We start from the raw sequence: 144,179 nt of genomic DNA, 5'->3' as shown, positions 1-144,179 counted from the left end.
GGGAAAATTCCAAACCACCCTTGCAATGCTTTGACAGTATTATCTCCTGTAGCTCATTTGAAAGCTTGGGCTTGGACCAACCCACATATAATCTCCACTCCTGCCAGCACAAAGTGTTTACCACCTGACTTCTTAAAGGGACCAATATAATCTACCTGCCACGCATCCCATAAGCCTTTACCCTTTCTTAAGTGCGTAGATCATCTTCTAAACGATGCCTTTCTAGTTGTCTGTGACATTGCTTGCAGGCTGATATGCAAGTTTTACACATTTCCCTGGTGACAGGCCAGCCACGGGCAAGAGCTTCTTTGTACAAATCTTTGGATCCTGTGTGCCGTCTTTTTACCTGCAGTCATTCCAATAGGAGCTCCAAGTCCTCTGAAATTTGTTCTTCTTTCATACTGAAACATAAACTTTGAAGAATTTAAGATATTAGAAAAGCTAAAGCCTTAATTAAAATTACTCCTTGCTAAATCAAATTAAAATAGATAGAGAGGCCCTACTAGAATTAGGAGCTAATCATTAGCTGATAACTAATTGTCTGTCAACCTTGTTTTGTTCAGCTGGTCTTGTAATGAGAAACGCAGAATCTTGTGAGGAACTTCAAGAACATAAGACAATTGCAAACCAGAAACTAACTGGAAACACAAAACTAGGAGCCTGGCCAGGGGTTCATTTGTCACTTTGGACTGAAAAGGTAGAAAGGTCACAACGAGGAAGAGATACATATTCCTTCCTCCTTTTGTGACCACTCCCTATAATAAGACCACCAACTCATTTCAAGGAGCAAACTGTGCATGCTTAATTGCTTCTTTCTTAATTGGCATAGGAAGCGGGGAGTGGGGAGTAACTGGGTTATGAATCTGTATTTACATTTAATATCTCGGTAAATAAAAGTCTCTATTCACCTGAACTCAGGGCCGTGTGTATTAAGGGGTGACCCTGCCCTTCGGCCCAGCACTGCCAATAAACACACACTCTGTAACCCTAATCGGTTAAAGAGTCTTTTTCCATCTCAGCTGGATACTGATACTAGATCATATCCATATTTTGGTAAATCATTTTGGCGACCGTGGCAGGACTCTGCTCTCTCTAACCCAGGGGCCAGCAGGAGTCCGGGACCCCCTTGGGTGCCCACCTGGAATGTTCTGGGAACATGGGGACTCCTGTGTCCTCACTGACAGCCCGGAGAAAGACCAGGAACTGCCAGAACTATGGAAAAAAAGATATGTTTAAAAATTGAAATAGGTACCTTTGAGGTGGTGTACGGTCTTCACAGGGTTAAAAGGCTCTTGATAAATAGATAAAATTGATAAATAAAAGAGACATCTTTACATGCAACAAATGCCTTTGTGGTTTTGTTTGTATGTTTCCAGGGAATAATTGGTTTTAAGAGTGTGAGCTCTTAATTTGAGAGCAGGAGGAGCAGCGTAAGCTGATGGTGGTTTGTGTTTCAAGCAGTGCCAGGAGCAGCACCGGGAGGTGATAGTTTGTGTCTTGAGGTGAAATGGGGGTAACAACAGGATTGCTGGTTTGCTGAGTTTTGGGAGCCGTGGAGGCTCCCATTTTGTTTGATTTGTGATTAAAAAGCGACCTGGTAGGTCACAGTTTGTGGTTTTGGTCCCAGGTTTAGGGACAAGAAAGGTCCTGGGGAGAGCTGTAAAGGTTGATTTTGGGTCACAGGAATTAATTTACTCTAAGTGTGGAGTGACAAAGGTAGCAGGAAGCGGTATTAGCTGCTGGGGATTTGTGTGGCCAGCCGAGGGCCGAGGGGGGCTCAGCAGAGTGATTTGTGTCACAAGCTGAGAGAGGCTCAGCAGAGGTGATTTGCAGCAGCCGGTGCGCTGTTGGGCTGGTTGTTCTTGTAATATGTGTTAGTATAATTTGCGTTTTATTGTACACATATAAAATCAAGTATAAAAACAGGTTTTATGTGTAAAACATAAACAACTTGAGATTGTAAAAGCAGCAGCTGGAAAACCAGGAATTTGCAAGAAAACGACTAAGCAATTAAGATAACACTGAGTAGAGGTGGGTATGCTCAAGCAAGATAATTGCTCTAAGGACTTGGTGATTAACGCTTGATACCGACTTGATCTGATTTTCTCGGACCATGCGTCTCAATGTCGGTTTCCCTAAGAAAACTACACAGACTAAAAAAAAACTCACCACTAGTCTACATCTCAAAGCCTGCTTCCCGAAAAACCAGTCAAACTTCATCTCCTTCTCAGAAAACTCATCAGCAGTCCAGCAGGAGAAATATGAATATCTGATGTTGCCGCTAGTGATGAATAGATTACACGGACACAGGCCCAGGTGTGGTGAAAAGAAGAGAAGAGTTTATCTTTCCTCCCAGGATTTATAGGCTTCTGACCACGGCCAGGGATTGGATGGTCAGGATAACATTTCCCATTGCACTGGTGATGAGAGATGCTCGTCACAAGACCTGTAACAGAAAGAATGTACACATATCTATGTGTACAGTTACTGTCCTGTGCAAGTCTTTAGAAAACTATGTTAGGAAGCACAGAAGCTGAGTTTTCAGGGCGACAATCTAACAACACAAAAAAAAAAAAAAGAAAGAAACTGCAACTGCATAGCCTCAAGCTGAAAAAACTGTATAAAACACAGCTCTCCCAAAGACAAGTTTTGAACTTCGGGGAATCAGTGTGACAAAGGCCGATTCAGAATTCACCCATCACCGATCCCGGGCTCAATGCTGACAGTGATTGTAGTTGTTTCCATAATTGGATTTTAGAAATTTTTCCATAAAATCCTTATTGATAAAATTAGGCTGAATTTCATTTGTAACCTTCTGAAACGGGAGAGGCTTGGAACCAAAGGAAGTGCGTGTTTGAGACGTGCTATCAGCACGGGGTGAGTGGGGAATCCCAATCTATGGTTTCGCTCTGGGCGACTGCAAGCAGCTAGAAAAGGACAAAGTGATTGCTGTGTATGTTTGATTGTATGAAACCCCTTTAATAAAATCTCCCCTTCTCCCCGTGGTTGGGTTGTGATAAACATTTTTGAGGAGACACCACCATCTAGTGACAGGAGTTACAACTGCTGACTGTTACCATTTTTGGATTAAGCTTACATGCCTAGGAATCAGGGGCATTGGAGAGCCAGGGAGAAAGAATTTCTCTGTTTAAAGGTTGTGATTGTAACCCTTGGATTGTGTTTCGTTGTGTAGTCTGTCAAGAGCCTTGGGTCCGACGGGTATTTAGGTGGAGGATCCCCAAGTGGGGACTCTGTTTCCTTTGTAGCACAAAAGAGAATAAAGCCACCCAGATAGCGATAAAAATCTTGCTAGGAACTGGTAAAGTAACCCATGGCAGCAGTGAGATATTTGAGTTATTAGAGCATGGTGTTTCAGGGCCCCTAAAGAAACCAATTGACATTCTTAGGGTTGAGTGTACCCAAGATAATTGGGTACCTGAATATTACCAAGTGAAACTCCAAAGTTGGGATAAAGAAACGTTGTGAGAAAAAGAACTTCCAGGATGGGAACAAATGAGAGTAAAGAAATTCCTAGGAGTAGTCCTTTGGGATGGCTTTTAACACATTGGGAAGAACTAGTGGGATATGCTAGTACAGAAAGCAAGAGGAAGTTCTGTACACAATGGTGGCCACTATATGGGCTGGATGGGGGTGTGAGGTGGCCAGTAAATGGTATGCTGGACTATGAAACCTTATTGCAGTTAATTCTTTTCCTCCAGCATGAACACAAGTGGCTGGAAGTCATTTATGCTGATATGTTTTTTACTCTCTGTGACCACCCGAAGTGGCAGAGAGATTGTGGGATTAGACCACCGTCTGATCCCTTGGTATTGGCCCTGGAGAAAGGTAACAAAGCTAAATAGAGAAGGCCTAAATGGTGTTGTAGAACATGCTCAATTAATCAAAGATGCACTCACCCTGATAAAGGATACCAAAGAGAGGTTTTGGAATGGGAAACAGCAAACTTCCTAAGACCACCTCTTAGAATGTTAGAGAGAGGGGGGAGGTGGAAGAGGAAGCAGGCTCAGAACCACCATTGCTGAGTGGTGACAGTGAGGATGAGGAGCCTGGGTCTTCCTCATCAAGTACCAAGACTTCTAAGTCTCCCCCACCAAGCCCTGTAGCATCCAGGACCCGAAAGCAGGTTAAAGAGGTTATACAAGCACCTCTGAGAGAAGCAATGACCCCTGAGGGAACGACAAGATTAGTCAATTAGTCCATTAGTCCATTTCTACAATGGATTTGGAGGTTTGGGAAAAGATTGCTAAGAGTTATTGGAGTGATCCAGCAGGCGTTGCTAAGAAACTGAGGTTTATGGTTAAGCAGCATTCACCAGATTGGGCAGATTTACAGCTACTGCTTGATGCCCTGACAGAGACAGAAAAACTATTGGTATTAAAGGTAGCTAAAGACCTAGTCGAGGATGATTGTAGGACAACACAGGAGGATGTTAAGGATGTACTTTCCCTTCAAGATGCTGGCTGGAATCCCAATGAACAAGGGGGACTAAGACAGTTACAAGGATATCAGAAATTAATAGTAAAAGGGTTGGAAAGAGCAATTCCCAGGACTATAAATTAATCAGCTCTATATACTATTAAACAAGATCCTTCTCAAACACCTTCTGACTTTTTAGATCAACTGCGTGATGCAATGTGGAAACATACCAGCCTGGACCCAGGATCGAGTGAAGGAATGAAGCAGTTAATAAATTTATTTTCTGAGGCCCAGAGAGCCAGAATCTGGAAACCCTGGTGGATGAAGCCTGGAGGGTCTTTAGCAATTGAGAAGAAGGATATAAAGAGGGGATGAGAAAATTGGTGGCAGTAGTGAATGAGGGGGAGAAAGAAAAATGTAAGCAAGGTCCACCAAAACGAGGACCACCCCAACTGGGAAGGGATCAATGTGCATTTTGCAAGACATTTGGACACTGGAAAAATCAGTGCCCAGAAGTAAGAAAAAGTGATGAACAGAGTAGAGATGATCGGAAAGGAAAGGGGGAGGTTGCTCATGTAAAAGAAGACTGAAGAGGACCAGAGGGCCCTACCCCAGGGGACCTTCTGGTTATAGCTCCCAATCTAGGGAATAAAGAAAAAGAAGTGGAATTTCTAAGAGATACAGGAGCAACATTTTCAGTGTTGAATAAGGCTCTAATACCTGTGATAGTAAAAGGTTTTAAAATCTTAGAAAATTCAGAGACTTAGAAAGAAAGGTATGTTACCTCTGTCTCTCTTTTCTTTGCCTCCTTTGGGCTCTGTTCTCTGTGAATACAGCTTTTCTCTAGTCTCCCAGCCTTCTCTGGGCTGAATTCTCTGTAGATACAGCTTTTCTCTAGTCTCCCAGCCTTCTCTGGGCTGAATTCTCTGTAGATACAGCTTTTCTCTAGTTTCCCAGCCTTCTCTGGGCTGAATTCTTCTGGGATCCTCCCTCGTGGGGAGTTCCACCTATCTCAGTCCTCATTATTAGAAGTAAACTCTCGAGCTCGTTAGAATCTTGTTTCTCGTGTTTATTGAAGGATCCTTACAAAATTTAACAGGTCTCTCTAGGCTGGTTACAAGGTTAATCTTTGCAATCTGGTACATTTCTTTCTTCTGATGGTACAAACAAGGCCTTGTGGCACACTTCATGTCTGATACACAAAATGGCCCCGAACGACGTAGTTCTTTTATTTTTATACCTATTTTTATCCAATTAACAATAGACACCTATATTATTTTTCTTAATGACCCAATGACCCATCACCTCTGTGATGCACTGCGGCATTTTCTATCCAATCACTAACTACTACCCAAAAACCTCTAGGAGAAGAACATGAAGAAGAAAGAAGGACAAGGGACAACACCCTAAATCCTCCATCTTGTCTCCTGTTCTCTAAACTACTTTTTCACCCAGTGATTTAAGAAACTTTCTAACCTACACACCTACCTTTCTTATCTAACTTTATCATTTGTTTTCATGTATCACCATGAAAACATGCTCATGAATTTCATGTTATATGAAATTCAGTGTTTTCTTGGATCTCAGAACTAAACATTAAAAACAAGGGCACACAGTCTGTATTTCAGACTCCAACAAGGTAGGCTTGGCAAGCCCTGGGAAAAGTAGGCCCTGGGAAATGTTAGGCCCTGTACTTGCTAAAGATCATGTCAAACTGCACCTGTGTAATCAATATATGATAAATGATACAATTGTTAGATGTGATTAGATATAATTATTGTTTAAAGAACATGAGGAACAACGTTGGGGGCTGGGTGGGATAACGAGTAATCCTTGCTTGGGTAAAAACAATGCTTACAATCAAACAATGGAAGTTTAATAATTAATATGTAAGTTGTGTAACGATAGAGTATAAAACTTTTTAATTTCAAAACCAAGATGGGTCAGATTTGGGTTTGTGTACCCCTGACACCCAGAGCTCTTCAATAAAGCACCTTCATTTAATCATTCCGTGATTATGTGTTCCTGAACCCTAACACCGTAACAAAAGATATTGTGATGGTAAGGGGGGCAACTGGCCAATCTGAAAAAGCATACTGTTGTAAACCTTTGAAGTATAAATTGGGAAAACAATGGGCAATTCATCAGTTTTTATATATGCCAAATGCTCCATCTACCCTCTTAGGCAGAGATTTGTTGAAGGAGTCGGAAGCAAGAATAGTTTTTCAAAATGGAGAAATTAGCTTGGAGGTAAAAGACCGACAGTATGTGGGATTGTTAAGTTTAATGCTAATAACCAAAGAAATTAAAGGGGATAATGAAAAGGAAAATTTTAGGAAAATAATGGATGAAGTATTTCCTGGGGTATGGGCCTCTGATGTACCAGGAAGAGCAAAGAACACACCACCAGTCCAAATGAAGTTGAAAGAGAAAATATATCTGGTGAGGGTCAAACAATATCCCCTGAGGATGGAGGATAAAGAAGGAATTACCCCAATTTTTGAAACCTTTTTACAAATAGGGCTATTGAAGGAGTGTCAATCTAATTTAACACTCCTGTTCTGCCAGTGAAGAAGAAGCCAGTGAAGAAGATGGGTCGTACAGGTTAGTACAAGATTGGAGGGCTGTTAACAAGATAACTGAGGATCTGTATCCAGTGGTTGCCAATCCCTTGTTAACCCCTTTCACATCTGAATTATCCTGGTTTATGATTTACATTTAAAGGATGCATTCTTTTGCCTCCCTCACCATGAAGCCAGCCAGAAAAATTTTGCATCTGAATGAGAAAGCTCCAAGACTGGGTGAAAAACTCAGCTCACATGGACAATGCTGCCACAAGGGTACAAGAATTCCCCTACTATTTTTGGAGATTGGCTCGCAAATGGGAACCCCCGTCGGGAGAAGGACAGCTACTCCAGGACATGGACAATCTCTCAATAGCCACCAGGAACCAAGAGGCATGTGTGAACTGGACAGTAAGCCTTCTGAATTTCTTGGTCCTGCAAGGGTATGGAGTATCCCAGAAGAAAGCCCAAATGGTAAAACAAACAGTTATTTATCTCGGACATGAAGTGAGTGCTGGACAAAGACCTTTGGGGCAAGATGGTAAAGAAGCAATATGCCAAACCCCGAAGCCCCAGATGGTGAAGGAATTGAGAACCTTTTTAGGGATGACAGGGTGGTGCAGGCTGTGGATTTAGAACTATGGGTTGCTTGTTAAACCTCTGTATGCTTTGATTACGGAGGGGGTCAAGGATCTTCAATGGACAAAAGAAACAACGCGAGCCTTTGATGAGCTGAAGAAGGCCCTCGTGTCAGCTCCGGCCCTGGGACTTCCAGAAGTGAGTAAACCATTCCTTCTGTTTTCTCACAAAAAACAAGAGATGGCCCTGGAAATACTGGCACAGAGCCTAGGCCCATATCGGAGAGCAGTCACCTACCTCTCCAAGCAGCTGGACACGGCAGCCAAAGGGTGGCCAGGATGCCTCAGAGCCGTTGCAGCAGTGGCAGTCAATATTCAAGAGGCACACAAGTCCACCCTGGGCAGAAGATGACTGTGCCAGTGCCCCACACAGTATCTGCAGTACTGGAGGCGAAAGGGGGACATTGGCTTTCCCCACAGGGGTTCCTGAAATATCAAGCCATATTGTTAGAACAGGCTGATGTTGAGATTGTGGTAACTAACACTGTGAACCCAGCTTCATTCCTCAGCGGGAGCATGGGAGAACCGGAGATCCACGACTGCCTGGAGACCATCGAAGCCACCTACTCCAGTCACCCTGAGCTGAGGGATACTCCACTTGAGAATGCGGAGACCCGGTTCACTGATGGAAGCAGTTAGATTATGAGTGGAAAGAGGCATGCTGGGTATGCAGTTACCACAAGCCGAGAGGGAATAGAGTCTGGATCATTCCCAACAAACACCTCTGCACAGAAAGCTGAAATAATAGCTTTAGTCTGGGCATTAGAGCTGGCAAAAGGAAAAGAAATTAACATCTACACAGATTCAAGGTACACGTTTGGGGTAGTCCATGCACACAGAGCTGTTTGGAGAGAAAAAGGACTGTTGAACTCACAAGGGAAAAATATCAAACATGCACAAGAAATACGGAGACTGTTAAATGCAGTACAGCTACCTGAAATGGTGGCCATCCTGCTTATCAAAGCACACCAAAAAGTGAGCTCTGAATTGGAAGAAGGAAATGAGTGGCGGACAGAGAGGAAAAAGATGCAGCCAAAGGTAACGTTCTTAAAGAAGCAGTTGAGGCAACATTAATACTGGATCGGAAAATTTCCATTGAAGGTAAGCCATGTGAATAATAAAAAAATCAAAAAACTTATTAAAGCAAAGGGGACAAGTCACAATCAAGAGGGCTGGGCTATAACAACAGAAAGGAACTTGTGGTACCTTTTTACCTGTTGTGGGCACTAATACAGAAAGAACATGAGAAAACACATTGGCAAGTAGATGCCCCATATAATTATTTGAAAGAAGGAATTATAGCCAGAAAATTGCAAAGTATGGTGATACAAGTAACTCACCAATGTAGTCTTTGCCTCCAAACTAATCCTAAGAATATCCCAAAACCTAAAATTGGACAAATTGGGAAAGGTTGTGGACCTGGGCAGCAATGGCCAATTGACTTGACAGAATTGCCCAGGAAAGCGGGGTATCAATACCTATTGGTGCTGATACCTTTTCAGGGTGGCCAGAAACTTTCCCTGCTAGGACAGCTAAAGCTCAAGAGATAACCAAAGCATTATTGCAAGAAATAATAGCATGTTTTGGAGCTCCAGCCACCATTTCCTCAGACAGAGGGCCCCACTTCATTTCAAAAATTGGACAACAAATCAGCCGCCATTTGGGAATAGATTTGGAACTGCATACTCCGTATCATCCTCAATCAAGTGGCCAAGTAGAAAAAATGAACCATTTGATTAAGCAACAAATCATGAGGTTGGGACAAGAAGCAAATTTAACCTGGCCTCAAGCTCTTCCACTGGCATGATTGAGAATCCACAGAAAACCAAAAGCCAAACTGAAACTAAGTCCATTTGAAATATTGTACGGGAGGCCATATGCAGTCCAAGAGGGAACAACACCTACTCAAGTTGGGGAAGAAACCTTGTACAGCTGCATGGTGGCCTTGAATAAACAACTTCAGGAAACTGGAAAGTGTGTGGCTGGAGCCCAGAACAGGGAATTAGATGGGCCAGTGTATGATGCACAGCCTGGGGATTATGGATATGTTAAGTCTTTTGCAGAAAAGACCCTAGAACCTCAGTGGGAAGGACCATTCCAGCTGCTCCTCACCACCTTCACTGCAATCAAGATCAAGGAACAGAAAGTCTGGATTCATCGCTCCCGAGTGAAGAAAGCCCCCAAAGGAATCTGGAAAGTCACGCCAGGTGAAGAAGAATTGAAGCTGAAACTCACTCGGAACGCTGAGTAAACAAACTCTTAGTCATTATGGACATAATGTGGAAAGTTGGGACTTCTGTAATTTTGGCCACAGCTACAATTGAACAGCACCACGTAGACACAATATAACTGAGATAAACGGCTGCTACGGAAAAGCATACAATCCTCATGCACGTAAAGCTTTGAGCATGATGCTAAAAGTCACAAAGGCGAGTTTGTGGGCAGGGAGAAATGTTTGGGGGTGTGAGTACGAATTTGTGCAAGATGGATTTCATGAGGCTCATCATCCGCCCATGAAAATCATCCGGATGGGTCCCGAGTGTTGTGACAAATGCTTGTCCAAGTGTCCTGACTTCAGAATGAAGATAGAAGGGGGTTCAGTGAAGAGGTATGGTATTGATTTTAATATCACCCAGGTATGTGTTGCCCCTGGAAGCAAGGCCAAAACCACCCCCAAAGTGCTGAGAAAGACTGTGATCACCCAAGTGCCAAAAATTTCAGAAAAAGAAGAAAAACAACAAATAACACCCATGATCACAAAGATTGGACCATATGCCATTAAAAAGACAGGAATTCAAAGGCTGCTGACAAACCCAAAATGGTCCCTGAAAAGCATAGAAATGGGAATGCAAGTAAATGCCTCTGCTGTTTGGCCAGAGCGTGCCCTGTTTCTCAAAATTCTTTCATAAATTGGATCAATTGGCTTCAAAAACATATACCTTCTAAAAGAAAAAGAGACCTAACTGGACTATTAGGAGTTAACTGGACAGGATTAGGAGTTTTGAACACTGTAGAATCAGAATTATTAAGGAATCAGCTGACTACAGTAGGGAGTGAGTTAGTCAAATTACAGCAGCCTCTGCAATCGTCCTTGTTGGCGTTGGGCAAGAATCATTGGGAGCTGACTAAAGTGTTGCCCGAATGGGAAAACACAGAAGAAGGAGACCACGAATGGATGATTAAGGCACTAAGCACCGCTAGTAAAGACGTTTCTTTGGCTCTTGGCTGCACACAGGCACCGCTGTGGATGCAGTCAGTGGCTGCTGCAGTCATTAGAGAAGGTGGAGAGGGGATATTCCCTGTTGAAATTCGTCAAATTGTTTGGGACAATGCTTCCAATATGGAGAGGGAACTGCAAGCCTGGTGGGTTTTAGTTAATTTCACCTATGATTTTTATGGTAAGTGTGGTGACAGCCTTTGTCCTGACTATGTCTGGTGTGTCAGTGAGTTTAATCTATTCAGTAGTGGCCCTAGGAAAAAATCATGAGAAAGCAGTGTTATATCCTTCAGAACACAGAATGTGGGCACGAGAGGTTGAGGGAAAGTGGTGGACCATCGATTTGAAACCCTGTTCTATGAGGAAACAATTAGGGTCCATATGTGAAGGAATTTTGGCAGATGATAAAGACACTTGCTTAGACACAGATCAGAGCACTTGTCACTTTGAAATGCATTCAGTGAACCAAACCACCTTGCTTGCATATGTAGGACAAGGTTGTGTCTGTCTCAGGACAGCATGTCCCACCATAATGGTAGACAATCAAATAGGGAATGAAACTCAGTTTAACTTGTGTGCTTGTAACTTTGTTGAAATTAAAGGCTGTGATTTTTCCTATCAAGCACCCATAGTATCATAGCAATACATAAAGGCAAATTTGGCAACAGTGCAAGAAATATCACCTGTGCCTATAGGAATGAATTTGGCCTTAGTCGCCCAATTGTTAAAACACCAAGAATTGAAAGAGATCCTAAAAGAAATTCAAGATGTAGGGAAAAAGACTTTGATTACTATACATCATGATACTGAGACAATCAAAAGAGTTTTTAAGCAATTTGAAGAACACTTGTCTCATCAGTGGTGGCATGTGCTTTTTGGATGGTCACCAACAGCAACTGGTATACTTCATACCCTGATAGACCCTATTGTTGTTTTGCTTATTTTAGTGGGCATTAGTTTGATTTTATCTATTGCAATGCTTGTTTGGAATTGGAAGATATTACAAAAAGTGACAGCTTTGACATGACTATCAACAGCGTATGGCTTAGTATTGAAAGAAGCTGGCCATACAGCCTTGATAGATGAAGAGTCTGTATATTGAGTAAAAGAATTTACTCATTTTAAAGAGGAAGTGGGGAATGAAGCATAAACTTTGAAGAATTTAAGATATTCAAAAAGCTAAGACCTTAATTGAAACTAATTTTTTTTTAAATCTAATAAAAAACGAATCCCTGTTAAATTTAATAGAGAGGCACTACTAGAATGAGGAGCTAATCATTAGCCAATAACTAATTGTCTGTCAACCTTGTGTTTGTTCAGCTGGGCTTGTAATGAGACATGTAGAATCTTGTAAGGATCTTCAAGAACATAAGACAATGGCAAACCTGAAACTAACTGGAAACATGAAACTAGGAACATGGCCAGGGGTTCACTTGTCACTTTGGACTGAAAAGGCAGAAAGGTCACAATGAGGAAGGGCCATATCCCTTCCTTCCTTATGTGACACCTCCCCATAACGAGACCACCAACTCATTTCAAGGAACAAACTGCCCATGCTTAATTGCTTTTTCTCTAATTAGCATAAGAAGCGTAGAGTGGCTGGTAACTGAGTTATGAATACGTATTTGTATTCAATACCTCTGTAAATAAAAAGCCTGTATTCACCTTTACTCGGGGCCGTGTATATTAAGGGGTGACCCTGCCCATCGGCCCAGCACTGCCAATAAACATACACGTTTTAACCCTAATCGGTTAAAGAGTCTTTCTCTGCTACAGTTGGATACTGATACTAGATCATACCCATATTTCAGTAAATCAACTCCAATTTGCCAAGTTGAACTGATTCCTTGCAAGAATGAAAACAGGAGTTGATGGTAATGCATAAAGGATTTGACAGCATGTGCCAGAGACCTTCCCTGACCATTCTAAGTCAGTGTCCAATTCAGGTTCCGTCTGGTAATCAACAAGTTACTAAAGGGACCTCTCATGCTGGACTGGTTCTCTTTCCTGCAGGGGCCTAGCAGGACATTCCAAATGCTGCCTTTCTGCCCTAAAAAGAAAAAGAGGAGCTCTGGCTGCTAAATGCAAAAAGCAGGCAGGGAACACAGCCTGTGTGCAACTAGGTCACACAAGCTTCTCACTCTGGCCTGAGGAAGCATAAGGAAGAATCCAAACAATCCTTGGAGAAAGACAACAATCTTTGCAGGTGTTGTTTAGGATCCTTGCTGTTTACTTGCAAGTAGTAGTCAAGGGGTGGTGTTCCACTTCTCCAATGATAATGATGTGTAAGTTTAATGCACAATAAGAGTTTAACCACTCAGACATTCTCAAAGATGTCTATAAATGAAGATCAAAAATAATAAATCTCGCTCTCTTGATCAACCCAGCCAGAGAGTCTGTGTCGTACATCTCGCCATTCCTAATATAGTGCGACACTTCACAGCCGGGTTCAGGGCACACTCAGCTTGGCTCTTCCAAAATCCAAGGCCTTCAGGGTGCTCAGTTAAACCTTTAACTCCACAATCCTGTGGAAGCAGACCTTCAGCACAAGGACCTTTCCAGCCTGATCTGCGCTCGTTCCTCTGCGTCTCTGCACAAAACACGGTGCAGGAGAGAACGGCAGGAGGGGCCTGTGTGTCACAGCGCTCTGGATTTGTGACCCTTCAGCTCCACAGAGATGCAGGTTAACCTGTTTATTGATGGAATGCAAAGCAAAGGGATGAGCTGGAATCCTAGGAGAAAGTCCTGCCAGAGCCACCCCTGCCTGCTCTTGCCGTGGCCACAAGAGTGAAGAGACCAACAGGATCAGTTGCAAGGTCCTGGTCATGAATCTCCCCAACTACATCCCCACCCAAATCTCTCGTCCTGCATCCCTGAAATCTCTGTGCTTTTCCCACACCACCAAGGTGTCCACACAGGGAGAGAATCCCTCTGAAGCCGGGGCAGGGATTGCAGCTCCCTGCCCGGGCATTGCAGATCCCCCAGTGCCAGTCCTGTCGTTCTAATTGGGAACGGCAGGAAAGAACGACAGGACTCTCAAAGGAGTCAGAACAGGAGCGAATCTCTAGTTTATTGCTACAGCCATGTTATATAGACTAGTTCGTGGAAAGTACAGAAAGGAAACTCTTATTGGTCAGTAAAGTGCTACATTACCATCATTGGTCAGTGGGGTTCACCACTCCCTGACTTTCTCTTGCAAGGAACACAAGGGAACAGACAAACAGCACCTGGCAGTTGTTTTCTGTCTCTGAGGATTGTTTTGAAATCCTCCCATGAAATTTCCAGGCTAGCTTCTCAGGCAGGCCTGGCAGGCCATGGGGCCTGCAGCTTGCTCCAAAGCTAGCATCCACACCAGTCCCTCACTGCCAGCCCTCACTCACCCTCGATGAGGGCCTGCAGCTCTTCCTGCTGCCCCCTCAGGTGCTCCCCGGCCATCCCTGGGAACACAGAGCCTGTCAGGGCCCCGGCGGCACAGCTCCCTGCCAGCGGCGCTGCCAGCCCTGGGGCCACACGGCCTCCCGCCCCGGCAGGGCTCAGCCCCAGCCCTTGCCGCATCCTGACTCAGCCCAAGGGCACGGCTGCCAGAGGCCGGCAGCAGCCCCGAGGGCAGCCGGGGCTCCAGGGCGCCGGGCCCGGGTGCCGCTGCCGGGGCAGCAGCCGGGGCTGGGGCCGAGCTGCGGCGGGGCAGGGAGCCAGCCCGGGCTCGTGGCTCACCCATGAACCTGACGGTGTTCAACAGTGTGACAATCTCTTCAGTCCTTCACAAGCAACACGGCTGCAGGCCTCTAATAAATCCATGGGCCTGACAGTTTGTTACTTTTCTCAAGGCTTGCAAGCTGGGAAGAAACACGACGCCTTTCCTGTTCTCAGATAGTGTGTAATCTACTTTCTTCCAGGCTTCCCAGCAATCTTCTGCACTTGCAGCCTTGCTCCTTTCTCACACGTTCCTGTCTACCTCTTTGTTTCCTTCTACTATTTCCATTTGTTTTCACAATGAAAGGTCTACACCTTCAGCTTTACACATACTTGATGTGTTTGGCTCAGGTGTCAGTGAATGAGACATCATGAGATACAGGAGGTTTCCCCATGTTGGGATTGATTTTCATGGGGTTTGCAGGCTGTTCAAAGCATCGCTGAGCACTACATCTTCCCAGACTTTGTGTCATCTCCCAACTGAACAATCTCTTAGTTCAGTTAAGGTCCCTCTCAGAAACGGTCTTCATACATTAAGAATCATTTCTACAGAGGCTGGGATCATTTAATCTGCAGGTTTGTGTTTTGTTGGTAAGTAGTGAATTTTTGTAGCAGCAGCAGAGATATTCTTAGCTGACTGTGGAGGGGTTGAGGTAGGTTCCCCTGTTTTTAGAATATGCAATTCTGCTGGTCATTGAATGGGTTTTGTCAGGACGGTCTGGCCTGAGGTGCAGAAGAGCATGCACATGCCAGAATCCAAAACTTTACATAGCACCTGTATTAGTTCTGACCAAGGTAAAGTTCACAGCCCTTCCAGTGCCGTGCTTTGCATTGGTTCCTGGGTGGGTGTTGAGAACAGAGCAGTGTTTTGGCTACTGCCGGGCAGTGCTGTCTCTCTGACATTCCTTCCCCCATCAAAGGGGATGGGAGTGGGCAAGATGCTGGGAGAGGACACAACCACGCCAAATGACCCAAATTAGCCAAAGGGATATTCCACATCTTATGTCAACAGCTCAGAGAGCTAAGCTCAGGGAGAGAGGGGGGATGGGGGGGGAGCATTTGTGAGTTTTCAGTGTTTTCCTTCTGGAGGAGCCGTTACGCGTGCTGAAGCCCTTCTTTTCAGAAAATGTCCAAACATCCGATGGGAAGTAGAGAGTGACTTTTTTCTTTTCAGCCCATGCAGACACAGATCTCTGTTTAGTTCTTTATTTTACTGTAATAAAACTGCCTTATCTCACCCTGCTGGCTGTTCTCTGTCTTATCCTCTTCCCTGCCCAGTGGGAAAGAGAGTGACAGAGTGGGCACCTGGCACCCAGCCAGGGTTGACCCACTGCAGTCGTTTAGGCACCCAAATGTGGGGTGATATAAAGTTGGTGAAATCGACTATAGCAGGAACCTCGAGGGGCCAGGATGGAACAGCAGAGGAGTGCAGGCCTGGGGTGGCAAACAGTTTAGCAATGAGCTCAAAGCTGTGGCAGGAGCAGCATGAGGCTGGGCAGACCCAGGGATGTTGAGCTCAAAGTGTACTAAAACTCCAGAGCAGCGGCAGAAACAGCATGGTCTGGGCAGCCCTGGAAGGAGAAAAAAGGTGGAGGGGGATTGTTTTTGCTTGTTCCCTGGCTGACACCTGAGTAATGCCCTGGCAACAGCAGCAGCTGCTGGGCTCCCACGAGCAGCCGTGAAACTCCTCCCTTCCAGCGGTGGTCGGGGTCCCTGTTTTCCCCTGCGGCACCCAAGCACATGGTGAGGATCCCTCCCAGAGTGATTGGGTATTGAAAGGACCCAGTTACATGGCCACACCTGGGAGCAGAGGCTCACCCACATTAAAGAGACACAGTGATGGAAAAGTTCTGCAGTAGGAGTGGATCCTCTGGGCAGCAGCAGTCCAACACCAAAACCTCAGCCATCTGCCCTTTGAGCCATGTCCCCCAGCTAAGAGACAGCCATAACCCCACTGCCTGTCCCTCCTCCCCCAGGCATGACTCCCAAATGCTCCTTTCCCTTGGCTGACTCCTTAGTGTGGGATGTAAGAGGTCTCAGCCACATCTTTTGTTTCTTCATGGCCTGTATTTGTGGCCCGGACAACCGCTGCCTTCACAGAGTCTTCCTTTCAGATGGGAAACAATTCCCTAAAGAATCCAAACCAAAAGAAGGGCCTCTACTTTGCTGTATTGAAACAAAATTAAATGCTACAAAACAGCTAAAATTCAGAATCAAAAATAATTTCTTAGCTTATAATGGCACAGCTCCTTATCAAATTCAGGGATCCCTAAATTTCTAGCTAAATACAATCTCACTCATTTTCAACATGTAAACAAGACAGCCAGTCCTGTCCTGCTGGGTCCCAGCAGCGCCTTGCAGCAGTCCAGCATCCACGTCAGGATGCTGGCCAACACAGGGCTGTCCTGGAAACTAAGGCCGCTGACTTGAAGTTTGTGCAGGTACCCAAAGGCCAAGCCCAGCGGTGTTCCCTCAGGATATAGCAGTCCTGAGTGATCTCCCCTGACATCACCCACTCCTTGTGGCACCAGTTGCTTTCCTGTGGAATGTTCTAGCTGCCCCAAGAGTAAAGAGGGAGCTGGAGAAAGAGCTTGCCAGGCTGCTCTCCATCCTTTCCCAGCAATCCTGCTTAAGGGGAGAAGTCCAAGCTGAGCTCAAATGTGTAAATGGAAGAGCCGTGCACAGGAAGGGTCAGTGGGAAGGATGATCCAGGAACCATTGGCCTGGCATCCTGAGCTTGCTACCCCGGAAGGCCTTGGAGCAGATCCTGCTGAGTGCCATGCCATGGCATGTGCAGGGAACCAGGGGGTCTGCTGGAGGGTGGGAAAGCTCTGTGGAGGGATGGGAACAGCTGGGGGTGCTGGTGGGGTGTGAGGAGTTCTGTGAGCGTGTTTTGGGGGCGTTGGTGTTGGTGGGTGTGTTGGGGAAGGAGTTGTCTGGAAGTGAGAGGTCTAGGCTGGATTTAGAGTCAGTTTGACAGCATCATCCATGGTTTGGCAGAGCCTTGTTTATGGAGGACATAAGGAATATCTGTGACTTTTCCTGTTAGTGGTCCTGGTTCTCATGCAACAAAAGAAGAGGGGAGAGCTGTAATTTATTGGCCACCTAGATATCTGTACCAGGGGGAGGATTAGCGTTTTTGCAAGCTACTCAATTGTTTGGAGTACTTCTGTAATACTGAGTGGACTGTCATTCCTTGAGAGCTTTAATCCTTCAGAGAATTAGGATATTATCATCCCTCCATAGAAAACGAAAAGCATGCCAACCAAGGAATGGCCTTTTTTTAGCCTCTGTGTAGTATTACATTTTGTAAAGTGACACTCGATGAATGATGTCAAGGCAAAGGACTTGCTGCTTTGAGATGGGAAGCAAACTTGCACATCTTTCACATTCTCTGGCCATTCCAATTAATTGATGAAGTCCACCAGATCCTTCTGTGCCTTCCCAACAAAGATGTTTTTGGAGCTGCATGAAATTACTTCAATGGGAAAATAATTCAAATTAATGTAATTAATCTGACCAAGACTAAGAGTTGCCAGCAGTTGTTCCAGATGCTCCTGCCAACAGCCCCTGCAGGAAGGAGCCCAGCCCCCAATGCATGGGGGCTTTGGCCACCCTCTGGCACAGGAACCCCCCAGGGGCACAGGTCTCTGGGGCAGGAGAAGGGCACCAGCACTGCCAGGGCTCGGCTGCGGTGGCAGGTCTGCCTCGGTTCGGACTCTGCCACACTTGCTGATTTCAGTGCTGCCAGGCCCCTGTACAGATTCTGTGCAAGGCCCCGTGCCCTTCCTGCTGCGGCTGCGTCGGCAGCCTTGGGGGCTCCTTCTGCTGCCCTGAGCCTGCAGAGCAGGGCAGCGTTTGCTGATGGTTTGAGGCGTTCCTAAAGATCCTGTCATGCTGTCTTAGACACTTTGGGCAAGGGATTCCTTCCAAGCTGGGCCACTTTGGGGGGGATGGGAGCGAAACCAGGGCAGGTGGCAGTGAGTGCAAGTGCCCTTTGTGACACGGTGCAGCCTGGTAACCGTGGAATGGAAAGGGACAGGGTGTCCAAGGGCCCTTTGTGACACAGGGTGACATAGGGGCTGGTGGTGACAGGGCAACACCACAGTGCCCAGTGCACGTGACGGGACAGGACGCGCCAGAGCGGTGCTGTGAGGAGCCTCCACACAGCGCACTCGTTTGTGTCTTACCCGGAGTTTTTCCAAGGCGTTTCTTCTACAGGTGACCTCGTGGCAAGACTGCGGGCCTTGGTGGCCCGTGGCTTTCCCGAGGCTTTTCTTTTCCAGGGGCCTGCAGGGGAAGACTGCGGGCCTTGCTGGCCCGTGGCTTTCCTGAGGCTTTTCTTTTGCAGGTGCCTGCGGGGCAAGACTGCGGCCCTTGGTGGCCCGTGGCTTTCCCAAGACTTTTCATTTGCAGGTGCCTTCAAGGCCAGAGTCTGGTACTTGGGGACCTGGAGCTTTTCTGCGGCATCTCCCGTCCTTCTGGCCTCTGTCCTCAAGGTGAGACTGTGGGACCTGGTGACCACAGTCATTTACGAGGAGCCTCCAGTCATTGTGGCAGGAGCCCTTGAGACCAGACTTCAGGACTTGCTGTCCTGTAGCCTCCCTGAGGCTTCTCTCTCACAGGTGCCTTCAAGGCACAACTGCACAGTTTGTTTTCTCAGAGATTACCCAAGGCATCTCTCTTTAAGGTGCCTTTGAGGCAGAATTGCATCATGGCAGGCAGATTCCTCAACCTGTTTAAAGTGTTCCGACGGAACAGAAACACAGACCCTGGAGCTGCCCCAGCACAAGAGCCAGAAGAGCCGGAGCAGTTCCAACCACTGCAGGATGGTGAGTGGCACAGCTGGGCCACAGGGCTGATGGCTGCAGCCAGCTGGATCACATCCATCCCATCCCATCCCATCCCATCCCACCCCATCCCATCCCATCCCATCCCATCCCATCCCATCCCATCCCATCCCATCCCATCCCATCCCATCCCATCCCATCCCATCCCATCCCATCCCATCCCATCCCATCCCATCCCATCCCATCCCATCCCATCCCGTCCCGTGTGGACATGCCCAAGGACAGGACAGAAGAGGGGCTGGGGTTGACCCACGCCAGAGACCATGCTCCATCTCTTGAGCCACCCCAGGGCTGTCCCTGCCTGGGGAGTGCAGGGCTGGGCTGTGTTCTCCGGCCTCTCCCGCAGCCCCTCAGCTCTGGCTGCTCTTTTCCAGATGCAGCCATGGACGACAGACAACAGCAGGAGCCCGCCCGCGGCCGCTTCCGCAAAACGCTGAAGGTACCTGCAGCCATCCCCACCTGGGCTGGGCCTGCTGTCACTGCTCAGCCCAGCTCTGCACTTGCAGCACTCCATGGAACATGCCTCTCTTCCCTGTCCTTTGTTCATTCTGCACAGAGGTTCCGCAAATTCCTGCGCATTCGGCGTAGAAACAACAACACGACAGCAGCAACTGAGGGCGCAGCTGAGCCTGACTCTGGGCTGGAGGAGCTCCAGGCAGAGCCTGATGTCAGCCCAGATTCAGCTGAGCCCTCAGAAGTTTCTGACGCTGCAGTGAAGGATGACAGGGCAGAGGCTGACATGGCAGGGACTGAGGACGTGGCCATTCCAGATTTTGACACCAGAGGAACTCAGGGCATCGCGAATGCCAACAGGATACCCACTCCCACTCTAAGCCAAGAGCTCATATGGGATTATTTCAAGGACCCTCGTGTTTCTTCTGACATTGTTGACAAGAGAGCTGCTTCTTCTGACCAGCAGGTAGCCAGCCAGGAGCCAGAACTGGAGGTCTCCCAGGATCCTGTGCCCCCTCAAGCCACATCCACAGGGCCCCCTCAGACTATGAGGCCAGCAGAGTGTGATGGGATGGTAAGCACTTCTTGGGGGAAGCTGGGGAAGTTGCTGCCTTGGACAGCGCTCCAAGTCTTCCCCATGCCTCCTCCAGGTGCCAGCCATGGTGAGGAACTTTTACCAGAGTCTGGTGTCCCATGTCCCTGTGGATGTCAGTCAGCAAACTGACATTGTGAGGCTGGCTGAAGAACACCCTATCGATGTGGTGCTGACCCTCCTGCGCTGTGCCCCATCGTGTGACAGGTATGGGGCCCACGTGCCTTGAGAGCTCAGGGCTCACCAGCCTTTAGGGCCCATTGCCCTGCACAGCCTGTCCAATGGGCTCTGCCCAACAGGCAGAGAGGTCCAGGAGCCTCGGGCCCCTCTGTTTCCTGAGGCTGCTGCCAATGCTCCCTCCCTGCCCCTCAGGGCACCGGGGCTCTGGCACCTGGGACCCCACAGCTACACAGGGCATGGCTCTGAGACTGAGACACCCCTGACACAGCGCTCTGATCCTACAGAGCTGCTGCAGTGATGTGGAGAGTCATAGGCTCATCAAGACCAGCAGTGGAGAAAGTGGTGCCAATACTGCTCTGTGTGATGGAGAACTGGCCACTTTGCAACATCAGCACCTCTGATGGGGACACCAAGGACATTTTTCCCTTGAGTGTGAGTTTCTGGAGCTGACCTTTGATCACCTGGAGCTTGCTTCCCCAGGAGCTCTCCGTTCTCTCCCCGCCTCAGGCACTGGGTTTAAACCTGGGCTAGGGGAAGGCTCAGGGGACACCGGACCCACTGCTCCTCGTGCATGTCCCTTCAGGCCCTGCCCCATGGACACCTCGGCACTGAGTGCTGTCTTGCTGTGCTTCTTTTGCAGGCAACTCTGGTGCTCTGGGTGATGGTCCACATGCCTCTGTGCCATGACGCAATGATCATTTATACCCCTCGCCTGTTTGTGGCTCTGCTGTTCCAAGTTGTCATCACCACACAGCAGATGCCACCAGTGGAATTTGACAGCTTCTGGAAAGCATGCCAGGAGGAACACTGCCTTCCCAGCAACCCCAACAGGTGCCAGTCCTCCTGTCCTTCCCATGCCCTTGTGGCTGACACCAGTGCACCCAGTGTGACCTGGGCTTTGCTCTGCACACAGGTTTGCAGTGCAGGCCATGAAGGCTCTGCTCTGCCGACTGGGGTGTTCCAAAGAGTTGACAGCTATGGAGCTCAAGGGTGTCTGGGACACGCTCCTCTGTGCTGACACCCAGCACAATGCTGTGGGTCTGCTGGCCAGGTGAGAGCCCCTTCCCCCCACTGCCTCTGAAATGTGTGCCCTGTGCCACTCATAGTCCCCGTAGTCACGGCCAGAAGGCCTTGTCACTGAGGGATGGCTGAGCAGACTGGAAACGGCTGAGAGAGGAGGGTGCCCAAAGAAGGCACCTCCCAAAGCACCCACGATCCCTCCAAGGATGCTGGGGAAAGGCCAGATCTCTGTGAGTCATTCATGGCAGAGATTTTTTCCCCCCACCTCAAGTCATGGTGCTGTTTTGCCCCTGACAGGGAGATGTGCAGTGGATTGGTCCCCCTCCGTACCCGCATTGCACTCCACCTGCTCAAGGCACTCACCAGGGATAAGCCGCCTTGGGATCTGCCCTTCCTGGCATTCCTTGTGGAGGTGAGCCCAATGGCCAGCACTACCTCGCTGAGCTGCCTGCCAGCCCTGTCCCCTTGCATAGCCACAGCTGCCTGGGACGGTGCCTGCGCCAGTTCCAGGCTCCTGATGGCTGGTTCCCCTCTCACTGCCCTGTGCCTTTCAGGTCCTCGAGTATTTAGATATGACTAAATATGGTGACTGTGTCCTTGAGATTATGTCAATGCACCTGCAGAGCAAGTGCTGGCAGAGGCGTTGCCTGGCACTCAGAGGCCTCAAGGTGCTCAGCAAGGATCCCTCGATGGTGAGAACGGGGCAGCGGCTGAAGCTGTGCTGGGCAAAGCAGCCCCTTGGGCTGGCTGGGCTTCAGGAGCTGAGGCAGCTGCTCCCAGCTCTCCTGCCTCACCTGCCTGAGTGCTTTGGGACAGGCCTTTGGCCTCTGGGCCCGGCAGCAGCAGGGTGGGGTTGCAGTGCCAGGGCGGTCTTGGCACTGCAGCCGTTCAGGGCTTCCACTGAAGGGCACAGCCTTGTGTTCCAAACAGGCCATAAGAATGTGCAGCCTGTCTCAACGCCTTCAGGACCTGCTGGGTGATAAATATGGAGATGTGGTTGGCATGGCCCTCCGTGTGTTGATCAGCATGCTCAAGAATAAAGACATCGGGATATGCAGCACCACTGCTCCGAAGCTGGCTCAGGCACTCCTGCTGCTCTTTGATCACGTAAGGCTCTGTGTCCCCAGCCACGGGCATTGGCTGCTGCCCAGAAACTTTGTGTCTTACAGATTTCTGGGCCTTTGTCCAGTCGAGCCTGGAGGAATTGGTATTAAAGTCTTTTTCTCTTCTTTTCCTCCAGGACCACAGCCATGTGCAGTTGCTCTCCCTTGAACTCTTCTTCAAGACAATGGACTTGGTAGTGGATGAGGGAAAGAAGCCTCTGGAGAATATTTTGAACCAGAGCCTGCTTCCACTCTTCATCCACTGCCATGATGAGAACTGGCGTGTGGCGAAGGTGAGGTTTGCTGTGATGCCGGTGCATCCCTGGGAGGGGCATCGGCTTCCTCCTGTCCTGGAACCTCCCAGGCTGCAGCTTCCTCTGGGCCCTGTCACCCAGACAAGAGTCCTGTGCCCTCGGCTGCAGTGCCATCTCTGCATCTCTGCTGCTCTCCAGGCCTCTCGGGAAACGCTGCTTTGTGTGGCCGAGTTCCTCAAGAGGAGGAATCTGAAGCAGCTGGTGAGGAAAGAGCAGCTGTGGAAGTTTGCCGAGTGTCTGGTAAGAACGGCCTGGAGAAGCCCAAATTTGAGAAGCCCCCAGCCCCCAGTGCTCAGTGTGTGGGGCTGGCAGCGGTGGCCCAGAGCTGCACCCGGGGGCGCCAGCCTGTGCCCTACACACCGCTTCCTTCCCTGGGCTGCACGGCTTCTTCTCCAGGCTCCTGTGGCCCCGAGCCGGCTGCCGATGGAGCCCCAGCCCAGTGGGGCTGCGGGCCGGGCCTCAGGGCTGGGCGGGCACGGGAGGCCGGGACTGGCCGCAGGCAGCGCCCGGCCGAGGGGCAGAGCCTGCACCAACCCTTCCCTCCTGTCGCTCTCTCCAGCTGGCAGACGACAAGAGCCAAGCGGCCAAGCACCTGCGCCGGGCCCTGCCATACCTGGACAGCCCACAGGAGTCCCTGCGAGAGGCGGCCGTCAGGTTCATGGGTGAGCCACGAGCCCGGGCTGGCTCCCCGCCCCGCCGCAGCTCGGCCCCAGCCCCGGCTGCTGCCCCGGCAGCGGCACCCGGGCCCGGCGCCCTGGAGCCCCGGCTGCCCTCGGGGCTGCTGCCGGCCTCTGGCAGCCGTGCCCTTGGGCTGAGTCAGGATGCGGCAAGGGCTGGGGCTGAGCCCTGCCGGGGCGGGAGGTCGTGTGGCCCCAGGGCTGGCAGCGCCGCTGGCAGGGAGCTGTGCCGCCGGGGCCCTGACAGGCTCTGTGTTCCCAGGGATGGCCGGGGAGCACCTGAGGGTGTAGCAGGAAGAGCTGCAGGCCCTCATCGAGGGTGAGTGAGGGCTGGCAGTGAGGGGCTGGCACTGGGGGATCTGCAATGCCCGGGCATGGAGCTGCAATCCCTGCCCCGGCTTCAGAGGTCTTCTCTCCGTGTGTGGATACCTCGGTGTTGTGGGAATAGCACAGAGACATTTCAGAGATATGGAGGGCAGATTTGGGTGGGGTGACCAGGACCTTGCAGCTGATCCTGTTGGCCTCTTCCCTCTTGTGGCCACAGCAAGAGCAGGCTGGCATGGCCCTGGCAGCACTTTCTCCTAGGATTGCCACAGATCTGGGCTCTGATCGTGGCTCTGTTCCCCTCTCTTCCAGCACTTCAAGCCCTGAGAAGAGATGACAACGCTTCTCAGAGGAACACAGTTTTTCAGCAGACATTTATTGAAAGAACAGCAGATGTTCGCTCGTCTGCTGCTTTAGGAGAAACAGTCTTTGTATAAGATGCCATGGAAGACGAGAGTACACTGAGACCAGCTGGAGCTCCAGGCTCAGCTGACAACTGGCACAGCTGAGCCTGTGGGAAGCTCGCATGGCTTCAGCCCTCTCCCTGCCTGTAGATAGCTCTGTCCCTACAGCCCTCAGAAACTGCCCATCCCTTCTTTTTCCCTTCAGTTTCCCTCCCTTTTGATAGCTCCCTCCCTGCAGCCCTCAGACACTGACCATCCCTTCTTTTACCCACCAGTTTCCCTCCCTTTTCACAGCTCCATCACTCAGTCCTCAGACCTTGCTCATCCCCTTTTTTGCCCCTCAGCTCATCCCTTTGCTTTCGCATCCCATCAATAAACAGTTTGACTTTTTCACTAAACCTGCATCTCTGTGGAGTTGAAGGGTCACATATCCAGAGCGCTGTGACACACAGGCCCCTCCTGTTGTTCTCTGCTGCGCTGTGTTTTGTGCAGAGACGCAGAGGAACGAGCGCAGATCGGGCTGGAAAGGTCCCTGTGCTGAAGGTCCAGTTCCACAGCACAGTGGAGTTAAAGGTTTAACTGAGCACCTTGAAGGCCTTGGATTTTGGAAGAGCCAAGCTTGAGTATGCCCTGAACTCGGCTGTGAGGGATTCTGTGGCAAGCATCCACAGAGGGCAAAGGAGTTGGAATGCCTGAGGCTTTCTAGAACAGCTTCCTGAAAGCACAGTAATGCTCCATCCATGGACAGGATCAGGGAGAGGGCAGAACTGTTAGAGCCAGCAGAGAGATGGGGACTTCAGATGGCTCTTCTTTAGAATGCTGTTTATTCTATCGACTAGATTACAGCAGGGGGTCGTGGCTCAGCCTACAGCTGCTGGCTACAGGCAAGCCCTGTGTCCTGAAGCCCACTTAGTTCTGGTTACAGTGCATTATATCGCTTTCTTTTGCTGTGTGTATCATTGCATAACAACCAATCAGCATCATACACAATACCTTTACATGTACATAGATCCTATAAAAACTGCTGAAATTACCATACTATATTTGTGACTACTGGTGCTGCTGAAGATGAATAGATCACACGGACACAGGTCGAGGTGTGGTGAAAGGAAGAAGAGTGTTTGTTTTTCTTCCCAGGATTTACAGGCTTCTGACCACGGCCAGGGATTGGATGGTCAGGATAACACTTTCTCACTGCACTGGCCATGAGAGATGCCCATCACAAGACATGTAACAGAAAGAATGTACACATATCTATGTTTACAGTTACTGTCCTGGGAAAGTCTTTAGAAATCCATGTCAGCAAGCTCAGAAGCTGAGTTTTCAGGGCAACAGACTACCAAACATTTGAGTTAGTAATTACATGTTAAACTCTGAAAGCTGTTTTGCAGTGGAAAATTCTTTTTGCTTTGGTAAAAAATGTCTTTCTGTCTGCTTATGCTTTTTTACTTCGTAGAAAACATGTTTTGTTTGAAGACCACTTAAAGCTGTTGGACTTCATCCATAAAACCTCCTTCTAACTGATTAACCATTGTTCTAAACCTTCCATCTCGACTAAACCTTTGTTTTCTTGGTGGTTTCGGCAGTAAGTGGCCCTATAAATGTCTTTTTATATATCCAAGCTTGCTTTCATTTCTAGAGAACCTTCCACTAAGCATTCATATCTGTGAAACTTTTCTGTTAAATTCTCATCCTTCCTAACATCTCCCCTGGCCTGATGAACAACATAGATGCTAGAAATTGTCTTATCCATCATTTGTGCACACATTGAAGTATACATGTGTCACAATCGTGAGAGGTTTGTTTGATCTCAGAGTGCAAAAAGGACACCAAGGGATTTCAGTTTAAATCACAACAGCAATAATGCATCTTTATTTTAGTGCCAGCATCATGGCTTATGCAATGGATGAGAAGGAGAGAAAGAGAGAGAAAGAGAGAGGAATAAAGAGGCAAAGTAAAGAGAGAAAACGAGGGGGAGGTATCGCTACCAATGGACAAGATGGGGTCGCCAGTGCCTTCTTCCGTGGGGAACTCACTCTCTGAAAGCAACTTCGAAAAGTCACCTTTAGAGTCTCAAGTTTCAAGGTGAGGGGCAGTTGGCCAAAAGGTGGGGAGATGTATAGGCTATTGTGGTGTGAGCCGTTGCTCTGGGAAGCAGGTGTGAGGTACTGAACAGGCCCCGCTCCTTACAAGTCCCTGCTCAGCAGCAGGAACGAAGGCAGTGTACCATGGCAGCACAGCAAACACCTGCAAACAATCACTCTTGTGCTGTAGGTCGAGCACACCTTCAAACAATGGCTTAGCAAGCATCCACCTCAACCAGGCCAGAACCCCTGCACAAAGTCCCCTGGGCTCCTCAGGGTCTCGGTCTCTGTTCTTGCCATGCTCGTGAGGCAAATGAGGGAAACTTCAGAGCGTCTCTTACACCACCCCGTGACTCACGATCAGCGTCAAGAGGGCTCCTTTGTAGTGTTGTTACGAAGTCTTCAGGTCTCATCAAAGCTTGGTAGCATACCCCGGAAACCAGAGACAGAAAATCAGACAGAAAAAGTAAAGTGGGAAAATGATAAGGGCAAGAAAAAAGGAAAAACAAAAGCAAAGAATCCATTTTCACTTAAAATATACATTCAACTTCTTATTACAAAGAATAAGCAATTTCAATTCATCCAATACAATCCAAATAAACAATTTCAGGCAATTTCTTAATCACGAGGGCTGATTTCCTATTTTTACTTTTCCAAAATTTCAATTAAATCCTGGTGAAGCAACAATTGCTTTACCAGAGTGAGGTTCATCCCAATAGAGGTTGGCAATAAATGGTAGATCAGTGTTTAAATGAACTGTAAAAAGTGATAAGAAATAACTGGGACTACATAAGAAAAATCACCTCCTGCAATCTTAGTGTTAGGGCTTAAGTGTCCTTTTTTTTTGTTCTGGCTTGCCCGTGGAATTTTTACCCATTAGTTGCTGGGACAACCTAACTGTGAGTATTTAGTGGGTGCTCAACAAATGACAAAGAGTGGCTGGGCCCAGGGGGGGAAGGGGGCAGGAAAGGAGGGTGGGGACAGTTTTTGGCTGGTTTTCTTCGGCTTCGGGGAGGGACATTCTTTTTTTTTTTTTTGGGGCCAGGAGCTGCTTCGGTAGAGAGAAGGGAATTTCGCCATCACCCAGACGGAGCTGCTGCTGCTTCTCCTTCTTCCCTCTTTGTTGGTGGCCTCGCACCCCCTGTCCTGCCGGGACGTGTGGCAGTGCCAGGCGCCGCCACGGAGCTGCTGATACACCTCATCCACCAGCCCAGGATCTCAGCTCATCCCTGCTGTTCCAGCCGAGTGTTCCTCAGAGCCCTGCAGGAGCACCGGGACTGACTGCCCGCCCAAGGGGGTTTGTGAAAACAAAGCCTCTCCTCCATCCCGTCTCAGCCGAGAAAGCTGTCACAGGGTCCCTGTTTCTGTTTTCTTGTTAATGCTGTAGTTATTGTTTGTTTGTTTGCCTGGTTATACAAGTAAAGAACTGTTATTCCTATCCCCAGATCGCTGCCTGAAAGCCCCTTGATTTCAAAATTATAATAATTCGGAGGGAGGGGGTCTACATTCTTTCATCCCAAGGGAGGCTCCTGCTCTCCCTAGCAGACACCTGTCTTCTAGAACCAAGACACAGACCTTCTCCGGGAGGGGAAAAGTTGGTGCTTAATTATTGGTTTAATTTGGAAAATGTGACTGATAGAGTATGTTCTTTACAACATGAAACAAAATATAAACTGGGCAAAAAATAAAAGTATACTCTGTACAGTTTTGGGAGCTCATCTTACAGCAACTATAGAAACTCACTTTAAGTGAAGAAGTGAGGAAAAAACTACAATAAAATCCCTCCAAAACCTAGTTGAAATTTTGCAAAAACAATTAAATGGAGAAAGGAGTAAGATCAATCTGTTGCGAGCAGCCCTCCATGATAAAAAAATTTTAAAAATGCTGACTCGCTAAAAGAAACAGAAGGGAGGGAAAGCCCTCTCGTTAATCAAATTTACCCTCAAAATGAGCTAACTTGCATTAAATTGTGGGGAACACTGCTGTCCTAGTTTGAAACCTCTAATTAAAACAGAATATAATTATATAAATAATGATAAGGATCTTGATCCGCATATAACCACTAAAATAAAATGAAAAAAAAAAAAAGAAAAAAAAAGGAAAAAAGGGAGTACAGGCATCTCCCTCACAAGTCAGAGACAGAATATGTATTCCTAGTCTCACTGGAGGTGATCAGATTCGACTGAGAGAACAGGAATCCAGTGGGCACTGGGGACAGGAGGTCTTCTTAACAACAGGAGACAGACATAACCCATGGTCCCTAACAGCACACAGCTTATTGGGCAGAGGGGCTTAACCCCTTGGAAAGGGGGGACTTGACTGCTACAGTGAGTACCCCTGACCAACTACTGGAAAATATTCACAAAGCTGTCTGCTTGCAGATGATACACAAAAGAAAATTAATTGCTGGTTATGTATCACCGATGTTGGTACCTGTGAAAACTGAAATGATGACCCCTTTAATTCAAGGCCTTCCAGGATCACTTAAACCTACAGCAATTTTTCTCCAAAAAACCATAGCAGCGATAAGCCCTGTGGACAGACTAGACAGATTTCTTGGGAACCCGACTGATCGACCTGGTTCCACTGATCCTGGGTTTACTCCCTTCACCACCCCCACTCAGCTGGCAGGTTCACAGTTGCGTTCTCCTGCTAGGAACCATAAAATTTGGACATGGAGCAGAGTTGCAAAAGAGCTGATTAATTACAGTAGAAATTATGGACCTGTAGAAATCCCAGAAGAAAAATCAGAGAAAGAAAAGGCTGTTAGATACATTGATTCTCATAATGAAAACCGAGAAAAGAGAAAACAAATCTCTAACCACCAGTATTGGTGGTCACCAGAGATAAAGAAAGGGGTCCCCAGAAACATAATGGATGGCTTATCACTTAAAAGTTGAGTAAAGTAGTTTCTAATTGGCACTGTCCCAAGTTCATTTTATCAAATACCCCATTGGATAACCCAGCACACCTCCACAGGCTCTGGGCTGGGAGCCAAAGCAGTCTCCTTCTCAGCTTCTGGGAGTAGAGCCCAAACAGCTGTAGAATCAGGGAAACTGGTAACTCTGCCTCTCATGGGTGAGGAGAGAGGTGGAAGTTAGTTGTATTTAAAATGCTCACTAGAAATAAGAAAACTGGAGACATACTGATTACAGCAATAGTGGGTCCTAAACATGCACCTATTACTTGTGTAGTTAACACTAGAGCCCAAATTTCTGTGTTTACCAATACAGACTAGTAGAGGATTTGAGAGCAATAATGGAATAACTAAAGATATTTACCCAGTGGTAGCTAATCCTTGCACACTGTTAACATCCGTAAAAGAGAAATAGAAATGGTTTACTGTAATTGGTTTAAAAGATGCCTTTTTCTGCATACCCCTTGACAAAGAAAGTAGGAAACTGTTTGCCTTTGAGTGGGAAAATCCAGAAAATGGAAGGAAAACCCAGCTCACTTGGACACACGACTCCCACAGGAATACAAAAACAGTCCAACACAATTTGGAAGCCAGCTGGCTAAGGAGCTGGAGATTTGGACCGAGAACGGGCAAGTACCAAGAGAACAATACCTGCTGTTACAGTATGTTGATGATACACTGACAACTACGGAAGAGAAAACAACCTGCATAAAGGTAACAATTGAAATTTTAAATCAGCTGGGAATGAGTGGATATAAGGTGTCTAAAGAGAAGGCACAAATTGCCCGACAAACTGCGATTTACCTGAGATGTGAAATCTCACAAGGGCAATGAAAGCTGGGTACTGATCATGTTCAAGCTATTTGTGCTTTTCAGAACCCCAGAATCTGCATGAGCTGCGAGATTTCCTTAGGATGACAGAGTGGTGCTGCCTGTAGATCATGGACTATGGACTAATTGCAAAACCCCTGCATGGAGCCCAGAAGATGCAGCCTTTACCTGGGGCAAACCAGGGTTTACCTGGCATTGACAACTGCTCCGGCATTAGGATTGCCTGCATTATCCGAAGATTTTCAGCTGTTTGTGCGTGAAAGACTACACCTAGCACCGGGAGTGCTGACCCAACCTTTGGGAAGCTGGAAAAGGCTGGTAGGCTGCTTTTACAAACAGCTTGATAACATGAGTGCCGGATGGCCTTCATGCCTGCGGGCAGTTGCAGCCACCATGATGCTGACACAAGAAGCTAGAAAACTCACGATGAGTAGGCACATAGATGTCTACATGCCACATATGGTAACTACTGTTTTAGATCAAAAGGGGGGCCATTGGCTATCTCCAAGCAGGATGATGAAATACCAGGTAATCCTGACTGAGCAGGATGATGTCAGACTAAAGACAACTAACCTCTTGAATCTTTGTTCCTAGGTACCACAACTGAAGAAGGCCCATTAGAGCACGACTGTGTAGAAGTAAAGTGCACCTATTCGTCAAGAGAAGACCTGAGAGACATCCCACTAGAGCAACCAGAGTGAGAGCTATTCACAGATGGAAGCAGCTTCATGGAAAACGGGTCCAGATGGAAGCAGCTTCATGGAAAACGGGTCCAGATACGCTGGATATGCGGTAACAACAGTCAATACAGTAGTGGAGGCAAAAACATTATCACCAAATACATCTGCCCAGAGGGCAGAACTGGTTGCTTTAACCAGAGCATTAAAATTGAGTAAAGGGAAAAGGGTAAACATATGGACTGACTCAAAGTATGCTTTTGGAGTAGTACATGTACATGGAGCACTGTAGAAAGAAAGAAGACTGCTGTCTTCTCAAATTGCGCACATTAAACATCAAGATGCAGTCCTACAATTGATAAAAGCCGTCCAAAAACCGGAACAAGTGGCAATTATGCACTGCAAAGCACACTAATCAGGAAACTCCAAAATTTGCGAGGGGAATTGAAAGGCAGACTGGACAGCTCGACAGATTGCTCGAGAAGTGCAAATAACAATGGCATTGATACCTTTAAAAGTTAACGTATCTCAATTTAATTTGCCTCCAAAACCAAAAGATTCAATAGAAGATGAGAAATTGGGACAGTTGCTAAATGCACAAAAGAATTCAGAAGAGTGGTATGTAACTGCACAAAGAAAATAGTGTTAACCCCCTTGATAATGAGAGAAGATCTACAAATTAAACATAACAAATGGCATTGGGGTGCAGAGGCATTGGTAAAATTGCTCAAGCAAAAATTAATCTCGGTACGGATGCTAACAATGGCAAAATCAACTCAGTGGCTAGACACAGGCATAGCTAGGAAAGATTAGGATAGGAATAGAATCAAGATGACACTTAGCAAGAACCCTCTAGTGAAGTGAAATTTAGGTGGGCCCTAGAGTCTTTGCTTGGTCCTGTAGGAAACTATCAGAAGAGAGAAATGTTGTACAAACTTACAGGTCAGGTAGATAGACTAGCAAGAGTCACCCAGGAAAGATTTAAAGAACTAAACATACAGTGACAATTTATTACTCCTGAAAGAGCATGGAGTGTGTGGGTTTTTCTAAAGGGACAGCTTGATCATTGTTGTGTCCACATCCCAAATGTGACTGCAGATTTAGAAGATGACATCTATCAGTTGCAGCAAATAGAGCACGAAGCACAGGAAGAGCAAAAGGATTTGACCACAAGTTGGTTAGGCAAAATCTTCAAAGGGTTAGGGTGGAATGTGAATTCATGGATTAAATCTATCCTTGAGAATGTGATCATCTTACTAATTGTATTCTTAGCAATTTGGTTAGCTGACAGCATCTTCAAGGGAGAAATACAGAAGAAAACATCCTGGAGCCAGAAAATAATAAAGGCACTGACACGAGATCTACCCCCACCATCTTCTGGTTCTCCAATTTGTGACAACATCCAGGACAACGCTTACATCAATCAAGGATTCGAAGAACATCAAGTATAAACTTGGAAACAAAGGACTGTATCAAGTGAAAACATTTTCACTTCTAGTGAAGTTAAAATGCTTTCAAAGGTGGGAATGATAGTAAAAGGTCTTAAAATCTTAGAAAATTTAAGGACTTAGAAAGAAAGTTAGATTTGGAAAGCCCTGGGTAAAGTAGGCCCTGGCAAATGTTAGGCCTTGTGCTTGCTAAAGATCATGTCAAACTGCACCTGTGGAGTCAGTAGATGATAAATGATACAATTGTTAGATGTGATTAGCTATAATTATTGTTTAAAGAACATGAGGAACAATGTTAGGGGGCTGGGGGGGATCACGAGAAATCCATGCCTGGGTAAAAACAATGCATGCAATAGAACAGTGGAAGTTTAATAATTAATATGTAAGTTGTATAACGATAGAGTATAAAACATGTTCAGCTCAAAACCAAGATGGGTCAGATTTGGGTTTGTGTACCCCTGACACCGAGAGCTCTTCAATAAAGCACCTTCATATAATCATTCCGTGACTATATGTGTTTCTGAACGCTAACAGCTCTGTTCCTCTCTTCCAGCCCTTGAAGACATGGCAGATAACATCAGCCCTGCCATCAGAAGCCTGGCAATTCAAAAATTTTGTATCCTCCAGGCAGTAGAAAGAACTCAATATTTCACCTTCAGAAACTGCAAGATCAGCTCCACATGGCATACAGGACACAGTCTCATCTCTCAGGCCTTGACTGGATGCGCTGCTGGAGCTCTGCTGAGAGCTGATCTGGGAGGCTCTGTCTGCTGGGGCCACCTGAGCCAGCCAGGATTTTATTTTTCTTCAAAATTGTTCTTTCCTTACTATTGTTTTTGTTTAGTATGTAAATATAGGATATGTTCTAAATACACAGACTCCCGGGAGCTTTCTTTTGCTGCCCAAGGTCCTCAGGATACCGGGGCAGAGAGGGAAAAGGGTCCTTGTGCTCAGCAACCTACCGGGGTGTGCAGTGGTGCAGGGAAAATGGCCAGAAGCCCCTTGGCCTTTGGTGGTTTTGCTGAAGGCACAACCCCTGTCCCAGCCAGGAAGTGCCATCTGTGTCCTCGTGCCCGTGTGGTGCTGGCTGGGTTGCTGAGGGCTCCCAGGTGCCTCTTGATGCAGCTCCTCTGGAGCTCCTGTGGGGCTGTGGCGCTGCTGCCGGGCCACGCTGAGGGAGACCCTGAGGGAACAGGGTGCTGGGAGGCCATGAGGGGATGAGGGGCTGTGGAGGCCCTGACGGGACAAGGCAGTGGGAAGGCACAAGGGGGATGTGTGAGGGAGTGGGTGTCAGGAGGCTCCAAGGGGACAGGAGGCCCCTGAGGGGCCGGGCTGGTGGGAAGACATGAGGAACTGGGTGTCAGAGGCCATAAGCAGCCCCAGGGCAGCCGCCTGGTTCCTGACACTCGGTTGATCTGGCGCTTCCCCAAAATGTCCCCCAGGCCTTGCAGCAGAAGCCCTCAAGGCTGGGACAGCACCCCTCCAGGAGGGTGGGGACAGCCTGAGGTGTGCCCAGGCTGGGCTGGCTGGGGACATGGAGGGCAGGGGGGTGCTGCCAGGCCACGGCCACTGGGTGCCTGCGATAAGGGGCAGTGGGCAGAGGCAGGGCTGGCAGCCAGGCCGGGCCCTTGCGGCTGCCCAGGCCACGCTGCTGTGACCGAGGCCCCCCTGACACAGAGCTCAAGGCACGCTGAGCTGCTGCCACCATGGGGAGGGCGGCGATGTCTCCTCCAGCAGGGCTGCCCAGTCACTGCTGCCCAAGCGGCTCTGGAGCCCACAGAAACAGCAGCAGAGTGTGCACAGGAACAGCAGCAGAGTGTGCACAGGAACAGCAGCAGAGTGTGCACAGGAACAGCAGCAGCCCCAACGTCGGCACCTGCGCACTGAGGTGTCCGCAGCAGCCGGCTGCCAAACAGGGGGAGGCTGTGGGCACAGCTGCCTTTGCTTTGGCAAAAGGCTTCAGCAGAATTGGCCACAATGGCTTTCTCTTGACTTGCCAGCCTCACAGCAACGCTTGGCAGCTTCAGCTGCAGCCTGTGCCCGTGACTGACTTGGATGGCCGTGCTTGAGGGCGGGCTCGCCTTCCACACTCAGGTGTCCCAAGGCAGCGGCCTTGGCGCCATCGTGAGAGAGAGAGAGAGAGACTCAGGTCATGAGAACACAGGAATAGCCTGTTTGGCTCATTCTTGAGTTTGCTGCTCCTGCCTAAAGTAATCATCAGGAATATATGCTGATGTAAACTTAGAGCCAAACACCAAGGACGTTTTCTGTAGTGTCTAGAACTAAAACCTTGTGTGACTGTTCCGAGACTCTAAAATGCAGGGTGAAAATGACAGCTTTGGTTTGTAAGAGTCCTAGAAATTTTGACATGTGATTTTTCTAGTCAAGAATTTTAATTCCAATGTGGAAACTACAAAAAGATATTAAAATTTGTTTTCATTGGCAACCCCATTGAAATGACATCAGCACACCTACAGGTGTACTGGGGACAGTACTTGGCAAGTCATGGCTTCAGATGTGGGAGATAAATATTTTGCCTGGTTTCACCTTGAAGTTGAAGTTTTCCCAGGGCTTTGATTGACTGGTCATTGCAGGTAACTTTAATAAATGCAAAAGGATGTGAAAGCACAATTTCTGGAGAATGTGCACTGGGGATAGAGAGAAAACCTTGAAAACGATCAGCAGGCTCTGAAAAACTTAAAAAAAATTAAAATTACAAACATAATGTAAAAATAGATGTAGCTCTGTGACCGTTCAAGCAGGACTCTGTGTCTGGAAGAAATGTTTGCCTTGCACCAGCTGTAACACAGACAGACACACAGCAACTGGAGCCTTGAACATCAGAGACTGGGCTAATGTTTCTCCCAGAAAAAGACACAGAAGATCCCACTGAAACAGGACAGTGCCTCTGTACAATCTAACCATCCCGGGAAACTCAGCAGCTGATGGTGTTTTTGTGCTACTGCACACCCCTTCCACAAAAAACATCATTCCAGGAAGGAGCAACATCATCTGACAGATAGCAAGAGTGGCCAGCAATAGCTCCAGGAGCTCCTGCCAAGACCCCACCAGGAAGGAGCCCAGTCCCCAATGCACGTGGGCTTTGGCTGCCCTCTGGCACAGGAACCCCCCAGGGGCACAGGTCTCTGGGGCAGGAGAAGGGCACCAGCGCTGCCAGGGCTCGGCTGGGGTGGCAGGTCTGCCTCAGTGGGGACTCTGCCACACTTGCTGATTTCAGTGCTGCCAGGCCCCTGTACAGATTCTGTGCAAGGCCCCGTGCCCTTCCTGCTGCGGCTGCGTCGGCAGCCTTGGGGGCTCCTTCTGCTGCCCTGAGCCTGCAGAGCAGGGCAGCGTTTGCTGATGGTTTGAGGCATTCCTAGAGATCCTGTCATGCTGTCTTAGACACTTTGGGCAAGGGATTCCTTCCAACCTGGGCCACTTTGGGGGGGATGGGAGCAGAACCAGGGCAGGTGGCAGTGAGTGCAAGGGCCCTTTGTGACACGGTGCAGCCTGGTAACCGTGGAATGGAAAGGGACAGGGTGTCCAAGGGCTCTTTGTGACACAGGGTGACATAGGGGCTGGTGGTGACAGGGCAACACCACAGTGCTCAGTGCACGTGACGGGACAGGACGCGCCAGAGCGGTGCTGTGAGGAGCCCCCACACAGCGCACTCGTTTGTGTCTTACCCGGAGCTTTTCCAAGGCGTTTCTTCTACAGGTGACCTCGTGGCAAGACTGTGGGCCTTGCTGGCCCGTGGCTTTCCTGAGGCTTTTCTTTTCCAGGTGCCTGCGGGGCAAGACTGTGGGCCTTGCTGGCCCGTGGTCTTCCCAAGACTTTTCTTTTGCAGGTGCCTTCAAGGCCAGACTCCGGTACTTGGTGACTTGGAGCTTTTCTGAGGCATCTCCCATCCTTCTGACCTCTGTCCTCAAGGTGAGACTGTGGGACCTGGTGAGCACAGTCATTTACGAGGAGTCTCCAGTCATTGTGGCAGGAGCCCTTGAGACCAGACTGCAGGACTTGCTGTCCTGTAGCCTCCCTGAGGCTTCTCTCTCGCAGGTGCCTTCAAGGCACAACTGCACAGTTTGTTTTCTCAGAGATTACCCAAGGCATCTCTCTTTAAGGTGCCTTTGAGGCAAGATTGCATCATGGCAGGCAGATTCCTCAACCTGTTTAAAGTGTTCCGACGGAACAGAAACACAGACCCTGGAGCTGCCCCAGCACAAGAGCCAGAAGAGCTGGAGCAGTTCCAACCTCTGCAGGACGGTGAGTGGCAGAGCTGGGCCACAGGGCTGATGGCTGCAGCCAGTTAGGAACCATCCCATCCCATCCCATCCCATCCCATCCCATCCCATCCCATCCCATCCCATCCCATCCCATCCCATCCCATCCCGTCCCGTCCCGTCCCGTCCCGTCCCGTCCCGTCCCGTCCCGTGTGGACATGCCCAAGGACAGGACGGAAGAGGCGCTGGGGCTGACCCCCGCCAGTGACCTTGCTCCATCCCCTGAGCCACCCCAGGGCTGTCCCTGCCTGGGGAGTGCAGGGCTGGGCTGTGTTCTCCGGCCTCTCCCGCAGCCTCTCAGCTCTGGCTGCTCTTTTCCAGATGTAGCCATGGACGACAGACAACAGCAGGAGCCCGCCCGCGGCCGCTTCCGCAAAACGCTGAAGGTACCTGCAGCCATCCCCACCTGGGCTGGGCCTGCTGTCACTGCTCAGCCCAGCTCTGCACTTGCAGCACTCCATGGAACATGCCTCTCTTCCCTGTCCTTTGTTCATTCTGCACAGAGGTTCCGCAAATTCCTGCGCGTTCGGCGCAGAAAGAACAACACCACAGCAGCAACTGAGGGCGCAGCTGAGCCTGACTCTGGGCTGGAGGAGCTCCAGGCAGAGCCTGATGTCAGCCCAGATTCAGCTGAGCCCTCAGAAGTTTCTGACGCTGCAGTGAAGGATGACAGGGCAGAGGCTGACATGGCAGGGACTGAGGACATGGCCATTCCAGATGATGACAACGGAGAGACTCAGGGCATTGCAAATGCCGACAGGATACCCACTCCCACTGTAAGCCAAGAGCTCATATGGGATTATTTCAAGGACGCTCGTGTTTGTTCTGACATGGTTGAGAAGAGAGCTGCTTCTTCTGACCAGCAGGTAGCCAGCCAGGGGCCAGAAGTGGAGGTCTCCCAGGATCCTGTGCCCCCTCAAGCCACATCCACAGGGCCCCCTCAGCCTATGAGGCCAGCAGAGTGTGATGGGACGGTAAGCACTTCTTGGGGGAAGCTGGGGAAGTTGCTGCCTTGGACAGCGCTCCAACTCTTCCCCATGCCTCCTCCAGGTGCCAGCCATGGTGAGGAACATTTACCAGAGTCTGGTGTCCCATGTCCCTGTGGATGTCAGTCAGCAAATTGACATTGTGAGGCTGGCTGAAGAAAACCCTATCGATGTGGTGCTGACCCTCCTGCACTGTGCCCCATCGTGTGACAGGTACAGCACCCACGTGCCTTGAGAGCTCAGGGCTCACCAGCCTTTAGGGCCCATCGCCCTGCACAGCCTGTCCAATGGGCTCTGCCCAACAGGCAGAGAGGTCCAGGAGCCTCAGGCCCCTCTGTTTCCTGAGGCTGCTGCCAATGCTCCCTCCCTGCCCCTCAGGGCACCGGGGCTCTGGCACCTGGGACCCCACAGCTACACAGGGCATGGCTCTGTGACTGAGACACCCCTGACACAGCGCTCTGATCCCACAGAGCTGCTGCAGTGATGTGGCAAGCCATAGCCTCATCAGGACCAGCAGTGGAGAAAGTGGTGCCAATACTGCTCTGTGTGATGGAGAACTGGCCACTTTGCAACATCAGCACCACTGATGGGGACAACAAGGATGTTTTTCCCTTGAGCGTGAGTTTCTGGAGCTGACCTTTGATCACCTGGAGCTTGCTTCCCCAGGAGCTCTCCATCCTCTCCCCGCCTCAGGCACTGGGCTTAAACCTGGGCTAGGGGCAGGCTCAGGGAACACCGGGCCCGCTGCTCCCCGTGCATCTCCCCTCGGGCCCTGCCCCATGGACACCTCGGCACTGAGTGCTGTCTTGCTGTGCTTCTTTTGCAGGCAACTCTGGTGCTCTGGGTGATGGTCCAGATGCCTCAGTGCCACGAGGCGATGATCATTTATACCCCTCGCCTGTTTGTGGCTCTGCTGTTCCAAGTTGTCATCACCACACAGCAGATGCCATCAGTGGAATTTGACAGCTTCTGGAAAGCATGCCAGGAGGAACACCGCCTTCCCAGCAACCCCAACAGGTGCCAGTCCTCCTGTCCTTCCCATGCCCTTGTGGCTGACACCAGTGCACCCAGTGTGACCTGGGCTTTGCTCTGCACACAGGTTTGCAGTGCAGGCCATGAAATTTCTGCTCTGCCGACTGGGGTGTTCCAAAGAGTTGATGGCTATGGAGTGCAGGGGTGGCTGGGACACGCTCCTCTGTGCTGACACCCAGCACAATGCTGTGGGTCTGCTGGCCAGGTGAGAGCCCCTTCCCCCCACTGCCTCTGAAATGTGTGCCCTGTGCCCCTCATAGTCCCCGTGGTCATGGCCAGAAGGCCTTGTCACTGAGGGATGGCTGAGCAGACTGGAAACGGCTGAGAGAGGAGGGTGCCCAAAAGAAGGCACCAACCAAAGCACCCACGATCCCCTCAAGGATGCTGGGGAAAGGCCAGATCTCTGTGAGTCATTCATGGCAGAGATTTGCCTCCCCCACGTCAAGTCTTGGTGCTGTTTTCCCCCTGACAGGGAGATGTGCCGTGGCTTGATCCCCTTCTGTACCCGCATTGCAATCCACCTGCTCAAGGCACTCACCAGGGATAAGCCACCCTGGGATCTGCCCTTCCTGGCATTCCTTGTCGAGGTGAGCCCAATGGCCAGCACTACCTCGCTGAGCTGCCTGCCAGCCCTGTCCCCTTGCATAGCCACAGCTGCCTGGGACAGTGCCCGCACCCTGTGCTGCTGCCTGGGCCCAGCCCTGCGCAGTTCCAGGCTCCTGCCAGCCGGCTCCCCTCTCACTGCCCTGTGCCTTTCAGGTCCTCGAGTATTTAGATTTGACGAAATATGGTGACTGTGTCCTTGAGATTGCATCAAAGCACCTGCAGAGTGAGTGCAGGCAGATGCGTCGCCTGGCACTCAGAGGCCTCAAGGTGCTCAGCAAGGATCCCTCAATGGTGAGAACGGGGCAGCGGCAAAGCAGCCCCTTGGATTGGCTGGGCTTCAGGAGCTGAGGCAGCTGCTCCCAGGTCTCCTGCCTCACCTGCCTGAGTGCTTTGGGACAGGCCTCTGGCCTCTGGGCCCAGCAGCAGCAGGGTGGGGTTGCAGTGCCAGGGCAGTCTTGGCGCTGCAGCCGTTCAGGGCTTCCCAGAACAGCTTTGTGTTCCAAACAGGCCATAAGAATGTGCAGCCTGTCTCAACGCCTTCAGGACCTGCTGGGTGATAAAGATGGAGATGTGGTTGGCATGGCCCTCCGTGTGTTGATCAGTATTCTCAAGAATAAAGACATCATGATATGTAGCACCACTGCTCCGAAGCTGGCTCAGGCACTCCTGCTGCTCTTTGATCACGTAAGGCTCTGTGTCCCCAGCCACGGGCATTGGCTGCTGCCCAGAAACTTTGTGTCTTACAGATTTCTGGGCCTTTGTCCAGTCGAGCCTGGAGGAATTGGTATTAGGGTCTTTTTGTCTTCTTTTCCTCCAGGACCACAGCCATGTGCAGTTGCTCTCCCTTGACCTCTTTTTCATAACAATGGATTTGGTAGTGGATGAGGGAAAGAAGCCTCTGGAGAAGATTTTGAACCAGAGCCTGCTTCCACTCTTCATCCACTGCCATGATGAGAACTGGCGTGTGGCGAAGGTGAGGTTTGCTGTGATGCCGGTGCATCCCTGGGAGGGGCATCGGCTTCCTCCTGTCCTGGAACCTCCCAGGCTGCAGCTTCCTCTGGGCCCTGTCACCCAGACAAGAGTCCTGTGCCCTCGGCTGCAGAGCCATCTCTGCATCTCTGCTGCTCTCCAGGCCTCTCGGGAAATGCTACTTTGTGTGGCCGAGTTCCTCAAGAGGAGGAATCTGAAGCAGCTGGTGAGGAAAGAGCAGCTGTGGAAGTTTGCCGAGTGTCTGGTAAGAACGGCCTGGAGAAGCCCAAATTTGAGAAGCCCCCAGCCCCCAGTGCTCAGTGTGTGGGGCTGGCAGCGGTGGCCCAGAGCTGCACCCGGGGGCGCCAGCCTGTGCCCTACACACCGCTTCCTTCCCTGGGCTGCACGGCTTCTTCTCCAGGCTCCTGTGGCCCCGAGCCGGGTGCCGATGGAGCCCCAGCCCAGTGGGGCTGCGGGCCGGGCCTCAGGGCTGGGCGGGCATGGGAGGCCGGGGCAGGCCGCAGGCAGCGCCCGACCGAGGGGCAGAGCCCGCGCCAACCCTTCCCTCCTGTCGCTCTCTCCAGCTGGCAGACGACAGGAGCCAAGCGGCCAAGCACCTGCGCCGGGCCCTGCCATACCTGGACAGCCCACAGGAGTCCCTGCGTGTGGCGGCCGTCAGGTTCATGGGTGAGCCACGAGCCCGGGCTGGCTCCCCGCCCCGCCGCAGCTCGGCCCCAGCCCCGGCTGCTGCCCCGGCAGCGGCACCCGGGCCCGGCGCCCTGGAGCCCCGGCTGCCCTCGGGGCTGCTGCCGGCCTCTGGCAGCCGTGCCCTTGGGCTGAGTCAGGATGCGGCAAGGGCTGGGGCTGAGCCCTGCCGGGGCGGGAGGCCGTGTGGCCCCAGGGCTGGCAGCGCCGCTGGCAGGGAGCTGTGCCGCCGGGGCCCTGACAGGCTCTGTGTTCCCAGGGATGGCCGGGGAGCACCTGAGGGTGTAGCAGGAAGAGCTGCAGGCCCTCATCGAGGGTGAGTGAGGGCTGGCAGTGAGGGGCTGGCACTGGGGGATCTGCAATGCCTGGGCATGGAGCTGCAATCCCTGCCCCGGCTTCAGAGGGCTTCTCTCCGTCTGTGGACACCTTGGTGGTGTGGGAATAGCACAGAGACATTTCAGAGATATGGGGGGCAGATTTGGGTGGGGTGACCAGGACCTTGCAGCTGATCCTGTTGGCCTCTTCCCTCTTGTGACCACAGCAAGAGCAGGCTGGCATGGCCCTGGCAGCACTTTCTCCTAGGATTGCCACAGATCTGGGCTCTGATCGTGGCTCTGTTCCCCTCTCTTCCAGCACTTCAAGCCCTGAGAAGAGATGACAACGCTTCTCAGAGGAACACAGTTTTTCAGCAGACATTTATTGAAAGAACAGCAGATGTTCGCTCGTCTGCTGCTTTAGGAGAAACAGTCTTTGTATAAGATGCCATGGAAGACGAGAGTACGCTGAGACCAGCTGGAGCTCCAGGCTCAGCTGACAACTGGCACAGCTGAGCCTGTGGGAAGCTCGCATGGCTTCAGCCCTCTCCCTGCCTGTAGATAGCTCTGTCCCTGCAGCCCTCAGAAACTGCCCATCCCTTCTTTTTCCCTCCAGTTTCCCTCCCTTATTACAGCTCCCTGCCTCTAGCCCTCAGACCTTGACCATCCCTTCTTTTTCCCTCCACTTTCCCTCCCTTTTGACAGCTCCATCCCCCCGCCCTCAGACCTTGCCCATCCCCTTTTTTGCCCCTCAGCTCATCCCTTTGCTTTGCATCCCATCAATAAACAGTTTGGTTTTTTCACTTAACCTGCATCTCTGTGGAGTTGAAGGGTCACAAATCCAGAGCGCTGTGACACACAGGCCCCTCCTGCTGTTCTCTCCTGCACCGTGTTTTGTGCAGAGACTCAGAGGAATGAGCGCAGATCAGGCTGGAAAGGTCCCTGTGATGAAGGCCTGGTTCCACAGCATTGTGGAGTTAAAGGTTTAACTGAGCGCCTTAAAGGCCTTGGATTTTGGAAGAGCCAAGCTTGAGTATGCCCTGAACCCGGCTGTGAGGGATTCTGTGGCAAGCATCCACAGAGGGCAAAGGAGTTGGAATGCCTGAGGCTTTCTAGAACAGCTTCCTGAAAGCACAGTAATGCTCCATCCATGGACAGGATCAAGGAGAGGGCAGAACTGTTAGAGCCAGCAGAGAGATGGGGACTTCAGATGGCTCTTCTTTAGAATGCTGTTTATTCTATCGACTAGATTACAGCAGGGGGTCGTGGCTCAGCCTACAGCTGCTGGCTACAGGCAAGCCCTGTGTCCTGAAGCCCACTTAGTTCTGGTTACAGTGCATTATATCGCTTTCTTCTGCTGTGTGTATCATTGCATTACAACCAATCAGCATCATACACAATACCTTTACATGTACATACATCCTATAAAAACTGCTAAAATTGCCATACTATGGTAGTCACTACCTAATCATTTGAGTTAGTAATTACATGTTAAACTTTGAAAGTTGTTTTGCAGTGGAAAATTCTTTTTGCTTTGATAAAAAACGTCTTTCTGTCTGCCTATGCTTTTTTACTTGGTAGAAAACATGCTTTGTTTGAAGACCACTTAAAGCTGTTGGACTTCAGCCATCATACCTCCTTCTAACTGACTAAACCCTTGTTCTAAGTCTTCCATCTCGACTAAACCTTTGTTCTCTCGGTGGTTTCAGCAATAAGTGGCCCTTGAAAATGTCTTTTTATATATCCAAGCTTGCTTTCATTTCTAGAGAACCTTCCACTAAGCATTCATATCTGTGAAACTTTTTGTTAAATTCTCATCCTTCCTAACATCTCCCCTGGCCTGATGAACAACATAGATGCTAGAAATTGTCTGATTCATCATTTCTGCACACATTGAAGTATACATGTGTCACAATCTGCTCACACAGGTGGGCTTTGTAAGAGGTTTGTTTGATCTCAGAGTGCAAAAAGGACACCAAGGGATTTCAGTTTAAATCACAACAGCAATAATGCATCTTTATTTTAGTGCCAGCATCATGGCTTATGCAATGGATGAGAAGGAGAGAAAGAGAGAGAAAGAGAGAGGAATAAAGAGGCAAAGTAGAGAGAGAAAACGAGGGGGAGGTATCGCTACCAATGGACAAGATGGGGTCGCCAGTGCCTTCTTCCATGGGGAACTCTCTCTCTGAAAGCAACTTAGAAAAGTCACCTTTAGAGTCTCAAGTTTCAAGGTGAGGGGCAGTTGGCCAAAAGGTGGGGAGATGTATAGGCTATGGTGGTGTGAGCCGTTGCTCAGCACAGCAAACACCTGCAAACAATCGCTCTTGTGCTGTAGGTCGAGCACACCTTCAAACAATGGCTTAGCAAGCATCCACCTCAACCAGGCCAGAACCCCTGCACAAAGTCCCCTGGGCTCCTCAGGGTCTCGGTCTCTGTTCTTGCCATGCTCGTGAGGCAAATGAGGGAAACTTCAGAGCATCTCTTACACCACCCCGTGACTCACGATCAGCGTCAAGAGGGCTCCTTTGTAGTGTTGTTACGAAGTCTTCAGGTCTCATCAAAGTTTGGTAGCATACCCCGGAAACCAGAGACAGAAAATCAGACAGAAAAAGTAAAGTGGGAAAATGATAAGGGCAAGAAAAAAGGAAAAACAAAAGCAAAGAATCCATTTTCACTTAAAATATACATTCAACTTCTTATTACAAAGAATAAGCAATTTCAATTCATCCAATACAATCCAAATAAACAATTTCAGGCAATTTCTTAATCACGAGGGCTGATTTCCTATTTTTACTTTTCCAAAATTTCAATTAAATCCTGGTGAAGCAACAATTGCTTTACCAGAGTGAGGTTCATCCCAATAGAGGTAGGCAATAAACGGTAGATCAGTGTTTAAATGAACTGTAAAAGGTGATAAGAAATAACTGGGACTACATAAGAAAAATCACCTCCTGCAATCTTAGTGTTGGGGCTTAAGCGTCCTTTTTTTTTGTTCTGGCTTGCCCGTGGAATTTTTACCCATTAGTTGCTGGGACAACCTAACTGTGAGTATTTAGTGGGTGCTCAACAAATGACAAAGAGTGGCTGGGCCCAGGGGGGGAAGGGGGCAGGAAAGGAGGGTGGGGACAGTTTTTGGCTGGTTTTCTTCGGCTTCGGGGAGGGACATTCTTTTTTTTTTTTTTGGGCCAGGAGCTGCTTTGGTAGAGAGAAGGGAATTTCGCCATCACCCAGACGGAGCTGCTGCTGCTTCTCCTTCTTCCCTCTTTGTTGGTGGCCTCGCACCCCCTGTCCTGCCGGGACGTGTGGCAGTGCCAGGCGCCGCCACGGAGCTGCTGATACACCTCATCCACCAGCCCAGGATCTCAGCTCATCCCTGCTGTTCCAGCCGAGTGTTCCTCGGAGCCCTGCAGGAGCACCGGGACTGACTGCCCACCCAAGGGGTTTGTGAAAACAAAGCCTCTCCTCCATCCCGTCTCAGCCGAGAAAGCTGTCACAGGGTCCCTGTTTCTGTTTTCTTGTTAATGCTGTAGTTATTGTTTGTTTGTTTGCCTGGTTATACAAGTAAAGAACTGTTATTCCTATCCCCAGATCTCTGCCTGAAAGCCCCTTGATTTCAAAATTATAATAATTCGGAGGGAGGGGGTCTACATTCTTTCATCCCAAGGGAGGCTCCTGCTCTCCCTAGCAGACACCTGTCTTCTAGAACCAAGACACAGACCTTCTCCGGGAGGGGAAAAGTTGGTGCTTAATTATTGGTTTAATTTGGAAAATGTGACTGATAGAGTATGTTCTTTACAACATGAAACAAAATATAAACTGGGCAAAAAATAAAAGTATACTCTGTACAGTTTTGGGAGCTCATCTTACAGCAGCTATAGAAACTTGCTTTAAGTGACGAAGTGAGGAAAAAACTACAATAAAATCCCTCCAAAACCTAGTTGAAATTTTGCAAAAACAATTAAATGGAGAAAGGAGTAAGATCAATCTGTTGCGAGCAGCCCTCCATGATAAAAAAATTTAAAAAATGCTGACTCGCTAAAAGAAACAGAAGGGAGGGAAAGCCCTCTCGTTAATCAAATTTACCCTCAAAATGAGCTAACTTGGTTTAAATTGTGGGGAACACTGCTGTCCTAGTTTGAAACCTCTAATTAAAACAGAATATAATTATATAAATAATGATAAGGATCTTGATCCGCATATAACCACTAAAATAAAATGAAAAAAAAAAAAAGAAAAAAAAAGGAAAAAAGGGAGTACAGGCATCTCCCTCACAAGTCAGAGACAGAATATGTATTCCTAGTCTCACTGGAGGTGATCAGATTCGACTGAGAGAACAGGAATCCAGTGGGCACTGGGGACAGGAGGTCTTCTTAACAACAGGAGACAGACATAACCCATGGTCCCTAACAGCACACAGCTTATTGGGCAGAGGGGCTTAACCCCTTGGAAAGGGGGGACTTGACTGCTACAGTGAGTACCCCTGACCAACTACTGGAAAATATTCACAAAGCTGTCTGCTTGCAGATGATACACAAAAGAAAATTAATTGCTGGTTATGTATCACCGATGTTGGTACCTGTGAAAACTGAAATGATGACCCCTTTAATTCAAGGCCTTCCAGGATCACTTAAACCTACAGCAATTTTTCTCCAAAAAACCATAGCAGCGATAAGCCCTGTGGACAGACTAGACAGATTTCTTGGGAACCCGACTGATCGACCTGGTTCCACTGATCCTGGGTTTACTCCCTTCACCACCCCCACTCAGCTGACAGGTTCACAGTTGCGTTCTCCTGCTAGGAACCATAAAATTTGGACATGGAGCAGAGCTGCAAAAGAGCTGATTAATTACAGTAGAAATTATGGACCTGTAGAAATCCCAGAAGAAAAATCAGAGAAAGAAAAGGCTGTTAGATACATTGATTCTCATAATGAAAACCGAGAAAAGAGAAAACAAATCTCTAATCGCCAGTATTGGTGGTCACCAGAGATAAAGAAAGGGGTCCCCAGAAACATAATGGATGGCTTATCACTTAAAAGTTGAGTAAAGTAGTTTCTAATTGGCACTGTCCCAAGTTCATTTTATCAAATACCCCATTGGATAACCCAGCACACCTCCACAGGCTCTGGGCTGGGAGCCAAAGCAGTCTCCTTCTCAGCTTCTGGGAGTAGAGCCCAAACAGCTGTAGAATCAGGGAAACTGGTAACTCTGCCTCTCATGGGTGAGGAGAGAGGTGGAAGTTAGTTGTATTTAAAATGCTCACTAGAAATAAGAAAACTGGAGACATACTGATTACAGCAATAGTGGGTCCTAAACATGCACCTATTACTTGTGTAGTTAAAACTAGAGCCCAAATTTCTGTGTTGAGCAATACAGACTAGTAGAGGATTTGAGAGCAATAATGGAATAACTAAAGATATTTACCCAGTGGTAGCTAATCCTTGCACAGTGTTAACATCCGTAAAAGAGAAATAGAAATGGTTTACTGTAATTGATTTAAAAGATGCCTTTTTCTGCATACCCCTTGACAAAGAAAGTAGGAAACTGTTTGCCTTTGAGTGGGAAAATCCAGAAAATGGAAGGAAAACCCAGCTCACTTGGACACACGACTCCCACAGGAATACAAGAACAGTCCAACACAATTTGGAAGCCAGCTGGCTAAGGAGCTGGAGATTTGGACCGAGAACGGGCAAGTACCAAGAGAACAATACCTGCTGTTACAGTATGTTGATGATACACTGACAACTACAGAAGAGAAAACAACCTGCATAAAGGTAACAATTGAAATTTTAAATCAGCTGGGAATGAGTGGATATAAGGTGTCTAAAGAGAAGGCACAAATTGCCCGACAAACTGCGATTTACCTGAGATGTGAAATCTCACAAGGGCAATGAAAGCTGGGTACTGATCATGTTCAAGCTATTTGTGCTATTTCAGAACCCCAGAATCTGCATGAGCTGCGAGATTTCCTTAGGATGACAGAGTGGTGCTGCCTGTAGATCATGGACTATGGACTAATTGCAAAACCCCTGCATGGAGCCCAGAAGATGCAGCCTTTACCTGGGGCAAACCAGGGTTTACCTGGCATTGACAACTGCTCCGGCATTAGGATTGCCTGCATTATCCGAAGATTTTCAGCTGTTTGTGCGTGAAAGACTACACCTAGCACCGGGAGTGCTGACCCAACCTTTGGGAAGCTGGAAAAGGCTGGTAGGCTGCTTTTACAAACAGCTTGATAACATGAGTGCCAGATGGCCTTCATGCCTGCGGGCAGTTGCAGCCACCATGATGCTGACACAAGAAGCTAGAAAACTCACGATGAGTAGACACATAGATGTCTACATGCCACGTATGGTAACTACTGTTTTAGATCAAAAGGGGGGCCATTGGCTATCTCCAAGCAGGATGATGAAATACCAGGTAATCCTGACTGAGCAGGATGATGTCAGACTAAAGACAACTAACCTCTTGAATCTAGCTTTGTTCCTAGGTACCACAACTGAAGAAGGCCCATTAGAGCACGACTGTGTAGAAGTAAAGTGCACCTATTCGTCAAGAGAAGACCTGAGAGACATCCCACTAGAGCAACCAGAGTGAGAGCTATTCACAGATGGAAGCAGCTTCATGGAAAACGGGTCCAGATGAAGCAGCTTCATGGAAAACGGGTCCAGATACGCTGGATATGCGGTAAGAACAGTCAATACAGTAGTGGAGGCAAAAACATTATCACCAAATACATCTGCCCAGAGGGCAGAACTGGTTGCTTTAACCAGAGCATTAAAATTGAGTAAAGGGAAAAGGGTAAACATATGGACTGACTCAAAGTATGCTTTTGGAGTAGTACATGTACATGGAGCACTGTAGAAAGAAAGAAGACTGCTGTCTTATCAAATTACGCACATTAAACATCAAGATGCAGTCCTACAATTGATAAAAGCCGTCCAAAAACCGGAACAAGTGGCAATTATGCACTGCAAAGCACACTAATCAGGAAACTCCAAAATTTGCGAGGGGAATTGAAAGGCAGACTGGACAGCTCGACAGATTGCTCGAGAAGTGCAAACAACAATGGCATTGATACCTTTAAAAGTTAACGTATCTCAATTTAATTTGCCTCCAAAACCAAAAGATTCAATAGAAGATGAGAAATTGGGACAGTTGCTAAATGCACAAAAGAATTCAGAAGAGTGGTATGTAACTGCACAAAGACAAATAGTGTTAACCCCCTTGATAATGAGAGAAGATCTACAAATTAAACATAACAAATGGCATTGGGGTGCAGAGGCATTGGTAAAATTGCTCAAGCAAAAATTAATCTCGGTACGGATGCTAACAATGGCAAAATCAACTCAGTGGCTAGACACAGGCATAGCTAGGAAAGATTAGGATAGGAATAGAATCAAGATGACACTTAGCAAGAACCCTCTAGTGAAGTGAAATTTAGGTGGGCCCTAGAGTCTTTGCTTGGTCCTATAGGAAACTATCAGAAGAGAGAAATGTTGTACAAACTTACAGGTCAGGTAGATAGACTAGCAAGAGTCACCCAGGAAAGATTTAAAGAACTAAACATACAGTGACAATTTATTACTCCTGAAAGAGCATGGAGTGTGTGGGTTTTTCTAAAGGGACAGCTTGATCATTGTTGTGTCCACATCCCAAATGTGACTGCAGATTTAGAAGATGACATCTATCAGTTGCAGCAAATAGAGCACGAAGCACAGGAAGAGCAAAAGGATTTGACCACAAGTTGGTTAGGCAAAATCTTCAAAGGGTTAGGGTGGAATGTGAATTCATGGATTAAATCTATCCTTGAGAATGTGATCATCTTACTAATTGTATTCTTAGCAATTTGGTTAGCTGACAGCATCTTCAAGGGAGAAATACAGAAGAAAACATCCTGGAGCCAGAAAATAATAAAGGCACTGACACGAGATCTACCCCCACCATCTTCTGGTTCTCCAATTTGTGACAACATCCAGGACAACGCTTACATCAATCAAGGATTCGAAGAACATCAAGTATAAACTTGGAAACAAAGTGTTGCCCGATCCGAAGAAAACACAAACAACCGAAGTCGTTTATGCGGTGCTTTATTGAGGGCCCGGGAGCCTGTGGACTAGCGTCCAAAGACAGAGCCCCATTCCACAGAAAAATCACAGGGTTTTTATATGTTTTCTACATGATTTCTTCATCATCACAATTTCTTAATTTCTTTCACTACTTGGTACGATTATCTCTTTAACCTTTAAATTCTGCCAACAGGTACATTCCTTAGATTATCTCCTAGCTACACTGCTTACATTGCAATATCTACTATACAGTTCATCTGCAGGTTACATGTGGCCTACCAAGCCTTAGCATAACTACTACTAATGTCAACTAATGCTAACTGTTAACGTTTGCTACTATCTTAATACAGTTTATTGAATCAAATGGCAACAATTCCCCCCTTTTGAGCATTCTTCAATCTTCTGCAAGAATGCTCAACTCTGAGTTCTCGTTGGTTCTTTCAAATGCTGGATTATCTTGCCCAACGACATCTTCATATTTCGGAGGAGGTCGGCGTATTTCACTGAGGCGTATCTCATTGGTCCTTGCCAAGGCTTTTATCACTCTTCTGGTGTGTCTTGTTTCCTTTTCGATGACTCCTAGAACACACTTATAGGCTAACCAAATGATTAGTAACAAGACTGCGAATAACAGAATGTACTGTATCACTGATGAAAGCCATCCAGAAACCTGAAGTCCTAGAGACTCAAATATAGCTCCGATCCAATTATGTTGTGCTTCTTTTTCAATTTCTTTTGTTTTGGATCCAATCGTTTCCAATTGAGAAATATCTTTTTCTACTTCAATGGTCATATTTGGAATATGGATGCAGCAATGGTCAATTTTCCTTTTTAGATACTGACACACACCATGCTCTTTTAACAATAGCATATCCAGTGCCATCCTGTTCTGTAAAGTCATTCGGGATGTGGCTTGTAATTGCAGATTCATGTCTTTAAATCCTTTCTTAGTGGCTGCTGCTAATCTCTCAGTTTGCCCTAGCAATTTGTATAGCATTTCTCTGTTCCTATAAGAGGCTACAGGTGCAAATAGTGATTCTAAAGCCCATCCAAATTTAACTCCACCATCTGGCTCGTGCCATTCATTTTCTAACTCCGTGAATGCATCTACTTCTCTTTTCTTCCGGTTGGGTTTTAATTTTGATGGTTTCCACAGGGGGCAGAGAGTGGGGATTCCCAGAGTGATTTGTGTTACCGGCCCATCTATAGGAATATGTGTAGTCCATTGTCCATGTCCCATTACCCAGACTAAATTTCCTGGACTTTTGATAGTAGTAACTCTACAATTTACAGCTCGTCTGATTCCACTGTTTCCGGATGCTTCTCTTGTAATTGTATGATTAAATTTTCTACATTCACATCCCCACTTAAGTAGTACTCTAAGAGGAGCCAGGCTAATTTGGCTTTCAGGGGTATCACATGTAATGACTTTAGTACAATTCCAATTTTCTTTAGCTGCTTTAATTTCTCTTGTAGAGGTCCCTGTTCTAAAGACTTCTTCCGGGGTTTGATTTTTACTTCCTGTCCATTGTATACACCAGTCTACTGCTCCAATATAGCTATAATGTTCTAATAAACTCGGACCCCATACGGTTTTCCAATCATCCCACAATGTAGTTTGGCTCGTAATATTTTGGCAATCTTGTAACTCATCATAACTACACCACCCTACACCATTAAACCCTCTTATACGGGTAAATTGGCTGTTGGGCAGTTTCATACAATCTTCTTCAGGTCGGACAACTACCTTTTGGACAGTCTTTTGACATACTGTAGATGCGTTGTCTGCCGTCTCAGGTAGTAATGGAATGGGAATTATTCCCCACGGAATTGGTTCTCCTGCTGCTTGTGGGAGGGGTAAGCATGCTGTAATTCGGGACACATTTTGGACTTTTCCAAAATCTCTAATCAACCCTACTACTAAATTCTCTTGTTCGTGACTTTGATGTACAGCTACTTCTGTATCTCTCGGCTCTCTATGCTTCTTTCCTGTTAGAGATACTATGTAAGTAGGCCTGGTCTTTTGTGCATCCTTACCCCAAACTGTGACAATATTGGCTTCTGGATAATCAGCACCTTTCTTGCAGGTTGCTTGCACATTCTGGACTTCAGTTTTCTGGTCATAGGTCAGGTTCACATCCATCCTTTCCACTGGTTTGGTAACTGCAACCACAATAGAGCTGTTAACAGGAATTGGTTTCGTTATTACCAGTAACAATATAATCAAAAAGGCTACTTTTTGCGAAAGATCACCCGTGTTGGAGAGACTGAGTCTCCCATTGTACAGGGACTTTCTTGACTCGGGTGTAGTGGATCCATGAGTCGATTCCTTCGACCTTTACTGCAGTGTAAGTTGTCAGGATCACTTGGCGGGGCCCGTCCCATGTCTCTTTCAAGGGGTGGGTGGACCAATTCTTCACATAGACTTGGTCTCCTGGTTGAATGTCATGCACCAGATTTTCCAGTGGTAAAGGTCGATTCCACTGCAAGGTTCCCCTTAAAGCATTAAGAGTTTTGTTTAGTGACATGATATAACCAAATATTGTCTGATCACCCTGCACGTGCAAATCTCCTTTCAACACATTAGCATGGTATGGTTTTCCATATAGAATTTCATATGGGCTAACTCCCACTCGCTCCCTGGGTTTGATTCTGATTCTGAGCAATGCCAATGGCAGTGCCTGTGGCCACTGTATTTTTGCCTCTTGGCAAATTTTCTTAATTTGTCCCTTAATTGTTTGATTCATCCGCTCTACCTGACCACTCGATTGAGGTCGCCAAGGGGTGTGTAAGTCCCAAGATATATCTAACATCCTGGCCACCTCTTGTACTATTCCTGCTATAAAGTGTGGGCCTCTATCTGACGACAGTCCTAACGGTACCCCAAATCTTGGAATAATTTCTTTCAACAGTGTTTTGACTACTTCTTTTGCCTGATTGGTTCGACAAGGAAAGGCTTCAGGCCATCCTGAAAAAGTGCATACATACACTAAGAGATACTTAAAGTTCTGTGCTTTTGGTAATTCTGAAAAATCTACTTGCCAGTAATCTCCTGGTTCTGGTCCCACTTGTAACTTCCCCAGCTGGATCTGTTTCCTAACTATTGGGTTATACTTCAAACAAGTTGGACACATGGCATTCACCCGTTTTGCCAATGTTAACATCTGGTTAGAAATTACTTCTCTTTTTAGAAATTTTACCAATGCCTCTGCTCCCCAATGGCATTTATTATGTTCAGTCTCTAAGATGGCTCTCATAATTCGGGTGGGAACTACAACTTGTCCCATGGCTGTTACATACCATCCAGTTGCATTCTTCTGCGCTTTCAGCAGTGATGCTAGTTTTTCATCATCCGGGGAATACTTCGGTTCTTGAATCAAAGGTGGAGTTACAGGACTCACCTTAGTGGGTATCAGGGCCATTTGGGTCCACACTTCTCTGGCCACTTCTCGTGCTGTAACATCAGCCAATCTGTTCCCTTGATATATTTTTCCTTCTTCCTTCTGGTGACCTCTCACATGCATTATTGCAACCTTTTCAGGTTGGTGTACTGCATCTAGCAAAGCTAGAATTTCAGTTCTATATTTGATGGTAGTTCCTTGAGAGTTCAATAACCCTCGTTCTTTCCACAAGGCACCATGAATGTGCACAACCCCAAAAGCATATTTAGAATCAGTCCATATATTCACTTTCTTTCCGGAACTTAACATTAGGGCTCTAGTGAGTCCAATGATCTCAGCTTGCTGAGCTGACGTTCCCGGAACCAAGGCCTTTGCTTCCGCTACAGTGGTAACTGTTACCACTGCATATCCCGCATACCTGGTACCATTTTCTACAAAGCTGGACCCATCGGTAAACAGTTCCCAATCCGGATCTTCCATTGGAACGTCTTTCAAATCCATTCGGCTGGCATACACTTGTTCAATCACCTCCACGCAGTCATGTGCTAATTCTCCTTCTTCCTGCTCACTGCGGAGAAATTCTGCTGGGTTAACATGATTAGTCATTTTTAGATCCACATCATCCTGTTCTCTCAGAATTGCTTGGTATTGCAGCATTCTGCTGGATGAAAGCCAGTGACCCCCCTTTTGTTCCAAGACTGCCAGTACCACGTGAGGCACAAATACCTCTATTTTCCTTCCCAAAGTCAATTTCCTGGCTTCCTGGATGAGGATCACTGTGGCCGTAACTGCCCGCAAGCATGACGGCCAACCAGCACTTACTGTATCTAGTTGCTTCGAAAAATACCCTACCGGGCGTTTCCATGAACCAAGTCTCTGAACTAGCACTCCCAGTGCCAATTTCTGTCTCTCATTTACATACAACTGAAAGTCTTTATTTAAATCTGGAAGGCCTAATGCCGGAGCTTCCCTCAATGCCTGTTTCAAGTCTTCAAAGGCCTTTTTCCTCTGTCGATCCCAGCTCAACTGCGGTTCTTTCAGAGCTTCATATAATGGTTTAGCTAGAAGTCCAAAATTCAGAATCCACAGCCTGCACCATCCTACCATTCCCAGAAAGGACCTTAGTTCTTGATGGTTCCTGGGAAGGGGAATAGCACAAATAGCTTCCACTCGATTGACTCCCAACCGTCTCTGGCCTTGGGTGATCTCACATCCCAAATATATTACACTTTCTTTTATTAGCTGTGCTTTTTCTTTTGACACTCGGTAGCCAGCCTGGCCCAACATATTCAACAGAGCAATAGTCAATTTCAGACACAATCCTTTTTCTGCTGTTGCTAAAAAGATACCATCCACGTACTGGAGAACGACATAAGAGGAAGGTAATTCTCTTACCTCAGCAGTCTTCCACTCTTCTAATTCTTTTGCCAATTGATTTCCAAATATTGTAGGGCTGTTTTTGAAACCTTGCGGCAATCGAGACCAGGTGAGCTGTCTCTTTCTTCCAGTGTCAGGATTCTCCCATTCAAATGCAAAATATTTCCTACTTTCCAATGCCAGAGGGATGCAGAAGAAAGCATCTTTCAAATCAATAACAGAGAACCATTTAAATTTTTCTGACACAGATGTTAATAAAGTATACGGATAGGCAACCACTGGGTGAATGTCTTTGACAATATTATTAATTGCCCTTAAATCCTGCACTAGCCGATACTTACCATTTGGTTTTCTAACTGGAAAAATAGGAGTGTTAAAGTCTGATTCACATTCCTGCAAAATTCCTTGTGCTAAAAACTGAGTTATCAAAGGAGCGACACCCTGTTTAGCTTCTAATTTAATTGGGTATTGTTTTATTCTCACTGGCTGAGCTCCCTCTTTTAATTCTACTACCACTGGCTGAGCAGCTTTTGATTTTCCCGGGTTCCCCGACTCCCATACCCAAGGTACTACAGCTTGATCTACTTCAATAGCAATAGGAGAGGGATCAATTTCTTTTATTACAAACAATTGAGCAATTTCTTCTCTCGGAACTTCTAATTTTACCCTCCCATTCTCGAATATAATTCTGACATTTAATGATGACAACAAATCTCTGCCAAGCAATGGCTTGGGGCAATTAGGCATATACAGAAACTGATGGTCTAATTCTTTTCCTCCAAATCTCAAATTTAATGGTTGTAAGAAGGGTCTTTCTTCTAATTGTCCCGTTGCCCCCACCACCTGTATGGTAGTATCACTAATAGGTCCCAACCTTTTGTTTAAAACTGAATGCGTTGCCCCCGTATCCACGATAACCCCGTATCCAAACTCTTGTTCTTTCCCATCAATATCAATCCTGACCTTCAAGTCCTGTTCTAGTCAGCTTTGATGCTGATAATTTCCCAATACTAATGCTTGGGCGCCACTTTCTGGATTCACGGAGTAACCTGTTGGTCCATTCACTGGCATTCCTCCCAGTCCAGCTTTCACTGGGCACTCATTCTTCCAGTGTCCTACCTGACGACAGAACGTGCATTGATTGGGAGCAATCCCTCCTTGCTGGGGACCAGGAGGGGCCATCCCCCGTCCTCCAAAGTTAACATTCTGGAATCCTGCCCTGCCACGTCCAGAGCCACGACCGCGCCCAAAACCACCTCTGCCTCCTCCTCTATTACCGGCTTGCTGCATTATAGCTAATATATTCGCCTGCTGTTTCTTGGCTGTTTCTTTTTCTCTGTTATTATAAACTTTCCAAGCCACTTCTAGCATTTTATCCAAATCCCGAGTATCATGTCCTTCTAATTTCTGCAGTTTTTTACGTATATCTTCCTGTGTCTGACCCAAAAAGATTAAAGCAAGCTGCAATTTTCCTGCTTCACTGTCGATCTCCAAATCAGTGAAGCGTCTAGCAGTCTCCTTAAGGCGTTCTAAAAACACCGAAGGAGATTCATTCTTATCCTGCCTGACTGAATACAACTTCGACCAATTTAGTGTTTTAGGCATCCCAGTCCTGATTCCTTCTACCAACAACTCCTGGTACCCCCTGATAGATTCCATCCCTTCAGCCTTGTTCGGGTCCCATCCCGGATTATCACTCGGAACTAAGTCATTCACAGTTCCCCCAGCTCGATACAGTCTAATCATTTCCCGAGCACGCTCTTTCATTGCCCGCAACACCATCTCTTTCTCCGTGGAATCCATTAAGGTATCTAATAAAACCTGCATGTCATTCCAGTCCGGGTTCTGAGTCCTAATAATCATCTTAACCACCCGTGCCACTCTTTCAGGGTTCTCACGGTAGTTACCTGCTGACTGCTTCCAAATCACCAAATCTCCTGGGGAGAAGGGTACTTTCACAAGCACTTTCTCTCTTTGGGGTCCCATAGCTTCCCTTAAAGGGGCGATAAGCTGGGGTCCCCCATGATTTTTACGTCCCTGTCTAGTTCGTGCCGTGAGAGGAGTATTCCGCTGATTTTGGGCAGAAGTAGGGGGAGGGATTGAAAGACGCATAGCAACCTTTTTAGCATTCCCTGGTGCCACTGTTATGTTTGTCGCCTCCTCATCCTCCTCCTCCTCCTCCTCCTCCTCCTCCTCCGTACTACTTTCAGGTAACGGCGGATACAACGAGGGATGGAGTGAGGCAGAGGGGAGGGGTGAAACGGTAGGAAGGGGTGAAGCAGAAGGCGCGCCTGGTGACACCATTAAAGACAAATCCTCTTCTGGCCAGAAGTTTAAGGCTAAACACTGCACACATTTAGATTTCTTTTTACAACCCTCCCCCCCACCCCGCACTCAGATTCTTTCATTTCCAGCACCATTATTCCACATTCAGTTTGCCACTCCTTTTTACGACGCAGTAAATGAAACAAGTCTAAATACTGTATTTCATCCCATTTTTCACTTTCCTCCAGATAGCGCATTAACGAATTTATGGTGTCATAATCCACAGTACCATTCTCTGGCCATGACGGCCCTTCTCGCTTATATTCGGGCCACCAATGATTACAATAATCAATCATTTTATCCTTACTCATCTCCTGGAAAAACCCTTCACTTTTCCACCTCTTCAGTAAACATCCCAGCGGGGTATTTTCTGGGATACCTTTATTAGACTGAACCATAGACTTAAGTGCCTTGAATGGCATTTTGAACCTTATTTACAGCCGTACAAAAACTCGGTAACCGATAGCAACAACCAATATGCATCAATATACGAAACAATAAAAACCACAATCAATATTGACAGTCCAACAGAATCAATCATACCACACACTCACACAACAATCACTTCAATACTGAGGTAGTTTCACTCTTAACAGCAACAACTTACGAACACCTAAACAATAATTCAACAAACGATCGTATCAACCAATAAGCAGCAATATACAAAACCACAATCAATATTTACAGTTGAACAAATTTAAGCAAACCACATACAGCAAACAAAAGGGACTAAATACCAGATAAATACCAGACCAATCCAACTCGACGCCGCGAGGGGCAAGTGCCGGACCTGCGCAGCTTTCGCCGCGTCTGACAGCCGGCGCCTAGGCTTCCCAGACCAACCAGACGTCTTAGCCCAACCCTGCGAGGATCTTATGAGCAGGCACCCAAACCAGAACCAGAAAATAAAGCACCTTCAGGCTGACCTTTCGCAGTCGTCCGCCAGGTGCGGGGGTCGGGCACGAACCGATGACTCCCCGAGAATCACTCGGTGCCGGCGTGGAGTGGATCAGAACGCGAACCGCCCCAGTCACCTTCGGAGTCCTGCCGCGGTCGCCAGAAAACTGTTGCCCGATCCGAAGAAAACACAAACAACCGAAGTCGTTTATGCGGTGCTTCATTGAGGGCCCGGGAGCCTGTGGACTAGCGTCCAAAGACAGAGCCCCATTCCACAGAAAAATCACAGGGTTTTTATATGTTTTCTACATGATTTCTTCATCATCACAATTTCTTAATTTCCTTCACTACTTGGTACGATTATCTCTTTAACCTTTAAATTCTGCCAACAGGTACATTCCTTAGATTATCTCCTAGCTACACTGCTTACATTGCAATATCTACTATACAGTTCATCTGCAGGTTACATGTGGCCTACCAAGCCTTAGCATAACTACTACTAATGTCAACTAATGCTAACTGTTAACGTTTGCTACTATCTTAATACAGTTTATTGAATCAAATGGCAACAAAAGGACTGTGTGAAGTGAAAATGCTTTCAAAGGTGGGAATGATAGTAAAAGGTCTTAAAATCTTAGAAAATTTGGGGATTTAGAAAGAAAGCTAGGTTTGGAAAGCCCTGAGAAAAGTAGGCCCTGGGAAATGTTAGGCCTTGTACTTGCTAAAGATCATGTCAAACTGCACCTGTGGAGTCAGTAGATGATAAATGATACAATTGTTAGATGTGATTAGCTATAATTATTGTTTAAAGAACATGAGGAACAATGTTATGGGGCTGGGGGGGATCACGAGAAATCCATGCCTGGGTAAAAACAATGCATGCAATAGAACAGTGGAAGTTTAATAATTAATATGTAAGTTGTATAACGATAGAGTATAAAACATGTTCAGCTCAAAACCAAGATGGGTCAGATTTGGGTTTGTGTACCCCTGACACCCAGAGCTCTTCAATAAAGCACCTTCATATAATCATTCTGCGATTATGTGTGTTCCTGAACGCTAACAGCTCTGTTCCTCTCTTCCAGCCCTTGAAGACATGGCAGATAACATCAGCCCTGCCATCAGAAGCCTGGCAATTCAAAAATTTTGTATCCTCCAGGCAGTAGAAAGAACTCAATATTTCATTTTCAGAAACTGCAAGATCAGCTCCACATGGCATACAGGACACGGTCTCATCTCTCAGGCCTTGATTGGATGCGCTGCTGGAGCTCTGCTGAGAGCTGATCAGGGAGGCTCTGTCTGCTGGGGCCACCTGAGCCAGCCAGGATTTTATTTTTCTTCAAAATTGTTCTTTCCTTACTATTGTTTTTGTTTAGTATGTAAATATAGGATATGTTCTAAATACACAGACTCCCAGGAGCTTTCTTTTGCTGCCCAAGGTCCTCAGGATACCAGGGTAGAGAGGGAAAAGGGTCCTTATGCTCAGCAACCTACCGGGGTGTGCAGTGGTGCAGGGAAAATGGCCAGAAGCCCCTTGGCCTTTGGTGGTTTTGCTGAAGGCACAACCCCTGTCCCAGCCAGGAAGTGCCATCTGTGTCCTCGTGCCCGTGTGGTGCTGGCTGGGTTGCTGAGGGCTCCCAGGTGCCTCTTGATGCAGCTCCTCTGGAGCTCCTGTGGGGCTGTGGCGCTGCTGCCGGGCCACGCTGAGGGAGACCCTGAGGGAACAGGGTGCTGGGAGGCCATGAGGGGATGAGGGGCTGTGGAGGCCCTGACGGGACAAGGCAGTGGGAAGGCACAAGGGGGATGTGTGAGGGAGTGGGTGTCAGGAGGCTCCAAGGGGACAGGAGGCCCCTGAAAGGCCGGGGTGGTGGGAAGACATGAGGAACTGGGTGTCAGAGGCCATAAGCAGCCCCTGGGCAGCCGCCTGGTTCCTGACACTCGGTTGATCTGGCGCTTCCCCAAAATGTCTCCCAGGCCTTGCAGCAGAAGCCCTCGAGGCTGGGACAGCACCCCTCCAGGAGGGTGGAGACAGCCTGAGGTGTGCCCAGGCTGGGCTGGCTGGGGACATGGAGGGCAGGGGGGTGCTGCCAGGCCACGGCCACTGGGTGCCTGCGATAAGGGGCAGTGGGATGAGGCAGGGCTGGCGACCAGGCCGGGCCCTCGTGGCTGCCCAGGCCACGCTGCTGTGACCGAGGCCCCCCTGGGACAGAGCTCGGGGCACGCTGAGCTGCTGCCACCATGGGGAGGGCGGCGATGTCTCCTCCAGCAGGGCTGCCCAGTCACTGCTGCCCAAGCGGCTCTGGAGCCCACAGAAACAGCAGCAGAGTGTGCACAGGAACAGCAGCAGAGTGTGCACAGGAACAGCAGCAGAGTGTACACAGGAACAGCAGCAGAGTGTGCACAGGAACAGCAGCAGAGTGTGCACAGAAACAGCAGCAGAGTGTGCACAGGAACAGCAGCAGAGTGTGCACAGGAACAGCAGCAGCCCCAACGTCGGCACCTGCGCACTGAGGCGTCCGCAGCAGCCGGCTGCCAAACAGGGGGAGGCTGTGGGCACAGCTGCCTTTGCTTTGGCAAAAGGCTTCAGCAGAATTGGCCACAATGGCTTTCTCTTGACTTGCCAGCCTCACAGCAATGCTTGGCAGCTTCAGCTGCAGCCTGTGCCCATGACTGACTTGGATGGCCGTGCTTGAGGGCGGGCTCGCCTTCCACACTCAGGTGTCCCAAGGTGTTACCTCTGTCTCTCTTTTCTTTGCCTCCTTTGGGCTCAATTCTCTATGAATATAACTTTTCTCTAGTCTCTCAGCCTTCTTTGGGCTGAATTTTCTGTAGATACAGCTTTTCTCTAGTCTCCTAGCCTTCTCTGGGCTGAATTCTCTGTAGATAGAGCTTTTCTCTAGTTTCTCAGCCTTCTCTGGGCTGAATTCTCTGTAGATTCAGCTTTTCTCTAGTTTTTCAGCCTCCTCTGGGCTGAATTCTTCTGGGATCCTCCCTCGTGGGGAGTTCCACTTATCTCAGTCTTTATTATTTGAAGTAAACTCTCGAGCTCGTTAGAATCTTGTTTCTCGTGTTTATTGAAGGATCCTTACAAAATTTAACAGGTCTCTCTAGGCTGGTTACAAGGTTAATCTTTGCAATTTGGTACGTTTCTTTCTTCTGATGGTACAAACAAGGCCTTGTGGCACACTTCCTGTCTGATACACAAAATGGCCCCGAACTACGTAGTTCTTTTATTTTTATACCTATTTTTATCCAATTAACAATAGACACGTATATTATTTTTCTTAATGACCCAATGACCCATCACTTCTGTGATGTACTGCGGCATTTTCTATCCAATCACTAACTACTACCCAAAAACCTCTAGGAGAAGAACATGAAGAAGAAAGAAGAAGGACAAGAGACAACACTCTAAATCTTCCATATTGTCTCCTGTCCTCTAAACTACTTTTTCACTCAGTGATTTAAGAACCTTATTAATCTACACACCTACCTTTCTTATCTAACTTTATCATTTGTTTTCATGTATTACTATGAAAACATGCTCATGAATTTCATGTTATATGAAATTCAGTGTTTTCCTGAATCTTAGAACTAAAAATTAAAAACAAGGGCACACAGTCTGTATTTCAGACTCTAACATAAAGCAGCAGCCTTGGTGCCATCGTGAGAGACAGAGAGAGAGAGACTCAGGTCATGAGAACACAGGAATAGCCTGTTTGGCTCATTCTTGAGTTTGCTGCTCCTGCCTAAAGTAATCATCAGGAATATATGCTGATGTAAACTTAGAGCCAAACACCAAGGACTTTTTCTGTAGTGTCTAGAACTAAAACCTTGTGTGACTGTTCCGAGACTCTAAAATGCAGAGTGAAAATGACAGCTTTGGTTTGTAAGAGTCCTAGAAATTTTGACATGTGATTTTTCTAGTCAAGAATTTTAATTCCAATGTGGAAACTACAAAAAGATATTAAAATTTGTTTTCATTGGCAACCCCTTTGAAATGACATCAGCACACCTACAGGTGTACTGGGGACAGTACTTGGCAAGTCATGGCTTCAGATGTGGGAGATAAATATTTTGCCTGGTTTCACCTTGAAGTTGAAGTTTTCCCAGGGCTTTGATTGACTGGTCATTGCAGGTAACTTTAATAAATGCAAAAAGATGTGAAAGCACAATTTCTGGAGAATGTGCACTGGGGATAGAGAGAAAACCTTGAAAACGATCAGCAGGCTCTGAAAAACTTAAAAAAAATTAAAATTACAAACATAATGTAAAAATAGATGTAGCTCTGTGACTGTTCAAGCAGGACTCTGTGTCTGGAAGAAATGTTTGCCTTGCACCAGCTGTAACACAGACAGACACACAGCAACTGGAGCCTTGAACATCAGAGACTGGGCTAATGTTTCTCCCAGAAAAAGACACAGAAGATCCCACTGAAACAGGACAGTGCCTCTGTACAATCTAACCATCCCGGGAAACTCAGCAGCTGATGGTGTTTTTGTGCTACTGCACACCCCTTCCACAAAAAACATCATTCCAGGAAGGAGCAACATCATCTGACAGATAGCAAGAGTGGCCAGCAATAGCTCCAGGAGCTCCTGCCAAGACCCCACCAGGAAGGAGCCCAGTCCCCAATGCACGTGGGCTTTGGCTGCCCTCTGGCACAGGAACCCCCCAGGGGCACAGGTCTCTGGGGCAGGAGAAGGGCACCAGCGCTGCCAGGGCTCGGCTGGGGTGGCAGGTCTGCCTCAGTGGGGACTCTGCCACACTTGCTGATTTCAGTGCTGCCAGGCCCCTGTACAGATTCTGTGCAAGGCCCCGTGCCCTTCCTGCTGCGGCTGCGTCGGCAGCCTTGGGGGCTCCTTCTGCTGCCCTGAGCCTGCAGAGCAGGGCAGCGTTTGCTGATGGTTTGAGGCATTCCTAGAGATCCTGTCATGCTGTCTTAGACACTTTGGGCAAGGGATTCCTTCCAACCTGGGCCACTTTGGGGGGGATGGGAGCAGAACCAGGGCAGGTGGCAGTGAGTGCAAGGGCCCTTTGTGACACGGTGCAGCCTGGTAACCGTGGAATGGAAAGGGACAGGGTGTCCAAGGGCTCTTTGTGACACAGGGTGACATAGGGGCTGGTGGTGACAGGGCAACACCACAGTGCTCAGTGCACGTGACGGGACAGGACGCGCCAGAGCGGTGCTGTGAGGAGCCCCCACACAGCGCACTCGTTTGTGTCTTACCCGGAGCTTTTCCAAGGCGTTTCTTCTACAGGTGACCTCGTGGCAAGACTGTGGGCCTTGCTGGCCCGTGGCTTTCCTGAGGCTTTTCTTTTCCAGGTGCCTGCGGGGCAAGACTGTGGGCCTTGCTGGCCCGTGGTCTTCCCAAGACTTTTCTTTTGCAGGTGCCTTCAAGGCCAGACTCCGGTACTTGGTGACTTGGAGCTTTTCTGAGGCATCTCCCATCCTTCTGACCTCTGTCCTCAAGGTGAGACTGTGGGACCTGGTGAGCACAGTCATTTACGAGGAGTCTCCAGTCATTGTGGCAGGAGCCCTTGAGACCAGACTGCAGGACTTGCTGTCCTGTAGCCTCCCTGAGGCTTCTCTCTCGCAGGTGCCTTCAAGGCACAACTGCACAGTTTGTTTTCTCAGAGATTACCCAAGGCATCTCTCTTTAAGGTGCCTTTGAGGCAAGATTGCATCATGGCAGGCAGATTCCTCAACCTGTTTAAAGTGTTCCGACGGAACAGAAACACAGACCCTGGAGCTGCCCCAGCACAAGAGCCAGAAGAGCTGGAGCAGTTCCAACCTCTGCAGGACGGTGAGTGGCAGAGCTGGGCCACAGGGCTGATGGCTGCAGCCAGTTAGGAACCATCCCATCCCATCCCATCCCATCCCATCCCATCCCATCCCATCCCATCCCATCCCATCCCATCCCATCCCATCCCGTCCCGTCCCGTCCCGTCCCGTCCCGTCCCGTCCCGTCCCGTGTGGACATGCCCAAGGACAGGACGGAAGAGGCGCTGGGGCTGACCCCCGCCAGTGACCTTGCTCCATCCCCTGAGCCACCCCAGGGCTGTCCCTGCCTGGGGAGTGCAGGGCTGGGCTGTGTTCTCCGGCCTCTCCCGCAGCCTCTCAGCTCTGGCTGCTCTTTTCCAGATGTAGCCATGGACGACAGACAACAGCAGGAGCCCGCCCGCGGCCGCTTCCGCAAAACGCTGAAGGTACCTGCAGCCATCCCCACCTGGGCTGGGCCTGCTGTCACTGCTCAGCCCAGCTCTGCACTTGCAGCACTCCATGGAACATGCCTCTCTTCCCTGTCCTTTGTTCATTCTGCACAGAGGTTCCGCAAATTCCTGCGCGTTCGGCGCAGAAAGAACAACACCACAGCAGCAACTGAGGGCGCAGCTGAGCCTGACTCTGGGCTGGAGGAGCTCCAGGCAGAGCCTGATGTCAGCCCAGATTCAGCTGAGCCCTCAGAAGTTTCTGACGCTGCAGTGAAGGATGACAGGGCAGAGGCTGACATGGCAGGGACTGAGGACATGGCCATTCCAGATGATGACAACGGAGAGACTCAGGGCATTGCAAATGCCGACAGGATACCCACTCCCACTGTAAGCCAAGAGCTCATATGGGATTATTTCAAGGACGCTCGTGTTTGTTCTGACATGGTTGAGAAGAGAGCTGCTTCTTCTGACCAGCAGGTAGCCAGCCAGGGGCCAGAAGTGGAGGTCTCCCAGGATCCTGTGCCCCCTCAAGCCACATCCACAGGGCCCCCTCAGCCTATGAGGCCAGCAGAGTGTGATGGGACGGTAAGCACTTCTTGGGGGAAGCTGGGGAAGTTGCTGCCTTGGACAGCGCTCCAACTCTTCCCCATGCCTCCTCCAGGTGCCAGCCATGGTGAGGAACATTTACCAGAGTCTGGTGTCCCATGTCCCTGTGGATGTCAGTCAGCAAATTGACATTGTGAGGCTGGCTGAAGAAAACCCTATCGATGTGGTGCTGACCCTCCTGCACTGTGCCCCATCGTGTGACAGGTACAGCACCCACGTGCCTTGAGAGCTCAGGGCTCACCAGCCTTTAGGGCCCATCGCCCTGCACAGCCTGTCCAATGGGCTCTGCCCAACAGGCAGAGAGGTCCAGGAGCCTCAGGCCCCTCTGTTTCCTGAGGCTGCTGCCAATGCTCCCTCCCTGCCCCTCAGGGCACCGGGGCTCTGGCACCTGGGACCCCACAGCTACACAGGGCATGGCTCTGTGACTGAGACACCCCTGACACAGCGCTCTGATCCCACAGAGCTGCTGCAGTGATGTGGCAAGCCATAGCCTCATCAGGACCAGCAGTGGAGAAAGTGGTGCCAATACTGCTCTGTGTGATGGAGAACTGGCCACTTTGCAACATCAGCACCACTGATGGGGACAACAAGGATGTTTTTCCCTTGAGCGTGAGTTTCTGGAGCTGACCTTTGATCACCTGGAGCTTGCTTCCCCAGGAGCTCTCCATCCTCTCCCCGCCTCAGGCACTGGGCTTAAACCTGGGCTAGGGGCAGGCTCAGGGAACACCGGGCCCGCTGCTCCCCGTGCATCTCCCCTCGGGCCCTGCCCCATGGACACCTCGGCACTGAGTGCTGTCTTGCTGTGCTTCTTTTGCAGGCAACTCTGGTGCTCTGGGTGATGGTCCAGATGCCTCAGTGCCACGAGGCGATGATCATTTATACCCCTCGCCTGTTTGTGGCTCTGCTGTTCCAAGTTGTCATCACCACACAGCAGATGCCATCAGTGGAATTTGACAGCTTCTGGAAAGCATGCCAGGAGGAACACCGCCTTCCCAGCAACCCCAACAGGTGCCAGTCCTCCTGTCCTTCCCATGCCCTTGTGGCTGACACCAGTGCACCCAGTGTGACCTGGGCTTTGCTCTGCACACAGGTTTGCAGTGCAGGCCATGAAATTTCTGCTCTGCCGACTGGGGTGTTCCAAAGAGTTGATGGCTATGGAGTGCAGGGGTGGCTGGGACACGCTCCTCTGTGCTGACACCCAGCACAATGCTGTGGGTCTGCTGGCCAGGTGAGAGCCCCTTCCCCCCACTGCCTCTGAAATGTGTGCCCTGTGCCCCTCATAGTCCCCGTGGTCATGGCCAGAAGGCCTTGTCACTGAGGGATGGCTGAGCAGACTGGAAACGGCTGAGAGAGGAGGGTGCCCAAAAGAAGGCACCAACCAAAGCACCCACGATCCCCTCAAGGATGCTGGGGAAAGGCCAGATCTCTGTGAGTCATTCATGGCAGAGATTTGCCTCCCCCACGTCAAGTCTTGGTGCTGTTTTCCCCCTGACAGGGAGATGTGCCGTGGCTTGATCCCCTTCTGTACCCGCATTGCAATCCACCTGCTCAAGGCACTCACCAGGGATAAGCCACCCTGGGATCTGCCCTTCCTGGCATTCCTTGTGGAGGTGAGCCCAATGGCCAGCACTACCTCGCTGAGCTGCCTGCCAGCCCTGTCCCCTTGCATAGCCACAGCTGCCTGGGACAGTGCCCGCACCCTGTGCTGCTGCCTGGGCCCAGCCCTGCGCAGTTCCAGGCTCCTGCCAGCCGGCTCCCCTCTCACTGCCCTGTGCCTTTCAGGTCCTCGAGTATTTAGATTTGACGAAATATGGTGACTGTGTCCTTGAGATTGCATCAAAGCACCTGCAGAGTGAGTGCAGGCAGATGCGTCGCCTGGCACTCAGAGGCCTCAAGGTGCTCAGCAAGGATCCCTCAATGGTGAGAACGGGGCAGCGGCAAAGCAGCCCCTTGGATTGGCTGGGCTTCAGGAGCTGAGGCAGCTGCTCCCAGGTCTCCTGCCTCACCTGCCTGAGTGCTTTGGGACAGGCCTCTGGCCTCTGGGCCCAGCAGCAGCAGGGTGGGGTTGCAGTGCCAGGGCAGTCTTGGCGCTGCAGCCGTTCAGGGCTTCCCAGAACAGCTTTGTGTTCCAAACAGGCCATAAGAATGTGCAGCCTGTCTCAACGCCTTCAGGACCTGCTGGGTGATAAAGATGGAGATGTGGTTGGCATGGCCCTCCGTGTGTTGATCAGTATTCTCAAGAATAAAGACATCATGATATGTAGCACCACTGCTCCGAAGCTGGCTCAGGCACTCCTGCTGCTCTTTGATCACGTAAGGCTCTGTGTCCCCAGCCACGGGCATTGGCTGCTGCCCAGAAACTTTGTGTCTTACAGATTTCTGGGCCTTTGTCCAGTCGAGCCTGGAGGAATTGGTATTAGGGTCTTTTTGTCTTCTTTTCCTCCAGGACCACAGCCATGTGCAGTTGCTCTCCCTTGACCTCTTTTTCATAACAATGGATTTGGTAGTGGATGAGGGAAAGAAGCCTCTGGAGAAGATTTTGAACCAGAGCCTGCTTCCACTCTTCATCCACTGCCATGATGAGAACTGGCGTGTGGCGAAGGTGAGGTTTGCTGTGATGCCGGTGCATCCCTGGGAGGGGCATCGGCTTCCTCCTGTCCTGGAACCTCCCAGGCTGCAGCTTCCTCTGGGCCCTGTCACCCAGACAAGAGTCCTGTGCCCTCGGCTGCAGAGCCATCTCTGCATCTCTGCTGCTCTCCAGGCCTCTCGGGAAATGCTACTTTGTGTGGCCGAGTTCCTCAAGAGGAGGAATCTGAAGCAGCTGGTGAGGAAAGAGCAGCTGTGGAAGTTTGCCGAGTGTCTGGTAAGAACGGCCTGGAGAAGCCCAAATTTGAGAAGCCCCCAGCCCCCAGTGCTCAGTGTGTGGGGCTGGCAGCGGTGGCCCAGAGCTGCACCCGGGGGCGCCAGCCTGTGCCCTACACACCGCTTCCTTCCCTGGGCTGCACGGCTTCTTCTCCAGGCTCCTGTGGCCCCGAGCCGGGTGCCGATGGAGCCCCAGCCCAGTGGGGCTGCGGGCCGGGCCTCAGGGCTGGGCGGGCATGGGAGGCCGGGGCAGGCCGCAGGCAGCGCCCGACCGAGGGGCAGAGCCCGCGCCAACCCTTCCCTCCTGTCGCTCTCTCCAGCTGGCAGACGACAGGAGCCAAGCGGCCAAGCACCTGCGCCGGGCCCTGCCATACCTGGACAGCCCACAGGAGTCCCTGCGTGTGGCGGCCGTCAGGTTCATCGGTGAGCCACGAGCCCGGGCTGGCTCCCCGCCCCGCCGCAGCTCGGCCCCAGCCCCGGCTGCTGCCCCGGCAGCGGCACCCGGGCCCGGCGCCCTGGAGCCCCGGCTGCCCTCGGGGCTGCTGCCGGCCTCTGGCAGCCGTGCCCTTGGGCTGAGTCAGGATGCGGCAAGGGCTGGGGCTGAGCCCTGCCGGGGCGGGAGGCCGTGTGGCCCCAGGGCTGGCAGCGCCGCTGGCAGGGAGCTGTGCCGCCGGGGCCCTGACAGGCTCTGTGTTCCCAGGGATGGCCGGGGAGCACCTGAGGGTGTAGCAGGAAGAGCTGCAGGCCCTCATCGAGGGTGAGTGAGGGCTGGCAGTGAGGGGCTGGCACTGGGGGATCTGCAATGCCTGGGCATGGAGCTGCAATCCCTGCCCCGGCTTCAGAGGGCTTCTCTCCGTCTGTGGACACCTTGGTGGTGTGGGAATAGCACAGAGACATTTCAGAGATATGGGGGGCAGATTTGGGTGGGGTGACCAGGACCTTGCAGCTGATCCTGTTGGCCTCTTCCCTCTTGTGACCACAGCAAGAGCAGGCTGGCATGGCCCTGGCAGCACTTTCTCCTAGGATTGCCACAGATCTGGGCTCTGATCGTGGCTCTGTTCCCCTCTCTTCCAGCACTTCAAGCCCTGAGAAGAGATGACAACGCTTCTCAGAGGAACACAGTTTTTCAGCAGACATTTATTGAAAGAACAGCAGATGTTCGCTCGTCTGCTGCTTTAGGAGAAACAGTCTTTGTATAAGATGCCATGGAAGACGAGAGTACGCTGAGACCAGCTGGAGCTCCAGGCTCAGCTGACAACTGGCACAGCTGAGCCTGTGGGAAGCTCGCATGGCTTCAGCCCTCTCCCTGCCTGTAGATAGCTCTGTCCCTGCAGCCCTCAGAAACTGCCCATCCCTTCTTTTTCCCTCCAGTTTCCCTCCCTTATTACAGCTCCCTGCCTCTAGCCCTCAGACCTTGACCATCCCTTCTTTTTCCCTCCACTTTCCCTCCCTTTTGACAGCTCCATCCCCCCGCCCTCAGACCTTGCCCATCCCCTTTTTTGCCCCTCAGCTCATCCCTTTGCTTTGCATCCCATCAATAAACAGTTTGGTTTTTTCACTTAACCTGCATCTCTGTGGAGTTGAAGGGTCACAAATCCAGAGCGCTGTGACACACAGGCCCCTCCTGCTGTTCTCTCCTGCACCGTGTTTTGTGCAGAGACTCAGAGGAATGAGCGCAGATCAGGCTGGAAAGGTCCCTGTGATGAAGGCCTGGTTCCACAGCATTGTGGAGTTAAAGGTTTAACTGAGCGCCTTAAAGGCCTTGGATTTTGGAAGAGCCAAGCTTGAGTATGCCCTGAACCCGGCTGTGAGGGATTCTGTGGCAAGCATCCACAGAGGGCAAAGGAGTTGGAATGCCTGAGGCTTTCTAGAACAGCTTCCTGAAAGCACAGTAATGCTCCATCCATGGACAGGATCAAGGAGAGGGCAGAACTGTTAGAGCCAGCAGAGAGATGGGGACTTCAGATGGCTCTTCTTTAGAATGCTGTTTATTCTATCGACTAGATTACAGCAGGGGGTCGTGGCTCAGCCTACAGCTGCTGGCTACAGGCAAGCCCTGTGTCCTGAAGCCCACTTAGTTCTGGTTACAGTGCATTATATCGCTTTCTTCTGCTGTGTGTATCATTGCATTACAACCAATCAGCATCATACACAATACCTTTACATGTACATACATCCTATAAAAACTGCTAAAATTGCCATACTATGGTAGTCACTACCTAATCATTTGAGTTAGTAATTACATGTTAAACTTTGAAAGTTGTTTTGCAGTGGAAAATTCTTTTTGCTTTGATAAAAAACGTCTTTCTGTCTGCCTATGCTTTTTTACTTGGTAGAAAACATGCTTTGTTTGAAGACCACTTAAAGCTGTTGGACTTCAGCCATCATACCTCCTTCTAACTGACTAAACCCTTGTTCTAAGTCTTCCATCTCGACTAAACCTTTGTTCTCTCGGTGGTTTCAGCAATAAGTGGCCCTTGAAAATGTCTTTTTATATATCCAAGCTTGCTTTCATTTCTAGAGAACCTTCCACTAAGCATTCATATCTGTGAAACTTTTTGTTAAATTCTCATCCTTCCTAACATCTCCCCTGGCCTGATGAACAACATAGATGCTAGAAATTGTCTGATTCATCATTTCTGCACACATTGAAGTATACATGTGTCACAATCTGCTCACACAGGTGGGCTTTGTAAGAGGTTTGTTTGATCTCAGAGTGCAAAAAGGACACCAAGGGATTTCAGTTTAAATCACAACAGCAATAATGCATCTTTATTTTAGTGCCAGCATCATGGCTTATGCAATGGATGAGAAGGAGAGAAAGAGAGAGAAAGAGAGAGGAATAAAGAGGCAAAGTAGAGAGAGAAAACGAGGGGGAGGTATCGCTACCAATGGACAAGATGGGGTCGCCAGTGCCTTCTTCCATGGGGAACTCTCTCTCTGAAAGCAACTTAGAAAAGTCACCTTTAGAGTCTCAAGTTTCAAGGTGAGGGGCAGTTGGCCAAAAGGTGGGGAGATGTATAGGCTATGGTGGTGTGAGCCGTTGCTCAGCACAGCAAACACCTGCAAACAATCGCTCTTGTGCTGTAGGTCGAGCACACCTTCAAACAATGGCTTAGCAAGCATCCACCTCAACCAGGCCAGAACCCCTGCACAAAGTCCCCTGGGCTCCTCAGGGTCTCGGTCTCTGTTCTTGCCATGCTCGTGAGGCAAATGAGGGAAACTTCAGAGCATCTCTTACACCACCCCGTGACTCACGATCAGCGTCAAGAGGGCTCCTTTGTAGTGTTGTTACGAAGTCTTCAGGTCTCATCAAAGTTTGGTAGCATACCCCGGAAACCAGAGACAGAAAATCAGACAGAAAAAGTAAAGTGGGAAAATGATAAGGGCAAGAAAAAAGGAAAAACAAAAGCAAAGAATCCATTTTCACTTAAAATATACATTCAACTTCTTATTACAAAGAATAAGCAATTTCAATTCATCCAATACAATCCAAATAAACAATTTCAGGCAATTTCTTAATCACGAGGGCTGATTTCCTATTTTTACTTTTCCAAAATTTCAATTAAATCCTGGTGAAGCAACAATTGCTTTACCAGAGTGAGGTTCATCCCAATAGAGGTAGGCAATAAACGGTAGATCAGTGTTTAAATGAACTGTAAAAGGTGATAAGAAATAACTGGGACTACATAAGAAAAATCACCTCCTGCAATCTTAGTGTTGGGGCTTAAGCGTCCTTTTTTTTTGTTCTGGCTTGCCCGTGGAATTTTTACCCATTAGTTGCTGGGACAACCTAACTGTGAGTATTTAGTGGGTGCTCAACAAATGACAAAGAGTGGCTGGGCCCAGGGGGGGAAGGGGGCAGGAAAGGAGGGTGGGGACAGTTTTTGGCTGGTTTTCTTCGGCTTCGGGGAGGGACATTCTTTTTTTTTTTTTTGGGCCAGGAGCTGCTTTGGTAGAGAGAAGGGAATTTCGCCATCACCCAGACGGAGCTGCTGCTGCTTCTCCTTCTTCCCTCTTTGTTGGTGGCCTCGCACCCCCTGTCCTGCCGGGACGTGTGGCAGTGCCAGGCGCCGCCACGGAGCTGCTGATACACCTCATCCACCAGCCCAGGATCTCAGCTCATCCCTGCTGTTCCAGCCGAGTGTTCCTCGGAGCCCTGCAGGAGCACCGGGACTGACTGCCCACCCAAGGGGTTTGTGAAAACAAAGCCTCTCCTCCATCCCGTCTCAGCCGAGAAAGCTGTCACAGGGTCCCTGTTTCTGTTTTCTTGTTAATGCTGTAGTTATTGTTTGTTTGTTTGCCTGGTTATACAAGTAAAGAACTGTTATTCCTATCCCCAGATCTCTGCCTGAAAGCCCCTTGATTTCAAAATTATAATAATTCGGAGGGAGGGGGTCTACATTCTTTCATCCCAAGGGAGGCTCCTGCTCTCCCTAGCAGACACCTGTCTTCTAGAACCAAGACACAGACCTTCTCCGGGAGGGGAAAAGTTGGTGCTTAATTATTGGTTTAATTTGGAAAATGTGACTGATAGAGTATGTTCTTTACAACATGAAACAAAATATAAACTGGGCAAAAAATAAAAGTATACTCTGTACAGTTTTGGGAGCTCATCTTACAGCAGCTATAGAAACTTGCTTTAAGTGACGAAGTGAGGAAAAAACTACAATAAAATCCCTCCAAAACCTAGTTGAAATTTTGCAAAAACAATTAAATGGAGAAAGGAGTAAGATCAATCTGTTGCGAGCAGCCCTCCATGATAAAAAAATTTAAAAAATGCTGACTCGCTAAAAGAAACAGAAGGGAGGGAAAGCCCTCTCGTTAATCAAATTTACCCTCAAAATGAGCTAACTTGGTTTAAATTGTGGGGAACACTGCTGTCCTAGTTTGAAACCTCTAATTAAAACAGAATATAATTATATAAATAATGATAAGGATCTTGATCCGCATATAACCACTAAAATAAAATGAAAAAAAAAAAAAGAAAAAAAAAGGAAAAAAGGGAGTACAGGCATCTCCCTCACAAGTCAGAGACAGAATATGTATTCCTAGTCTCACTGGAGGTGATCAGATTCGACTGAGAGAACAGGAATCCAGTGGGCACTGGGGACAGGAGGTCTTCTTAACAACAGGAGACAGACATAACCCATGGTCCCTAACAGCACACAGCTTATTGGGCAGAGGGGCTTAACCCCTTGGAAAGGGGGGACTTGACTGCTACAGTGAGTACCCCTGACCAACTACTGGAAAATATTCACAAAGCTGTCTGCTTGCAGATGATACACAAAAGAAAATTAATTGCTGGTTATGTATCACCGATGTTGGTACCTGTGAAAACTGAAATGATGACCCCTTTAATTCAAGGCCTTCCAGGATCACTTAAACCTACAGCAATTTTTCTCCAAAAAACCATAGCAGCGATAAGCCCTGTGGACAGACTAGACAGATTTCTTGGGAACCCGACTGATCGACCTGGTTCCACTGATCCTGGGTTTACTCCCTTCACCACCCCCACTCAGCTGACAGGTTCACAGTTGCGTTCTCCTGCTAGGAACCATAAAATTTGGACATGGAGCAGAGCTGCAAAAGAGCTGATTAATTACAGTAGAAATTATGGACCTGTAGAAATCCCAGAAGAAAAATCAGAGAAAGAAAAGGCTGTTAGATACATTGATTCTCATAATGAAAACCGAGAAAAGAGAAAACAAATCTCTAATCGCCAGTATTGGTGGTCACCAGAGATAAAGAAAGGGGTCCCCAGAAACATAATGGATGGCTTATCACTTAAAAGTTGAGTAAAGTAGTTTCTAATTGGCACTGTCCCAAGTTCATTTTATCAAATACCCCATTGGATAACCCAGCACACCTCCACAGGCTCTGGGCTGGGAGCCAAAGCAGTCTCCTTCTCAGCTTCTGGGAGTAGAGCCCAAACAGCTGTAGAATCAGGGAAACTGGTAACTCTGCCTCTCATGGGTGAGGAGAGAGGTGGAAGTTAGTTGTATTTAAAATGCTCACTAGAAATAAGAAAACTGGAGACATACTGATTACAGCAATAGTGGGTCCTAAACATGCACCTATTACTTGTGTAGTTAAAACTAGAGCCCAAATTTCTGTGTTGAGCAATACAGACTAGTAGAGGATTTGAGAGCAATAATGGAATAACTAAAGATATTTACCCAGTGGTAGCTAATCCTTGCACAGTGTTAACATCCGTAAAAGAGAAATAGAAATGGTTTACTGTAATTGATTTAAAAGATGCCTTTTTCTGCATACCCCTTGACAAAGAAAGTAGGAAACTGTTTGCCTTTGAGTGGGAAAATCCAGAAAATGGAAGGAAAACCCAGCTCACTTGGACACACGACTCCCACAGGAATACAAGAACAGTCCAACACAATTTGGAAGCCAGCTGGCTAAGGAGCTGGAGATTTGGACCGAGAACGGGCAAGTACCAAGAGAACAATACCTGCTGTTACAGTATGTTGATGATACACTGACAACTACAGAAGAGAAAACAACCTGCATAAAGGTAACAATTGAAATTTTAAATCAGCTGGGAATGAGTGGATATAAGGTGTCTAAAGAGAAGGCACAAATTGCCCGACAAACTGCGATTTACCTGAGATGTGAAATCTCACAAGGGCAATGAAAGCTGGGTACTGATCATGTTCAAGCTATTTGTGCTATTTCAGAACCCCAGAATCTGCATGAGCTGCGAGATTTCCTTAGGATGACAGAGTGGTGCTGCCTGTAGATCATGGACTATGGACTAATTGCAAAACCCCTGCATGGAGCCCAGAAGATGCAGCCTTTACCTGGGGCAAACCAGGGTTTACCTGGCATTGACAACTGCTCCGGCATTAGGATTGCCTGCATTATCCGAAGATTTTCAGCTGTTTGTGCGTGAAAGACTACACCTAGCACCGGGAGTGCTGACCCAACCTTTGGGAAGCTGGAAAAGGCTGGTAGGCTGCTTTTACAAACAGCTTGATAACATGAGTGCCAGATGGCCTTCATGCCTGCGGGCAGTTGCAGCCACCATGATGCTGACACAAGAAGCTAGAAAACTCACGATGAGTAGACACATAGATGTCTACATGCCACGTATGGTAACTACTGTTTTAGATCAAAAGGGGGGCCATTGGCTATCTCCAAGCAGGATGATGAAATACCAGGTAATCCTGACTGAGCAGGATGATGTCAGACTAAAGACAACTAACCTCTTGAATCTAGCTTTGTTCCTAGGTACCACAACTGAAGAAGGCCCATTAGAGCACGACTGTGTAGAAGTAAAGTGCACCTATTCGTCAAGAGAAGACCTGAGAGACATCCCACTAGAGCAACCAGAGTGAGAGCTATTCACAGATGGAAGCAGCTTCATGGAAAACGGGTCCAGATGAAGCAGCTTCATGGAAAACGGGTCCAGATACGCTGGATATGCGGTAAGAACAGTCAATACAGTAGTGGAGGCAAAAACATTATCACCAAATACATCTGCCCAGAGGGCAGAACTGGTTGCTTTAACCAGAGCATTAAAATTGAGTAAAGGGAAAAGGGTAAACATATGGACTGACTCAAAGTATGCTTTTGGAGTAGTACATGTACATGGAGCACTGTAGAAAGAAAGAAGACTGCTGTCTTATCAAATTACGCACATTAAACATCAAGATGCAGTCCTACAATTGATAAAAGCCGTCCAAAAACCGGAACAAGTGGCAATTATGCACTGCAAAGCACACTAATCAGGAAACTCCAAAATTTGCGAGGGGAATTGAAAGGCAGACTGGACAGCTCGACAGATTGCTCGAGAAGTGCAAACAACAATGGCATTGATACCTTTAAAAGTTAACGTATCTCAATTTAATTTGCCTCCAAAACCAAAAGATTCAATAGAAGATGAGAAATTGGGACAGTTGCTAAATGCACAAAAGAATTCAGAAGAGTGGTATGTAACTGCACAAAGACAAATAGTGTTAACCCCCTTGATAATGAGAGAAGATCTACAAATTAAACATAACAAATGGCATTGGGGTGCAGAGGCATTGGTAAAATTGCTCAAGCAAAAATTAATCTCGGTACGGATGCTAACAATGGCAAAATCAACTCAGTGGCTAGACACAGGCATAGCTAGGAAAGATTAGGATAGGAATAGAATCAAGATGACACTTAGCAAGAACCCTCTAGTGAAGTGAAATTTAGGTGGGCCCTAGAGTCTTTGCTTGGTCCTATAGGAAACTATCAGAAGAGAGAAATGTTGTACAAACTTACAGGTCAGGTAGATAGACTAGCAAGAGTCACCCAGGAAAGATTTAAAGAACTAAACATACAGTGACAATTTATTACTCCTGAAAGAGCATGGAGTGTGTGGGTTTTTCTAAAGGGACAGCTTGATCATTGTTGTGTCCACATCCCAAATGTGACTGCAGATTTAGAAGATGACATCTATCAGTTGCAGCAAATAGAGCACGAAGCACAGGAAGAGCAAAAGGATTTGACCACAAGTTGGTTAGGCAAAATCTTCAAAGGGTTAGGGTGGAATGTGAATTCATGGATTAAATCTATCCTTGAGAATGTGATCATCTTACTAATTGTATTCTTAGCAATTTGGTTAGCTGACAGCATCTTCAAGGGAGAAATACAGAAGAAAACATCCTGGAGCCAGAAAATAATAAAGGCACTGACACGAGATCTACCCCCACCATCTTCTGGTTCTCCAATTTGTGACAACATCCAGGACAACGCTTACATCAATCAAGGATTCGAAGAACATCAAGTATAAACTTGGAAACAAAGTGTTGCCCGATCCGAAGAAAACACAAACAACCGAAGTCGTTTATGCGGTGCTTTATTGAGGGCCCGGGAGCCTGTGGACTAGCGTCCAAAGACAGAGCCCCATTCCACAGAAAAATCACAGGGTTTTTATATGTTTTCTACATGATTTCTTCATCATCACAATTTCTTAATTTCTTTCACTACTTGGTACGATTATCTCTTTAACCTTTAAATTCTGCCAACAGGTACATTCCTTAGATTATCTCCTAGCTACACTGCTTACATTGCAATATCTACTATACAGTTCATCTGCAGGTTACATGTGGCCTACCAAGCCTTAGCATAACTACTACTAATGTCAACTAATGCTAACTGTTAACGTTTGCTACTATCTTAATACAGTTTATTGAATCAAATGGCAACAATTCCCCCCTTTTGAGCATTCTTCAATCTTCTGCAAGAATGCTCAACTCTGAGTTCTCGTTGGTTCTTTCAAATGCTGGATTATCTTGCCCAACGACATCTTCATATTTCGGAGGAGGTCGGCGTATTTCACTGAGGCGTATCTCATTGGTCCTTGCCAAGGCTTTTATCACTCTTCTGGTGTGTCTTGTTTCCTTTTCGATGACTCCTAGAACACACTTATAGGCTAACCAAATGATTAGTAACAAGACTGCGAATAACAGAATGTACTGTATCACTGATGAAAGCCATCCAGAAACCTGAAGTCCTAGAGACTCAAATATAGCTCCGATCCAATTATGTTGTGCTTCTTTTTCAATTTCTTTTGTTTTGGATCCAATCGTTTCCAATTGAGAAATATCTTTTTCTACTTCAATGGTCATATTTGGAATATGGATGCAGCAATGGTCAATTTTCCTTTTTAGATACTGACACACACCATGCTCTTTTAACAATAGCATATCCAGTGCCATCCTGTTCTGTAAAGTCATTCGGGATGTGGCTTGTAATTGCAGATTCATGTCTTTAAATCCTTTCTTAGTGGCTGCTGCTAATCTCTCAGTTTGCCCTAGCAATTTGTATAGCATTTCTCTGTTCCTATAAGAGGCTACAGGTGCAAATAGTGATTCTAAAGCCCATCCAAATTTAACTCCACCATCTGGCTCGTGCCATTCATTTTCTAACTCCGTGAATGCATCTACTTCTCTTTTCTTCCGGTTGGGTTTTAATTTTGATGGTTTCCACAGGGGGCAGAGAGTGGGGATTCCCAGAGTGATTTGTGTTACCGGCCCATCTATAGGAATATGTGTAGTCCATTGTCCATGTCCCATTACCCAGACTAAATTTCCTGGACTTTTGATAGTAGTAACTCTACAATTTACAGCTCGTCTGATTCCACTGTTTCCGGATGCTTCTCTTGTAATTGTATGATTAAATTTTCTACATTCACATCCCCACTTAAGTAGTACTCTAAGAGGAGCCAGGCTAATTTGGCTTTCAGGGGTATCACATGTAATGACTTTAGTACAATTCCAATTTTCTTTAGCTGCTTTAATTTCTCTTGTAGAGGTCCCTGTTCTAAAGACTTCTTCCGGGGTTTGATTTTTACTTCCTGTCCATTGTATACACCAGTCTACTGCTCCAATATAGCTATAATGTTCTAATAAACTCGGACCCCATACGGTTTTCCAATCATCCCACAATGTAGTTTGGCTCGTAATATTTTGGCAATCTTGTAACTCATCATAACTACACCACCCTACACCATTAAACCCTCTTATACGGGTAAATTGGCTGTTGGGCAGTTTCATACAATCTTCTTCAGGTCGGACAACTACCTTTTGGACAGTCTTTTGACATACTGTAGATGCGTTGTCTGCCGTCTCAGGTAGTAATGGAATGGGAATTATTCCCCACGGAATTGGTTCTCCTGCTGCTTGTGGGAGGGGTAAGCATGCTGTAATTCGGGACACATTTTGGACTTTTCCAAAATCTCTAATCAACCCTACTACTAAATTCTCTTGTTCGTGACTTTGATGTACAGCTACTTCTGTATCTCTCGGCTCTCTATGCTTCTTTCCTGTTAGAGATACTATGTAAGTAGGCCTGGTCTTTTGTGCATCCTTACCCCAAACTGTGACAATATTGGCTTCTGGATAATCAGCACCTTTCTTGCAGGTTGCTTGCACATTCTGGACTTCAGTTTTCTGGTCATAGGTCAGGTTCACATCCATCCTTTCCACTGGTTTGGTAACTGCAACCACAATAGAGCTGTTAACAGGAATTGGTTTCGTTATTACCAGTAACAATATAATCAAAAAGGCTACTTTTTGCGAAAGATCACCCGTGTTGGAGAGACTGAGTCTCCCATTGTACAGGGACTTTCTTGACTCGGGTGTAGTGGATCCATGAGTCGATTCCTTCGACCTTTACTGCAGTGTAAGTTGTCAGGATCACTTGGCGGGGCCCGTCCCATGTCTCTTTCAAGGGGTGGGTGGACCAATTCTTCACATAGACTTGGTCTCCTGGTTGAATGTCATGCACCAGATTTTCCAGTGGTAAAGGTCGATTCCACTGCAAGGTTCCCCTTAAAGCATTAAGAGTTTTGTTTAGTGACATGATATAACCAAATATTGTCTGATCACCCTGCACGTGCAAATCTCCTTTCAACACATTAGCATGGTATGGTTTTCCATATAGAATTTCATATGGGCTAACTCCCACTCGCTCCCTGGGTTTGATTCTGATTCTGAGCAATGCCAATGGCAGTGCCTGTGGCCACTGTATTTTTGCCTCTTGGCAAATTTTCTTAATTTGTCCCTTAATTGTTTGATTCATCCGCTCTACCTGACCACTCGATTGAGGTCGCCAAGGGGTGTGTAAGTCCCAAGATATATCTAACATCCTGGCCACCTCTTGTACTATTCCTGCTATAAAGTGTGGGCCTCTATCTGACGACAGTCCTAACGGTACCCCAAATCTTGGAATAATTTCTTTCAACAGTGTTTTGACTACTTCTTTTGCCTGATTGGTTCGACAAGGAAAGGCTTCAGGCCATCCTGAAAAAGTGCATACATACACTAAGAGATACTTAAAGTTCTGTGCTTTTGGTAATTCTGAAAAATCTACTTGCCAGTAATCTCCTGGTTCTGGTCCCACTTGTAACTTCCCCAGCTGGATCTGTTTCCTAACTATTGGGTTATACTTCAAACAAGTTGGACACATGGCATTCACCCGTTTTGCCAATGTTAACATCTGGTTAGAAATTACTTCTCTTTTTAGAAATTTTACCAATGCCTCTGCTCCCCAATGGCATTTATTATGTTCAGTCTCTAAGATGGCTCTCATAATTCGGGTGGGAACTACAACTTGTCCCATGGCTGTTACATACCATCCAGTTGCATTCTTCTGCGCTTTCAGCAGTGATGCTAGTTTTTCATCATCCGGGGAATACTTCGGTTCTTGAATCAAAGGTGGAGTTACAGGACTCACCTTAGTGGGTATCAGGGCCATTTGGGTCCACACTTCTCTGGCCACTTCTCGTGCTGTAACATCAGCCAATCTGTTCCCTTGATATATTTTTCCTTCTTCCTTCTGGTGACCTCTCACATGCATTATTGCAACCTTTTCAGGTTGGTGTACTGCATCTAGCAAAGCTAGAATTTCAGTTCTATATTTGATGGTAGTTCCTTGAGAGTTCAATAACCCTCGTTCTTTCCACAAGGCACCATGAATGTGCACAACCCCAAAAGCATATTTAGAATCAGTCCATATATTCACTTTCTTTCCGGAACTTAACATTAGGGCTCTAGTGAGTCCAATGATCTCAGCTTGCTGAGCTGACGTTCCCGGAACCAAGGCCTTTGCTTCCGCTACAGTGGTAACTGTTACCACTGCATATCCCGCATACCTGGTACCATTTTCTACAAAGCTGGACCCATCGGTAAACAGTTCCCAATCCGGATCTTCCATTGGAACGTCTTTCAAATCCATTCGGCTGGCATACACTTGTTCAATCACCTCCACGCAGTCATGTGCTAATTCTCCTTCTTCCTGCTCACTGCGGAGAAATTCTGCTGGGTTAACATGATTAGTCATTTTTAGATCCACATCATCCTGTTCTCTCAGAATTGCTTGGTATTGCAGCATTCTGCTGGATGAAAGCCAGTGACCCCCCTTTTGTTCCAAGACTGCCAGTACCACGTGAGGCACAAATACCTCTATTTTCCTTCCCAAAGTCAATTTCCTGGCTTCCTGGATGAGGATCACTGTGGCCGTAACTGCCCGCAAGCATGACGGCCAACCAGCACTTACTGTATCTAGTTGCTTCGAAAAATACCCTACCGGGCGTTTCCATGAACCAAGTCTCTGAACTAGCACTCCCAGTGCCAATTTCTGTCTCTCATTTACATACAACTGAAAGTCTTTATTTAAATCTGGAAGGCCTAATGCCGGAGCTTCCCTCAATGCCTGTTTCAAGTCTTCAAAGGCCTTTTTCCTCTGTCGATCCCAGCTCAACTGCGGTTCTTTCAGAGCTTCATATAATGGTTTAGCTAGAAGTCCAAAATTCAGAATCCACAGCCTGCACCATCCTACCATTCCCAGAAAGGACCTTAGTTCTTGATGGTTCCTGGGAAGGGGAATAGCACAAATAGCTTCCACTCGATTGACTCCCAACCGTCTCTGGCCTTGGGTGATCTCACATCCCAAATATATTACACTTTCTTTTATTAGCTGTGCTTTTTCTTTTGACACTCGGTAGCCAGCCTGGCCCAACATATTCAACAGAGCAATAGTCAATTTCAGACACAATCCTTTTTCTGCTGTTGCTAAAAAGATACCATCCACGTACTGGAGAACGACATAAGAGGAAGGTAATTCTCTTACCTCAGCAGTCTTCCACTCTTCTAATTCTTTTGCCAATTGATTTCCAAATATTGTAGGGCTGTTTTTGAAACCTTGCGGCAATCGAGACCAGGTGAGCTGTCTCTTTCTTCCAGTGTCAGGATTCTCCCATTCAAATGCAAAATATTTCCTACTTTCCAATGCCAGAGGGATGCAGAAGAAAGCATCTTTCAAATCAATAACAGAGAACCATTTAAATTTTTCTGACACAGATGTTAATAAAGTATACGGATAGGCAACCACTGGGTGAATGTCTTTGACAATATTATTAATTGCCCTTAAATCCTGCACTAGCCGATACTTACCATTTGGTTTTCTAACTGGAAAAATAGGAGTGTTAAAGTCTGATTCACATTCCTGCAAAATTCCTTGTGCTAAAAACTGAGTTATCAAAGGAGCGACACCCTGTTTAGCTTCTAATTTAATTGGGTATTGTTTTATTCTCACTGGCTGAGCTCCCTCTTTTAATTCTACTACCACTGGCTGAGCAGCTTTTGATTTTCCCGGGTTCCCCGACTCCCATACCCAAGGTACTACAGCTTGATCTACTTCAATAGCAATAGGAGAGGGATCAATTTCTTTTATTACAAACAATTGAGCAATTTCTTCTCTCGGAACTTCTAATTTTACCCTCCCATTCTCGAATATAATTCTGACATTTAATGATGACAACAAATCTCTGCCAAGCAATGGCTTGGGGCAATTAGGCATATACAGAAACTGATGGTCTAATTCTTTTCCTCCAAATCTCAAATTTAATGGTTGTAAGAAGGGTCTTTCTTCTAATTGTCCCGTTGCCCCCACCACCTGTATGGTAGTATCACTAATAGGTCCCAACCTTTTGTTTAAAACTGAATGCGTTGCCCCCGTATCCACGATAACCCCGTATCCAAACTCTTGTTCTTTCCCATCAATATCAATCCTGACCTTCAAGTCCTGTTCTAGTCAGCTTTGATGCTGATAATTTCCCAATACTAATGCTTGGGCGCCACTTTCTGGATTCACGGAGTAACCTGTTGGTCCATTCACTGGCATTCCTCCCAGTCCAGCTTTCACTGGGCACTCATTCTTCCAGTGTCCTACCTGACGACAGAACGTGCATTGATTGGGAGCAATCCCTCCTTGCTGGGGACCAGGAGGGGCCATCCCCCGTCCTCCAAAGTTAACATTCTGGAATCCTGCCCTGCCACGTCCAGAGCCACGACCGCGCCCAAAACCACCTCTGCCTCCTCCTCTATTACCGGCTTGCTGCATTATAGCTAATATATTCGCCTGCTGTTTCTTGGCTGTTTCTTTTTCTCTGTTATTATAAACTTTCCAAGCCACTTCTAGCATTTTATCCAAATCCCGAGTATCATGTCCTTCTAATTTCTGCAGTTTTTTACGTATATCTTCCTGTGTCTGACCCAAAAAGATTAAAGCAAGCTGCAATTTTCCTGCTTCACTGTCGATCTCCAAATCAGTGAAGCGTCTAGCAGTCTCCTTAAGGCGTTCTAAAAACACCGAAGGAGATTCATTCTTATCCTGCCTGACTGAATACAACTTCGACCAATTTAGTGTTTTAGGCATCCCAGTCCTGATTCCTTCTACCAACAACTCCTGGTACCCCCTGATAGATTCCATCCCTTCAGCCTTGTTCGGGTCCCATCCCGGATTATCACTCGGAACTAAGTCATTCACAGTTCCCCCAGCTCGATACAGTCTAATCATTTCCCGAGCACGCTCTTTCATTGCCCGCAACACCATCTCTTTCTCCGTGGAATCCATTAAGGTATCTAATAAAACCTGCATGTCATTCCAGTCCGGGTTCTGAGTCCTAATAATCATCTTAACCACCCGTGCCACTCTTTCAGGGTTCTCACGGTAGTTACCTGCTGACTGCTTCCAAATCACCAAATCTCCTGGGGAGAAGGGTACTTTCACAAGCACTTTCTCTCTTTGGGGTCCCATAGCTTCCCTTAAAGGGGCGATAAGCTGGGGTCCCCCATGATTTTTACGTCCCTGTCTAGTTCGTGCCGTGAGAGGAGTATTCCGCTGATTTTGGGCAGAAGTAGGGGGAGGGATTGAAAGACGCATAGCAACCTTTTTAGCATTCCCTGGTGCCACTGTTATGTTTGTCGCCTCCTCATCCTCCTCCTCCTCCTCCTCCTCCTCCTCCTCCTCCGTACTACTTTCAGGTAACGGCGGATACAACGAGGGATGGAGTGAGGCAGAGGGGAGGGGTGAAACGGTAGGAAGGGGTGAAGCAGAAGGCGCGCCTGGTGACACCATTAAAGACAAATCCTCTTCTGGCCAGAAGTTTAAGGCTAAACACTGCACACATTTAGATTTCTTTTTACAACCCTCCCCCCCACCCCGCACTCAGATTCTTTCATTTCCAGCACCATTATTCCACATTCAGTTTGCCACTCCTTTTTACGACGCAGTAAATGAAACAAGTCTAAATACTGTATTTCATCCCATTTTTCACTTTCCTCCAGATAGCGCATTAACGAATTTATGGTGTCATAATCCACAGTACCATTCTCTGGCCATGACGGCCCTTCTCGCTTATATTCGGGCCACCAATGATTACAATAATCAATCATTTTATCCTTACTCATCTCCTGGAAAAACCCTTCACTTTTCCACCTCTTCAGTAAACATCCCAGCGGGGTATTTTCTGGGATACCTTTATTAGACTGAACCATAGACTTAAGTGCCTTGAATGGCATTTTGAACCTTATTTACAGCCGTACAAAAACTCGGTAACCGATAGCAACAACCAATATGCATCAATATACGAAACAATAAAAACCACAATCAATATTGACAGTCCAACAGAATCAATCATACCACACACTCACACAACAATCACTTCAATACTGAGGTAGTTTCACTCTTAACAGCAACAACTTACGAACACCTAAACAATAATTCAACAAACGATCGTATCAACCAATAAGCAGCAATATACAAAACCACAATCAATATTTACAGTTGAACAAATTTAAGCAAACCACATACAGCAAACAAAAGGGACTAAATACCAGATAAATACCAGACCAATCCAACTCGACGCCGCGAGGGGCAAGTGCCGGACCTGCGCAGCTTTCGCCGCGTCTGACAGCCGGCGCCTAGGCTTCCCAGACCAACCAGACGTCTTAGCCCAACCCTGCGAGGATCTTATGAGCAGGCACCCAAACCAGAACCAGAAAATAAAGCACCTTCAGGCTGACCTTTCGCAGTCGTCCGCCAGGTGCGGGGGTCGGGCACGAACCGATGACTCCCCGAGAATCACTCGGTGCCGGCGTGGAGTGGATCAGAACGCGAACCGCCCCAGTCACCTTCGGAGTCCTGCCGCGGTCGCCAGAAAACTGTTGCCCGATCCGAAGAAAACACAAACAACCGAAGTCGTTTATGCGGTGCTTCATTGAGGGCCCGGGAGCCTGTGGACTAGCGTCCAAAGACAGAGCCCCATTCCACAGAAAAATCACAGGGTTTTTATATGTTTTCTACATGATTTCTTCATCATCACAATTTCTTAATTTCCTTCACTACTTGGTACGATTATCTCTTTAACCTTTAAATTCTGCCAACAGGTACATTCCTTAGATTATCTCCTAGCTACACTGCTTACATTGCAATATCTACTATACAGTTCATCTGCAGGTTACATGTGGCCTACCAAGCCTTAGCATAACTACTACTAATGTCAACTAATGCTAACTGTTAACGTTTGCTACTATCTTAATACAGTTTATTGAATCAAATGGCAACAAAAGGACTGTGTGAAGTGAAAATGCTTTCAAAGGTGGGAATGATAGTAAAAGGTCTTAAAATCTTAGAAAATTTGGGGATTTAGAAAGAAAGCTAGGTTTGGAAAGCCCTGAGAAAAGTAGGCCCTGGGAAATGTTAGGCCTTGTACTTGCTAAAGATCATGTCAAACTGCACCTGTGGAGTCAGTAGATGATAAATGATACAATTGTTAGATGTGATTAGCTATAATTATTGTTTAAAGAACATGAGGAACAATGTTATGGGGCTGGGGGGGATCACGAGAAATCCATGCCTGGGTAAAAACAATGCATGCAATAGAACAGTGGAAGTTTAATAATTAATATGTAAGTTGTATAACGATAGAGTATAAAACATGTTCAGCTCAAAACCAAGATGGGTCAGATTTGGGTTTGTGTACCCCTGACACCCAGAGCTCTTCAATAAAGCACCTTCATATAATCATTCTGCGATTATGTGTGTTCCTGAACGCTAACAGCTCTGTTCCTCTCTTCCAGCCCTTGAAGACATGGCAGATAACATCAGCCCTGCCATCAGAAGCCTGGCAATTCAAAAATTTTGTATCCTCCAGGCAGTAGAAAGAACTCAATATTTCATTTTCAGAAACTGCAAGATCAGCTCCACATGGCATACAGGACACGGTCTCATCTCTCAGGCCTTGATTGGATGCGCTGCTGGAGCTCTGCTGAGAGCTGATCAGGGAGGCTCTGTCTGCTGGGGCCACCTGAGCCAGCCAGGATTTTATTTTTCTTCAAAATTGTTCTTTCCTTACTATTGTTTTTGTTTAGTATGTAAATATAGGATATGTTCTAAATACACAGACTCCCAGGAGCTTTCTTTTGCTGCCCAAGGTCCTCAGGATACCAGGGTAGAGAGGGAAAAGGGTCCTTATGCTCAGCAACCTACCGGGGTGTGCAGTGGTGCAGGGAAAATGGCCAGAAGCCCCTTGGCCTTTGGTGGTTTTGCTGAAGGCACAACCCCTGTCCCAGCCAGGAAGTGCCATCTGTGTCCTCGTGCCCGTGTGGTGCTGGCTGGGTTGCTGAGGGCTCCCAGGTGCCTCTTGATGCAGCTCCTCTGGAGCTCCTGTGGGGCTGTGGCGCTGCTGCCGGGCCACGCTGAGGGAGACCCTGAGGGAACAGGGTGCTGGGAGGCCATGAGGGGATGAGGGGCTGTGGAGGCCCTGACGGGACAAGGCAGTGGGAAGGCACAAGGGGGATGTGTGAGGGAGTGGGTGTCAGGAGGCTCCAAGGGGACAGGAGGCCCCTGAGGGGCCGGGGTGGTGGGAAGACCTGAGGAACTGGGTGTCAGAGGCCATAAGCAGCCCCTGGGCAGCCGCCTGGTTCCTGACACTCGGCTGATCTGGCGCTTCCCCAAAATGTCTCCCAGGCCTTGCAGCAGAAGCCCTCGAGGCTGGGACAGCACCCCTCCAGGAGGGTGGGGACAGCCTGAGGTGTGCCCAGGCTGGGCTGGCTGGGGACATGGAGGGCAGGGGGGTGCTGCCAGGCCACGGCCACTGGGTGCCTGCGATAAGGGGCAGTGGGCAGAGGCAGGGCTGGCGGCCAGGCCGGGCCCTCGTGGCTGCCCAGGCCACGCTGCTGTGACCGAGGCCCCCCTGACACAGAGCTCGGGGCACGCTGAGCTGCTGCCACCATGGGGAGGGCGGCGATGTCTCCTCCAGCACGGCTGCCCAGTCACTGCTGCCCAAGCGGCTCTGGAGCCCACAGGAACAGCAGCAGAGTGTGCACAGGAACAGCAGCAGTGTGTGCACAGGAACAGCAGCAGAGTGTGCACAGGAACAGCAGCAGAGTGTGCACAGGAACAGCAGCAGAGTGTGCACAGGAACAGCAGCAGAGTGTGCACAGGAACAGCAGCAGAGTGTGCACAGGAACAGAAGCAGCCCCAACGTCGGCACCTGTGCACTGAAGCGTCCGCAGCAGCCGGCTGCCAAACAGGGGGAGGCTGTGGGCACAGCTGCCTTTGCTTTGGCAAAAGGCTTCAGCAGAATTGGCCACAATGGCTTTCTCTTGACTTGCCAGCCTCACAGCAATGCTTGGCAGCTTCAGCTGCAGCCTGTGCCCGTGACTGACTTGGATGGCCGTGCTTGAGGGCGGGCTCGCCTTCCACACTCAGGTGTCCCAAGGCAGCGGCCTTGGCGCCATCGTGAGAGAGAGAGAGAGAGAGACTCAGGTCATGAGAACACAGGAATAGCCTGTTTGGCTCATTCTTGAGTTTGCTGCTCCTGCCTAAAGTAATCATCAGGAATATATGCTGATGTAAACTTAGAGCCAAACACCAAGGACTTTTTCTGTAGTGTCTAGAACTAAAACCTTGTGTGACTGTTCCGAGACTCTAAAATGCAGGGTGAAAATGACAGCTTTGGTTTGTAAGAGTCCTAGAAATTTTGGCATGTGATTTTTCTAGTCAAGAATTTTAATTCCAATGTGGAAACTACAAAAAGATATTAAAATTTGTTTTCATTGGCAACCCCTTTGAAATGACATCAGCACACCTACAGGTGTACTGGGGACAGTACTTGGTAATTCATGGCTTCAGATGTGGGAGATAAATATTTTGCCTGGTTTCACCTTGAAGTTGAAGTTTTCCCAGGGCTTTGATTGACTGGTCATTGCAGGTAACTTTAATAAATGCAAAAGGATGTGAAAGCACAATTTCTGGAGAATGTGCACTGGGGATAGAGAGAAAACCTTGAAAACGATCAGCAGGCTCTGAAAAACTTAAAAAAAATTAAAATTACAAACATAATGTAAAAACAGATGTAGCTCTGTGACTGTTCAAGCAGGACTCTGTGTCTGGAAGAAATGTTTGCCTTGCACCAGCTGTAACACAGACAGACACACAGCAACTGGAGCCTTGAACATCAGAGACTGGGCTAATGTTTCTCCCAGAAAAAGACACAGAAGATCCCACTGAAACAGGACAGTGCCTCTGTACAATCTAACCATCCCGGGAAACTCAGCAGCTGATGGTGTTTTTGTGCTACTGCACACCCCTTCCACAAAAAACATCATTCCAGGAAGGAGCAACATCATCTGACAGATAGCAAGAGTGGCCAGCAATAGCTCCAGGAGCTCCTGCCAAGACCCCACCAGGAAGGAGCCCAGTCCCCAATGCACGTGGGCTTTGGCTGCCCTCTGGCACAGGAACCCCCCAGGGGCACAGGTCTCTGGGGCAGGAGAAGGGCACCAGCACTGCCAGGGCTCGGCTGGGGTGGCAGGTCTGCCTCGGTTCAGACTCTGCCACACTTGCTGATTTCAGTGCTGCCAGGCCCCTGTACAGATTCTGTGCAAGGCCCCGTGCCCTTCCTGCTGCGGCTGCGTCGGCAGCCTTGGGGGCTCCTTCTGCTGCCCTGAGCCTGCAGAGCAGGGCAGCGTTTGCTGATGGTTTGAGGCGTTCCTAAAGATCCTGTCATGCTGTCTTAGACACTTTGGGCAAGGGATTCCTTCCAACCTGGGCCACTTTGGGGGGGATGGGAGCGGAACCAGGGCAGGTGGCAGTGAGTGCAAGGGCCCTTTGTGACACGGTGCAGCCTGGTAACCGTGGAATGGAAAGGGACAGGGTGTCCAAGGGCCCTTTGTGACACAGGGTGACATAGGGGCTGGTGGTGACAGGGCAACACCACAGTGCTCAGTGCACGCAACGGGACAGGACGTGCCGGAGCGGTGCTGTGAGGAGCCCCTGCGGAGTGCACTCGTTCCTTGCTGACCTGGAGTTTTATCTTTACCTCTTCGGTGCAGGTTACCTCGAGGCCAGACCACAGGGCTTGGAGACCTGTGGCCTCCTCAGGAGTTCTTTTCCACAGGTGTCCTCAAGGGCAGGCCCGGGACTTGGTGACTCAGAGTTTTTCTGAGGCATCTGTCATTCCTGCGGCCGGTGCCCTTGAGGTCAGACTGTCAGACTTGTCAACTGAGAGTTCTTCCAAGGCCTCTCTCTTGCAGGTGCCCTCAACGCCAGATTTTGGGATGGCAGAGAAACGCCAAGGAAACTCCAACCTCTTCAGGGCAAATAAGAACAAAGCTTCTTCACCTGCCCCAGCAAAGAAGCCCAATGCGGCACCACAGTTCCAACCACCGCAAGATGGTGAGTGGCAGAACTGGGCCACAGGGCTGATGGCTGCAGCCAGCTAGATCCCATCCCATCCCATCCCATCCCATCCCATCCCATCCCATCCCATCCCATCCCATCCCATCCCATCCCATCCCATCCCATCCCATCCCATCCCATCCCATCCCATCCCATCCCATCCCGTCCCGTCCCGTCCCGTCCCGTCCCGTCCCATCCCGTCCCGTCCTGTCCCGTCCCGTCCCCTGTGGACATGCCCAAGGACAGGACGGAAGAGGGGCTTGGACTGACCCCTTCCAGTTGCCGTGCTCCATCCCCTGAGCCACCCCAGGGCTGTCCCTGACTGGGGAGTGCAGGGCTGGGCTTTGTTCTCCGGCCTCTCCCGCAGCCCCTTGGCTCTGGCTGCACTCAGTCTTTGCCAAATGCAGGGAAGAAGCAAGAGCAGGACTCCGACCATGGATGCTTCCACAGAACGCTGAAGGTACCTGCAGCCATCCCCACCTGGGCTGGGCCTGCTGTCACTGCTCAGCCCAGCTCTGCACTTGCAGCACTCCATGGAACATGCCTCTCTTCCCTGCTTTTCTGTCAATGTTTCCAAAGTTCATGGGCGGTTGGTGTACAAAGAACAAAGACACCGAGGACGCAGACAAATGTGACTCCAGGCTAAGAGATGCTGGCCTACCATCAGTTGAATGTGCAGAAATGACTAATTACATAGTGAAGGCTGACCAGGTAACAAATGAGGCCAATTCAGACACCTGAATGACTGAGGTCCTAAGAAATACTGATACTATCCCCACTTTAACTGTCATTTATGCTCACAATTTATCAGTCACATATACACATATTTCTTACCAAAAGTAATAAGCAGACAGTGCACACGGCTGGAGGCCTCCCAGGATCATGCGGCCCATCAAGCCATGTCTGCTTGCCCACCTCAGCCTTTTCCCAGAGTTGGGGGGAAGGGAAGCACTTCTTGGGGGAAGCTGAGGAATCTCCTCCCTCAGGGAGCACTCCCAAGTTTTTCCCATGCCTCATCCAGGTGCCAGCCATGGTGAGGATCATGCATGAGAGACTTGCGTCCTCTGTGACTGCCGATGTCAGACTATTAATGAACATTCTGAGGATAGCTGATGAACACCCTGCTGGTACAGTGCTGACCCTCCTGCGCTGTGCTCCAACGTGTGACAGGTACAGCACCCACGTGCCTTGAGAGCTCAGGGCTCACCGGCCTTTAGTGCCCATTGCCCAGCACAGTCTGTCCAATGGGCTCTGCCTGACAAGCAGAGAGGTCCAGGAGCCTCGGGCCCCTCTGTTTCCTGAGGCTGCTGCCAATGCTCCCTCCCTGCCCCTCAGGGCATGGGGGCTCTGGCACCTGGGACCCCACAGCTGCACAGGGCATGGCTCTGTGACTGAGACACCCCTGACACAGCGCTCTGATCCCACAGAGCTGCTGCAATGATGTGGAGAACTATAGCTTCGTCAAGTCCCACAGTAGAGAAGGTCCTGCCAACATTGCTCTGTGTGATGGAGGATTGGCCTCTGCACAGCATGTTCACCTCTGATGGGGACAACATGGGTGTCTTTGCCCTGGCTGTGAGTTTCTGGAACTGGCCTTTGCTCTCCCCTAGGTCACCTCTCCAGCAGCTCTTCATCCTCTCCCTGCCTCAGGCCCTGGGCTGAAACCTGGGCTAGGGGCAGGCTCAGGGGACACCGGGCCCGCTGCTCCCCGTGCGTCTCCCCTCGGGCCCTGCCCCATGGACACCTCGGCACTGAGCGCTGTCTTGCTGTGCTTCTTTTGCAGGCAACTCTGGTGCTCTGGGTGATTACCCAGGTGCCCAAGTGCCACGAGGCAATGCACATTTATGCCCCGCACCTGCTTGTGGCTCTGATAGTTCAGATTTTTGACAGCACAGTGCATAGTAATGAGGAGGTGGACACCTTTTGGATGCAATGCCAGGAAGAACATGACCTTCACACAAACCCCAGCAGGTGCTCCCTCCCAGTCCTTCTGTCCCTCCCATGTCCCCAGGGCAGGAGCCAGAGATCACAGCATGACCTGGGCTTTGCTCTGCACACAGGTTTGCAGTGCAGACCATGAAGGCCCTGTTCTGCCGACTGCGGTGTGACAATGTGGTCATGCAAATGGGACGCAAGTGTGGCTGGGACACGCTGGTCTGTGCTGACACCCAGCACTATGCCATGGGTCTGCTGGCCAGGTGAGACCCCCTTCTACCCACTGCCCTCAGCATTTGTGCCCTGTGCCTGGGGTGCCCCACACGGTCCCTGTGCTCCTGGCCAGAGGGCGTCGTCACTGAGGGATGGCTGAGAAGACTGGAAAAGGCTGGAAGAGGAGGGTGCCCAGAAGAAGCCACCTCCCATAGCACCCACGGTCCCTCCAGGGTGGTGGGGAAATGTCGTTCTAATTGGGAACGGCGGAAAGAACGACACGGACTCTCAAGGGAGTCAGAACAGGAGAGAATCTCTAGTTTATTGTTACAGCCATGTTATATAGACTAGTTCATCGAAGGTACAGAAAGGAAACTCTTATTGGTTAGTAAAGTGCTACATTGCCATCATTGGTCAGTGGGGTTTACCACCCCCTGACCTTCTCCTGCAAGGAAAACACAGGAATCAGAAAACAGCACCTGCAGCCTGTTTTCTGTCTTTGAGGATTGTTTTGAATCCTCCCATGAATTTCCCAGGCTAGCTTCTCAGGCAGGGCTGGCAGGCCATGGGGCCTACAGCCTGCTCCAAAGCTAGCCTCCATAATTCACCCTTTCGGTTTAGGAAAAAATAAAAAATGTACAGTGTTTGTAACATCCTGCTGGGCCCTTGCAGGAGGGAGAACAAACACGGCACAAGTAGTTTCTTTTACTAGATATTGGAATGGATATTAATCTGGAATTTTGGTTTATGATGATGTTTAAAGGTTGTTTTCCTTGCAAGGATTTGACGGTTGAGTCAAATATCCTTAACTCAGTGAACTAATACAAAACATTGTTAGTCTGTTCAAACTGACAGTCTAACTTGTCAATATAGTAGTTTAAAAGAACACTAAAGTGGTCAGGACTTTGGTGCGGTTCACCCCCTGCAAGGCGGGGTGGAACGCGTGCTGGCCGGGGCACTGCTCGAGCCCCGGTACCGTCTCGCGGGGCGGCCCGGGTTCGCAGAAGAACCTGGCAGCACAAGGCTGGCAGAACCTGGCCTGGCGCCAGTAGCACGGTCCGCGCGCGCGCGGGCCGCACTGACGGGCGCGGGGGGGGGGGCGAAGTTCGCTCCCCGTCCTCCCCGCCGCTTCCCCGCTGGAGCGCGGGCGAGTGCAGGGCAGCGGGGGTGTTGTGCAGGTCCCGCGGCTCCGCGCCGACCCTCGCGGCTCGCTCCGCGCGGGGCGCGCACGCGCGGGGGGAGCAGGGGCGTCCGCGCAGGTGCCGCGGTCTTGCGCTGCTTCCGGCGGCACAGAAGAAAGGAGCTCAGGGGGCGCGCGCGCGCGAGCGAAAGGGGGGCCTGGGCTCTCCCCCCCCCTCCCCCGCCGCTTTTCGGCCGGCACTTTGGATGGGTGCGGGGGGGGGAATGCTTGCCACGGCTCCGGCCCCGGCTCCAGATCCGGGCTTCGGCTTGGCTTTTAGGGGGTTTTTGCAGCCGACCGGAGCTAGGGGGCCTGGCTGGCCGCCCGGCCCGCGGCCAGTGGCGGCGGGCGGCGTCCTGAGTTAGCTTTTTTTTTCCTTCTTTTCCACCTTTTCTCTCGTTTTTTTCTCGCCGCTGCTGCTGCCGCTGTGGGGACTCGGGGCACCGGCGGAGACTCCACGGAGGGCGCAGGCGGAGGGGGCTCTCGCTGCGCTGGCGATGGCGGCACCTGGGGGTGCGGTGAAGGCAGATCTGTGCGATTTCTGCTCTTTTGTTGTTTTTCCGCTGGCAAAACTTGCGCGCCGAGCTCCGTGGAAGGCGGGCGCTCAAATTTTTCTGGAGAGCGAGATCTCTGGCTCACGGATTGCTCCTGCCCGCTGCTAAAGTTCTCTAAGGGTCCGGGCAGAGCTGAAGGACTGCTACACAGTTCGGTTTCACTGTTTTTAGGCTGGCACTGTTCCAGTGCCTTAAAAATCACTCCCCAAGTTGCTGCTAAGCTGCATGCACTGGTATCTCCCGCAGCTAGCTTAGTCCACAGGTGGTCTCCCACTGACCACCAAATCTCAAGGTTAAACACATCACTCACAGTCACAGCAAACTCCTGCGCTTTCACCCAGTGGAACAAAGCGCGTATATCTTCTTTAGGAATACAGAGTCCCATGCTCAGCAAGGCGTCTTGCCATGCAAAGCTGACGAGTTGCTTATCAGCTAAATCACAGTTCTCCATTATGAAAAATTTTTTTATCTTGGCGGCTCCGCGAATGCAATTATGCAAACGCTATCGGCTTGGACCCGGGATTTCAAGCTCTGCTTCACCAAGATAGGCCGTTCCAAGCCCGCTCTCTGGCAGGCTCCACTATCCCGTTGGTTAGAAACCAGCTTCCTCTTGGAAAGCCCGGGAGAATTCCACTTTCCCCTCTAGGGGGAAGGGCTGGTGTTTTTCCCGCTCGCTGCTTACCCTCAGGGGATTAGCAGATGTCTTCACGTTCGTTGCTTTCTGACCTCGGGGGTCGGTTGTACATCACGTCGGATTACCAGACCTCGGAGGGTCGGTCCATCATCACGAGGGGTCACCAGATGTCGTTCTAATTGGGAACGGCGGGAAGAACGACACGGACTCTCAAGGGAGTCAGAACAGGAGAGAATCTCTAGTTTATTGTTACAGCCATGTTATATAGACTAGTTCGTCGAAGGTACAGAAAGGAAACTCTTATTGGTTAGTAAAGTGCTACATTACCATCATTGGTCAGTGGGGTTTACCACCCCCTGACCTTCTCCTGCAAGGAAAACACGGGAATCAGAAAACAGCACCTGCAGCCTGTTTTCTGTCTTTGAGGATTGTTTTGAATCCTCCCATGAATTTCCCAGGCTAGCTTCTCAGGCAGGGCTGGCAGGCCATGGGGCCTACAGCCTGCTCCAAAGCTAGCCTCCATAGGGAAAGACCAGATCTTTGTGTGCCAGTCCTGGGAGAAGTTTGCCCCTTCTGCTTCATGGTCTTAGTGCCCTTTTCCTCCTGCCCAGGGAGATGCACCGTGACTTGATCCCCTTGTGTTCCCGCATGGCATGCCATCTGCTTGGGCTGCTCAGCAAATCTGGGCATCGCTGCGATCTGCATTTCCTGGCATTCCTTGTGGAGGTGAGCCTGATGGCCAGCACTACCTCGCTGAGCTGCCTGCCAGCCCTGTCCCCTTGCATAGCCACAGCTGCCTGGGACAGTGCCCGCACCCTGTGCTGCTGCCTGGGCCCAGCCCTGCGCAGTTCCAGGCTCCTGCCAGCCAGCTCTCCTCTCACTGCCCTGTGCCTTTCAGGTCCTGGATTGCCTGGATTTGAGTGAATGCAGGGACAGTGTTCTGGAGATAATGTCAAGGTACCTGCAGAATGAGTGCAGGGAGAGGTGTCGCCTGGCGCTGAGAGGCCTCGTGGTGCTCATCAAGGATCCATCAATGGTGAGAACGGGGCAGCAGCTGAAGCTGTGCTGGGCAAAGCAGCCCCTTGGGCTGGCTGGGCTTCAGGAGCTGAGGCAGCTGCTCCCAGCTCTCCTGCCTCACCTGCCTGAGTGCTTTGGGACAGGCCTCTGGCCTCTGGGCCCAGCAGCAGCAGGGTGGGGTTGCAGTGCCAGGGCGGTCTTGGCACTGCAGTCGTTCAGGGCTTCCCAGCACAGCCTTGTGTTCCAAACAGGCAAGAAGAATAGGAATCCTGTCTCAACGGCTTGTGTATGTGCTGGGTGATGCAGATGGAGAGGTGGTCAGGATGTCCCTCTGTGTCTTCACAAATGTTCTCCAGCACAAGGACATCCTGATATCCAGCACCACCGCCCCAAAGCTGGCTGAGGCACTCCTGCTGCTTTTTGATCACGTAAGGCTCTGTGCCCCCAGCTGTGGGCATTGGATGCTGCCCAGAAACTTTGTGCCCTGTGCATTTTAAGCTTTGCACAGGTGGGCTGGAGAAGTTGGTGCTGAGGTCTTTTCCGCTTCCTTTCCTCCAGGACAACAGCCATGTCCAGTTGCTTTCTATTCAACTTTTTCAAAAGACGATGGACTTGGTAGTAGATGAGGGAAAAAAGCCCCTGAAGAGAACTGTGAGCCAGAGCCTGCTCCCGCTCTTCTTGCACTGCCATGAGGAGAACCAGCACGTGGCAAAGGTGAGGAGGAGGCTCAGCTGCCTCCTGCACTCGAACCTCACAGGCTGTGGCCTCCTCCTGACCTTGGCACAGGGATGTGAGTGCTGTGCTCTGGGCTGCGATGACATCTTCCACCTGTCCTGCTCTCCAGGCCTCTCGGGAAACACTGCTTTGTGCAGCCGCGTTCCTTAACAAGAGGGGTCTGAAGCAGTTGCTTAAGAGTGAGAAGCTGTCAAAGTTTGGCAAATGCCTGGTAAGGACAGCCTGGAGAAGCTCCCTGTGCCCAGGGCTCAGTGTGTGGGGCTGGCAGCTGTGGCCCCTGCCCAATGCTGCACCCATGGGAGCCAGCCTGAGCCCCACACACCGCTCCCTTCCCTGAGCTGCACGGGTTCCTCTTCAGGCTCCTGTGGCCCCGAGCCGGGTGCCGATGGAGCCCCAGCCCAGTGGGGCTGCGGGCCGGGCATCAGGGCTGGGCGGGCACGGGAGGCCGGGGCTGGCCGCAGGCAGCGCCCGGCCGAGGGGCAGAGCCCGCGCCAACCCTTCCCTCCTGCCGCTCTCTCCAGCTGGCAGACGACAGGAGCCAAGCGGCCGAGCACCTGCGCCGGGCCCTCCCGTACCTGGACAGCCCACAGGAGTCCCTGCGAGAGGCGGCCGTCAGGTTCATCGGTGAGCCACGAGCCCGGGCTGGCTCCCCGCCCCGCCGCAGCTCGGCCCCAGCCCCGGCTGCTGCCCCGGCAGCGGCACCCGGGCCCGGCGCCCTGGAGCCCCGGCTGCCCTCGGGGCTGCTGCCGGCCTCTGGCAGCCGTGCCCTTGGGCTGAGTCAGGATGCGGCAAGGGCTGGGGCTGAGCCCTGCCGGGGCGGGAGGCCGTGTGGCCCCAGGGCTGGCAGCGCCGCTGGCAGGGAGCTGTGCCGCCGGGGCCCTGACAGGCTCTGTGTTCCCAGGGATGGCCGGGCAGTACCTGAAGGGGCAGCCAGGAGAGCTTCATGTTCTCAGTGAGGGTGAGTGAGGGCAGCGGGATGTCAGAGGGGGCTGGTTGGGGGGAACTGCAATCCCTGTCCCAGCTGCGGATGGCTTCGCTCTCTGTGTGGACGAGGGGAGGTGTGGGCAGAGCACAGAGCGATTTCAGAGACGTGGGCGGGGGGATTTGTGCCCAGCAGCTTTCGGCTGATGCCCTTGGCCTCTCCTCTATTGTGGTTATGGCGAGAGCTGGGAGGGGTGTCCTTAGAAGAACAATCACCGGGTGTCCTCGCAGGTCTGTGTACTGACTGTAGTAGTTCATCTGTCTTGCAGCCCTTGAAGCCATGAGCAAAGATGACAGCCCATCCTCCACTAACCTGGAAATTCAAGCCATTTTTGGAAAAAGATCTGCAGAACTAAAGTCATCTTCTGGAATCAGAGAACTGCCTGAAGAACAGTACCCGGAGAGAGTGAAGAGAACACCATGACTCAGTGTCACTGGACCTCCAGGCACGGCTGATGCTGAGCACAGCTGAGCCTGTGGGAAGGTCCCATAGCTCCTGCCTCCTCCCTCCCTTTTGACAGCTCCCTCCCTCCAGCCCTCAGACCTTCCCCATCCCCTTTTTTTTCCCCCCATCTCATCCCTTCACTTTCCCTTCCATTAATAAACCTTTTGGTTTTTCCCCCTTACCTGCATCTCTGTGGAGTTGAAGGGTCACAAATCCAGAGCGCTGTGACACACAGGCCCCTCCTGCTGTTCTCTGCTGCGTTGTTTTGTGCAGAGACTCAGAGGAACGAGCGCAGATCGGGCTGGAAAGGTCCCTGTGCTGAAGGCCTGGTTCCACAGCATTGTGGAGTTAAAGGTTTAACTGAGCACCCTGAAGGCCTTGGATTTCGGAAGAGCCAAGCTTGAGTATGCCCTGAACCCGGCTGTGAGGGATTCTGTGGCAAGCATCCACAGAGGGCAAAGGAGCTTGGAATGCCTGGGTCTTTCTAGAACAGCTTCCTGAAAGCACAGCAACGCTCAATCCCTGGACAGGATCAGGGAGAGGGCAGAACCAGAGACCATCTGGGCTTAACAGGGAGCTTTGGGTGTGCCTAAGAGCAAATGAAGCAGCAGCACAGTGGCTGAGACCCACATGCGTCACTGTGCCACTGTCTGGAGCACTGTCAGGCAGTGCCGGGATCCCGGCTTTGGTTCTGGGCCCCACAAGTGAGGAATCGCAGCCCCTGCCTCAGAGCCAGCCAGAAAGCCAGCCAAGTGAGACCAGAGGAAGGGCACCTTTCCAGTCTCTCTTGGGCATGGCTGCAAAACTGTCCCTGCTTCTTCTCCCTCCGCCTGTGTTTGGGGTGTGCTGATGGCAGAGCCAGCCAGGTTGGGCTCTGCCTTCCAAAGCCAGTTGAGAGCAGGCGTGAAAAGTACTGTGTGCACAGTGGAAAGTCCTGGAAGGTGCTGGCAAGAGCGTCCTGCAGGATCAGGACTCTGGTCTCCAGCCAGGAGCAACCTGGTTTTGCTGCCGTGACCACAGGCAGGAGTTGAGGCAGGTGAAGAGGCAGCAGGCAACTTGTGTTGGTAGAAAGCCTGGGGCTGCACATCTGAACCTCCACCTGGAAGCACACTTGGGGGGATACAAGCTAGAACTGGAGTGCCTGTTCTGAAAGGACCAGAAGTCATTTAGCCTTGCCAGGGTTTCTTAAGAGTATATTGGTGTTCCCCAGAAAAACTACACATTTGGGGAAATGCTTTTGGAGGAAAGGGATTTGCTTCTCAAGGAAAGCACTTCCCAAGGAGCTCCCAGTGAGGTAGGTGCAAGTCTCCCCCTGTGGACGTGATTTTCTGAGCCTGAGAGAGTTTTCAGCCTGTCAGTGGCTGATCTGTTTCCCAAGGGAAAGTCTTTTGGGAAACTTTTCTTTCTCAAGGACTGTTTTTTGTAAATAGGTTTTGGTTTTCAAAACAATGTTGTACAGATGTTCTAGATGTGTTTTTCTCTTGTTCCATCAATAGAACAACAAGAGAGGTGGTGTTCCTTTTACCAATCAGGTTACCCTGTACGGGAACACCTTCTAAAAGGAGCTGAAAACCCTGAAATAAAGGCTTTCTGCCTCCTTGGGGTGAAACCTCTGCTGTTGTGATCGAATCCATGCTTCTATTTTGTGTCCTCTAGCGACATCCCCCTTTGGCTCTCTCTGGTCCTTTGAGTCCTGAGGCCTGTTGCACTTGGCAGAGGGGCAGGGAAGGGAGAAGGCTGTGAAGAGCAGGTTTGACATCTACCTGGACCTGTGGAGATTGAATCATCATAGAATCAAGAAATAGTTTGTGTTTGATGGGATGTTAAGTACAATCTGCTTCCACTACCTGCCATTAGCTGGATTACCTTCCACTAGATAATGTTGGTTCCAGCCTGGTCTTGAACACGTCCAGGAACAGGGCAGACACAGGTTTTCTAGTCAACGTGTGTTGTGGCCCTATCATCCTCACAGGGTAGAATTTCTTCCTAATACCCAGCATTAGTGTACTCTTTTACTTAAAAGTCATTCTCCCTTGTCCTGTCAATATATGCTCAACATATAAATTCAAACTTGAGTCTCAATTTGTGAATCTGAAAGATGAATGATTTTCAGAACTTTTTGCAAAAGACTAAAGAAGCTGAAGTTTTTCTTGACTGACAAGGAAACCTTGTTGTGTTTCACTAAATGGTATCCTTCAAATTGTCTTCTTGGAGAGGTGATGCCTGTGACTGCAAAATGTGAGGAAAGGTAAAAGAATTGCTCTTGTAAAGTTTATTTCTTACCATCTCTTTCCTTTTCAAAACAACAAGTGGTGAAGGTTGGGGGGAGGAGAAGTGGACTAAGTTTAGTTTCTCTGAAGTTGGTGAACTGCAGATCCTCATGATGGGGCAGAGATCTGAGCATCACAGAGATTGCTGCTGTATGTTCTTCCTGGCAAGCAACAGAATAAAGGAAAGGAAGCTTGGGGAACAGCTCTATTTCTCTTGGAAGGCTTCTGGTAACTTGAAGATGTGAGATATGCAGCCTTGCTAAGTTTGGTGTAGTTTAGTGATTAATGAGTATGTTGACTTTTCAAACAAAACTCCAGACTATGGGGTTTGAGTATTTATCTGAAGAGCTCAGTGAATGCTTGTTTGGCTTTGCCAAATGCCAAAGGAGCAAGCAGATCTAATCACTGAGAGCAAGCTAGAGGTTTAATGTAACTGAGTGTTGTTCCAGTATCAAGAAAAGTATCTTTGGGTGATAATGGAACACACCCTTGTATCTCTAAAATTATTGTTCATAAGATCCACTCTGATTTCCTCAAGTACTCGCTTATATTGGATGTTTCCAAGTATAGTTTCAACAGATGTTTATGCATGTGCTTGTGGAAGTGAGAATGTACATTCCCTACACAATTTTCCCTTCCTGGTAATGATGAAAAGTTTTTTGATGGTTGCAGTCAGTAGTTTTATAGTTAAGACTCTGCTTTCGGTCTGTTTAATATACAAGCAGGAGAAGGTTTTGTGGTGGCTCTTTGTCCCATGAGCAGTGATTTTTGTGTGGACCGAGACGCTTGTTAGCAGTCTGTCTTGCTAAATATCTCTGTAGACAAGCTGTCAGGGAGTATCACTCTTCTTTCTTGGACTCCTCCTTTCCTGTGAACATGCTGAGTGATCATGCAAAAAAGCCAAGATAGCAAGATTAGAATCAGAAGAAGAACTTTAATGGTGGTAAAGAGTTAATAGATTCCAGCTGGATGTTGCTGAAGGAGGAAAGTCATGATGCAGCTTGTAAACCTGAAAAGGCAAAACAAGAGGGTCTGTGTGCTCCTAGGAAAGAAGAGAATTTAATCTGTCCTGTTCAAAATCCTGTCTGTTCCCTCAAACAGCCCTTTTTCGGAGCACTTCTGTTTAGCTCCGTGAAGAACAGGTACTCAGGTATTTGTCTGGAGATGAGTTTGCAACAGGGACCTGACTTCCTCTTCTTTTTCCCTGTGCAAGATCTTAAGGGCAGGCAGATCTTTGGGTCCTCAGCTGTCCTTCAGCCTAGGCAATCCCACCACAAGAAGAGATGTTGATTTTAAAGAAAACCATGCCCAGCTTGAGGAAGCAGAGGGAGATCTGGGTTCAAATGAGAAATGAAAACATGCTGTAGAATAGAAAAAGACTGAACAGCAAATCAGGAGATTATAGTGTGGGAATGCAGTTAATTTTTAGAAACAAGACCTAGGCTTGCTTTCCTAGCAGAGGGAAACGTCATTTACTCAGATTCTTCCTGTTCCTGTGCAGATAGGAAGGCAGAGTCCTGTGAGAATTTTTATTATGCTTTGTAAGATTCATGTTAGCAGAATGAATATTCACCATTTCTGGACTTCTTTGGAGAGCAGCTTCACAGCTTGTCTTGTCCAGAGTTGGTGTGTTGACCATTTGTTTCTCCTGAGACACGGGAAATATTTCCGCTGTCAAATTTGCATGGCTTTCACTTCTGTTTTCAGAGAACCCTTAATATTTACTTGGAAAATTTATTGTCCCTGTGTTGGTGGAAGCCCTCCCTTTTTTATTCTCATGAACTTAAAAGTCTTTCCATTTTTCTGAAGATATTTCAATACACTGCAAGAGCCAAGAGGATGTTGGAGAGATCTTAGCCGTTTTTTTTCTTGTGAATAACTGATTCAGAGAGAGCATCAGGGATTTAATTTGCAGACAAGCTGCAAAATGCAAGTTTTCATTTCTTCTGTGCTATTAGCTGAAGCTGGAAATACTCTGCAGTGATAGCAGAAAGTCAGTAGGATATTGTGACTGTCTGGGGGAGGAATTTTGGTCTTTGCCTTTGTGTTTTAGAACCGTGTTTGTTTTAAATCTTTTGGCCTTAGCAAAAAGCTGAACAAGAACAATGTGTTTCTGTAGTTTCTTAAGGTGTTCTCGCCTTGGGGGCAAGAGATCTCTCTTTAAAAGCCGTTTCCCACTCAGTTTATCTCTTCAGAGTTCCATACAGCTCCCACTCTAGTCAGTCACAAGTCTTCTGACTTCACAGCAAGTTGATTTTGGGTCAAGACCCATGATTTTAACAATGTGGATGAAATTAGGAGAACTGGCTTGCATCTCCAAACAAGGCCCTGTAGCAAATAACATAGATGGTTTTTCTCCATCTCCTCCAAAGATGAGCAGGAATATTGACTCTGAAATGTTAAGTTTCAATATTGGCATTTTTTTGTCATGAGAAGTGACAGATGAGGTTTTGGTTTTTTTTCCATAGAAGGGCATAAATTGTTGCAATTTTTTATAGATATATTTTTTATTCTATTTTATTTTTAATAAGCAACTTCACTTCTTAACTTTTATTAGGAAAAATAACATTCCAGGGTGAGTGGGATGTCCTCCTTATGAAATGCTGCTGGGAAAGATGTGGGGCTCTGGTCAAGTTGAGAGAGAAATTCTTTCCCCTCTTAGAAAATTCTTACTGTAACTTGCACTTAATCAGTTTTCAGGTCTTGGTATCTGAAGAGCTTTTAATGAAGTATTCTTCACTAGAAAACGACTCTTTCAGGCATTTGCAAAAATGGAGTCCTAAGAAAAGCCGTGTAGAAAGAATTTCACAGGAATCCTGGAAAGTTTTGGGTTGGAAGAGGCCTTAAAGCCCATCTCTTTCCACCCCCTGCCATGGGCAGGGACACCTTCCACTAGCCCAGGTTGCTCCAAGCCCCATCCAGCCTGGTCTGGAGCACTTCCAGGGATCCAGGGGCAGCCACAGCTTCTCTGGGCTACCTGTGCCAGGGCCTCCCCACCCTCACAGGGAAGGATTTCTTCCAGTATCCCGTCTAACCCTTCCCTCTGTCAGTGGGAAGCCATTCCCTGTGTCCTGTCCCTCCATGCTTTTGTAAACACTCCAAAGAGGAGGCCTGAGAGTGGTCCCAGTCCTCGCCACGTGCCTGCAGGCAGAACAACTTCTGTGTGCCTTGAGGCCTTCAGAAAGTGAGGCAGAGCAGATGGGAATTTATAAAAGAGTGGGAAGTACATTAATTAGTCTTTGCTTCCCAGTTTCTTCAAACATCTTTGCAAAATAGCGACAATGAGTCATCCTGAAGCCTGATCATTTTTCCTGTGGTTAAGAGTTCCCAGACTTTTGTAGGATGTAGCCTGTTGGAAGTATGGATTTACTCCACACTTTTTTACAGGCATCTAAGCTATCATAAATAAATAAAAGTCAGGAAACCTTAGCTACAAGCCTTTTAAAAATAAAATTAAAACAGTCAAGGTAAGTATAAGGGGCCGTGTACTGATTTATATGTATGGATATAAACCAAACCCTGTTCCTTCTAGGCAGGATTTAAGTCATGTATTTGCAGTGCTGCTCCCACAGAAGCACATGGAAAACCTTCCAGTGACTTGAGAGAGGACAAGGATCCCATCTCAGATGTAGCCCAACCTCTAGAGAGCACCTGTGTCCAGTGACAGATCAACTGTGATAAGGAATTTTGCAGACTGTGTTAGGAAGCCACTGAGAACAAGACTGCCTAAATCATAGGAAACAGCAGAGGGGGAAAGAAAAATAAACAAATATGGACTGCTTTAACCTTAAATTCAAATTTATTTCTGTTTTTCAGTGTATTTTACATGAAGAAGAAGGTAGTGATGCTTTTTCCTCTATATCTAAGCTTCATGCTGTCTCTAGGCACATAGTACAGAGTTTAGATTCTAGTAAATGAGTAAATTTACCACTTAAAACACCAAATTATTATGTGGGGGAGGCTGAGCTCCAGAAATACCAGCATATCTGGTCTGATCAACTTAACAGCACGCCACAGGAGCACTTTCTTCTGGTTGTGTTGTATCCCACACAATGGCAAATGATGCTTTTCCCTGTAGTAGCTGCCTTGGGCAGAAGTCATGCAGTGGGAAGGTAGACTCAAAAAACAGAGTTTTAACTCTAAAAGAGGTCTTATTCAGAATTACTGGAGGACTTTTCTTGTATATCACAGATACAGCTGGGAAACCCAAAACAACTCTTTGCTTCTTGTCCCTGTGGACTTTGTTACAGAATTTGTCATCCTTCAACATTCATGTTTGAAACCTATTGCGTTTTTAGCTGTTTGTGTTCTGGGTTTGTTGGTGGAGCTGGTATCAGCCTTTGCCTCCATTGTGTGTGTGTTGTCACTTACGAATGGTCAGCTCTACAGCAGCAAAACCAGGAGCAGTAATTTGGGGAAGTTCAAGTTATTGCACTGAAAGCACTTTCATTTTAATGTTTTGACCTGATTTTCTTATTCAGGCAGTCCAGATTAACTAAATTAACTAAATTAACCAAATTTACTAATTTAAATTAACCAAATTAACTAATTAGCTAAAACTCCAAATTAACTAAAATGTAATAATAGTTGCAGACAAAGGCAAAGAGATTGGGACTTTGAGGACAACCTATGATATTTAGTCATATTAACATTAGATATTAACAACATCAGTGGGATTGGGGGACAGAATCAGAAAAGGAAATTGTAAGAATTCCCATAATTTGGAGCACTTCTCCCACATGAGATATGTGATGTTTTTGTGTGCCTAAGCACTCTGGATCCTATGAGATGATTGGGGAGATGGATTTAGCCCAAAGATCCTGGGGAAGGAGCTTAGAATTAGAGGATAAGACACTATGGACTCGGAGATTTCTTGGCAAGTTCATTAACTCACCAAAGGCTTGTCTTAGGTATGAGACTGGGTTTAGATCTGGATCCTTTGATTCTGTTGTTTGGGTTTTTTTGTTGCTGTTGTTGGTTTTTCTTTTTTTTTTTTTTTTTTTTTTTTTTAATTGGGTCTTGAGCACCTTGGCAATTTTGCATCCCTCCCAGATGCACTTTGTGGCCAAAACAGAAACCCTCAGAGTCTGGCAGCTCAGGGATCTCTTAAACACTTTCAAGGGGTCTCTCAAACACTTTGCTGTGTTTGTGACACTGAAGGACCGTGACAGGCAACGTCCTGTTGAAAGCCCTGTGTCTTGCATGATCACCTGTGGCATCTTTGTGTCTGTCAGCCCAGTGGCACACTGAGGAGTGAATCAGTGAGGAGAAAAGCTGTCAGAGATTCTGCTGGACAGTTTGTCCCCGTGGCAAGCCAGAACAGCTCCTTGAACTGCTTTGGAGCTTGACTCATGCCAGGAGGGGACCTTTCTCTCAGCAGTTTCCCGACTGCCTTCTGGGCTCATTTGTTTTTATTACAGGGGTGGTTTGTGCTGCGGGGACTGCAAGGAGAGAGCATTCATATGTCCTCTGACACATCCCTGCCTTGCCCCCCTCCTGCTCCTGGAGAGCACAGCTGGCACAAACCCCTCCTTGAAGAGGTTAACCAAATGGATCAGATTCATCACGGGATGGGGCTGGTAGGAAATGTAGTGGTGTGCAGTGCCAAAGCCATGATGTGTGTGCTCTTTCCATTGGGAGCACTGACTCATAAAACGGAATAAAAAGCTGCTACGTTTCTGCATGATGAAAAAAACGGGCCCCAGTCTAGTCCCCCTTCTGCATTCACACAGTCTCTGTCCAGTGAACACTCTTCCTGTTAGAGCTTGGGAAACCTGGCTTCCCTTGGTAAGAATTAAATTTGTTTCAGCTGAAATGAATTGCATGTCACCTTGGATGTGCCTTCTCCTCACCCCTAGCCAGGGCCAAGCACTGGTCTTGTGACTTTCTAAATACAATCCAGATTATTTATTTGCTGTTATTTTAATTCAGCTGAGAAGAGTTTGGCCATGTCTCCTTCAGGCTGTGCTGTCAACTGGGTGCTGATCAGCTATTCATGCTTGATAGAAAATAGAGAAAGAAGTCCTCTCCGTCGCCATGGTTCTTACTTCTAATTCCTGTTTCAAGCACGGAGTGTGAGAGACCAGCAGGAGAAGTAGATCAGATAATCAGAGGCAAGGAAGCTTTGGAGGGGGGTGGGAATATTCTCACTATCCAGCACAAGGTGCAACGGTTAAACATTGGATTTTATTGCATGATGTGTTACAAAGTGATGGTGATGTGGTATTAGACCTCATGCAGTCTTCTTTATAAGTGGATAAAGTTTAGGCAAAAAAACCCTTGAACCTCTAATTGTTGCAGCTATGAACTGAGATACACAGCTAAATTGCAGTTTATATTACTGTGACTATTGAGCCATAGTCTCAAACTATCTGAGATTTCTGCAAATGCCTCTTTATGTGGCCTAAAATAGGAACAAATGCAATATAATTCAAATTGTGTGACAGATCCTGAACTGCCTTTGGTAGCAGCAGCATAATAAACATACAAGTTAAAGAGACTCTGTCAAGTCTGGATTTAGATCAATGATCCTTGTGGGTCCCTTCCAACTCAAGATATTCTATAATTAAGAAAGAAAAGATATCTTGCTTTGCACTGAGGTTCATACACAGCTCAAGGAATCACTGCTGCTTGTCCACACCCTCACACTGCTGATTGTGTGAGTTGTGCCTTAGCCAAAACCTGCTCCTCATTTTTTGTGCACCCCAGGCTTGGATGCTTAGCTCCTGTGGTTTTTCTGGGGAGAGGGGGGAGGAGGTCAGCTGTTGAGAGAGAGTAACCTGGCTTCTATCAAGTTGAATCCATTCCCCTTTGTTCTGACACCCCAGGCCCTTGAAAATAGTCTCTCTCCATCTTTCCTTCAGGTTCCTTCAGGTACTGTAATGTCACAATTGTGTGTCTAATTGAGTGTCTTATCTAGGTGGTGTAAAAGATGGTACTGTTGTTGTGGCAAGACTTGTCCTTTCGAGCAATGCCTTCCATGATTTATTTTTTTAGGGGGAATCCAGAGGGATGTATAAGCAAGATTACAGTTACTTGGTGGCTACTCTCTCAATGTCCTGCTTGGGCCACTAAATTCAATTTTTGTGAGCTTAAGGCATCCTAGTGAAAACATTCTTGTTGCTTGGATTGGGCCTGGCTTTCTTTAACCAGTGGGTTTTTCATGTGCTCTGGGAATACATGCTTGCATTTCAGTTCAGTGCTGGCTAGATGAAGTTGTCAGTGTGTGTGAATTTCTGGAGGCAGGGTGGTTTCCTGCTCAGAGTGGGAACAAAGTTAAAGGCCAGGAGCTCTGCTTAAATCCTTTTGTTATTAGCAGAATGTATTGTGGCCTTTGGCATCCCCTAATTCTGCTTCTCTGCAAACTGATAGATGATTATGGTGATTATGGTAATTATGGTAATTAGGGTACCTGCCATTTGTGGGAATGTGGAGGATCCAGGAGAAGAATGCAGCCTTTTCAAAACTTCAGACCAATACATCTGTTGAGTTCTAATGGTTTGTTAAATTTATTGAGCGCTTTGGGACTGCTGAACGAAAGACCTTATATAAATGGCACTTAATTATAGTTATTGCTAGAGAAGGGCTTGCACGAAAGCAGCAGTTATCTCGGAATCTGGGAAACAAAGGTCTGGAGCTCACTGCCAACATCTGCTACCACTTAAAACTTACACCATGAGACACTAATTTGGAGAGAGAGATTCTGCAGCCCCTGAGTGTGGCAATCCTTTGGTGAGCCTCTTCATATCCTGAATGTGTTCTGTCCACCTTAACCCCTTGGGAAGGGACTCTGCCCTGGATTGTCACAGGGATCATGGGATATTCCAGTTACAAGTCTGCTTTAAACGCTGTTTCCTTCCTCACAGAATTGAACAGAAACAGGCAGTGATGTTTTTTACTCATGACCTCAGGTGTCCTCACAAGCATGGGCAGGACTGTGCTGTAGAGTACCAAGCAAAGTTTTCCAAGGCAGGTAAGGAAGCTTTCTATTTCTAGGAGCTCTTTCAAGCTCTTGGGACTCAGCATGTGGAAAAATCCATTAATGTGTGGGGTTTGGCTTTGGCTGTTTTGCTTCTGGATCAGTGGGAAGCTCCACCCCTCCATTTGAAGAGAAACTGGGGACCTTGCAACACCAATCTACTGTGAGTCATCTACCCAGTGGCTTCAGAGGAGAGAGGAGTAAAACTTTCTACCCCCCACAAGCTGATTGCCAAGGAGTGCTGCCATGTCCTAGCAATTTCATGGATATTATGATGAATTCACTGACAAGCTTCTTGGAGACTTTCTGTGCTGCAGCAACAGCAGAGGGAACAGGGCAGGGCAAAGACATTTATTTAATGCTTCTATTTCTGTTCCTGTTCTGGGCCAATAAACTGAACTGGCTTTTGACCAGCAGGTTTGCTCACAGTCATTAGGAGCAGGTAATGGTGACTGGTGAAGTTCTGTGTGTTGACTGAACTGAATTCTTCCCATAACAGCAAAAATTGATCACTTAGCCATTTTGGAAGCTAAAAACAAAGCCTGTGATTCAGTATAAGCACTGTTTTCTTTATCCTGTTTTTTAAATATAATCCAGGGAGCTTCCAAATCTTGTTTTGATGTCTGTTTTTAGCACTTTATATTGTCTGCTCCCAAAAGCTTTAGAAAGAGGCCAGAACATCATCTCAGATGTGTGAGCAGTCCTTCTAGGGCACACAAGATCCAACCTGAGGTTTAGTTTTATGTCAGGTTGAGGAGGAGTTTCTTTTTGGAGATCTCCCATGTCACACAGACTTCCTTGTCACTAGGGGATGGGAAGAGAGGGCTCAAGTTCCACCTGCTTCACTTGTGCCACCCATGGTCATAATGGTCTTTTAACTCCATTTTATATATAAATACTTCATTATTCAGCAAACCCTTTTGTTAGAGGTTGGGAGGAAAGGTTCTTTTTCTGAGATCCTTTTTCTTTAGCAGCTTAACTACAAATGGAGGCAAAAAAAGGGAATCAGTGAATGAGTACTTTTACTCCTGTTTGATCTTCCCTGCTCTTAGGACATTTTTGTAGCTCTTTCCATCCCACAGAGATGAATGTTTCCTTCGGCTTCTGCCCTGCCATGAATCCATCCCTACAAAGGTCTGTGGTTGCTCAGCACACTTGCATTAATAATAATTTGGCTGAGAGCTGTGCTCTGTGCTCAGGACAGCTGGGATTGCTCTTGCACTTCCTTTCCCAGAGTACTAGGAAGGAAGATTGCCTCCATAACAGCCCTGCATAGCTCAGGAGAGAGTGGAGAATGGAAGGCCAAAGATCAGTTGGTTCTCAGATAATTTCATGGTGGCAAAAGCTGTAATTTCCACGGTGGTTGGTTCTGGTTTTGATCATGAGTCCATGGCCTTCCCACTTGCATGCTGGACTGGGAGAGTGGAAATATTAATTTGAGCATGGAAGGTTTGTCTCTTTGCCAGTGGCTCAGGAGAATGGAGAGCTGGTGTTTGTACATGGATGTGACTTCTGGTTTTGCAAGGATCTTCATAAAGCAGCAGATACATATTTCCTTCTAAAGGCATGAAAATCCTTTTCACTCAGGATTTGTCTATGCTTTCATAGACTTTGAGATCATGCTCAGATCATGCTCAGTAGCTCATACTCACAATCCAAACTGTTTGGTTTCATTGCTTCATGTTCTGCTCTGCAAAGTTATTGATGCTTAATGGGTTAACTCCTTTAGTAATAAGGAAACTGATATTTTTCTTCCTAGTCTTGAAGTTTCCCCTTAGGAGCAATTCAAGCTGACTGCCTCATGCTTTTGACAGTGCCTTTGACACTTCCCTAACAAGGTTTTAAGTATTGTCAGTCCCTAGTGCTTTAGAAACGGTAAGTCAGAACCTCAAAGACTGAAAAATAAAATCAAAATTACTTTTTTCCACATCTTCTAAATCTTTTAAGGCTTGTTAGTTCCTCTTCCCCAGGCCTTCCTGAACTGTAGCTGCTGAAGTGCTTTTTCTCACAAAACTGTTCCCAGAGCAGCATTTTGAACAATGTATTGGGTAATCCGAGAGTTGACAACATTGATTGTGCAGAGTGTTATTGGCTTGTTCCCTGTGCCGATTTGAGACATGTCAGTGGGGCTGGATATTGCTGAGAGTCTGATTAAAATTTTGATGTGCTCATCCTCAGGTTGTCTGTGCAAGAGGGAAGTACTTGGGCTGGATTTGAGGCAGATGGATTAAAATCTAGGCTCTACGTGGTGCACATGGAGCATCTTCCTTGCTTATGCATTCCCTAGCAGAGGAACCGAGGTCAGGACAAGCTGGAAAAGATCATTCCTGGTGTTAGACAGGGCATGTACAGATACAAGAGCCCCAGATATAAGGCAGTGAGAATTCCTGTGCAGCTGCAGCTCAGTTTGCCCTCCAGTATTTTTGGTTGTTGATCTCTCAGGCACGGCTACTGCTGAATTTGCTCCTTGGGACCATTCAACATATCCATATTGGGGATTTTATTTGGAACTGGAGAGAAAACACAATCCTAGTGCATTTTACGCCCTCTTGGATCAAGGGCTGGATGAATTTTCTATCTTGCCCTGCAGTAGTTTCAGGAAATGTTTTGTTCCTGGTGATGCTCCATTAGAGCTGCTTTGAGGAGATGCTCTGGCTGATGTGCAGCTCCAGCCTCAGAGCCTGCTCCAGAAACATTCCTGCCAAATGCCTGGCCAATGAGTCCCTGCTTCCCAGCACCAACAACTGGCTCCTTGCAAGGTGGGGAACTGCTGGGGGAGGGAAGCATTTCATGAATCACAACTCCCACGCCTTTGCATGCCCACAAATTCCCAGCCAAAATACTTCTACCCTTATTCACACCAGATCCCACCTTTACTCCAGAATCTTTTCCATCTGTCCTGCAGGCTGCTGTGCAAAAGGGGGATGAGAGAATCCAGGGCTTCTCTGAAAAGACAGAAAGCTGACTTGAAGCAATAAATGTGTGTGCCTGCATCCAGTGGCCCATTCTCCCCTGTTCCTGTTGCCATTGCCATCACCAAGAGGAAGAGGATGAATTTACCAGTCCATCTGCTGTAGGAGTATCTTGCAGCTGGACAAGAAGCAGCCTCAGTTTCTAAGTCTTGAGAAGCTTTCTCAGCTCTGAGAGCCTGCAGAGGGACTCTGCTCATTTTTCATGGGATGTTTATTTGATAGTAGGTCAAGGAGCATATTTTTTTCTGGGTCTTTAGCTAGTGGCAGGCATTTCCTGCAGTGTGGACTGTTTTGAGCACCTAAAAGCACGTGCGGACTGGCTTAGGACACTCTAAAATGGCTTGGTTTGGAGGACCTGGGTGGGAGTATCAGGCAACACCCAAAACTTTTGTGCTTTTGGGATATTAGCAGTGCCTGGAAAGGAAAATATAGCGATTTTCTTTCTGGTGTGGAATGGTGAAAGCAAACCACCCTGTTGCTGGAACATTAATCATGAAGGTACAGGTATCGATTGCCCTTTCTACCATGTGTTGGGGTGCTAAGAGTGGTGTTCTTCTGTCTTGGTTCTAGAAGACAGGTGTCTGCTAGGGAGAGCAGGAGCCTCCCTTGGGATGAAAGAATGTAGACCCCCTCCCTCCGAATTATTATCATTTTGAAATCAAGGGGGCTTTCAGGCAGAGATCTGGGGATAGGAATAACAGTTCTTTACTTGTATAACCAGGCAAACAAACAAACAATAACTACAGCATTAACAAGAAAACAGAACCAGGGACCCTGTGACAGCTTTCTCGGCTGAGACAGGATGGAGGAGAGGCTTTGTTTTCACAAACCCCCTTGGGCGGGCAGTCCCGGTGCTCCTGCAGGGCTCCGAGGAAAACAGTCGGCTGGGATAGCAGGGATGAGCTGAGATCCTGGGCTGGTGGATGAGGTGTATCAGCAGCTCCACGGCGATGCCTGGCAGGACAGGGGGTGCGAGGCCACCAACAAAGAGGGGAGAAGGAGAAGAAGCAGCTCCACGACCCAGCGCACGAACGTCCTTCCCCGAAGTCGAGGAAAAAGCCAGCTAAAAACTGTCCCCACCCTCCTTTTTCTGCCCCCTTCCCCCCGCCACCCTGGGCCCGGCCACTCTTTGTCCTTTGTGAGCACCCCTAAGTACCGGTAGTTAGGTTGTCCCAGCACATAATGGGTAAAAATTCCCACTTAACCCTCAACACTATCCACCCCGAATTTTTTCCCATACCAAAATGTTACATCAAATATTAAACCTTTAAATTATACACTAACACATACTACTTTAACTATATACATATGTACATGCAGATACAGATACAAGCACAGTGTTATGGGTAGCTCACCCTAAAACCAGGTCCCCTTGGGGTATGCACCGCGTCTCTCCATCTTTTTGCATCACCCACCAAGTGCAACCCGGTCCTTGAGCAAAGACAACCCCACGGATTGGATTGTCTTTGCTGGAGGCAGAATTAATCCAAACAGTTTTTCCCAGCATACCTCTCATATGTACCACTGGAACCTTATCTCCATCTGTCGTTCTAAAGGGCTCAGACTGGGCTGGGCCTGCTCGGTTAGTGGAACCTCGGGTGTTCACTAACCATGTGGCTTTTGCTAAATTAATCTCCCAGTTCTTGAAAGTTCCCCCACCCAGTGCCTTCAAGCTGGTTTTAAGCAGGCCATTGCACCGTTCAACTTTTCCAGCAGCGGGTGCATGGTAGGGGATATGGTACACTCACTCAATGCCATGTTCCCTAGCCCAGCTGTTTATAAGGCTGTTCTTGAAATGAGTCTCATTGTCTGACTCAATCCTCTCAGGGGTGCCGTGCCTCCAAAGGACCTTCTTTTCAAGTCCCAGGATGGTGTTCCGGGCAGTGGCATGAGGCACAGGGTAGGTTTCCAACCATCCAGTGGTGGCTTCTACCATCGTGAGCACGTAGCGCTTGCCTTGGCGGGTTTGGGGCAGTGTGATGTAGTCAATCTGCCAGGCCTCTCCATACTTGTATCTGGACCACCGCCCACCGTACCAGAGGGGCTTCAACCACTTGGCCTGCTTGATCGTGGCACACGTCTCACAGTCATGGAAAACCTGAGAAATACTGTCCATGGATAGGTCCACCCCTCGGTCTCGTGCCCACTTATAGGTGGCATCTCTACCCTGATGACCTGAGGCGTCATGGGCCCATCGAGCTAGGAACAACTTTCTCTTGTTTTGCCAATCTAAGTCTGTCTTTGACACTTCTATCTTTGCAGCTTGATCCACCTGCTCATTGTTTCGGTGCTCTTCATTAGCCCTACTCTTGGGGACATGGGCATCTACATGACGGACCCTCACAGACAGTTTCTCTACCCTGGTGGCGATGTCTTTCCACTCATCAGCAGCCCAGATTGGATTTCCTCTGCGTTGCCAGTTGGCCTTTTTCCACCTTTCCAGCCATCCCCACAGAGCATTGGCTACCATCCATGAATCTGTGTAGAGGTAGAGCTTTGGCCACTTCTCTCTTTCAGCAATGTCCAGGGCCAGTTGAACAGCTTTGAGTTCAGCAAGTTGGCTTGATCCACCTTCTCCTTCAGTGGCCTCTGCGACCTGTCGTGTGGGGCTCCATACGGCTGCTTTCCACTTCCGGTTCTTCCCTACGATGCGACAGGAGCCATCAGTGAACAGAGCGTAGCGTGTTTCTTCTGCTGGCAGTTGGTTGTACGGTGGAGCTTCTTCAGCCTGTGTCACTTGTTCCTGCTCCTCTTCATCAGTGAGACCAAAGTTTTCACCTTCTGGCCAGTTTGTAATTATTTCCAAAATCCCAGGGCGATTTGGGTTTCCAATACGGGCGAGCTGCGTGATGAGGGCGATCCACTTGCTCCATGTAGCGTCGGTGGCGTGGTGGGTAGCAGGAACCTTTCCTTTAAACATCCACCCCAGCACTGGCAGTTGGGGTGCCAGGAGGAGTTGTGCTTCTGTGCCAATCACTTCTGAGGCGGCTTGAACTCCTTCATAGGCAGCTAAGATTTCCTTCTCTGTGGGAGTGTAGTTGGCTTCGGACCCTCTGTAGCTTCGGCTCCAGAATCCCAGTGGTCGGCCTCGAGTCTCCCCAGGTACTTTCTGCCAAAGGCTCCAGGACAAGCCATTGTTCCCGGCTGCAGAGTAGAGCACGTTCTTCACGTCTGGTCCTGTCCTGACTGTGCCAAGGGCTACTGCATGAGCAATCTCCTCTTTGATCTGAGCAAAGGCTTGCTGCTGTTCAGGGCCCCAGTGGAAATCATTCTTTTTTCGGGTAACCAAGTAGAGAGGGCTCACAATCTGGCTGTACTCAGGAATGTGCATCCTCCAAAAACCTATGGCACCTAGGAAAGCTTGCGTTTCCTTCTTGCTGGTGGGTGCAGACATTGCAGTGATCTTATTGACGACCTCAGTGGGAATCTGATGCCGTCCATCTTGCCACTTTACTCCCAGGAACTGGATCTCTCGAGCAGGTCCTTTGACTTTGTTCTTCTTGATGGCAAAGCCGGCTTCTAGCAGAATCTGGATGATCTTTTCTCCTTTCTCAAATACTTCCACTGCTGTGTTCCCCCACACAATGATGTCATCTATGTACTGTAGATGTTCTGGAGCCTCACCCTTTTCCAGGGCAGCCTGGATCAGTCCATGGCAAATGGTGGGGCTGTGCTTCCACCCCTGGGGCAGTCTGTTCCAGGTGTACTGCACTCTCCTCCACGTGAAGGCAAACTGAGGCCTGCATTCTGCTGCCAAGGGAATGGAGAAAAATGCATTGGCAATGTCAATAGTGGCGTACCACTTCGCTGCTTTGGACTCCAGCTCGTACTGGAGCTCCAGCATGTCCGGCACGGCAGCGCTCAGAGGTGGAGTCACTTCATTCAATGCACGATAGTCCACAGTCAGTCTCCATTCTCTGTCAGACTTGCGCACAGGCCAGATGGGGCTGTTGAAGGGTGAGTGGGTTTTGCTGACCACCCCTTGGCTCTCCAGTTCTCTGATCATCTTGTGGATGGGGATCACAGCATCTCGATTTGTCTTATACTGCCGGCGATGCACCGTCGAGGTGGCAATTGGTACTCGCTGTTCTTCCACCTTCAGGAGTCCTACAGCAGATGGATTCTCTGATAGTCCAGGCAAGGTGTTCAATTGCTTAATGTCTTCTGCCTCTACAGCAGCTATTTCAAAAGCCCACCTGAGTCCCTTTGGGTCTTTGTAATAGCCATTTCAAAGGAAGTCCATGCTCAGAATACACGGGGCCTCTGGGCCAGTCACAATGGGATGTTTCTGCCACTCTCTCTCAGTCAGGCTCACCTCAGCTTCCAACAGAGTCAATTGCTGCGATCCCCCCGTCACCCCAGCAATGGAAACAGGTTCTGCCCCCACATGTCCTGATGGCATTAGGGTACACTGTGCACCAGTATCAACTAAAGCTTCGTATTTCTGTGGCTCTGATGTGCCAGGCCATCGGATCCACACCGTCCAAAAGACCCGGTTTTCCCGTGCCTCTTCCTGGCCAGAGGCAGGGCTCCTCTAGCACTGGTCATCCTCTCCTCCCTGGGCATACATGCTAGAGGTTCCTTCAAGGGGATCATCCTCTTTTCTGTAATATCTGGCAGTTTCGTCACGGGAGGTTGAGGCTACCTTCACTTTAGTGGAACCTTTCTGGTTACTGGTTCCCTGCCTGAGTTGACGCACTCGTGCTGCCAGGGCAGAAGTGGGTTTCCCATCCCACTTTCCCATGTCTTCCCCATGGTCACGTAGAAAGAACCGCAGCTCAGTTCGTGAGGTGTACCCTCTCTCTCTAGCTGGGGGACGTGGGGCTTGGAGTTTTGGGCTTGTGACCCGCACTGGTGCCATATGGGAACTGCTCTTCCTCATCTCTTCCCTCATTTCCCTCATCTCCTCTTTGAGTTCCTTAATCACAGCAGAAATCTTAGCCTGCTGTGGGCCATGGACCATACTGTCATAATTTCTAAGCCTGGTGGCAACAGAACCCACCGTCTCTCGTCTGTTATCGGCATTAATTGTTGCAATATAGTTGGTGTATTCACGTGGCCCTAGATTTGCCAGACTCCACAACATCTGCCCAGTGCACCTGACTTTGTCGGGGTCATTATCATGCTATCCACCCCTTCCAAAAAGGACCTCTAATATCGCCACTTCTCTCAGCTGTTGGATCCCTTCCTCAATGGTTTTCCATTCCCTTCTATGATAGTGCTCTTCCATTCTCTCTCTATGGACAAACCTTTCTCTTACACTCATCAAAAGCCGCTCCCAGAGGGAAAGGGGCCCTTGCTCCCTGACAAATATCTGATTCACACCTGAGTCCTGCGTTAAGGGTCCCACATTCCTTGCCTCACCACCATCCAGCTGCACGCCTGTACCCATAAGGTCCCAGACCCGAAGTAACCAGGTGGTATAAGGCTCACGCCCCCGCCTCACAATTTCTTTTTGTAACTTACGGAGACTGTCATATGTCAGAGACTCAGTGATGATTTCAACTTCTGGCTCCCCTGTGGGTTGTGAGGACCCTCCTTTCTTATCCTTATCAGCAGGGTGCTGTGATTTCATCTTAGACTTCCTCGTTTCCACAGGGGCAACAGCTGCTGGCTGTGAGTGCCCTTGTGGTTCATCTGGAACCTGGATGGTTGTAACATCTGTGGGTTCCACTGCTGCACCATCAGACTCTCCCTCTTTGGGGCAGGGGGAGGGTTTCCCAGCAGCTGAGGAAATGCACTCTACCTTCTGGCTCATCTCACGTATCTCCTTCACCAGAACCCCCACTCACTCTGGGTGGTTCATTTCTGAGGTGGGCTGTGGGGCAGGGGCAGGCTCTGGAGCAGCACCCCCTGTCTCTGGGGCAGGGGCAGGCTCTGGAGCAGCACTCCCTGTCTCTGGGGCAGGGGAAGGCTCTGGGGCAGCTCACTCCCTGTCTCTGGGGCAGGGGCAGGCTCTGGGGCAGCTCACTCCCTGTCTCTGGGACAGGGGCAGGCTCTGGGGCAGCACCCCCTCGCTCTGGGGCTGTGCCAGGCTCTGGAGCAGCACCTCCGGTCTCTTTCCCTTTGTCTCTGAAGACTAAGTAGAACAGGCGTATCAGCAACACCAGCCACTGTATGATGTCATTAGCATCCAGAGAAGATTTTAACCCTTTGAAAACTGGTGGGGTAGGCCCAAGGAACTGGGTGAAAGGTTGGGAGAAAATTTCCCCAGCTGTCTTTTTCTCCCAGTAGGTACCATTATTAAAGTAACCTGAAAACCATCCAGTTAGTGTGTGACAGCTCTGAATCCATGAGCCCGCCGTCCAGAGGACGTTAAACATCCATGAATTCCTCACCTTATCAACCCACAAAACAAGCTGGATAATAGCCACAGTAGCCTTAGTTATAGGACCCATATTTAGGTAAGGTGCAGCAAATGGGAGAAATATAGCTGTGACCACATGACCCACAAACCTGGGAAAGCTAAACAACATGGTTCTACCTAACAAAGTTTCTAAATCCAGCACACAAAAGTTAGGTTATTTAAGAACTGTTATTCCTTTTTTGCCCTTTTTCTCTCAGTGCCCCACGATGGGCGGCCAAAATCTGTCTCGGTTCTAGAAGACAGGTGTCTGCTAGGGAGAGCAGGAGCCTCCCTTGGGATGAAAGAATGTAGACCCCCTCCCTCCGAATTATTATAATTTTGAAATCAAGGGGCTTTCAGGCAGAGATCTGGGGATAGGAATAACAGTTCTTTACTAGTATAACCAGGTAAACAAACAAACAATAACTACAGCAATAACAAGAACACAGAACCAGGGACCCCGTGACAGCTTTCTCGGCTGAGACGGGATGGAGGAGAGGCTTTGTTTTCACAAACCCCTCGGGCAGTCAGTCCCGGTGCTCCTGCAGGGTTCTGAGGAAACACTCAGCTGGAACAGCAGGGACGAGCTGAGATCTTGGGCTGCTGGCTGAGGTGGATCAGCAGCTCCGCGGCGGTGGCTGCCACACGTCCCGACAGGACTGGGGGTGCGAGGCCACCAACAAAGAGGGGAGAAGGAGAAGAAACAGCAGCTCTGTCTGGGTGATGGCGAAATTCCCTTCTCTCCACCGCAGCAGCTCTGCGACCCAGCACACGAACGTCCTTCCCCGAAGCCAAGGAAAAGCCAGCTAAAAACTGTCCCCACCCTCCTTTTTCTGCCCCCTTCCCCCCCCCACCCTGGGCCCAGCCACTCTTTGTCCTTTGTGAGCACCCCTAAGTACCGGTAGTTAGGTTGTCCCAGCACATAATGGGTAAAAATTCCCTGGCAGGCCAGAACACAAAAATAAAACAAAACAAAACAAAACAAAACAGAAAAAAAGAACACCTAACCCTCAACACTGGGGTAGGATCCTAGAACATATCAGGGGTACCTGATGGTAGCTTCAGACCACGGCCACTCAGCCAAGTTTTGGCCATGGTGTTGTGCTAAGATGCAGACAAGTATCTTACCATAGTAAGTACTTACTATTTAATACTAGTATTATCATGGTTTACCTGGTCTTCATGGCCCTCGGTGTTCTTCTGTGGAAAGTGAACACAACAGAGTCTGCCCCCAAAAGGCAGAAACTTAAAATGATGGAATTACCCAGCGTGTGTTGATCCGATGCTCTTTTCCCAGAGTGTCGGAGGCCACCCATGCATATTTATTTGGAGAGGTTTTTAATACTAGTGGTACTTGCCCTACACTAGGAAGGTCCACCAGGGCAGGTTGTCCAGGCTAGTGTGCTGGATTCTTAGGGTCACTTGGTCCCCATAGAGTGGGAATTATGCTTGGGGCTTTTGAACCTGTTTAATCCCCATCTGTCATTTACATTTTTTACAGCTTCCCTTAGCCAAAGAGCCCAGCTTCCCTCCTGTGGTTTAAGCAGTCATTTCAGGAAACCATTGGTCTTTTCTACAATCCCGATAGCCTGAGGGCAGTAAGGGGTGTGAAAAGTCCGTTTTATTCCTTCACCTTTTGCCCAATCCTGTACAATTTTGGCAGTGAAATGGGACCCATTAGCAGATTGAATTTCTTGTGGTTTTGGGAAAATTCCAAACCACCCTTGCAATGCTTTGACAGTATTATCCCCTGTAGTTCTTTTCAAAGCTTGGGCTTGGGCCAACCCACATATAATCTCCACTCCTGCCAGCACAAAGTGTTTACCACCTGACTTCTTAAAGGGACCAATATAATCTACATGCCATGCATCCCATACGCCTTTACCCTTTCTTAAGTGCATAGATCATCTTCTAAAGGATGCCTTTCTAGTCATCTGTGACATTGCTTGCAGGCTGATATGCAAGTTTTACACATTTCCCTGGTGACAGGCCAGCCACGGGCAAGAGCTTCTTTGTACAAATCTTTGTATCCTGTGTGCCGTCTTTTTACCTGCAGCCATTCCAATAGGAGCTCCAAGTCCTCTGAAATTTGTTCTTCTTTCAGACTGAAACATAAACTTTGAAGAATTTAAGATATTAGAAAAGCTAAAGCCTTAATTAAAATTACTCCTTGCTAAATCAAATTAAAATAGATAGAGAGGCCCTACTAGAATTAGGAGCTAATCATTAGCTGATAACGAATTGTCTGTCAACCTTGTGTTTGTTCAGCTGGGCTTGTAATGAGAAACACAGAATCTTGTGAGGAACTTCAAGAACATAAGACAATTGCAAACCAGAAAACTAATTGGAAACACAAAACTAGGAGCCTGGCCAGGGGTCCATTTGTCACTTTGGACTGAAAAGGTAGAAAGGTCACAACGAGGAAGAGATACATATTCCTTCCTCCTTTTGTGACCACTCCCCATAATAAGACCACCAACTCATTTCAAGGAGCAAACTGTGCATGCTTAATTGCTTCTTTCTTAATTGGCATAGGAAGCGGGGAGTGGGGAGTAACTGGGTTATGAATCTGTATTTACATTTAATATCTCGGTAAATAAAAGTCTCTATTCACCTGAACTCAGGGCCGTGTGTATTAAGGGGTGACCCTGCCCATCGGCCCAGCACTGCCAATAAACACACACTCTGTAACCCTAATCGGTTAAAGAGTCTTTGTCCATCTCAGCTGGATACTGATACTAGATCATGTCCATATTTTGGTAAATCATTTTGGCGACCGTGGCAGGACTCTGCTCTCTCTAGCCCAGGGGCCAGCAGGAGTCCGGGACCCCCTTGGGTGCCCACCTGGAATGTTCTGGGAACATGGGGACTCCTGTGTCCTCACTGACAGCCCGGAGAAAGACCAGGAACTGCCAGAACTATGGAAAAAAAGATATGTTTAAAAATTGAAACAGGTACCTTTGAGGTGGTGTACGGTCTTCACAGGATTAAAAGGCTCTTGATAAATAGATAAAATTGATAAATAAATAAAAGAGACATCCTTACATGCAACAAATGCCTTTGTGGTTTTGTTTGTATGTTTCCAGGGAATAATTGGTTTTAAGAGTGTGAGCTCTTAAGTTGAGAGCAGGAGGAGCAGCGTAAGCTGATGGTGGTTTGTGTTTTAAGCAGTGCCAGGAACGGCACTGGGAGTTAATAGTTTGTGTCTTGAGGTGAAACGGTGGTAACAACAGGATTGCTGGTTTGCTGAGTTTTGGGAGCCGTGGAGGCTCCCATTTTGTTTGATTTGTGATTAAAAAGCGGCCTGGTAGGTCACAGTTTGTGGTTTTGGTCCCAGGTTTAGGGACAAGAAAGGTCCTGGGGAGAGCTGTAAAGGTTGATTTTGGGTCACAGGAATTTATGCTCTAAGTGTGGAGTGACAAAGGTAGCAGGAAGCGGTATTAGCTGCTGGGGATTTGTGTGGCCAGCCGAGGGCCGAGGGGGGCTCGGCAGAGTGATTTGTGTCACAAGCTGAGAGAGGCTCAGCAGAGGTGATTTGCAGCAGCCGGTGCGCTGTTGGGCTGGTTGTTCTTGTAATATGTGTTAGTATAATTTGCGTTTTATTGTACACATATAAAATCAAGTATAAAAACAGGTTTTATGTGTAAAACATAAACAACTTGAGATTGTAAAAGCAGCTGCTGGAAAACCAGGAATTTGCAAGAAAACGACTAAGCAATTAAGATAACACTGAGTAGAGGTGGGTCTGCTCAAGCAAGGTAAGTGCTCTAAGGACTTGGTGATTAACGCTTGATACCGACTTGATCTGATTTTCTCGGACCATGCGTCTCAATGTCGGTTTCCCTAAGAAAACTACACAGACTAAAAAAAAACTCACCACTAGTCTACATCTCAAAGCCTGCTTCCCGAAAAACCAGTCAAACTTCATCTCCTTCTCAGAAAACTCATCAGCAGTCCAGCAGGAGAAATATGAATATCTGATGTTGCCGCTAGTGATGAACAGATCACACGGACACAGGTCCAGGTGTGGTGAAAAGAAGAGAAGAGTTTATCTTTCCTCCCAGGATTTATAGGCTTCTGACCACAGCCAGGGATTGGATGGTCAGGATAACATTTCCCATTGCACTGGTGATGAGAGATGCTCGTCACAAGACCTGTAACAGAAAGAATGTACACATATCTATGTGTACAGTTACTGTCCTGTGCAAGTCTTTAGAAAACTATGTTAGGAAGCACAGAAGCTGAGTTTTCAGGGCGACAATCTAACAACACAAAAAAAAAAGAAAAAAAAAAAAAAAGAAAGAAACTGCAACTGCATAGCCTCAAGCTGAAAAAACTGTATAAAACACAGCTCTCCCAAAGACAAGTTTTGAACTTCAGGGAATCAGTGTGACAAAGGCCAATTCAGAATTCACCCATCACCGATCCCAGGCTCAATGCTGACAGTGATTGTAGTTGTTTCCATAATTGGATTTTAGAAATTTTTCCATAAAATCCTTATTGATAAAATTAGGCTGAATTTCATTTGTAACCTTCTGAAACGGGAGAGGCTTGGAACCAAAGGAAGTGCGTGTTTGAGACGTGCTATCAGCACGGGGTGAGTGGGGAATCCCAATCTATGGTTTCGCTCTGGGCGACTGCAAGCAGCTAGAAAAGGACAAAGTGATTGGGGTGTATGTTTGATTGTATGAAACCCGTTTAATAAAATCTCCCCTTCTCCCCGTGGCTGGGTTGTGATAAGCATTTTTGAGGAGACGCCACCATCTAGTGACAGGAGTTACAACTGCTGACTGTTACCATTTTTGGATTAAGCTTACATGCCTAGGAATCAGGGGCATTGGAGAGCCAGGGAGAAAGAATTTCTCTGTTTAAAGAAAGGTTGTGATTGTAAGCCTTGGATTGTGTTTCGTTGTGTAGTCTGTCAAGAGCCTTGGGTCCGACGGGTATTTAGGTGGAGGATCCCCAAATGGGGACTCTGTTTCCTTTGTAGCACAAAAGAGAATAAAGCCACCCAGATAGCGATAAAAATCTTGCTAGGAACTGGTAAAGTAACCCATGGCAGCAGTGAGATATTTGAGTTATTAGAGCATGGTGTTTCAGGGCCCCTAAAGAAACCAATTGACATTCTTAGGGTTGAGTGTGCCCAAGATAATTGGGTACCTGAATATTACCAAGTGAAACTCCAAAGTTGGGATAAAGAAACGTTGTGAGAAAAAGAACTTCCAGGATGGGAACAAATGAGAGTAAAGAAATTCCTAGGAGTAGTCCTTTGGGATGGCTTTTAACACATTGGGAAGAACTAGTGGGATATGCTAGTACAGAAAGCAACAGGAAGTTCTGTACACAATGGTGGCCACTATATAGGCTGGATGGGGGTGTGAGGTGGCCAGTAAATGGTACGCTGGACTATGAAACCTTATTGCAGTTAATGCTTTTCCTCCAGCATGAACACAAGTGGCTGGAAGTGACTTATGCTGATATGTTTTTTACTCTCTGTGACCACCCGAAGTGGCAGAGAGATTGTGGGATTAGACCACCGTCTGATCCCTTGGTACTGGCCCCGGAGAAAGGTAACAAAGCTAAATAGAGAAAGCCTAAATGGTGTTGTAGAACATGCTCAATTAATCAAAGATGCACTCACCCTGATAAAGGATACCAAAGAGAGGTTTTGGAATGGGAAACAGCAAACTTCCTAAGACCACCTCTTAGAATGTTAGAGAGAGGGGGGAGGTGGAAGAGGAAGCAGGCTCAGAACCACCATTGCTGAGCGGTGACAGTGAGGATGAGGAGCCTGGGTCTTCCTCATCAAGTACCAAGACTTCTAAGTCTCCCCCACCAAGCCCTGTAGCATCCAGGACCCAAAAGCAGGTTAAAGAGGTTATACAAGCACCTCTGAGAGAAGCAATGACCCCTGAGGGAACGACAAGATTAGTCAATTAGTCCATGAGTCCATTTCTACAATAGATTTGGAGGTTTGGGAAAAGATTGCTAAGAGTTATTGGAGTGATCCAGCAGGCGTTGCTAAGAAACTGATGTTTATGGTTAAGCAGCACTCACCAGATTGGGCAGATTTACAGCTACTGCTTGATGCCCTGACAGAGACAGAAAAAGTATTGGTATTAAAGGTAGCTAAAGACCTAGTCGAGGATGATTGTAGGACAACACAGGAGGATGTTAAGGATGTACTTTCCCTTCAAGATCCTGGCTGGAATCCCAATGAACAAGGGGGACTAAGACAGTTACAAGGATATCAGGAATTAACAGTAAAAGGGTTGGAAAGAGCAATTCCCAGGACTATAAATTAATCAGCTCTATATACTATTAAACAAGATCCTTCTCAAACACCTTCTGACTTTTTAGATCAACTGCAATGTGGAAACATACCAGCCTGGACCCAGGATCGAGTGAAGGAATGAAGCAGCTAATAAATTTGTTTTCTGAGGCCCAGAGAGCCAGAATCTGGAAACCTTGGTGGATGAAGCCTGGAGGGTCTTTAGCAATTGAGAAGAAGGATATAAACAGTGGATGAGAAAATTGGTGGCAGTAGTGAATGAGGGGGAGAAAGAAAAATGTAAGCAAGGTCCACCAAAACGAGGACCACCCCAACTGGGAAGGGATCAATGTGCATTTTGCAAGACATTTGGACACTGCAAAAATCAGTGCCCAGAATTAAGAAAAAGTGATGAACAGAGGAGAGATGATCAGAAAGGGGGAGGTTGCTCATGTAAAAGAAGACTGAAGAGGACCAGAGGGCCCTACCCCAGGGGACCCTCTGGTTATAGTCAAGCTAGGGAATAAAGAAGAAGAAGTGGAATTTCTAAGAGATACAGGAGCAACATTTTCAGTGTTGAATAAGGCTCTAATACTTGTGATAGAAAAGGTTTTAAAATCTTAGAAAATTCAGAGACTTAGAAAGAAAGGTAGGCTTGGCAAGCCCTGGGAAAAGTAGGCCCTGGGAAATGTTAGGCCTTGTACTTGCTAAAGATCATGTCAAACTGCACCTGTGTAATCAATATATGATAAATGATACAATTGTTAGATGTGATTAGATATAATTATTGTTTAAAGAACATGAGGAACAACGTTGGGGGCTGGGGGGGATCATGAGTAATCCTTGCTGGGGTAAAAACAATGCTTACAATAAAACAATGGAAGTTTAATAATTAATATGTAAGTTGTATAACGATAGAGTATAAAACATGTTAATTTCAAAACCAAGATGGGTCAGATTTGGGTATGTGTACCCCTGACACCCAGAGCTCTTCAATAAAGCACCTTCATATAATCATTCCGTGATTATGTGTTCCTGAACCCTAACACCATAACAAAAGATTATGTGTTGGTAAGGGGGACAACTGGCCAATCTGAAAAAGCATATTTTTTGTAAACCTTTGAAGTATAAATTGGAAAAACAATGGGCAATTCATCATTTTTTATATATGCCAAATGCTCCATCTACCCTCTTAGGCAGAGATTTGTTGAAGGAGTCGGAAGCAAGAATAGTTTTTCAAAATGGAGAAATTAGCTTGGAGGTAAAAGACTGACAGTATGTGGGATTGTTAAGTTTAATGCTAATAACCAAAGAAATTAAAGGGCATAATGAAAAGGAAAATTTTAGGAAAATAATGGATGAAGTATTTCCTGGGGTATGGGCCTCTGATGTACCAGGAAGAGCAAAGAACACACCACCAGTCCAAATTAAGTTGAAAGAGAAAATACAACCGGTGAGGGTCAAACAATATCCCCTGAGGATGGAGGATAAAGAAGGAACTAGCCCAATTATTGAAACCTTTTTACAAATAGGGCTATTGAAGGAGTGTCAATCTAATTTAACACTCCTGTTCTGCCAGTGAAGAAGAAGCCAGTGAAGAAGATGGGTCGTACAGGTTAGTACAAGATTGGAGGGCTGTTAACAAGATAACTGAGGATCTGTATCCAGTGGTTGCCAATCCCTTGTTAACCCATTTCACATCTGAATTATCCTGGTTTATGATTTACATTTAAATAATGCATTCTTTTGTCTCCCTCACCATGAAGCCAGCCAGAAGAATTTTGCATCTGAATGAGAAATCTCCAAGACTGGGTGAAAAACTCAGCTCACATGGACAATGCTGCCACAAGGGTACAAGAATTCCCCTACTATTTTTGGAGATTAGCTCGCGAATGGGAACCCCCGTCAGGAGAAGGACAGCTACTCCAGGACATGGACAATCTCTTAATAGCCACCAGGAGCCAAGAGGCATGTGTGGACTGGATGGTAAACCTTCTGAATTTCTTGGTCCTGCAAGGGTATGGAGTATCCCAGAAGAAAGCCCAAATGGTAAAACAAACAGTTATTTATCTTGGATATGAAGTGAGTGCTGGACAAAGACCTTTGGGGCAAGATGGTAAAGAAGCAATATGCCAAACCCCGAAGCCCCAGATGGTGAAGGAATTGAGAACCTTTTTAAGGATGACAGGGTCTTGCAGGCTGTGGATTTAGAACTATGGGTTGCTTGTTAAACCTCTGTATGCTTTGATTACGGAGGGGGTCAAGGATCTTCAATGGACAAAAGAAACAACGCGAGCCTTTGATGAGCTGAAGAAGGCCCTCGTGTCAGCTCCGGCCCTGGGACTTCCAGAAGTGAGTAAACCATTCCTTCTGTTTCTCACAAAAAACAAGAGATGGCCCTGGAAATACTGGCACAGAGCCTAGGCCCATATCAGAGAGCAGTCACCTACCTCTCCAAGCAGCTGGACACGGCAGCCAAAGGGTGGCCAGGATGCCTCAGAGCCGTTGCAGCAGTGGCAGTCAATATTCAAGAGGCACACAAGTCCACCCTGGGCAGAAGATGATTGTGCCAGTGCCCCACACAGTATCTGCAGTACTGGAGATGAAAGGGGGACATTGGCTTTCCCCACAGGGGTTCCTGAAATATCAAGCCATATTGTTAGAACAGGATGATGTTGAGATTGTGGTAACTAACACTGTGAACCCAGCTTCATTCCTCAGCGGGAGCATGGGAGAACCGGAGATCCACGACTGCCTGGAGACCATCGAAGCCACCTACTCCAGTCACCCTGAGCTGAGGGATACTCCACTTGAGAATGCTGAGACCCGGTTCACTGATGGAAGCAGTTAGATTATGAGTGGAAAGAGGCATGCTGGGTATGCAGTTACCACAAGCCGAGAGGGAATAGAGTCTGGATCATTCCCAACAAACACCTCTGCACAGAAAGCTGAAATAATAGCTTTAGTCTGGGCATTAGAGCTGGCAAAAGGAAAAGAAATTAACATCTATACGGATTCAAGGTACACATTTGGGGTAGTCCATGCACACAGAGCTGTTTGGAGAGAAAAAGGACTGTTGAACTCACAAGGGAAAAATATCAAACATGCACAAGAAATACGGAGACTGTTAGATGCAGTACAGCTACCTGAAATGGTGGCAATCCTGCTTATCAAAGCACACCAATAAGTGAGCTCTGAATTGGAAGAAGGAAATGAGCTGGCAGACAGAGAGGAAAAAGATGCAGCCAAAGGTAAGGTACTTAAAGAAGCAGTTGAGGCAACATTAATACCAGATGGGAAAATTTCCATTGAAGGTAAGCCAGTGTATAATAAAAAAGTCAAAAAACTTATTAAAGCAAAGGGGACAAGTCACAATCAAGAGGGCTGGGCTATAACAACAAAAAGGAAACTTGTGGTACCTTCTTACCTGTTGTGGGCACTAATACAGAAAGAACATGAGAAAACACATTGGCAAGTAGATGCCCCATATAATTATTTGAAAGAAAGAATTATAGCCAGAAAATTGCAAAGTATGGCTATACAAGTAATTCACCAATGTAGTCTTTGCCTCCAAACTAATCCTAAGAATATCCCAAAACCTAACATTGGACAAATTGGGAAAGGTTGTGGACCTGGGCAGCAATGGCCAATTGACTTAACAGAATTGCCCAGGAAAGCGGGGTATCAATACCTATTGGTGCTGATACCTTTTCAGGGTGGCCAGAAACTTTCCCTGCTAGGACAGCTAAAGCTCAAGAGATAACCAAAGCATTATTGCAAGAAATAATAGCATGTTTTAGAGCTCCAGCCACCATTTCCTCAGACAGAGGGCCCCACTTCATTTCAAAAATTGGACAACAAATCAGCCGCCATTTGGGAATAGATTTGGAACTGCATACTCCGTATCATCCTCAATCAAGTGGCCAAGTAGAAATAATGAACCATTGGATTAAGCAACAAATCATGAGGTTGGGACAAGAAGCAAATTTAACCTGGCCTCAAGCTCTTCCACTGGCATGATTGAGAATTCACAGAAAACCAAAAGCCAAACTGAAACTAAGTCCATTTGAAATATTGTACGGGAGGCCATATGCAGTCCAAGAGGGAACAACACCTACTCAAGTTGGGGAAGAAACCTTGTACAGCTGCATGGTGGCCTTGAATAAACAACTTCAGGAAACTGGAAAGTGTGTGGCTGGAGCCCAGAACAGGGAATTAGATGGGCCAGTGTATGATGCACAGCCTGGGGATTATGGATATGTTAAGTCTTTTGCAGAAAAGACCCTAGAACCTCAGTGGGAAGGACCATTCCAGCTGCTCCTCACCACCGTCACTGCAATCAAGATCAAGGAACAGAAAGTCTGGATTCATCGCTCCCGAGTGAAGAAAGCCCCCAAAGGAATCTGGAAAGTCACGCCAGGTGAAGAAGAATTGAAGCTGAAACTCACTCGGAACACTGAGTAAACGAACTCTTAGTCATTATGGACATAATGTGGAAAGTTGGGACTTTTATAATTTTGGCCGCAGCTACAATTGAACAGCACCACGTAGACACAATATAACTGAGATAAACGGCTGCTACGGAAAAGCATACAATCCTCATGCACGTAAAGCTTTGAGCATGATGCTAAAAGTCACAAAGGCGAGTTTGTGGGCAGGGAGAAATGTTTGGGGGTGTGAGTACGAATTTGTGCAAGATGGGTTTCATGAGGGTCATCATCCGCCCATGAAAATCATCTGGATGGGTCCCGAGTGTTGTGACAAATGCTTGTCTAAGTGTCCTGACTTCAGAATGAAGATCAAAGGGGGTTCAGTGAAGAGGTATGGTATTGATTTTAATATCACCCAGGTATGTGTTGCCCCTGGAAGCAAGGCCAAAACCACCCCCAAAGTGCTGAGAAAGACTGTGATCACCCAAGTGCCAAAAATTTCAGAAAAAGAAGAAAAACAACAAATAACACCCATGATCACAAAGATTGGACCATATGCCATTAAAAAGACAGGAATTCAAAGGCTGCTGACAAACCCAAAATGGTCCCTGAAAAGCATAGAAATGGGAATGCAAGTAAATGCCTCTGCTGTTCGGCCACAGTGTGCCCTGTTTCTCAAAATTCTTTCATAGATTGGATCAATTGGCTTCAAAAACATATACCTTCTAAAAGAAAAAGAGACCTAACTGGACTATTAGGAGTTAACTTAACTGGACAGGATTAGGAGTTTTGAACACTGTAGAATCAGAATTATTAAGGAATCAGCTGACTACAGTAGGGAGTGAGTTAGTCAAATTACAGCAGCCTCTGCAATCGTCCTTGTTGGCGTTGGGCAAGAATCATTGGGAGATGACTAAAGTGTTGCCCGAATGGGAAAACACAGAAGAAGGAGACCATGAATGCATGATTAAAGCCCAAGGCACAGCTAGTAAAGACGTTTCTTTGGCTCTTGGCTGCACACAGGCACCGCTGTGGATGCAGTCAGTGGCTGCTGCAGTCATTAGAGAAGTTGGAGAGGGGATATTCCCTGTTGAAATTCGTCAAATTGTTTGGGACAATGCTTCCAATATGGAGAGGGAACTGCAAGCCTGGTGGGTTTTAGTTAATTTCACCTATGATTTTTATGGTAAGTGTGGTGACGGCCTTTGTCCTGACCATGTCTGGTGTGTCAGTGAGTTTAATCTATTCAGTAGTGGCCCTAGGAGGAAATCATGAGAAAGCAGTGTTATATCCTTCAGAACACAGAATGTGGGCACGAGAGGTTGAGGGAAAGTGGTGGACCATCGATTTGAAACCCTGTTCTATGAGGAAACAATTAGGGTCCATACGTGAAGGAATTTTGGCAGATGATAAAGACACTTGCTTAGACACAGATCAGAGCACTTGTCACTTTGAAATGCATTCAGTGAACCAAACCACCTTGCTTGCATATGTAGGACAAGGTTGTGTCTGTCTCAGGACAGCATGTCCCACCATAATGGTAGACAATCAAATAGGGAATGAAACTCAGTTTAACTTGTGTGCTTGTAACTTTATTGAAATGGAAGGCTGTGATTTTTCCTATCAAGCACCCATAGTATCACAGCAATACATAAAGGCAAATTTGGCAACAGTGCAAGAAATATCACCTGTGCCTATAGGAATGAATTTGGCCTTAGTCGCCCAATTGTTAAAACATCAAGAATTGAAAGAGATCCTAAAAGAAATTCAAGATGTAGGGAAAAAGACTTTGATTACTATACATCATGATACTGAGACAATCAAAAGAGTTTTTAAGTGATTTGCAGAACACTTGTCTCATCAGTGGTGGGATGTGCTTTTTGGATGGTCACCAACAGCAACTGGTATACTTCATACCCTGATAGACCCTATTGTTGTTTTGCTTATTTTAGTGGCATTAGTTTGATTTTATCTATTGCAATGCTTGTTTGGAATTGGAAAATATTACAAAAAGTGACAGCTTTGACATGACTATCAACAGCGTGTGGCTTAGTATTGAAAGAAGCTGGCCATACAGCCTTGATAGATGAAGAGTCTGTATATTGAGTAAAAGAATTTACTCATTTTAAAGAGGAAGTGGGGCATGAAGCATAAACTTTGAAGAATTTAAGATATTCAAAAAGCTAAAACCTTAATTGAAATTAATTTTTGTTAAATCTAATAAAAAACTAACCTGAAGCGATCTTCCCTTAGCCCCCCGAAGTAATCCAAGCTAGCTCTGTCGATGGAGGGGTCGGGGAGATCCTTCACGACCGAGAAAAGATCAAAAAGTGCTGGTTCTCCCTCCAGGGTAACGGAGGATGTTTATTCTGGCTGGTTTCCAGGGGAGAAGAGACCGGATTTCTCCTTCCCGGACCTTTTCAAACCTCGGGAGAGGGGCGGGGGGACATATAACACCAACCAATGGGATAACGTTTCAGGGACAGGGAGGGGAGGGGAAAAACACGTCACAGCTGCCCAGAAGGTCCACAAAGAAACTAGGTAACTCCCAGAAATATGCACCACCACACTAACCCTTGTTAAATTTAATAGAGAGGCACTACTAGAATGAGGAGCTAATCATTAGCCAATAACTAATTGTCTGTCAACCTTATGTTTGTTCAGCTGGGCTTGTAATGAGAAACGTAGAATCTTGTGAGGAACTTCAAGAACATAAGACAATGGCAAACCTGAAACTAACTGGAAACATGAAACTAGGAACATGGCCAGGGGTTCATTTGTCACTTTGGACTGAAAAAGTAGAAAGGTCAGAATGAGGAAGAGCCATATCCCTTCCTCCGTTATGTGACACCTCCCCATAGCGAGACCACCGACTCAAGGAACAAACTGCCCATGCTAAATAGCTTTTGTTTCTAATTAGCATAAGAAGCGTAGAGTGGCTGGTAACTGAGTTATGAATACATATTTGTATTCAATATTTCTGTAAATAAAAAGCCTGTATTCACCTGAACTCAGGGCCCTGTGTACTAAGGGGTGACCCTGCCCATCGGCCCAGCACTGCCAATAAACATACACGTTTTAACCCTAATCGGTTAAAGAGTCTTTCTCCATTATAGTTGGATACTGATACTAGATCATACCCATATTTCAGTAAATTACCTCCAATTTGCCAAGTTGAACTGATTCCTTGCAAGAATGAAAACAGGAGTTGATGGTAATGCATAAAGGATTTGACAGCATGTGCCAGAGACCTTCCCTGACCATTCTAAGTCAGTGTCCAATTCAGGTTCCGTCTGGTAATCAACAAGTTACTAAAGGGACCTCTCATGCTGGGCTGGTTCTCTTTCCTGCAGGGGCCTAGCAGGACATTCCAAATGCTGCCTTTCTGCCCTAAAAAGAAAAAGAGGAGCTCTGGCTGCTAAATGCAAAAAGCAAGCAGGGAACACAGCCTGTGTGCAACTAGGTCACACAAGCTTCTCACTCTGGCCTGAGGAAGCATAAGGAAGAATCCAAACAATCCTTGGAGAAAGACAACAATCTTTGCAGGTGTTGTTTAGGATCCTTGCTGTTAACTTGCAAGAAGCAGCCAAGGGGTGGTGTTCCACTTCTCCAATGATAATGATGTGTAAGTTTAATGCCCAGTGTTTTACCACTCGGACCTTCTCAAAGATGTCTATAAATGAAGATCAAAAATAATAAATCTTGCTCTCTTGATCAACCCAGCCAGAGAAGAATATATCTCATATATCTCGCCATTTCTAATATAGTGCAACACTTCACAGCCGGGTTCAGGGCATATTCAGCTTGGCTCTTCCGAAATCCAAGGCCTTCAAGGTGCTCAGTTAAACCTTTAACTCCACAATGCTGTGGAACTGGACCTTAAGAACAGGGACCTTTCCAGCCCGATCTGCGCTCGTTCCTCTGCGTCTCTGCACAGAACACAGCGCAGGAGAGAACGGCAGGAGGGGCCTGTGTGTCACAGCGCTCTGGATTTGTGACCCTTCAACTCCACAGAGATGCAGGTCAAGAGAAAAAGCCAACCTGTTTATTGATGGGATGCGAAGCAAAGGGATGAGCTGAGGGGCAAAAAAGGGGATGGGCAAGGTCTGAGGGATGGAGGCAGGGAGTTGTGAAAAGGGAGGGAAACTGGAGGGAAAAAGAAGGGATGGGAAGTGTCTGAGGGCTGCAGGGACAGAGCTATCTACAGGCAGGGACAGGGCTGAAGCCATGCGAGCTTCCCATAGGCTCAGCTGTGCCAGTTGTCAGCTGTGCCTGGAGCTCCAGCTGGTCTCTTCTGGTTTCAGCGTAGTCTCATCTTCCATAGCATCTCATATGAAGACTTGTTCTCCTAAAGTAGCAGACGAGCGAACATCTGCTGTTCTTTCAAGAAATGCTTCTGAAAAACTGTGTTCCTCTGAGAAGCGCTGTCATCTCTTCTCAGGGCTTGAAGTGCTGGAAGAGAGGGGAACAGAGCCACGATCAGAGCCCAGATCTGTGGCAATCCTAGGAGAAAGTGCTGCCAGGGCCATGCCAGCCTGCTCTTGCTGTGGTCACAAGAGGGAAGAGGCCAACAGGATCAGCTGCAAGGTCCTGGTCACCCCACCCAAATCTGCCCCCCACAGCCTTGAAATCTCTCTGTGATATTCCCACACCACCAAGGTGTCCACACAGGGAGAAAAGCCCTCTGAAGCCAGGGCAGGGATTGCAGCTCCCTGCCCAGGCATTTCAGCTCCCCCAGTGCCTGCCCCTCACTGCCAGCCCTCACTCACCCTCGATGAGGGCCTGCAGCTCTTCCTGCTGCCCCCTCAGGTGCTCCCCGGCCATCCCTGGGAACACAGAGCCTGTCAGGGCCCCGGCGGCACAGCTCCCTGCCAGCGGCGCTGCCAGCCCTGGGGCCACACGGCCTCCCGCCCCGGCAGGGCTCAGCCCCAGCCCTTGCCGCATCCTGACTCAGCCCAAGGGCACGGCTGCCAGAGGCCGGCAGCAGCCCCGAGGGCAGCCGGGGCTCCAGGGCGCCGGGCCCGGGTGCCGCTGCCGGGGCAGCAGCCGGGGCTGGGGCCGAGCTGCGGCGGGGCGGGGAGCCAGCCCGGGCTCGTGGCTCACCCATGAACCTGACGGTGTTCAACAGTGTGACAATCTCTTCAGTCCTTCACAAGCAACACGGCTGCAGGCCTCTAATAAATCCATGGGCCTGACAGTTTGTTACTTTTCTCAAGGCTTGCAAGCTGGGAAGAAACAGCACGCCTTTCCTGTTCTCAGATAGTGTGTAATCTACTTTCTTCCAGGCTTCCCAGCAATCTTCTGCACTTGCAGCCTTGCTCCTTTCTCACACTTGCCCGTCTACTTTTTTGTTTCCTTCTATTTCCATTCCAGTTTTCACAGTGACAGCTCTACACCTTTAGCTTTACACATACTTGATGTGTTTTGCTCCGATGTTGGTGAATGAGACATCATGAGATACAGGAGGTTTCCCCATGTTGGGATTGATTTTCTCGGGGTTTGCAGGCTGTTCAAAGCATCGCTGCGCACTACATCTTCCCAGACTTTGTGTCAACTCCCAACTAAACAATCTCTTAGTTCAATTGGGGTCCCTCTCAGAAAAGGTCTTGATACATTAAGAATCATTTCTACGGAGGCTGGGATCATTTCATCTGCATGTTTGTGTTTTGTTGGTAAGTAGTGAATTTTTGTAGCAGCAGCAGAGATATTCTTAGCTGACTGTGGAGGGGTTGAGGTAGGTTCCCCTGTTTTTAGAATATGCAATTCTGCTGGTCATTGAATGGGTTTTGTCAGGACGGTCTGGCCTGAGGTGCAGAAGGGCACGCACATGCCAGAATCCAAAACTTTCCATAGCACCTGTATTAGTTCTGACCAAGGTAAAGTTCACAGCCCTTCCAGTGCTGTGCTTTGCATTGGTTCCTGGGTGGGTGTTGAGAACAGAGCAGTGTTTTGGCTACTGCCGGGCAGTGCTGTCTCTCTGACATTCCTTCCCCCATCAAAGGGGATGGGAGTGGGCAAGATGCTGGGAGAGGACACAACCAAGCCAAATGACCCAAATTAGCCAAAGGGATATTCCACATCTTATGACAACAGCTCAGAGATCTAAGCTCAGGGAGAGAGGAGGAAGGGGGGGAGCATTTGTGAGTTTTCAGTGTTTTCCTTCTGGAGGAGCCATTACGCGTGCTGAAGCCCTTCTTTTCAGAAAAAGTCCAAACATCAGATGGGAAGTAGAGAGTGACTTTTTTCTCTTCAGCCCATGCAGGCACAGATCTCTGCTTAGTTCTTTATTTTACTGTAATAAGACTGCCTTATCTCACCCTGCTGGCTGTTCTCTGTCTTATCCCCTTCCTTGTCCCAGTGGGAAAGAGAGTGACAGAGCAACAGAGTGGGCACCTGGCACCCAGCCAGGGTCGACCCACTGCAGTCGTTTGGGCACCCAAATGTGGGGAGATATAAAATTGGTGAAATGGACTATAGCTGGAACCTCGAGGGGCCAGGATGGAACAGCAGAGGAGTGCAGGCCTGGGGTGGCAAACAGTTTAGCAATGAGCTCAAAGCTGTGGCAGGAGCAGCATGAGGCTGTGCAGACCCAGGGATGTTGAGCTAAAAGTGTACTAAAAATCCAGAGCGGCAGCAGAAACAGCAGGGTCTGGGCAGCCCTGGAAGGAGAAAAAAGGTGGAGGGGGGATTGTTTTTGGGTGTTCCCTGGCTGTCACCTGAGTAATGCCCTGGCAACAGCAGCAGCTGCTGGGCTCCCACGAGCAGCTGTGAAACTCCTCCCTTTCAGAGGTGGTCGGGGTCCCTGTTTTCCCCTGAGGCACCCAAGCACATGGTGAGGATCCCTCCCAGAGTGATCGGGTATTGAAAGGACCCAGTTACATGGCCACACCTGGGAGCAGAGGCTCACCCACATTAAAGAGACACAGTGATGGAAAAGTTCTGCAGTAGCAGTGGATCCTCTGGGCAGCAGCAGTCCAACACCAAAACATCAGCCATCTGCCCTTTGAGCCGTGTCCCCCAGCTCAGAGACAGCCATAACCCCACTGCCTGTCCCTCCTCCCCCAGGCATGACTCCCAAATGCTCCTTTCCCTTGGCTGACTCCTTAGTGTGGGATGTAAGAGGTCTCAGCCACATCTTTTGTTTCTTCATGACCTGTATTTGTGGCCCGGACAACTGCTGCCTTCACAGAGTCTTCCTTTCAGATGGGAAACAATTCCCCAAAGAATCCAAACCAAAAGAAGGGCCTCTACTTTGCTGTATTGAAACAAAATTAAATGCTACAAAACAGCTAAAATTCAGAATCAAAAATAATTTCTTAGCTTATAAGGGCACAGCTCCTTATCAAATTCAGGGATCCCTAAATTTCTAGGTAAATACAATCTAACTCATTTTCAACATGTAAACAAGACAGCCAGTCCTGTCCTGCTGGCTCCCAGCAGCGCCTTGCAGCAGTCCAGCATCCACGTCAGGATGCTGGCCAACACAGGGCTGTCCTGGAAACTAAGGCTGCTGACTTGAAGTTTGTGCAGGTACCCAAAGGCCAAGCCCAGCGGTGTTCCCTCAGGATATAGCAGTCCTGAGTGATCTCCCCTGACGTTGCCCACTCCTTGTGGCACCAGTTGCTTTCCTGTGGAATGTTCTAGCTGCCCCAAGAGTAAAGAGGAAGCTGGAGAAAGAGCTTGCCAGGCTGCTCTCCATCCTTTAACAGCAATCCTGCTTAAGGGGAGAAGTCCAAGCTGAGCTCAAATGTGTAAATGGAAGAGCCGTGCACAGGAAGGGTCAGTGGGAAGGATGATCCAGGAACCATTGGCCTGGCATCCTGAGCTTGCTACCCCGGAAGGCCTTGGAGCAGATCCTGCTGAGTGCCATGCCATGGCATGTGCAGGGAACCAGGGGGTCTGCTGGAGGGTGGGAAAGCTCTGTGGAGGGATGGGAACAGCTGGGGGTGCTGGTGGGGTGTTGAGGAGTTCTGTGAGCGTGTTTTGGGGGCGTTGGTGTTGGTGGGTGTGTTGGGGAAGGAGTTGTCTGGAAGTGAGAGGTCTAGGCTGGAATTAGAGTCAGTTTGACAGCATCATCCATGGTTTGGCACAGCCTTGGTGTTGGAGGACATAAGGAATATCTGTGACTTTTCCTGTTAGTGGTCCTGGTTTGCATGAAAAAAAAGAAGAGGGGAGAGCTGTAATTTATTGGCCACCTAGATATCTGTACCAGGGGGAGGATTAGCGTTTTTGCAATCGACTCAATTGTTTGGAATATTTTTGTAATACTGAGTGGACTGTCATTCCTTGAGAGCTTTAATCCTTCAGAGAATTAGGATATTATCGTCCCTCCATAGAAAAGCAAAGGTTTCCAAACCAAAGAATGGCCTTTTTTTAGCCTCTGTGTAGTGTTATATTTTGTAAAGTGACTCTCAATGGATGATGTTAAGGCAAAGGATTTGCTGCTTTGAGATGGGAAGCAAACTTGCACATCTTTCACATTCTCTGCCCATTCCAATTAATTGGTGAAGTCTGCAACTTTTAGGAACTTCTTGAGTTGAGCAATGGGGAAGTAAAGCTCTCGTGACCTGAGTGTTCTTAAATGCCAGATCCTTCTGTGCCTTCCCAACAAAGATGTTTTTTGAGCTGCAGGAAATGACTTCAGTGGGAAAATAATTCCAGTTAATGTAATTAATCTGACCAAGACTAAGAGTTGCCAGCAGTTGTTCCAGATGCTCCTGCCAACAGCCCCTGCAGGAAGGTGCCCAGCCCCCAATGCATGGGGGCTTTGGCCGCCCTCTGGCACAGGAACCCCCCAGGGGCACAGGTCTCTGGGGCAGGAGAAGGGCACCAGCACTGCCAGGGCTCGGCTGGGGTGGCAGGTCTGCCTCAGTGGGGACTCTGCCACACTTGCTGATTTCAGTGCTGCCAGGCCCCTGTACAGATTCTGTGCAAGCCCCGTGCCCTTCCTGCTGCGGCTGCCTCGGCAGCCCTGGGGGCTCCTTCTGCTACCCTGAGCCTGCAGAACAGGGCAGCATCTGCTGATGGTTTGAGGCGTTCCTAAAGATCCTGTCATGCTGTCTTAGACACTTTGGGCAAGGGATTCCCTACAACCTGGGCCACTTTGGGGGGGATGGGAGCGGAACCAGGGCAGGTGGCAGTGAGTGCAAGGGCCCTTTGTGACACGGTGCAGCCTGGTAACCGTGGAATGGAAAGGGACAGGGTGTCCAAGGGCCCTTTGTGACACAGGGTGACATAGGGGCTGGTGGTGACAGGGCAACACCTCAGTGCCCAGTGCACGTGACGGGACAGGACGCGCCAGAGCGGTGCTGTGAGGAGCCCCCACACAGCGCACTCGTTTGTGTCTTACCCGGAGTTTTTCCAAGGCGTTTCTTCCACAGGTGACCTCGTGGCAAGACTGTGGGCCTTGGTGGCCCGTGGCTTTCCCGAGGCTTTTCTTTTCCAGGGGCCTGCAGGGGAAGACTGCGGGCCTTGCCGGCCCGTGGCTTTCCTGAGGCTTTGCTTTTGCAGGTGCCTGCGGGGCAAAACTGCGGCCCTTGGCGGCCTGTGGTCTTCCCAAGACTTTTCTTTTGCAGGTGCTTTCAAGGCCAGAGTCCGGTACTTGGTGACCTGGAGCTTTTCTGAGGCATCTCCCATCCTTCTGGCCTCTGTCCTCAAGGTGAGACTGTGGGACCTGGTGAGCACAGTCATTTACGAGGAGTCTCCAGTCATTGTGGCAGGAGCCCACGAGACCTGACTGCAGGACTTGCTGTCCTGTAGCCTCCCTGAGGCTTCTCTCTCTCAGGTGCCTTCAAGGCACAACTGCACAGTTTGTTTTCTCAGAGATTTCCCAAGGCATCTCTCTTTAAGGTGCCTTTGAGGCAGGATTGCATCATGGCAGGCAGATTCCTCAACCTGTTTAAAGTGTTCCGATGGAACAGAAAGACAGACCCTTGAGCTGTCCCAGCACAAGAGCCAGAAGAGCCGGAGCAGTTCCAACCACTGCAGGATGGTGAGTGGCAGAGCTGGTCCAAAGGGCTGATGGCTGCTGCCGGTTAGGAACCATCCCATCCCATCCCATCCCATCCCATCCCATCCCATCCCATCCCATCCCATCCCATCCCATCCCATCCCGTCCCGTCCCGTCCCGTCCCGTCCCGTCCCGTCCCGTCCCGTCCCGTCCCGTGTGGACATGCCCAGGGACAGGACAGAAGAGGGGCTGGGGCTGACCCCCGCCAGTGACTGTGCTCCATCCCCTGAGCCACCCCAGGGCTGTCCCTGCCTGGGGAGTGCAGGGCTGGGCTGTGTTCTCCGGCCTCTCCCGCAGCCCCTCAGCTCTGGCTGCTCTTTTCCAGATGCAGCCATGGACGACAGACAACAGCAGGAGCTAGCCCGCGGCCGCTTCCGCAAAACGCTGAAGGTACCTGCAGCCATCCCCACCTGGGCTGGGCCTGCTGTCACTGTTCAGCCCAGCTCTGCACTTGCAACACTCCATGGAACATGCCTCTCTTCCCTGTCCTTTGTTCATTCTGCACAGAGGTTCCGCAAATTCCTGCGCATTCGGCGTAGAAACAACACCACAGCAGCAACTGAGGGCGCAGCAGAGCCTGACTCTGGGCTGGAGGAGCTCCAGGCAGAGCCTGATGTCAGCCCAGATTCAGCTGAGCCCTCAGAAGTTTCTGACGCTGCAGTGAAGGATGACAGGGCAGAGGCTGACATGGCAGGGACTGAGGACGTGGCCATTCCAGATGATGACAACGGAGAGACTCAAGGCATCTCGAATGCCAACAGGATACCCACTCCCACTGTAAGCCAAGAGCTCATATGGGATTATTTCAAGGACCCTCGTGTTTCTTCTGACATGGTTGAGAAGAAAGCTGCTTCTTCTGACCAGCAGGTAGCCAGCCAGGAGCCAGAAGTGGAGGTCTCCCAGGATCCTGTGCCCCCTCAAGCCACATCCACAGGGCCCCCTCAGCCTTTGAGGCCAGCAGAGTGTGATGGGACGGTAAGCACTTCTTGGGGGAAGCCGGGGAAGTTGCTGCCTTGGACAGCGCTCCAAGTCTTCCCCATGCCTCCTCCAGGTGCCAGCCATGGTGAGGAACATTTACCAGAGTCTGGTGTCCCATGTCCTTGTGGATGTCAGTCAGCAAACTGACATCGTGAGGCTGGCTGAAGAACACCCTATAGATGTGGTGCTGACCCTCCTGCGCTGTGCCCCATCGTGTGACAGGTATGGGGCCCACGTGCCTTGAGAGCTCAGGGCTCACCGGCCTTTAGGGCCCATTGCCCTGCACAGCCTGTCCAATGGGCTCTGCCCAACAGGCAGAGAGGTCCAGGAGCCTCGGGCCCCTCTGTTTCCTGAGGCTGCTGCCAATGCTCCCTCCCTGCCCCTCAGGGCACTGGGGCTCTGGCACCTGGGACCCCACAGCTACACAGGGCATGGCTCTGAGACTGAGACACCCCTGACACAGAGCTCTGATCCTACAGAGCTGCTGCAGTGATGTGGAGAGCCATAGGCTCATCAAGACCAGCAATGGAGAAAGTGGTGCCAATACTGCTCTGTGTGATGGAGAACTGGCCCCTTTGCAACATCAGCACCTCTGATGGGGACACCAAGGACATTTTTCCCTTGAGCGTGAGTTTGTAGAACTGACCTTTGATCACCTGGAGCTTGCTTCCCCAGGAGCTCTCCGCCCTCTCCCCGCCTCAGGCACTGGGTTTAAACCTGGGCTACGGGCAGGCTCAGGGAACACCGGGCCCGCTGCTCCCCGTGCATCTCCGCTCGGGCCCTGCCCCATGGACACCTCGGCACTGAGCGCTGTCTTGGTGTGCTTCTTTTGCAGGCAACTCTGGCGCTCTGGGTGATGGTCCACGTGCCTAGGTGCCGCAAGGCGATGATCATTTATACCCCTCGGCTGTTTGTGGCTCTGCTGTTCCAAGTTGTCATCACCACACAGCAGATGCCACCAGTGGAAGTTGACAGCTTCTGGAAAGCATGCCGGGAGCAACACCGCCTTCCCAGCAACCCCAACAGGTGCCAGTCCTCCTGTCCTTCCCATGCCCTTGTGGCTGACACCAGTGCACCCAGTGTGACCTGGGCTTTGCTCTGCACACAGGTTTGCAGTGCAGGCCATGAAGGCTCTGCTCAGCCGACTGGGGTGTTCCAAAGAGTTGATGGCTATGGAGTGCAGGGGTGGCTGGGACACGCTCCTCTGTGCTGACACCCAGCACAAAGCCGTGGGTCTGCTGGCCAGGTGAGAGCCCCTTCTTCCCACTGCCTCTGAAATTTGTGCCCTGTGCCCCTCATAGACCCCGTGGTCATGGCCAGAAGGCCTTGTCACTGAGGGATGGCTGAGTAGACTGGAAACGGCTGAGAGAGGAGGGTGCCCAAAAGAAGGCACCTCCCAAAGCACCCACGATCCCCCCAAGGATGCTGGGGAAAGGCCAGATCTCTGTGAGTCATTCATGGCAGAGATTTGCCTCCCCCACCTCAAGTCATGGTGCTGTTTTGCCCCTGACAGGGAGATGTGCCATGGATTGGTCTCTTTTTGTATCCGCATTGCAATCCGCCTGCTCAAGGCACTCACCAGGGATAAGCCACCCTGGGATCTGCCCTTCCTGGCATTCCTTGTGGAGGTGAGCCTGATGGCCAGCACTACCTCGCTGAGCTGCCTGCCAGCCCTGTCCCTTTGCATAGCCACAGCTGCCTGGGACAGTGCCCGCACCCTGTGCTGCTGCCTGGGCCCAGCCCTGCGCAGTTCCAGGCTCCTGCCAGCCGGCTCCCCTTTCACTGTCCTGTGCCTTTCAGGTCCTTGAGTACTTAGATTTGACGAGATATGGTGACTGTGTCCTTGAGATTGCATCAAGACACCTGCAGAGTGAGTGCAGGCAGAGGCGTCGCCTCGTGCTCAAAGGCCTCAAGGTGCTCAGCAAGGATCCCTCGATGGTGAGAACAGGCCAGCGGCTGAAGCTGTGCTGGGCAAAGCAGCCCCTTGGGCTGGCTGGGCTTCAGGAGCTGAGGCAGCTGCTCCCAGCTCTCCTGCCTCACCTGCCTGAGTGCTTTGGGACAGGCCTTTGACCTCTGGGCCCAGCAGCAGCAGGGTGGGGTTGCAGTACCAGGCCGTTCTTGGTGCTGCAGCCGTTCAGGGCTTCCAGCACAGACTTGTGTTCCAAACAGGCCATAAAAATGTGCTGCCTGTCTCGAAGCCTTCAGGACCTGCTGGGTGATACAGATGGAGGTGTGGTTGGCATGGCCCTCCGTGTGTTGATTAATATGCTGAAAAATAAAGATATCGGGATATGCAGCACCACTGCCCCAAACCTGGCTCAGGCACTCCTGCTGCTCTTTGATCACGTAAGGCTCTGTGCCCCCAGCCACGGGCGTTGGCTGCTGCCCAGAAACCTTGTGTCTTAGAGATTTCTGGGCCTTTGTCCAGTCGAGCCTGGAGGAATTGGTATTAAGGTCTTTTTCTCTTCTTTTCCTCCAGGACCACAGCCATGTGCAGTTGCTCTCCCTTGGCCTCTTCTTCATGATAATGGACTTGGTAGTGGATGAGGGAAAGAAGCCTCTGGAGATGATTTTGAACCAGAGCCTGCTTCCACTCTTCATCCACTGCCATGATGAGAACTGGCGTGTGGCGAAGGTGAGGTTTGCTGTGGTGCCGGTGCATCCCTGGGAGGGGAATCGGCTTCCTCCTGTCCTGGAACCTCCCAGGCTGCAGCTTCCTCTGGGCCCTGTCACCCAGACAAGAGTCCTGTGCCCTCGGCTGCAGAGCCATCTCTGCATCTCTGCTGCTCTCCAGGCCTCTCGGGAAACGCTACTTCGTGTGGCCGAGTTCCTCAAGAGGAGGAATTTGAAGCAGCTGGTGAGGAAGGAGCAGCTGTGGAAGTTTGCCGAGTGTCTGGTAAGAACGGCCTGGAGAAGCCCAAATTTGAGAAGCCCCCAGCCCCCAGTGCTCAGTGTGTGGGGCTGGCAGCGGTGGCCCAGTGCTGCACCCTGGGGCGCCAGCCTGAGCCCCACACCCCGCTCGCTTCCCTGGGCTGCACGGCTTCTTCTCCAGGCTCCTGTGGCCCCGAGCCGGGTGCCGATGGAGCCCCAGCCCAGTGGGGCTGCGGGCCGGGCCTCAGGGCTGGGTGGGCACGGGAGGCCGGGGCTGGCCGCAGGCAGCGCCCGGCCGAGGGGCAGAGCCCGCACCAACCCTTCCCTCCTGCCGCTCTCTCCAGCTGGCACAGGACGACAGCCGAACGGCCGAGCAGCTGCAACAGGCCCTGCCATACCTGGACAGCCCACAGGAGTCCCTGCAAGAGGCGGCCATCAGGTTCATGGGTGAGCCACGAGCCCGGGCTGGCTCCCCGCCCCGCCGCAGCTCGGCCCCAGCCCCGGCTGCTGCCCCGGCAGCGGCACCCGGGCCCGGCGCCCTGGAGCCCCGGCTGCCCTCGGGGCTGCTGCCGGCCTCTGGCAGCCGTGCCCTTGGGCTGAGTCAGGATGCGGCAAGGGCTGGGGCTGAGCCCTGCCGGGGCGGGAGGCCGTGTGGCCCCAGGGCTGGCAGCGCCGCTGGCAGGGAGCTGTGCCGCCGGGGCCCTGACAGGCTCTGTGTTCCCAGGGATGGCCGGGGAGCACCTGAGGGTGTAGCAGGAAGAGCTGCAGGCCCTCATCGAGGGTGAGTGAGGGCTGGCAGTGAGGGGCTGGCACTGGGGCATCTGCAATGCCTGGGCATGGAGCTGCAATCTCTGCCACGGCTTCAGAGGGCTTCTCTCCCTGTGTGGAAACTCTGATGTTGTGGGAATATCACAGAGAGATTTCAAGGATGTGGGGGGCGGATTTGGGTGGGGTGACCCGGACCTTGCAGCTGATCCTGTTGGCCTCTTCCCTCTTGTGGCCACAGCAAGAGCAGGCTGGCATGGCCCTGGCAGCACTTTCTCCTAGGATTGCCACAGATCTGGGCTCTGATCGTGGCTCTGTTCCCATCTCTTCCAGCACTTCAAACCCTGAGAAGAGATGACAGCGCTTCTCAGAGGAACACAGTTTTTCAGAAGCATTTATTGAGAGAACAGCAGATGTTCACTCGTCTGCTACTTTAGGAGAAAGAGTCTTCATATGAGATGCCATGGAAGATGAGACTACGCTGAAACCAGAAGAGACCAGCTGGAGCTCCAGGCACAGCTGACAACTGGCACAGCTGAGCCTGTGGGAAGCTCGCATGGCTTCAGCCCTGTCCCTGCCTGTAGATAGCTCTGTCCCTGCAGCCCTCAGACACTTCCCATCCCTTCTTTTTCCCTCCTGTTTCCCTCCCTTTTGAATACCTCCCTCCCTGCGTCCCTCAAACACTTACCATCCCTTCTTTTTCCCACCAGTTTCCCTCCCTTTTCACAGCTCCCTGCCTCCAGCCCTCAGACCTTGCCCATCCCCTTTTTTGCCCCTCAGCTCATCCCTTTGCTTCACATCCCATCAATAAACAGGCTGGCTTTTTCACTTGACCTGCATCTCTGTGGAGCTGAAGGGTCACAAATCCAGAGCTCTGTGACACACAGGCCCCTCCTGCCATTCTCTCCTGCGCTGTGTTCTGTGCAGAGACGCAGAGGAACGAGCACAGATCAGGCTGGAAAGGTCCCTGTGCTTAAGGTCCAGTTCCACAGCATTGTGGAGTTAAAGGTCTTGCTGAGCACACTGAAGGCCTTGGAGTTTGGAAGAGCCAAGCTGAATATGCCCTGAACCCGGCTGTGAAGTGTTGCACTATATTAGAAACGGCAAGATATATGACAGAATCTCTGGCTGGGTTGATCAAGGGAGCGAGATTTATTATTTTTGATCTTCATTTATAGACATCTTTGAGAAGGTCCGAGTGGTAAAACACTGGGCATTAAACTTACACATCATTATCATTGGAGAAGTGGAACACCACCCCTTGGCTGCTTCTTGCAAGTTAACAGCAAGGATCCGAAACAACACCTGCAAAGATTGTTGTCTTTCTCCAATGACTGTTTGGATTCTTCCTTATGCTTTCTCAGGCCAGAGTGAGAAGCTTGTGTGACCTAGTTGCACACAGGCTGTGTTCCCTGCTTGCTTTTTGCATTTAGCAGCCACAGCTCCTCTTTATCCTTTTAGGGCAGAAAGGCAGCATTTGGAATGTCCTGCTAGGCCCCTGCAGGAAAGAGAACAAGCTCAGCATGAGAGGTCCCTTTAGTAACTTGTTGATTACCAGACGGAAGCTGAATTGGACACGGACTTAGAATGGTCAGGGAAGTTCTCTGGCACATGCTGTCAAATCCTTTATGCATTACCATCAACTCCTGTAGTTCATTCTTGCAAGGAATCAGTTCAACTTGGCAAATTGGAGTTGATTTACTGAAATATGGGTATGATCTAGTATCAGTATCCAACTATAGCGGAGAAAGACTCTTTAACCGATTAGGGTTAAAACGTGTATGTTTATTGGCAGTGCTGGGCCGATGGGCAGGGTCACCCCTTAGTACACAGGGCCCTGAGTTCAGGTGAATACAGGCTTTTTATTTACAGAAATATTGAATACAAATATGTATTCATAACTCAGTTACCAGCCACTCTACGCTTCTTATGCTAATTAGAAACAAAAGCAATTTAGCATGGGCAGTTTGTTCCTTGAGGCGGTGGTCTCGTTATGGGGAGGGGTCACATAACAGAGGAAGGGATATGGCTCTTCCTCATTCTGACCTTTCTACTTTTTCAGTCCAAAGTGACAAATGAACCCCTGGCCATGTTCCTAGTTTCATGTTTCCAGTTAGTTTCAGGTTTGCCATTGTCTTATGTTCTTGAAGTTCCTCACAAAATTCTACGTTTCTCATTACAAGCCCAGCTGAACAAACATAAGGTTGACACACAACTAGTTATTGGCTAATGATTAGCTCCTCATTCTAGTAGTGCCTCTCTATTAAATTTAACAAGGGTTAGTGTGGTGGTGCATATTTCTGGGAGTTACCTAGTTTCTTTGTGGACCTTCTAGGCAGCTGTGACGTGTTTTTCCCCTCCCCTCCCTGTCCCTGAAACGTTATCCCATTGTTTGGTGTTATATGTCCCCCCGCCCCTCTCCCGAGGTTTGAAAAAGTCCGGGAAGGTGAAATCCGGTCTCTTCTCCCCTGGAAACCAGCCAGAATAAACATCCTCTGTTACCCCGGAGGGAGAACCAGCACTTTTTGATCTTTTCTTGGTCGTGAAGGATCTCCCCGACCCCTCCATCGACAGAGCTAGCTTGGATTACTTCGGGGGGCTAAGGGAAGATCGCTTCAGGTTAGTTTTTTATTAGATTTAACAAAAATTAATTTCAATTAAGGTTTATCTTTTTGAATATCTTAAATTCTTCAAAGTTTATGCTTCATTCCCCACTTCCTCTTTAAAGTGAGTAAATTCTTTTACTCAATATACAGACTCTTCATCTATCAAGGCTGTATGGCCAGCTTCTTTCAATACTAAACCACACGCTGTTGATAGTCATGTCAAAGCTGTCACTTTTCGTAATATTTTCCAATTCCAAACAAGCATTGCAATAGATAAAATCAAACTAATGCCCACTAAAATAAGGAAAACAACAATAGGGTCTATCAGGGTATGAAGTATACCAGTTGCTGTTGGTGACCATCCAAAAAGCACATCCCACCACTGATGAGACAAGTGTTCTGCAAATT

Source organism: Poecile atricapillus, chromosome 5 (genome assembly GCF_030490865.1).
Source record: "Poecile atricapillus isolate bPoeAtr1 chromosome 5, bPoeAtr1.hap1, whole genome shotgun sequence".
NCBI classification, from domain to species: domain Eukaryota; kingdom Metazoa; phylum Chordata; class Aves; order Passeriformes; family Paridae; genus Poecile; species Poecile atricapillus.
This window is presented reverse-complemented; position numbering follows the sequence as displayed.